General features: G+C 36.3%; 2 protein-coding genes across 2 annotated transcripts; both read right to left on the bottom strand.

The window, feature by feature from the left end:
• Positions 1-33,683: 33,683 nt before the first annotated feature.
• Positions 33,684-43,102, bottom strand: TBR1 (T-box brain transcription factor 1). Its single transcript, XM_059053783.2, has 6 exons — positions 42,294-43,102; positions 41,578-41,732; positions 41,101-41,222; positions 40,324-40,482; positions 39,305-39,366; positions 33,684-36,219 (listed from the first exon to the last, which is right to left on the bottom strand). The coding sequence occupies exons 1-6, from the start codon at positions 42,983-42,985 to the stop codon at positions 35,364-35,366; spliced, it is 2,046 nt and encodes a 681-aa protein (XP_058909766.1). The 5' UTR covers positions 42,986-43,102; the 3' UTR covers positions 33,684-35,363.
• A 5,015-nt stretch (positions 43,103-48,117) lies between these two features.
• On the bottom strand, positions 48,118-140,627 carry PSMD14 (proteasome 26S subunit, non-ATPase 14). Its single transcript, XM_059053810.2, has 12 exons — positions 140,258-140,627; positions 133,458-133,591; positions 131,130-131,181; positions 88,481-88,552; positions 88,134-88,253; positions 86,020-86,090; positions 84,876-85,026; positions 70,247-70,354; positions 63,520-63,594; positions 60,219-60,344; positions 50,681-50,743; positions 48,118-48,242 (listed from the first exon to the last, which is right to left on the bottom strand). Exons 3-12 carry the CDS (start codon positions 131,175-131,177, stop codon positions 48,144-48,146), a joined length of 933 nt encoding a protein of 310 aa, XP_058909793.1. The 5' UTR covers positions 131,178-131,181; positions 133,458-133,591; positions 140,258-140,627; the 3' UTR covers positions 48,118-48,143.
• Between the last annotated feature and the right edge of the window lie 3,552 nt (positions 140,628-144,179).

The raw sequence follows: 144,179 nt of genomic DNA, 5'->3' as shown, positions 1-144,179 counted from the left end.
ACAAGAAGGCAAATACTGCTGGGTTCCACTTATATGACCTACCTAGAGTAGTCAAAGTCATAGAAACAAAGTATAATGATGGTTGACAAGATGGAGAGAGGGAGAAATAGGGAGTTGTTTCATGGGTATAGAATTTCAATTTTCTAAGATAAAAAGGTTGGGAGATTTGTTAACCAACAATGTGAGTATACTTAACACTACTAAACTGTACATTTAGAAACAGTTAAGATGGTAAATTTTATGTTATGTGTTTTTCTTTTTTTTTTCCCACTGCTGCCATCCCCCAGCCCCCGCCTCTGCCCCTCAGCCTGGCCTGACAGCAGTGCACTCTGCCACTCTCCCACATGCTCCTGTTATGTGTTTTACTACCACAATAATTTTTTTTTAATTTTAAAGAAAGTAGTAAGATTGTAAAAAGTGATCAAAACTGGGACAGGCAACCTGCAAAAGGGTGAGCTTCTTGACTACAACTCCAAAATAAATTCCATCTTTCTGACCAGAATAATAAGGAACAGGAAACCCTTTAGGGAAAAGAGAGTAAGGAGACTTCCAGAGAAGACAGAGGTAGAGAAGGTGATCCTCAAATATTGTATATGAAACTCAAAATCATGGATTTACCTTTGAAATGTTCATGTATGGGACAAATCCAAAGGTAGCCTAGAAAGGCTTTGAGAACTGAACTAAGATTTAGACCACCATCCAAATTTCCAACTAATCCTTTGATGATTCATGTGCAAGACAGACTAAGTCAGCATTTGTAAACTAAACTTAAATTGGAACCATAGCCCACAGAGGCTGTAGAGGGCCATACTTACAGAGGAACAACAGTTTGAATAGTTACAAATTTTTCATCAGAAACTATAGAAACTGGAAGGCAGTAGAGCAATGTCTTTAAAATAATGAAAGGAAAGAACTGTGAACTCAAAATTCTATAACCAGCAAAACTATCCTTTAGAAGTGAAGATGAAAAGACATTCTGAGATGAAGAAAAACTAAACGAATTTTTTTACCAGCAGACCTGCTGTAAAAGAGATACTAAAAAAAAAAAAAAAAATTCTTCAGGCTGAAAGGGAAACTCAAATTTAAAAAATAAAGGAACAAAAAAATAAATAAAGGAACAACAATCATCTGAGAAAATATAAAAGATATCTACATTTTACTCGAAGTGGTACAGTGCTAAATCGACTATGAAAGGTTAGATATGTACACTGTGATCCTAAGAGAAACCACTAAAAAATTAACAAAAACAAATATAATGAAAGGTCAACAGATGAATTAAAATGGAACACTGAAAAATATCCAAACACCTGAAAAGATGGCAGAGAAAGGGAAAACAGGAACAAAAAAAGAGGCAGCAAACTGAAAACACATAATAAAATGGCAGACCTAAATCTAAACATATCAATAATTGCATTATATATAAATGGTATACACCTACCAATTAAAAGACATAGATCATCTTATCACACTTGTGGGAAAAAAAGGAAGACCCAGCTTTTGTATTATTGAAAAAAAAAATCCACTTTAAATATAAACAGGTAGATAGATTAAAAGTAAAAGGATAGAAAAAGACAATGTTAATCCAAAGATAGCTAGAGTGGCTATATTAATATCATATAAATTAGAATTCAGAACAAGAAATATTACCAAGGACAAAGAGGGATACTATATAATGATAAAAGTGTGAATTCACTAAGACATAAAAATCCTAGATGAGTATTTAGCAACAACAGAGCTTCAAAATAGATGAAGCAAAAACTGACAGAACGCAAAGGAAAAACAGACAAATTTAAAACAATAAAGATTGCAACACTTCTCTTAACAATCAATAGAAAAAGTAGAAATAAAATTAGTATATAGAAGACATTATTAACCACCTTATTCTAATTGACATTTACAGAATTCTCTACTCAACATTCCTGTAACATTTACCAAGATAGACCATATCCTGGGCCATAAAACAAATCTTCAAAAATTAGAAAGAACTGAAATCATACAAAGTATGATCTCTGACCATAACAGAATTAATCTAGAAAAAAATAACTAAAAGATAAATAGGAAATTCCTAAGTATTTCAAAATTAAACAACACTTCTAAATAAGTGTATAAAAAGGCTGTCACAGGGGAAATTATAAATTATTTTGAGTTGAATAAAAGTGACAGAAAAAAATTAAGTAGATATACCTGAAATTTTTCCAAAATTGATGGAAAATATAAACTGTTAGATCCTAAAAGCTCAACGAACCCTAAGTAGAATAAACACAAAGAAAACCACAAAGCACATCATAATCAAATTGTTGAAAACAAATGATAAAGAAAAAAATCTTAAAAACATCCAGAAAAAAGGACATTATTTACAGAGGAACCATCATAAGAAATTCATACCTCTTGTCAGAAACTATGCAAGCTAGAAAAGAATGGAATCACATCTCTTATATGCTGGAAAAAAATACAACCAGGAATTCTGCAGACAGAAAATAAAATTCAAAGTACAAAAAAGTAAATAATAATGTAATGAAACAGAAAATGGGAAAATAATATAAAAAGTCAATGAAATGAAAAGCTGATTTTTTGAAAGGTTAATTAAATTGATAAATCCCTGCCAAGACAGAAGAAGAGAAAAAACACAAATTACCAATATCAGAAATGAAAGGAGGGACATTATTATGGATATTACAGATATTAAAAATAATAATGGGATATCATGAACAACTTCATGACAACAAATTTAACAACTTAACTGAAGAGGAAAAAGTCCTTGAAAGACACAAATTACCAAAACTGACACAAGAATAAATTTTAAAATCTAAATAGCCCTGTATGTATTTTAAAAATTTTATTTATAACTAAAAACCTCCTAGAAAGATAATTCCAGGCCCACATGGCTTCATTGGTAAATACTATGAAACATTTGAAGAGAAAAAATACCAATCTTAACACAAACTTTTTCAGAAAATAGAGAGGAAAGGAGTACTTCTCAAGTTGTTTCAGGAGGCCAGCATTCCTCCAGTACCAAAAGCAGATAAAAACATTACAAGAAAAGAAAAATAATAACAATAATTTTATATTACAAAAAATAATATTTTATATTACTTTATAAAATTCATAAATAATATAAATGTTTTGAATATATAGGAAAGTAGAAAACCCCTATATTCCTAATAACCAAAGACAGCCACTATCATTGTGTTTCCTTTATTATTTCATCTAAGTTTTCTACGGTATTTTCCTATGTAGCTGGACATCGTAGCCATTTAAAAATATTACAAGAAAACTACAAACTAATATCATTTATGAAAATAGACACAAAAATACACTAGCAAAATATTAGCAAATTGAATCCAGAACTATGAAATAAAAATAAAGCATGATTATCATTTGGAGTTTATCCCAGGGACATAAGGTTGGTTCAATATTTGAAAATCAATATGGAATGGATGTAATGCAAAATTTAGCAGAATAAAGAAGAAAAAGTATTTAATCTTAGAATTTGTAGGGCAATTATTTGACAAAATTCAAATCTCAGCCAACCAGAATACTTTGTCATCTAACTGATAAAGAGCATCTACAAAATGCCTACCACTAATATCATATTTAATGATGAAAGACTGGATGCTCCTCCCCTAAGATCAGGAACAAAGCAAGGCTATCTACTTGCAACACTTTTTGACATAGTACTAAGATCCCAGCAAGTGCAATAAGACATGAAAAAGAAGTAAAAGGCAAACAGATTGTAAAGGAAGAAGCTAAGGTGTGGTTTTTGCCACTGAAATCATCTACACAGAAAATCCTAAGTAATCTTTTTTTTTTCTTTTTTTTGGCTGCATTGGGTCTTCATTGCTGCATGTGGGCTTCCTCTAGTTGCGGCAAGCAGGGGCTACTCTTCATTGCATGCACAGGCTTCTCATTGTGGTGGCTTCTCTTACGGAGCACGGGCTCTAGGCACGCAGGCTTCAGTAGTTGCGGCACACAGGCCCTAGAGCACATGGGCTTCAATAGCTGTGGCGCATAGGCTCAATAGTTGGGGTGCACAGGCTCTAGGGTGCTCGGGCTTCAGTAGTTGCAGTGCACGGGCTCAGTAGTTGTGGCTCGCAGGCTCCAGAGTGCAGGCTCAGTAGCTGTGGTGCATGGGCTTAGCTGCTCCGCAGCGTGTGGGATCTTCCTGGACCAGGGATCAATCCCATGTCTCCTGCACTGGTAGGTGGATTCTTAACTACTGCACCACCAGGGAAGTCCCCCTAAGTAATCTTTTTAAAAAGTCTATTAGAACTAATTAATGGATTTAGCAAGAATGCAAAATACAAGGTCAGTGGTTATCGTTTTCTATCTACTAGAAATAAATGATTAGAAAAAGAAATTTTAGGCAAGAAGTAACAACTGTTGGCAAGGATATGGAGAAAAAGGAACCCACATACACTGTTGCTGGGAATGTAAATTGATGCAGCCACTATGGAAAACATCATGGAGATTCCTCAAAAAATTAAGAATAGAACTACCATGTATGACCCAGCTATCCCACTTCAGGGTATTTAACCAAAGAATAAGAAAACACTAATTTGAAAAAAATATATGCACCCTTATGTTCATCATAGCATTATTTACAATAGCCAAGATATGTAAACAACCTAAGTGCCCATCAATAGACAAATGGATAAAGAAGTTGTTTATATATTTATATATATATATTTATACAATATAAATTTATAATTTTATTTGTATAATATACATTTTATAAATATATAAAATATCTTTATCCATAAACATATATATGTACATACACACAATGGAATACTACTCAGCCATAAAAAAAATATGAAATCTTGCCATTTGTGACAATGATAGACCTTGAGGGTATTATGCTAAGTGAAAAAAGTCAGATGAATAAAGAAAAATACTGTATGATTTCACTCATATGTGGAATATTAAAAACAAACAAACAAAATAAATGAACAAACAAACACAAAGATAACAGAGAACAAAGCAGCAGTTACCAGAGGAGAAGGGACAAGGGAGGGGAGAGTGAAACGTGTAAAGGGGATCAACTGTACGGTGACAGATGGAAACAAATTTTTGGTAGTGAGCATGCTGTAGGGTATACAGAAGTAGAAATATAATACTGTAACATGAAACATATAATGCTATAAACCAATGTTACTTCAATTAAAAAATAAATCTAAAAAAACCACAGAAATTTAAAAATAAATGACATTTACAATAGAAAAAGTATGTAAGGATAAATTTAACAAAATATGCAGAAGACTTCTACTCTGAAAACTATAAAACATATCTGATAGAAATTAAAGGAGGCCAATAAATAGAGACATATACATCATCATTGATTGAAAGACTGAATATTGTTATATTAATATATATTCATCTATAGATTCACAGGAGGCTTTTCTACAGAAATTGACAAGCTGGTTCTAAAATTCAAGTGAAAATGTAAAGAACCTAAAAGAGTCACACAATCTTGAAAAAGAACAAAGTTGGAGGACTTACCCCCCTGACTTCAAGACTTATTATAGAGCTACAGTAATTAAAACAGTGTGGAGTTGATGTAAAGATATAGAAAAAAAATTAAAGATAAATAGATTAATGAAACAAAATAGTGAGTTCTGAATACAGCTATGATGATATGACCAATTGATTTTTTTTTTTTTTTTTTTTTTTTTTTTGCGGTACGCGGTCCTCTCACTGTTGTGGCCTCTCCCGTTGCAGAGCACAGGCTCCGGACGTGCAGGGGCAGCGGCCATGGCTCACGGGCCCAGCCGCTCCGCAGCATGTGGGATCTTCCCGGACCGGGGCACGAACCCGTGTCCCCTGCATCGGCAGGCGGACTCTCAACCACTGCGCCACCAGGGGAGCCCTGACCAATTGATTTTTCAATAAAGTTGCCAAGGCAATTTCCAAAGTGATTGTACCATCTTATATTCCCACTAACTATTTTGGAAATTGATCTGGAAGTTTTTCATAAAGTTAAACATGTGCTTACCCTATGACCTAACAATTCTACTTCTACATATTTACCCAAGAGAAATGAAAACGTGTACACAAAAATCTTTCACAGTGATGTTCATAGGAACCTTATTTATAACAGTACAAAATGGAAATAAACTAAATCTCCAACATCAGGAGAAATTATAACAAAAATTGTGGTATATCCATACAGAATACTACTAAGCAATAAAAAGAAACAAACTACTGATACATGCAACACCCATAGATGAACCTCAAAACACATCTTGCTCAATTAAAGAAGCCAGACAGTGTGATTCTATTTACATTCCGTTCTAGTACAGGCAAAACTAATCTAAGGTGAAGGAAATCAGAAGAGTGCTTGCCTGGCAGGGTGACTTGGAAATGTCTGGGAAGGGAGATGAGGGATGTTTCTAGGATGATAAAAATGTTCTGTATCTTGAGAAGATGTGGGTTACATGTGTGTATACATATGTCAAAACTTACACATCTGAGCACTTAAAATCTGTATATTTCACTGTATGTAAATTATATCTCAATTTATTTTTAAAAATTTTAAAAGAGCTTATTGTTTGACTTAGAGAAAAAATATAAAAAAACAAAAATCTTGAGAGAAAAGTTTAGAAAGTTAGAGAACAGATCCTAAAATATGAATAAAAGAAACCCCAGAAGAAGAAACTGGAGAATGGAAGAGGGGTAATAATTCAAGAAATTAAAGAAGAAACTTATCCTGGAATTTAGAAAGAAAAGAAATCACTCCTACAACTGAAAGAGTTCACTGATTAAGGAAGGAAAGCAGAGAGGGACGGAGGAAAAGAGGGAATATACCTAGGTATATCCTAGTAAAAATCTCAAGTTTCACAGATAAAACGAACTATACAAGCCTCAGAACTAAATGCTATTTATAATGGAAAAAAGTCCGGGCTTCCCTGGTGGCGCAGTGGTTGGGGGGTCCGCCTGGCAATGCAGGGGATGAGGGTTCGTGCCCCGGTCCGGGAGGATCCCACGTGCCGCAGAGCGGCTGGGCCCGTCAGCCATGGCCACTGGGCCTCCGGAGCCCGTGCTCCGCAGCGGGAGAGGCCACAGCAGGGAGAGGCCACGGCAGTTAGATGCCCGCATACAGAAAAAAAAAAAAAAATCAGATTGGCATCAACAACATTGGGAAACAGAAAAAATACAACATTAACAGAATGCTGAAAGGGAATGCAATTCAAAAATCCTATACCTAGCCAAGATATCATTCAAAAACAAGTTATTTACAATGGAAAAAAATTATATCATTCACTTGCCAAGCAAAATAAAGATGTTTGCAGATATATAAGAATGCAGAGAATATTTCATCAACATAAGCCATTCAAGAGAAAAAAATGAAGAGAGTAATCTAAAAACAACACATGCATCAGAATAATGACCTTAAGGTATAAGAAAATGAAGAGAACAGAAACAGAGGTAGGCAATGAACCTTATAATACTCTCGGAGTTTCTCAGTTTTGGCACATGGACCAGATCATTATTTGTTTCAGGGGTGAGAGGGTGACCTGTGCATTGTGGGGTGTTTAGCATGACTCTGGCTTCTGCCCTCTAGATGCCAGTAGCATCTCCCTTCCCTAGTCGTGAAAATCAACGTCTCCAGACATGGCCAAATGTTCCCTATGGGTGCAAAATTGGCCCCAGGTTGAAAATCAATATAGTTTATAATTATTCATTTAGATAATAACAAATTGACAAAAAATTGTAATGTAAGTGCTAAATAAGAGTTTTGGAATAGAAGAGGTATACTACTATGAAAAATCTAATAATAATATGAAACTAAAGTAGAAAATATTTCAGCAAGATCTGGGCATTAGGTGAAGACTGTGAATACAATAAGAAAAAAAATAAATTAAATAATTGGTAAGGACAAGATAAAACAATCCTTTTGTTGATGATATAATTATATACCTATAAAGCATATGAGATTCTAGTGAAAATAAAACACTAGAATTAATAAGGAAATGTGGTATGGCTTTCTAATTCCACATATAAGTAGAAACATATAAAAATTAATGACTCTTCTCTATACCCCCATAACCATCTAGAAATGGAAATGGGGAAAAAAGCTATTTATTTATAATTGTGAAAATAAAATACAGAATAGTTAAAACACATTTAACAAGGACCCTATAGGATCTGTATGAAGAAAACTTACTAAAGGACAGAGACAGATTTACTGTGAAACTAAAAAAAAAAAAAGCAAACCAAAAAACCTCTTCCGCAGGGACATATACACACTACCAAATGTAAATTAGATAGCTAGTGGGAAGCTGCAGCATAGCACAGGGAGTTCACCTCTGTGCTTTGTAACCACCTAGAGGGGTGGGATAGGGAGGGTGGGAGGGAAGGTGACACAAGAGGGAAGAGTTATGGGAACATATGTATATGTATAACTGATTCACTTTGTTGTGAAGGAGAAACTAACACCCTATTGTAAAACAGTTATACTCAAATAAAGATGTTAAAAAAAAAACAAAAAACACTTCCTTAGTTTCAGGCCTCTGCACCTGCCCTGTCCTAGGCTGAATAATGGCTCCCCAAAGATGTCCATGCCCTAATTCCCAGAACCAATGACTATGCTACCTTACATGGTAAAAGGAACTTTGCAAATATAATTAAGGATCTTGAGATAGTAAGTTGTCTTGGGGCCTGATGTAACTACAAGGACTCTTATAAAAGGGAGGCAGGAGGATGACAGTCAAAAAGAAAGACTTGAATGCTATGTCACTGGCTTTGAAGATGGAAGAAGGGGACCAGGAGTGAAGAATACAGCCCACCTCTAGAAGCTGAAAAGGGCAAAGAAATCGATTCTGCCACAGAGCCTCCAGAAGAAACGCAATCCAGCTGACACCTTGATTCTAAACCAGTGAAACTCATTTCAAACTTCTGACCTCCAGAACTGTAAGATAATAAATTTGTGTTCGTTTAAGTAACCGAGTCTGTGGTAATTTTTTACTGCAGCAGTAGGAAACTAATACAAACCCCTTCCAAATTCCTGGAAGAGGTTTTAGCAATGAGTTCTCATGGAAATAAGATTTTGTAAAATGTGCAAAAGTAATATATTTTAACCACAATTAGTTAAGATCACTGTCTCTTTTCACTCCAAATTCTCCACCACATGTTGGGTAATGTTGGAGTGGCTGCAGACATACCGAGGATCCTGCTAAAGGGAAGTTGCATCAAGAACACATTACTTTTAATTGGATATACCTGTGGTAATTTCCACAATTTATTGCTAGCCACACCACTATAGGAATGGTTTTTCAGAAATACTTCTACCCCACGTTGTTCTGAGTCACTCAGTGAAGGCACAGACACAGAAGTCACATTGCATGATACTTCCTACACTGGAAGTATCTGGGGAATAGAGGAAGAAAATGTCTGAAGCCATGTATGGAGCCTGAAGCTAGTCTAACGGAAAAATCCCTCCAATTGACAGACATGAAGTTTCAAAGGAAGAGTCCGTAACCATTGATCACCATTCAAAACTATCAATAATTGTTTTTAATGTTCAATTAACCATGCTAAAAGTGAAGAGTCAGATGCCACCTTCAAATGATCAATCCTCCCTTGTACCAAAACCTGGAATTATAAGCATGGTTACTATATTTTGCAATTACACTAACTCCCTTGTACCAAAACTTGTAATTACGTACACTTGCAACAAGCAAAATGCTCACACCTTCAAGCCTTTGGTTACCAGACCTGGGTATTCTAGTTATGAGAAAACAATACCACATATTGTCACTGGCCCCCTTCTGTCTTCAAGCCAGCAAGGGTATGTTGCTTCCTTCTCACATCACATCACTCCAGCCTTCTGTTCTGCTTCTTGCATTTTCAAGGACCCCTGTAATTACACTGGGCCCACCCAGATAATGCAAGAAAATCTCCCCATCTCAAACTCTTAAAATCACATCTGTAACATCTCCTTTGCCATGTAAGATAACATATTCATAGGTTCCAGAGTTTTGGACATAGACATCTTAGGAAGGACATTGCTCTGCCTACCACATCACTTGATGGTACAACCATCAAGAAAGGAACATTCCACACGACTTTAAAACATAGTGATTTGACATACTTAATGGGATATATTCTAAGGATGGAAAGAACTGTAATAAAATCTTAAACTGTTTTCAGTGATCATATTGTTAGTAGTGCTATTGGTATTTTTATTATGACACCCTTGTGAGTACATTGTGAGGGGGAAGCAAATAATTAGGTTAACAAGGTAGGGAACAGAGATTTCACTAGGAGAGGGAATAGAGGTTTTCAGTATAAGGGAAAGCCATTACAAATCTAAGACTAAAGATTGTTAAATAAAAATGCTACAGTCCTTCACTGAAATTGGAAGTATTAGTACAACCCATGATGTGTTTTATTTTATACTATTACGTGTGTGTGTGTGTGTGCATGTATGTATAAAATTCCCTAGCACAGACTCCTGAAAGGACCAATCCAGTAGCAATGAGCACCTTTAGCATTCAGTCTGTGGTTTCTAATTCCCAATTCACACTAAAATGAACTAGAGCTCATTAGGGAACTAACTGACTCCATGTAAAGGGAGGGAAATGGAATTTAGATGAACCATTTAAAATTGAAGATAAGACTAAAATATCTTGTTATACAAGGAAGGAAAGATGTTATCAAAGGCTATAGGAGTTCTTTCAAAAGCACTCAAGATTTACACTAAACAAGCCATTCATGGGCCAAAGATGGGACAAATTGATAATAACTACAATAGATTGTAACACATCAACAAGTTTAAATCCGTGTGTTTATAATGATAAAAGAAAACAACTCACTGGTCACCTATGGAAAATATTGATGAACCAACTTATTATTTTGAAAACTGGCAAATAAAGGGAGAGGATTCATTTACCTTGTTGTAACCAAATAAGGAACTGTAATACTTTATATAAGTATTCTAGGTAATAAATGAAGCAATGATAGAATTTTAAAATCCCATTTTGTAAACTCTAATGAATTAATGGCTCTAGGCAATAATCATCTTGGCTGATAAAGGGAGACAAAAGAGACATCTCTTTTGACTGACAAAAGAGAGACAAACAGGTATTACAGAAGTACACAATATCACATTTAAAGTACTAGTCTTATCACAAAACTCCAACCTGAATCTGTTAAAGCCCCTAGATCTTCAATAGATGCATAAATGGGAATTCTTTATATACTATTATGAAATATTTGAAATTTTCTATAACAATAAGATTTCAAAATGTTTAGAATACTTTTTTAAAGGAAAAGAAAGAAGGAAAAATAAATTATTTCATAATCAATGAATATGCGTTTCTTTCCTTTTAAGCCTTTTGGGGATCTTTAAAACACAATTTTCTTTTTTTACCATATGAGAAAGGTTCCTGAAAAAATCTCTAAAATAAGCATTAAGCATTGCTATACAGAATCAAAACAGAACACCCTTACTATATAGAGTACTGGAGAAGCCTCCCTGTCTGCCAAAAAATCACAAGTTCAAAGCAGGACCTTTGTTTTCAGCATACCATTATGGTTCTCATACTATATCGATCTTTAGGATCAGAAAAGAAAAATGTGTATTTCAGTAGGTAGACAGGGAAGTGGAGCTGACTATAAAGAGGTGACAGAATAGACATGGAAGAATACTTAAAACTTTTCTAGTTTCTAAACCTTTACTATAACTAACTAAAATAGATGAGAACTAGGGTATCTAGCTCTTCTGATACAATGTGTGGACAAAAGTCGCCCTGCATCTTTAGGTTTCTGCAGTGCTTGCTTTAATTTTACAGAAAGGATAAGATGGTATAAAAGAAAAGGAATGAAATAATGATGGACTCTCTGGAGTTTCTTAAAAACATAAGAGGTAGGCAGCTAAAATGCAATAAAAGGATATGAGTGGGAAGTTTGTGACCCATGAAGTTGATACTGCTGGAAGCTTGAATGAAAAGTTGAAAGGCTTTATGATTAGGCCAGACTAGATAGATAGTGAGGTAATTAGAATTATTCATTGCTGCCAAGGCATCAGGCCAACGTGAATTACAACCCAAACTGAATGAAGCAGAATAGAAAATAGAAAAGCCTTTAATGAAAATGTTGGAGAACTCACAAGGGATGGGGAAAGTGCCAAATAACTGGAAGATGGCTAAGTAAACTAAAAGGTCTATTCTCCCATCAGTGCATAAGGGATTTACAAGTTTAACTCTCATTGCTGTTAATAGGAATTCTATGTGTGATCCAAGGGTGTACTCATGGAGAAAATGCATCTATTAGTGTCTCGATTGGCCTCTCTTGAGCCAACACTGGCAAATGCTCCAAATTGTGTGGTAGTTTGGTGACAGGGACTAACAGAGGCTAGAATGAAAACCACCAGCTTAGCTTCACCTTGTAATCCTCTTGATAGTACAAGATCCCTTAAGAGCAAGGAGTAAAATATACTCTATGCAATCTTTCACAATGTTTAATTTTAAAATATTTGGAAATTAACTTCCAGCAAATTAAAGTAAAAGAAAAAGTAAAAAGGCAGAAATTCCTATTCAATTGAAAAGTCTGTCTTTGGAAAAGAAAAGCCCATCTTTAATAAATCATTTTCTACCTGAAAAGAATCCTTTTGCTAGCTTATCTGATAATAACAGCTATCATAGCCCCTACTATGTCCAGACATTATATCAGATGCTTTACTAAGGATTCTACTTACTTATAACAAATAGTCCATGAAGTAAATAGTATTACCCTTTTTCACAGATAAGGAAATTGAAGCTGAGACATTAAGAAATTTCCCCAGAATCACCTATCTTGAAAGTGGAAGATTCAAATCCAGGTCTGTCTAGCTTCAAAGCCCATGATCTTTCCTTGACACCTCACTACCCACCTACTATACTCAGTAACTAGTGCTCTATTAGGTCACTCCAACTTAACATAATTCACTTCCCAGTCCAATGTGAATTTTCAAAAGCACTGAATCTCCTCTTACATGTATATGTGCATACCTTCAGAGATAGTAAAATTATGTTTTCTAATAGTATCCTCCCAAAAAAGAAAAAAAGTGATATAATGATTTTAATTTAATTAACACTTTTATCCTAGATATCTAAGAAAAATACTTCTTGAGGAAACATTTGTTGAATCTATTATGTGCCAAGGTCTATATTAGACTCAGTACAAAGACAAATACAGTGCCTGCCCTCAAGATCAGTTAAGTGAAATAGGAGAAATAGATATAAGCAACTCATTATACAGAATTATACAGAAAAGGTAATACAAAGCGCTGTTGGGGGCAAAATACACCATTTGTGACTGTTGATTTTTATTGCTCTAATTCACTATCTTTACAACACATTTTATTAACAGAATTCAACAAAGTTTTACTGAATTTTAATATATTTATAGCAAAATCTTCCGCCTCCAAATCCCTCTAAAGTATGTACAGAGCAATCGTTATTATAGCTGAATTGCTGGTGGAGAAATAGTGGCTCAACAAAATTAAATGACTTACAGAACTCAGAAGTAACTCCCAATACCACACCCTACTTCCCCAATATAAAATTAATTTTTCTACAAAAATATTACTTAATCCAAAGTAATATAGACTTTAAAGACACCTCAAATGAGTTTAGTTCCTCAAGAACCAGTCTGAAAAGTTTCCATCAAATAGTCTGAACGATCTTAATTCAACCAAACAGCAAAACAATTTCCAAAACCATAGGTAGGTGCTGGATACTGCTTTCATTTCAGTTAATTAAAAGTATTTGATCCACTATGGTGCATCTCAGTGTAAGATCTTTAAAAGACAAAAATCGATTAATCTATGCAAGTTTCAGACAACACCTAGTCTAAATGCTAGAGCTTGAGACCAGATTTAATCAAGCTCTGGATGTCATTTATTGACCTATCCAAAAAAGGTGGTTTTTTTTAAAATTTCTTCTACAAAGGTACTTGAGTAATGGATAAGCTATCAAAACTAGCATCAATTCCCATTATGTAATGTATTGAATTTTTTGTGAACACTAGGTAGGAACAGGCTAAGTCAGAATAATTTGTTATTCAAAATGTCAAATTAAGATAATCAACAATGCAGGCTCTTAGGAGAAGATATAGATAAATTTTACTTCTTGATTTCTTAACACCAGCTACTTGGGGATGATAAACACAAACGAAGCAAATTCTACAGATACACACTTCTACTCAGTCTATTCTCACTGGGATACCAGCTATACTATGGTTAGCCTTATGAATAAGCCAATGAGGCACTCTCTATGTAACGTGAGTTTAAGCATACAGGAAAGGCACTCAGGCCCAAAATGTCTTCTTTCCATCCTGTCTGCTGACTCCTGAAACAAATATTTCATCATTTAATGTAATGGTTAATCCCTGAGCAAAACAAATATTTTTCAAAAGAGAATTAAGATTTTATTTCAGGTATATAATATTCATTATTTATTCCAAATGGAATAATAGGATAGTATATTCTTCATGAATCTGCCTGGCTAATCATTAGAATTATCTGGGACACTTCTTATAAACATCAATGCCCTGGGGAACTGTTTTTGTTTGTTTGTTTGTAAGCATGACAGAGATTCTTTTTTATTTTTTTTAAAGTCTTTTATTGAATTTCTTACAATATCACTTCTGTTTTATGTTTCGATTTCTTGGCCACGAGGCATGTGGGATCTTAGCTCCCTGACCAGGGACTGAACCCGCACCCCCGGCATTGGAAGGCGAAGTCCCAACCACTGGACCGCTAGGGAAGTCCCCCAGAGATTCTTATTTTAGCCTGGGCATTTGGTTTTTTGGGGGGAAGGGTAGGGTGTGGAGGAAGTAGTGAAGAATGATAGGTGATTCTAATGAGTAGCCATGATTGAGAACCACTGGTAGAGTATTTGAGCAAATCTGATAGATACAGGAGAAAGCAAGAGGATATGAGGTAACTGAGGAAGGAGAAAAGCAATATATAAAACAGAGACACAGTTACAGAGACACAAAAACAAGGGTTCTTCTGGAGGAAAAAGTGTATAAAGATCTAGTTGCAGATCATTTTACCACCACAGACATAGAAATGAGTTTTGTAGAGTTTGTCTTCACAAATAGGCTCAGTGAGTTTTTCCATAATAAGGTATGGATTAAATTATTAAAAATAATTTCTAATTCAGAAGTATTCACTCACTTTTATAGCCTTCTTATTTGGAAGTTTAGACCATAAAATAAAAATCCATTCATAAAAACACACAATGTAAACATTTTTAAAGTATAAGGGAAAAAACATTTCTCAATTTGCACATAGATATGTTTAACTGAAACTCAAAATAAGCCACATAGGTAAAAAAAAAATACTACCATTACTATTTTTCTCTTTTACATGTCCTCTTTCCTTTTTTGTATAAATTGCTTCTTTTTTAAGAAAAAGACAAAAAGATTTACATTGTGAAATTAGTAATATAAAGCTTATAAAATAGAGGATGTCCAACTTTAGAACAAAAACTGTTATAGAAAAAAAAAAAAAACTTGATCTCTAAGTGTAAATACCCTATGATTAGGCCTACCATGTGTTCTATATAAGGATTTTAGTAAATCTTGTGTTTCAAAAAACATCAAAAAAACAATTAAAACTTTTCATTTTAGCAATCTCATTCATAGGTTCTGACCATTACTTTTGGCCAAATGAGGGACTAGATGATTCTGCATAAATTTAACAAGCTTCTAATAATTCTACAAATACTCTCTTTTCTTTTTAAATGTGAATTTTATTGGTGAAAATGTTTTTTAATGCAAAATAATAACTATTTTAACAGATATACTTTATTTCTGTTGTACAAAGGAAGCCATATAACAAAAATATCACTGAGACACTGATAATTTTGAACAAAAGCTGAAACTCTTTCAGTTCATGATGTATAGAACAAGCTTACATAGCTTAAACTGTCTTTTATTTTACTTATTAGAAATCATTCTACTTATTAGAAACTATAAAGAATCATGAGAGACCAATAAAGCGGAAAATTTTGGCCGATTCACAAATAACATACTATGCTATTATTCCATTTGGAATAAAAAATGAATACTGTATTCCTGAAATAAAATATTATTTTCTGAAAAAGGAAAATTGTTTGTTTTGCTCATATTTACATCCTTAAATAAACTAAAGTTTGAAAGGACCCAATGCAGATTTACTTTCTTTCTTGAGTTCTTAACTCCTATTTGATCCAATTTTCTTTCCTCATACTGCTTTTGTAGTAGTAGTCCTGAAAGAGAGATCAGTTACCATCTCATTTATTTTAATAACACTGGTAATACTAGTCATTATTCTGAAACCAGATTGCCTGAGTTCAAATCCTGACTCAACTACTGTTTACTATGTCTTTAGGCAAATTACTCTTCAACTGAAAAATGGGAATAAGTATCTATCTCACTGGATTGTTATGAGAATTGAATTAGTTAATATACATTATACATTAGTTAATATACCTTAAAACAAATGTCGTAAAGTAAGCATTCAGTAAGTCCTTATTGTTATTATTATCACTATAATATTTTTAGTATTTTTTAAAATCATTTTTCTTCCAGAGTTGCCATGGTGTCTGAAATACTATTTTTGCTTGTTTTTTAAAAATCTGAATATTAGTTGATTCTTAAACACTTGATTTGAATTTCTAATCCATCTTATAACAAACTGAATCCAAGTGCATTGATTTGACATAAGGGTTGGAGGCATGATAATAATAATTTGAACAGAGGCAGATTTTAGAAGTATAAAATCAAAGTGCTGAAAGGATTCTAGAAGGTCATCTGCATTTCTTCCCTTCTCTTCCCAATCTCCACCCCTACCATCTTATGCTGATATCAGGTAGCTTTATCCTTCCAAGACCAAATGACTCTATGTTGGACCTTTAAATACTTCAATAAAAGTAGATTCTATGTCTTCCTGATTAAAAATTTGAGGCAATAATGTATTGAAGAGAACATGCCTTCAGGCAAGGCAAATCTGGGGTTAAATTCTTGCTCTAACACTTACTTGTTGTCTACTCATGGGAAAGATACCTTAAATTTTTTGTCCTCAATCTATCTGTAAAATGAAGCCAATGCCCATCTTGCAGGGTTGTTGCAGAGAGTCGTTTACAAGCTTTATAAAGTATTAGGAATGATGTAGCTTAACATCATAGCTCTAAATAAAGATGAACACAGATAACAATATTTCTCAGAATTATGTTACATAATCATAAAAGGGAAATATGCATTCTATGAGGAAACATAATAAAGGCAACTACCAATAATCTGAGGAGTTTAAAATGCAATAAGTTTAGAAAAAATTAAAAAATAATTGGTGGGACTTCCTTGGTGACGCAGTGGTTACAAATCTGCCTGCCAATGCAGGGGACACGGGTTCGATCCCTGGTCCGGGAAGATCCCACATGCCACAGAGCAACTAAACCCATGTGCCGCAACTACTGAGCCTGTGCTCTAGAGCCCGCATGCCGCAACTACTGAGCCCACACGCTGCAACAACTGAAGCCTGGGCGATCCAGGGCCTGTGTGCCACAACTACTCAGCCCACGTGCTGCAACTCTTGAAGCCAGTGCGCCTAGAGCCCCTGCTCCACAACAAGAGAAGTCACTGCAATGAGAAGCCTGAGCACCGCAATGAAGAGTAGCCCCCGCTCGCCGCAACTAGAGAAAGCCCGCGTGCAGCAACAAAGACCCAACACAGCCAAAAAACAAACAAACAAAAAGTAACTGGTTCAAGATACATCTGTACATTGATTTCTAAATCTAGTAGATAAAAATGTGGTTTTGAGTTTTATTTTTATTTCAAATTAAAGATTTTATGATGAGGAATCTATTTGTTAAAGCCAAAATCTGCAATTTGCTTATCAAATCTCTTCATTATAGGTGGGCAGATGGTAATTAGTATGTAGAGGTAGTCCATGAAATTTTACAAAGGTTTTTAGATTATTACCAGCTAAGAAAGAGTGCATTAAAACAAAACTAAATAGGGAATTATCTCCTTGCTTGTTTTGTGTTAAATCCCTGAGATTTATTCCAGTGAGACCAATAAACAGAGAGAATGAAATAAAAAAGGCGGAAGGCCAAAGTGTCATAAATGCTGTTCAAGTATTCGATAAAAGCTATCCACTTGAGGTTCACTGCAACACATTGGAGAAAATGATCTTCTCATATTTAGACACAAGCAATAGCAAGCCAAACACTCTGAAAAAGATGTGATACTGTTATACAACAACACACAGAACCATATTTACTTTATTATTGCTACCTATGTGGCCTATAGTGTTAGCAGGAAAACTGATTTGATGTCCATGATATTATGTTTGGAAGCTGCTCTGCTTATTCTACCCTAATTAGCAGGATGTCTGGTAAAAGTCAGCAAACAACACAATCCCTCAGTTTGGTACTAAAAACTAAGTCTTAAATCTCCATAATATTTTTAAAACAAACAAACTAGGACATGAATTTTTTTTCCTGGATTCATCTTTTTCAAAAAGTTTCAAGATCCTTCCAGTCAATACATAAGATAGGGCACATATTGTCAAGAATAAGTTGTTAAAGTGAATATGAAATGTGCTTCTCAAAATATCATTTACACATTTACCAGATGGTAAAATAAACATGTAAATTGTTATCAAGTATACACTAAGTTTGTATTAAAATTTTATGCACTGTAGGAAGGGTGTAAAAGTTATCACGTATTGTATTACCTGTTCACTTAATAGTTGATTAGCGTTTCATAAATATTTTCTTTAAGAAAAGTGTTATTTAAATAGTCAGATGATTCTGATCAGAACTGAAAAAGCTATGAACCCTATTAGAGAATGCAGAACAATCAATTTTCTCTTATTCATTCATTAGTCAAAGGTAAAAAGAACATTTTTTAAAATTTCAAATAAATCCTTAAGTTAATACAGTTAATACCTTTGCAAGCTATGGCATTAACTAAGAAAACTGGTTTGATGGCCATGTACAGTACACTATTATACTGAGGGTCATCTAGAATATTCCAGATTATATAGAGTCCTCTGCTCATTGTCATTAACTACCATAATAATCTAAAGTATTTATCAAAGAATGTTGACAAAAAAGAAAACGAAAATTAAATCTCTGTAAAGTTTCTATCTTTTCAGTTCAATCTGTGTTCATACTTCATAGACAAAGTTTTTGAATGTCAACAGGAGCATTTTATGACACCTCCAATCTCCTTTTGGGTTTAATCACAAGTTTTAATGTACAGTGCTGGCATTAGTGGCTTTAGTTATCTGCCACACGTCATAGATCTCCTGCTATGTGCAGCATGTTGATAAAGAAGTGGTATTATGGACTACCCTGGTGGCGCAGTGGTTAAGAATCCGCCTGCCAATGCAGAGGACACAGGTTCGAGCCCTGGTCTGGGAAGATGCCACATGCCGTGGAGCAACTAAGCCCATGTGCCACAACTACTGAGCCTGCTCTCTAGAGCCCACGAGCCACAACTACTGAGCCCATGTGCCACAACTGCTGAAGCCCGCACGCCTAGAGCCTGTGCTCTGCAACGAGATGCCATCGCAATGAGAAGCCCATGCACCGCGATGAAGGGTAGCCCCCGCTCACCACAACTAGAGAAAGCCCGCGCACAGCAACAAAGACCCAATGCAGCCAAAAACTAATTAATTAATTAATAAAAAGAAAGAAGTGGTATTATTATAATACAATATTTAAGGCAGAATTTGTGGAGTAAATCTACCTTTAGAATGAATCAATGAGCCAATCATCAAAGCTTACTTAACATACCTCAGAAATATATGATTATTTAAAGGAGACTGTTATCATAAAACTTTAAGGAGCCCTTTTTTAACTTTTCCACCAAAATATTTTGGTTTAGGAGAGCGTAGAAGTCAGGAGCAGAGCCCAAAGCATCCAGCCCAAGTATAAAATTTCCCTGAAGATTCATGTTTTAAAAGAAATCCATAGAGAAAGGATCAACGAATCACAATAAGAAAGTTCTTTGAGGGTCGCAGAGGTAGCTTAATTTATTACTATCATTACCTGGTTCATGCAAATAAATATGATAAAATGAAATTCAAAGACCTGTCTGCTTCAGCCAAGAAATCTGGACCTTTAGAGTTTCATATAGCAAATTCAGGACCTATTATCTTCCAAAAATAGAGTAGAGAATAATCCATTGAGTAATCTGGGGGCTTTCACCTAGTGGCTCCTAAAAAGAAAGGGCACCAAAATCGCCTAGGAGAGTATTGTTCCTGCACTGTGTTCCCGACAACCTAGATAGGTTGGAGCTACCCTCAGGAGTCACTGGAGGAACTGAGGGAGAGAGGCCTGGTCACCAGAAATCCTGGAATTCAGGTGTTCTGCTTCAACAGAACACCTCCACTTTTACATCTATATTCTGCACTTTAAAAAAGAGTTGTGTTGCTAAAGAATTTTTAAGTATGAAGACGACCATCCTCCTTGAGAACCTTAGAGACACTGAAAAGTCAGTATCTTTTGTTAGTACTTCTATTAAATGTGTTACCTTAAATATGAATTAGCCTCTGTGCCCTTCAGTTCATCTACCAGTCAAGAGAGTTGTGTACATTACGTGGTGACTATAAAAAATTATTTGATATCTGCAAGTTTAAAAAGTGACTTTTTAATTAAAAGTAAAATAAATAAGAAATAAGTAAAATTAGTTAAGGCAATGTAATAGTTTGCTTACAAACTGAAAGGGAAAAAGAGAAAGAAGTAGGTGTTTAAAACTAAATTCTACTCTATGACACTTTTTGATTTGTGTATGCAACTATTCTATCAGAACATTTGAAGAGATAAACAATTTGCTTTCCCTTTTTCTTGTATACTGATGGCTTGGTTGAGCAATGAAAGGAGATTTTATGTCCTGTAATAGGTTGTTGACTAACAGTAATAAAATTTGTATAGCACTCCAATATGCAAAGTCCTATCACAAACATTGTTTAATAATGAAACATTATAAATATTCATTTTTGTTAATAAAAATCATATAAACACCAAATTCTACCTTTAAATTTTTCAGCTTGTTTTAAAATGAAAATAGCATGTTTTCTTCCCAAATCTTTAAGTAAAACTAACAACCTAGAAAGGTACGTAAGATAATTCCTGTAAGTCTTCTCTTCTACTGTCACACCATCCCCTACCCCAAGACTACACATCCTCCAAAATTATTGATATATGTTCTCTAGCTAGTGGATACCTTCCTATTTTAGATGTCAATTTCTAATTTCATCAATACAATCAAATTTTTAGTTATGTCAAGACTGACACAGTTGGAACTGGTAAGTGGGTAAGGAAACAAATTCTCATATACCTATGGAGTAACTGTAAATTGACAACAGCCTTTAGCCCAGAAATTCCACTTTTAGAAACTTACCCAATAGATATCTAACACAAGAACACAGAGATAAATGTATAATGTAGCATTTTCACAATAGAAAAACCTAGTAACAACTACATGTGTATCAGTAAGGACTAGTTAAGTTAGGTATAATTTACCCATGTAATATTAATAGTAAAGATGTTAAAAAGAATGCAATCAATAGGTACTTATTTAGAAATACAGCCTTAATATATTATTAAATGAAAAATATAAGTTGCACAACAGTACACATGGTTTCTTCTAATGGAATTCATAGTAAAAGTCAGTTAAATTTAATCAGACCGAGTTATTTTCATTTAATCAGAAGCCCAGTTTGTCTTAACCTAACACTCAAGGTGTTCCATCAAGGTGTTCCATTTTATGGCAACCAGCCTTTCCAAATTTACCATCCTATTACCTCCTCTACACATGCTATTTCCTAGGCATCAAATCTATTACCTATTTCTCTAACAGGCCTCTACCTCCCACACTTGGCTTAAGACTTTTCTTTTTCCTATCCAAAATGCCTTTCCAACCTCTGACTTCGGAAAATCCAGGCTCAACAAGTAACACATCCATAAAGCCTTCCATGATTCCCTTAGCTAGGTGTAATCACACCTTCTCCTGTGGTCCCAGAGGATTTTTACCCGGGCTGCTCTTCTAGAATTCATCACTCACCACTTTTTATCATGCAATACAGTCTTTCACAAGTCACAGAGAATCCATATTTAATTCATCCTACAGTTTCCACGGTGCCTTATCTAAGCCTCTATCATAGTCAGCAATCAACAAGGGCTTGCTATATTAAAATAATCAGATTGGGACTTACCCGGTGGCACAGTGGTTAAGACCCCATGCTCCCAATGCAGGAGACCCAGGTTCAATCCCTGGTCAGGAAACTAAATCCCACATGCATGCCACAACTAAGGAGCCCAGCTGCCGCAACTAAGGAGCACACCACAACTAAGACCTGGCACAACCAAATAAATAAATAAATAATATTAAAATAATCAGATGAAGATAGAAAGTTCTTATTGTTATCAGTTTTATCTTAGACAAAGAATCCCCAATCTTTCTGTGAAGAGGAGCTTAATAGGAGCTCATACTTTTCTCAAAGTTGTGAACACAAAAGAGTGGTAGAAGAGAAAGGAAATTTATCTAAACTACTGTAACCCTAAACAGAGACATGAGTGGGGGGTGGCACCACTGTCCATTATAACTCTTCTTTCAACTGGCAATCCGCAGGAAAAATGAGGACTAGTCAGACAGCCAGTTTGCAGATCTACCAGGAAGGCTTTCGACATAATGGCAGAGAAATCCTGAGCTCTGGTTCAGGTATTAGAGAGTTCACCTTGGAAGTACATATTCACTAGGATTTCTAGGAAATGAACTATGACAATGTTGCTTTCAGTTAGCAATAAAAATAAAATAAAATCTTTCATTTAATTGTAGTTTAAGACTGCAAAAGAACAAGGATAAATAAAATCCATTGGTCTAAAGATTTCATTTTAGAAATATTTGTATCCTCCTTCTTGCCAAATTGCATTCACTGATAAACAGATTTCTTTTTTTTTTTTTTTTTTTTTTCGGTACGCGGGCCTCTCACTGCTGCGGCCTCCCCGGTTGCGGAGCACAGTTTCCGGACACGCAGGCTCAGCAGCCATGGCCCACGGACCCAGCCGCTCCGCGGCATGCGGGATCCTCCCGGACCGGGGCACAAACCCGCGTCCCCTGCATTGGCAGGCGGACTCCCAACCACTGCGCCACCAGGGAAGCCCAACAGATTTCATTTTTACCAAAAACTTCCCTTTTTTGTTATCTAGGAAATATAAGGAGTAAAAAACATAATCAAAAGATTGGCAGATGGAAGCAAGTGAAAAATCAATGTACACAGATAATTCAGAAATAGGAAATTGAATTTTTTTAATTGCCTGTATATCATTTCTAGAAAGTATGCTAATTGGACAAACAAAAGAAATATAATTTATACAAATAAAATCTGCAGATCTCAAAAAATTCTAACACAATCTTACTTCACTCTCTTAAAAGGCTCAATACAGTATGATTAGGATAAAAAATCTAGTTTCAAAAAATATATAAAATCCAAAACAAGGAGTAAACTAAAAGATGTGCCTTTGTTTTCTATTCCCTTCACCATTTTTCAATCTGGAAACACTTTTAAATTTAGGAGTGAGCTATAATAAGCCATGGTCAGATGACTGCCTAGTTTCTTGAACATTAATAAATACTTAATTCCAGCACAGATGAAATACTGCATTTGGAGAGGTGGGTAGTAGGCAGTTAAAAATAAGTAGAATCAATAACTTTAACTTTTCTCATTGTTGTGGTTCTCTTTTATTTTTAAATCCCAGAGCCTGCAGACTTCTAAAGATTGAACAAACTGAATTGTTTGTATATAACAAAAACTTTATAACTCTTCTAATACTTTAAGCTTAGGAAATCTCAAAATATATTTAACCAAGTTTTTGCCTTTTAACCTTTTGAGTTTTAACCATTTTGAGTCCTAGAGCTGATGAATTTGCATATCCTAAATTATATTTCTCAGCAAATGAACAGATTTCATTTCATCCTGTCCTTTAGTTATGATATAATGCTTCACTATATAAATATTATGTAAAACACAAACAACTCAATTCAAACTAACTTATTCCTAGAGATAATAGAAAATAATAATTTTAACATAATTTAGTGGATTCCGAATCTGAATGAAACAAAAAGCAAAATTTCTATGATATTTCTATTGCAATACACTGAATACAACAACTTCTCAAATATGTAAATTAATCTGTGACTCAGTTTGCTGGGTGATATTCACATCATGACTCAAATGGATGCAACCACTTAAAAATGAATGAATTGGGAGGTTGCCATGGACTATGAAGCTATCTGAGTAAGCTGCTTGTATCTAGCCTATATTAAGGGTAAGAAATTTTTCCATCTAACACATTTTGGAGGTAATCCCTCTATAACCGAATAGAAATATGATACATGGCTGGCATGGCTATACTGACTTCCTACTCTAGAATTCTGTATTTGTTCCATGGATTAGAACTATTCTAGATACTCTGGCATTTATTCTTTTGAGAATGACATCAGATAGATGTCAGACATGCAATACTTCCAGACAACCGTCCAACTTCCGTGTATGTAGATAAGGGCTACCTTATGGATGTCTGTAGAGTTTCCAGAGACAGCACTAATCACCACATTTTAATCATGATAAGCTTGAGTACGAATGCTTCTTCTATACAGAAAGTGAGAAGACAGTGTTCTTCAGGTTGCTCTTCCCTTAGAGTCAAGGTGATAAACTGCCTGTTCTAAAACATGACCATACTCTCACAATGTTTTAAAGAACAGAAAGGTATTTGAAAATAGTTATTGTTAAATCTGTGAACTTATTTCTAGTTTTAAGAAAGTTAGCATTATCAGAGTCCCTAGGCATGAAATTATAATGGACAGAGTTTGCCACCATGGTTAATAGCTGCTAACCTAAAAAAAAAAAAAAAAAAAACACACACACACACACACAAAAAAAAAAACTCTACCTTTTCTTTCATTACAAAAACAAACAAATAAACAAAAAACCTAGAGGAGTGGTTCCCAGATTTTGCTACACACTGGAATCACCAAGCAATCTTTTAAAAACACTGATGCCTAGCTCTCACCACCAAACATTCATATTCTGATTTATTTGGAATGGGGTGCAAATCCAGATAACAGAATTTCTAAAAGCTCCCTTGGGGATTCTACTGCTAAGCCACTGACCTAAAGGATCTGAGATGCTGATAGCCTCTTCCTGCATCCAGCTGTGTGTGTCAAGAAAGGTCAAGAGGCAGTTCATACAAAGAACCACACCAGCAAGTACGGGCCTGCTTACCTCAAAGACTAGAAGTGACCTCGATTTCAATAAATCAATATGCTTAGAGTAAGTATGTTTGCGTGTTAGAGAGAGAAATGTTAAATGCCAAAAAAAAATAAAGTCTTAAATAAAATCTAGCAATCTCAAAGAGAAAGAACTTTAAAAGATCTTTAAATTGCAGATCATAATGGAAAGAATACTGTAAATGACAGTCTCGATTTTTATATCAAAACATGCTTTATACCGTACATTCAAGTAGATTATTAAACAAGAAGTGATTCACTCTATTTCATTAATACGTACATTCTGCGATTCTAGAAAAGAAATATTAAAATGCAGAGATATAAGAGGAAACTGAGGATGTTACAGGCTAGTCAAGTTAATACTATCACTATGGCAATGTTTCTCAAACTTCAAGTCACTGTCAAATTTACTAGGTCATAACCAAAATTTTCTTTTCAATAAAGTTGAACATAAAAGAAAAAATATCAGAGTGTATCGAATGTGGTAAAGGTAAATGTGTTGTGACACTTGTATGTGTCTATGTGTATTTATTTATTACTGCGAGTCTCAATTTAAAAACTTTAAAAGACAGTGCCCTAGAGGTCGTTCTACCGCAGCTCAGAACATCTGAACTCAAACTGCATAGAAAATCAGAGGTCAAAAAAAAACAAAGTTCTTTAAAGCTGGAAGATACTTAAAAGATTTGCTTATCATTTCATTTTACGAATGAGGATACTGAAAATCACAGAAATAAAATGTTCTGTGTCCAATTTTTTCTACTATACCTTAGGAGTCAGGTTCCTTTGAGACCTATACTTACAAAACAAATTTAAGGCAGTATCATGCATACTACATTGGCTTTGGCACCAACTACAGATTTTTCAGTCATATCATGTGAACATTCCTTTGACATGGTGGCATTTTCACCAACTTATTATTCAAGTGGAAAGTACACTGTGTGCAAATTAAGCAATAAATTTAAAGGCTCTTGATTCTAGTGCTCAGAGGTATAGAATTCTTCTCATAGATAGGAGATTATTAAACGGGTACGTATTCAGGCTCCAGTAAGAGATCCTCATAAAGCACACAATTATGACAATGCCTAAGATGCAGGATACAAGGAGTGTCAGAAATTCCCTACTCATTATTCTTGATTTTACGTTCTTGTTCTCTAGTTTCATTATGGTGTTATACACAAACACACACACACACACACCCATTTATATTTTGAAAGATTACTGTAGAGAATCTGTAAAAAGAATTGAAAATAAAATTAAAAGTCTGTGTAACTTTAAACTCCAGAGCAAAGAGTTTCCTAAAAAGTGGTGACGCAGGTAGAACTGTTTGTCATAATCTATAAGGCCTGAATCTCTTAGGTTTGGTACTTTATTTTTTGTACCCGTGTAGAGAAAGGGCTGATAGTGATGTCATTAAACATATATACACTACCAAATGTAAAATAGATAGCTACTGGGAAGCAGCCGCATAGCACAGGGAGATCAGCTCGGTGCTTTGTGACCACTTAGAGGGGAGGGATAGGGAGGGTGGGAGGGAGGGAGATGCAAGAGGGAAGAGATATGGGAACATGTGTATATGTATAACTGATTCACTTTGTTATAAAGCAGAAACTAACACACCATTGTAAAGCAATTATACTCCAATAAAGATGTTAAAAAAAAATAAGATATAGTACATACAATTGTATAGCCATTTAAAAAAAAAAAACCTTCCTCAGTGGTGCTGGCACATATACTTCACATTCCAATCTCCTTAAGGGGTTACATTAATATTAACTAAGAGAAATTAAATTTTTAAAATTCATTTCAATTCTCATCATGTTAAACTTAAAGGCACGAAGAACATGAGTCTGTATCAGATGGTTCAAGGAAGGACAGATAGAAAAATTCAGAATGTCAATTAAAATGTATCAGGCTACAAGAAATAAGAAACCATTAAACAGGTGAAGGTTGTTAGACAACCGGTGGAAGGTATGTATTAGGAAAACTAGTACTAGATCTTCTTTTTCCCACCCCATTCTTCCATAACAGATGTCAAGCAAGTTTTCTTGGAAGAGGTATATGAGGGCATACCCTGTGAAAAGCAACCCTACAGAAACGTAGAAACTGCATAAATAAATAAGCAAGCAGAGAGCCCCATGAGAGAAAAGCTGGAGGAAGTAAGGGAAAGTGAAGGAGTTGCAGAATCTGTGATTCTGAATCACCCAAAGGGCTAATTATGATGTTTAAATAGCTAAGAGAATAAAGATTAGTCTATAACAAGGCCATTACATTTGGTTAAGGGCACACTGGTAAATGTAAGAAAGATTTTAATGTCTGTGCAAATGAGGAAGCTGAATTGAAAAGGATCAAAGAAAGCATTGAAAGATGGGTCCTAAGTACAAAAGATGGCAGGGAATAAATGGAGTGCCTCACATAGCTAAGAATGTTAGGGGTAAAAAAGAGAACAGAAATACCAATAAAAGAAAAATACTGTCCTTTCACACAAAAAAAATCCAAGATAAGAGAATAAAGTGAATATTGAGAGAAGTGATTAGAAATACATAGGGGAAAAAAAGCACAAAATAAAAAACCAATGTGGGAGAAGTTAAATTAAAAGACATATTGTATCTGATATTTGTCCTAAAAATTTTACAACTGCTTTTGGGGAAAGCCTAAAAATTCTGATCTGAAAGAAACTGATGAATCAGGCATAGATTTTATAAACACTCAGCTTCAGGGTGGTAGCATGAGAAGAGTAGGTTAAAAAAAAAGTTGTTGGCAACAGAGTTGACAAGGGCAAAATGAGTGTCAGAGAGACAGAAGAGATGGGGGGAGGAAAGAACAAATTTGTTGAGGAGGAATCAGTATGTCTCTTTGACTTTCTTCACAGGAACAAAGCAGAATGTGAGCATAAATTAAGAGAGTGAATCCCAAAGGTGAGTGAGCTCTAAGGATTATTTAGAACACAGTCATTAAAAAAAAATAGCGCGCGCGCGTGTATGTGTGTGTGTGTGTGTGCGTGTGTGTGTGTGTGCGTGTAGCAAATTAAGACAGAGGTAGGAAAAAAAGATTTCATTTGAACATAATACACAGCATTCAGTGGTAGGTAAACTGTGAAAGGATAAGTCCTCATTACAGCTTCTGTTGTTTTAGGAAGGTGCTGAGTAGTAAACATTGTTATTATTTGGTAAAATTATATCCAAAATTATACAACTCAAACTAAAAAACAAATCAGGTTATAAAAGTACTAACCACCTTTGAAACATTTTTTATTAGAAATAATGGTTTGGCCTTTTGTAAATTCCCAACTGAGCGAGCCATTCAAAATAACAAATCCATATGCTAACTGAGACGTTCTCATAAAATATCATTGTTGATTGCAGATGTCCTAAACTGAACCTATATAACATTTATGTGTATTTCATTCATTGAAGTTCAAGGATGTTAAACTTAAATATATATGTGATAGTTTCATACTGTATATAGAAAGATTAAACTATTGAGAAAGTTATAATTACACAGAATAGCCCATAATTTGACTATATTACAAAGGGGGAGAGATGATTTTGCTAATTCACGTTTTAGATACAAAGAAAAGAGCTTCCAATGCAGAGTGAGAAAAACACATCCCAGAGCCTAAAAAGAATAACCTTTTGTTGATAGAAGACAGCAAATGTTTGAATGCTCACAAGTATGCTTATCACTATTCAAAAAAGATATTTAAAACACACACACACAATTCAAACACACATATCTGAAACGGTAGTGCCTTCTATCCACTTTCAAAGGAGGCCTTACTTGTGCCCACAAATGGCAGCCCAGTAGGCAGTGACATCAGATCTAGAAATGATGTGGCCTGTATAGTACGCAGTGAAGTGCAGTGCTCTACTTGTTTGCAATAGTTTTATTTTTCGACTAGTTTTTATCACACTTGGCATGAACAAGGGAACATGTGCTTTGCTAAATTTGAACTTTTAAGATGAGACTGAATTAACTGAGAACCAAAAAATTGCTTCTGAATTATCCTAAGATTGAAAAATGCCTTCCCCTTCATACTAGGAATGACAAAATAAAAGAGAGATACACCTTAAAAGTTGAAAATTGAGCTAGGAATATCCTTTCAACCAGAAAGTTCAATTAACTTGCCATTTCTTGAAACTTAGTGTATATGTATATACCTATATAATGCATATATAGAACATATATATACTAAGTAAGTATAACTCTTGTCCCAAAACTTAAAGTTAACCTTATATTCTTTTTTTTCTACTAGTATTGAAACAAAATAACTATATTAGCCAAAATAACCAGAGGCATATCCCTAGAGATGTTCTCCCTTCATAAATTCCATTTTCCTCCTCATAAAAGGTTGGCCAAGATACATAAGTATAAATGCTTTGTATATAAAATGAGTGCCTTGTCATGCAGATATTTTTAGAGTTGAAATCCAAAATAATTTTAATATAAAATTCAAGTTATAAATCACAGGATATGTTTATAAGGAATCTAGTGATAAGTAATAGGTCAAACAACCTGAAAGAATCAGCTTGTGGTACAAGTTTCATTGCATTAATAATGTCACAGTTAGTGCGGTTATTAAATTAAATATTACCAGCAAGGGTCTTCTAAATGCCATGTTCCTAATACTAGACCACATATTTATTTCAGAGTTAGCATAGGAAGACAGGGATCTATCACTAGAAGGTCTATTAAGCCATGTTTTCTTTTTTCCATTGCTTTAATGGAACTATTCAAATCAAATTTTTCACACTATGCCTTGAACACCACTGCAAACCATACTGTGAGTGTAAAATACATGCAAGGCGGATATAATCAGCTCAGATGAGACCGGTGACTTGTACACCATCAAGTTTACTTTATTGTGAAAGCAGTGGGGTTTTCTTTCAAGTGAATATATTTTTAAATACGTTGCAACCTAACTTACAAGCTGAAGACCAGAACCAGGGAAGACATACAAATCTCAAAGCAAATGAATTAAATCAAGTATAATGCAATGCCTAAAATCCTACTTTGTAGGATTTTTGTCTCTGTCTTCCTACTGCCTACTTTGTCTCTGTCTTCCTTGACTCATCTTGTTCTGGCAAAAGAAAAACTGACTGTCCAAAAGTAAATCTTGCACTCAAATTGTAAATTCAATAAATCATAGAGATTCAACTTGCTTAAAAATTCTCAGCTACCTTTTCAAAGATTGATTCTAATGATATTAGGATGAACATTTACTCTTTAAAATATTAAAATTAACCAAGCAATTGCCCACATACCAGAATAAATTAAATATTTTTAAAACTGAATGCTTATCACTGGTCTTTAAAGTTGCTGACTTCTTCAAAGTAAGTTTGCCTAAAAATGAGAATAATTGTTACTGTTTCCTATGGAGGAATCTAGATTGGTTTGTTTTCATACAAGATCATAAGCTCTGAGATTTTTCCTATCTCCATGGCTAAAACGCATACATGATAAAATAACTCATATACGCATAGAAAAGGTGCTGCACCAGAGGACAGGCAGAACATTTTATAAAAATCACTTATGTACACAAATACGTTGCCCAAATACTGCTACAGTGCATTTTAAATTCCCCGAGAATGTAAATAGCCTCTACTCAACAAGGCTTTTGTTCCTAGCCTGCACCCTAAACAGAAAGTACAACATCCTTGAAAGCTCACTCCTAAAAAGATAAATACTTAGCATCACACACACACAAAAAAAGGTGGGTCACAGTGAGTTTTAGCAGCAGGATTTATAAGAAAATGTAACTGCAGGAGGTAAGATGGTTCATAAAGTTCTCCGTAGCCCCTAAATTACCACATTTTAAGAGCTCGGGAGATGTTAAGTCGGTCCTAAAGAGACAGAAACGACCTGATTTTTGAAACAAACCCAGTAGGTTTCTGCTAGGCCTACAAAGGCTTTCACGCCCTAAATCCTAGTGGGTTGCCCGGCGTGGGAGGGCCGCACCCAAGGCCAGAGTCAAGGCCGCGAGCCACGCTGGACCGGACTCTTGAAGGGACAGGAGAACCGCCTGGACTCCAGGTCTGGACCTACGCTGGGCCCCCTGTCTAGACGCTCGGCCTGGATCCCTGCCTGTGTTCCCCGCCTGGACTCCCGGCCTGGATCCATGGCGGGGACAGCCAGGACGCAGCCGCCCCCCACCGCCACCCAACGGCGAAGCCAGAGGGCCTGGGCCCAGGCTCAGCGGCACAGACCAGGCCTTCGGAGCCGCCCCACTGCCGGCCGAACTCGTGCGGATATCCGTCCCCGCCGGCCTGGGCTCCCGGACGCCCTCGACCGCAGCGCGCTCTGTGCCCGCCCGTCGGCCACCCTGACCCGCGGCACCGGCTCGAAGGTGAAGAACGCAGGGCGCAGTGTCTCTGGGCTCGAGCGGCGCCTGCCCGCCGCGCTCGGCCCCAGGAGGCTGGTGGGCAAGGAGCTAAGATGGCGAGGGATGCGAGTGGCGGGAAGGCTGGAGCCAGAATAGAATGCTAGCCGCACGCTCGCCTTTTTTTCTTTCTTTCTCTTTTTGAAAAGACACTTTGGAGAACTGGGGAAATCTGCAGTTTACGGGGAGGATTCGTCATCCTTCTCCGTCCCTCCCCTGACTCCTACCCTCACGGAGATAAAAAGGCAACTCGAAATCTAACCCGGGACGCGAACTCTGGTTCCCGCAGGCCCTCCCAAAACGAACTCTGATTTCCTTGGAATAGCAGCAGTTTCTCTGACACATTGACAGTGTCACTTCACTAGACACCCAAGACTCCTTGGAAGCCAGGAGAAATGATCATGCTTGCAAAGGACAGGAAAGCACACTGCCTCCGAGAGGAGCGCGGAGCTGCAAATTTACCTCACGCTGACTCAGTCCACACAGCAGATGGTGCAGAGCTGCAAGGGAAACGACCTCCCCAATTTTTTTAAGTACTTCCTAATAGCAGCTAAGTGCGTCTTTCCGTACCGGGCACTACGTTCCTGTGAAATCTATCCTCGGCTTCTAAGAGCTTCGTTTCCGCACATGACACCGACTCCTTTGCTCGCGGTGACTCTGGCCCGAGGGCGGCGGGCCTGGCCGGGCGCCGCGCTCCGACCGCCAGGCCCACACCCGGAAGCCCAGCGCGGCCCCCGCTACCCTCGCTCTCGGCCTGGGCGCCCCCGGGCCTCCCGGCTGCACGTGCGCCTCCTGCTCGGCGGCACCGAGGTCGCAAGAGCGCAGGGCCAGTGGGTGACTGCAGGAACACACTGCTGCACTTCACTCGCCACGCAGGCCCCCTGTTTTGTGCTTTTTGTCCTCTTGTTTAGTTCTTAGGTGTGGGAACGGAGAAACACAAAGGAAACTCAATCTTCGCTTTTCTATGTGGCAGACAAAACTCCGCGGAACGCCGTCTAGTGGCGAAATCGCCCAGGAAAGGCAAATCGGTCTTGTTCCCCCCACCAATTTTCATTTTAATTGGAACTTTGAAGCCTCTTTGTATCTGTCAAATTGCAAAGGGGGTACAAGACCATGTCTGGGTGGTGGTAAATTTCGTCCCATAACCTGAGACTGGCCCAGACTAAGCAAGAAAGTTGAACCATTCTCCACCTCTTTCTTGGATCTCGTTTCTCTGGACACAAAAGTACAAAAATCGCTTCTCCAGGAGGTAAAGGCAGAGCTCTGCGGATACCTTGACTAAGACGCAGCGACCCCCCAGCTGGAATATCCACATTTCTGCATTTTTTTTTCTCAAGGGATGGGGATCTGGCGTGGGCAGGACTGGCACAGGAGTTCCATTGTAAAAAAGACGGAGTGGTGCCCCCCAGATACCTCCTAAAGCAAGTTTTAAGCTTAGTGGTTAAACACCGACCTTTCACGAGTTTGCTCTATGAGTCCTTACCCCCCCTCCAACCCCTCCCAATCCCCCAAAAACAATCCACTCAAGACGTGTAGGCCATCCTGTGTATTCACTTAGGGATTCACCACTCAACTCCAAGGCCTCGTATTTAAGGACCGGAATTTTCGACATCTGCCTAGAGCTGCGGTCAACAGCCTATTTTGACAAGCATTTAAATCACACCCTTCTCTTAACCAAAGCCTCCCTCCTTTGTGAAATTTAAAGAAATTCTAAATTTCGTCTAAATTTAAAGACCCTCCTTTTCCTGCTAAAGTTATTTCCTACTTAAAGATATAAGGAAGTGTCTACATTTTCCTGAAAAAAAAAAGAGTGCAACAAAGTGAAACGACTCACAGGGAACTAAGTAGTTGTAAATAAGAGGAAAATAGTAATTACTGGTAGTGCTATAAAACAAATTTAAGAGGAAAACGGGAGGTAGTTCCCACTAAACAGACTGCCCCATATTGAAGTAGAGACAGGCTATTCTTCCTTAACCCTTAAAAATAATCATCTATAATTAAATTATTTTCAAACTGTAAACTGCTTTCAAACACCATAGCATTTTACCAGATTTATTTTACTTGTTATACACAGACGATACAAACGAGCAAAAAACAAAACGTTTCTCAATGGAGTGTGTACTTGTATAAATTATTCAGTTCACAGACAAAACGAAACAAATATAAAAATCACAACATTAGATTTACAGAAGAGCCAAAATATACACACGTTTAGACCCTGAATTTCTATCAGGAAAAAAAATCCCCCCAATGGACTGGAATCTAGATTGAATATTGTGTATGATGCATATTTCACATTTTAAAATACAAAAAAAAGTATAGATTTGCTACACAACATTAGAAATCCTACTAATCTATTTTCAGGGGGATTAGTGCTCCTTATCAAATATAACAAGACTTAGTGGGAGGGGGAAAAACAGTCTTACTTGCATTAATGCTAGTGTTTTCCCAAGGAAGTCAAATTGCAGCTGTTTCTAGGTGGCGGGGAAATCATTTTCAAAACTAAAATGCAGTAAAATATACAACTCACACAATTCATCTTCACTAGACTACACTATAGTTACCAACAATTCAGTCATCTATATCATTAGTAGAATATTCATTACAAAGATTTACAGCATATAAAGGTGGAGGGGGGAACTGAAAAGATACTCAAACAGTTTGTCAGCATATGTGGCACCTGCACAGACCAGTAATGGATTTGGCACTTGGGGAAAAACAAATAAGGCAAAATAATATTGCTGATGTCGAGCTATTCTATTTAGAAGGAAGGGGTAAAAAACATATAACTCCAGTTAGCTTTGCTTTGCAGGCATCATGCCACTTAATCGACTTGCCTATGAAAAGACACCTGTCCTTTACAGGTGTTTGGTCAGATTCTCCTTAGCTATTTGTGTGCAGTAGGGCACAGGGTAATTATTTCATGCAACGGATCGAGGAGAAGTGAGAAACCCATCATTATCTAGTTTTTCAAGTTTCAAGTTTTCAGAGCCTCTTAGAATATTGTTAATTATCCCACCAGAAAAAAATGTTAAAGGGGAGGGGGGTGGAGAAAAAGGCAAAGAAAGGAAAAGAAATGAACGAGAAGGTTAAGCATGAACTGTTTTGTGCCTTGACGATGATAATAAAAACTAGCCATTCGTTACAGTAAATTAACACTATATACAGTCATTTCACAGGCTTTGTTCCACTAAAATTATTAACATCCCTACCATCCATCCATCCATCCACTCGGGGATAAGAAAGGACGCGCTGGGGGGGTCCAGGTTCTAGAGTCAACATCCTACGGTTAATGGGGAGGCCGAGACTTGGCGGGTCGGAATAGCTGCTGCCTGACAGGACTGCCCAGGTCTCCTAAAGGTGAAGAGTTTCATTACCAGAAAGGGAAGGAGAGGGTGAGAAAAAGACGAGGAGGAGGGGAATTGTTGGGAGGATAACTTCACAGAAGGTTCGTAAGTAGGAAAACCAAAAGGTTTACAGCCAAGTTGAAGGTCGGTGCGCTAATTGCGGAAACTGCTGTGCAAAAAAAAAAAAAAGAAAAAAAGGTTAAAATTACACTCGGAGACCTGTACTAATTCGCTGCAGACGGTGTTCGAGGGTCAAACAAACTGAGGGGCGCGCGAGTGGGGCGTGGGCAGGAGGCGCAGGGGGAGAGGCGCGAGGGGCTGGCGGGGGCCCGGCCGCGGCGGGACACGGGGCCGAGGCGGGCAGGGGCGGCCTAGCTGTGCGAGTAGAAGCCGTAGTAGCCGCCTATGTCCTTGGCGCAGTTCTTCTCGCAGTCCCGCTGGGCCAGCACCTCGCTCTTGAGCGGGGACGAACTCTCGGACACGGGCGTGTCAGCGGGCGAGATTCGCCTCCGTTTGGCCTGCTCGTAAATCCCCGAGTCGCTCGAGTCGATGGACTTGATGGAGGAGGGCGTCTCGATCCAGCTGGAGTCGGACAGGTCCTTGGGCTTGGCGTCCTCGGCGCCGGGCGGCAGCGGCGAGCGCTCGGCGGCCAAGCCCTCGGCCTCCTCGCCCAGGTAGGGGTTGGCGCCGGCCATACGCGCGGCGGCCGCGGCGCTGTTGGGCCAGCAGGGCAGCACCGAGCCCGACTTGGCGCCGCAGTACTGCGGGGGGCTGCGCGCGCCCCAGCCCGACGGGTCGGCGTAGTAGCCTAGCGGGCGGCCCGTGCAGCCGGCCGCCTGCAGCGGCAGCGCCTTCACGCCGGCCGCCGCGTACGAGAGCAACGTGGCCGCGTTGCCCGCGAAGTCCGTGGCCGTGTCGTAGGCCGAGGCGGCGAAGTCCAGCCGGTTGTTGGCCGGCGTCACAAACCAGCGCTGCGGCGACGGCGCGCCCGGGTCCTCGGCCTGCTGCGGCGACAGCAGCCCGTTGGTGTGCGGCACGCTGCGGTCCGTGCCCGGCCCGGGGCCCGCGCCCGCGCCTGGGTGGAAGCGGGCCTTGGCGTAGTTGCTCACGAACTGGTCCTGCAGGAAAGAGCCGGCCATGGCGTAGCGGGCCCCGGGCACGATCTGCGAGCGCGGGGAGTCGTTGGGCGAGGGGGTCAGGCGGTCCATGTCGCAGCCAGTGTAGATCCTGCGAGGGAGGGAGAGAGAGAGAACCGAAGGGTGGCGCCAGGTCCCTTCGGGGGGCAAAAGGGAAGGCCACCCCTGGTCGCCCACCCGCACCATCTCCACGTGTAACCTGCCGTCCAGGATGGAGACAGACAAAAGGTCACAGACCTGCATCCTCTCCAAAATAAATCGTGAAATTATAAAGGAATCAATCTGTCTATTCAGGGACCTAAAAATGATACAGGTGAAGAGGAAGGCTTCCCTCCTCTCTTGCGCTCTCTCGCCGGGTGCACAGGGGGCCTGAGAGAGCAGCACAGCAGGGGATTCTCATCCCACTTATCCACTGTATGTGTACAGATTGAGACAGATTTACCCAGGAACTAAGGTGTTATTTGCCCGTTGGGCCTTTCTTCTTCGGTGAGAGTTTCTGAGCGAAATTTCTAAACAAGTCACCCACTTCCACCCTTTTAAGACCAATTTCTTCCATTTGACACACACGCGGGCCCCCCAGGTACTGATAAGCAACAGACTGGTCTTTGACAGTCTGCTGAGACCCGGGAGGGTTTCTGCTGGAAGCCTCCGCAGGACTTAACTGTGTTGTTTTCCCCGTGTGATCTTTCAACCCCCAGCTCCCGACCACTAATACAAGCAAGAATTACTACTTGGAAACAAAGTCATCAATCAGTAAAATTCTTTTGCAGAGAAAAAGCGTTCCTTACTCTGACCTTCTTTCCCCAGCTTTTGATCTGTTACTGGTTAAAAACAACAGCAACAACAACTTGCTGGGGCAAACTCTTAAAGTACAGTTATCAACCTCCGCCAAGCAATCTCCCACTAATAATAGCTCATCCTTATACAACTTGATTATGTGTACCAGGCACCCTTGTCTAGGACTGTACAGACAGTAATTTATTTAACCATCACAACAATTTTCCAAGTTAGGTACCATTATTATCCCACTTTACAGGTGAAGAAACTGAGGCAAAGGGAAGTTAAATAACTTGCCCAATCACATACAGTAATTGTGTTACTAAGAATTACCTTAAATAAAATAGTCAAAGATTAGCTCTAGGCCCTGGGCCTAGAAAATCCCATTCGAATTGAGAAGGAACCAGAGATTGGATCAAGATTGGTCGAAGTATTTTCTCATACACATACACACATGCCTCCCTTTTTATTTAGCTCACACATAAATGTTTTAATCTTTAATCAACAGACTGTTTTGAAAGAGAGCCTCAGTCTTGTCAGACCTCAATCCTTTGGGGAGGAGATTCCCTGGTGAGTGGCCAAGCAAACCCCCTGGCCCCCATGAACTCTTTATTGCTCTCCCTGTTTCTCCAAAAGTGAGCCAGGCCCAAATAACCAACATTAACAGTGGAAAGGGAGTGTCATAAACCATTCTACTCTTCTGTAACCCATAAATGTCTAAGATATCCACTTGTATAGTTAAAGAAGCTTTTTATGAGAAATATATGGTGATTTAAGAACCAAATGGAAGTGGTGTTTTCCAACAGAAGTCAGCCAGAAGAGGGGCAAGTGAGGGTTATGCTGTGGCTGCTCAGGTGCAGTTTGCTTACTGCACAAAATTTCCCTCCTGAAATTTAATTCCAGCCTCAAATAAGAACAAGTGGAGGGAGTCAGGAAGGGAACATAACCAGCAAGGTGCAAATATCATCTCTGTTTACCACCACAATATTTTAAAAAGAAATAAAAAACAATCTGAAAAAGATACAGTTTATATGCCCATCCAGGTCCCAACCCACTTGGGATTACTGAATTGATTTGTGCAAAATAAATGCTTTGGAACAGATGTTCACAGCAGAATTAAAAGCTCAAAATCTACAAGACCCCCTAGTACAGAGACCAATATCTCTGGTCTCATGGGCCACACACTTTCCACTGTGCTGAGCCCACCTTTTTTAGATTGTGAGGAAGGACTAGAGTAGCCAAGTTTTTTTTCTGGGGAATCATACTGATGAGGCTTGCTTCCTTTGGACCACTTTTGAGGGATGCACATGACAGTTACAGGCAGTACCATCAATGACTGTCTTTTCGATTTGTTATAAAAATATCAGGAGGGGAGTTTGGTATCTAAAAATATCAGGAGGGGAGTTTGGTATCTACCTGGAGATGGCCACTTGTCTCCTCCACAAATTTAATCTATTCTTAGTCAAAGACAGATTCAACTTTGTAGTTCTATCCCAAGCACTTAATGCAAGCCATGAAATTAAAATTTATGTATCCTTCCCTTCTATGGTCAGAAAAAAGTGAAGGGATCACCACAATCCAGATTTAGATTTTGCTATATAACTCTATCTGAACTCCTACGCACTATACCTGGGCTCTGAGGAAGAACGCTAGAACAAGCCCAGGAAGTATTCAGTTTACACCTACTGTTGCTCCCAGAGGACAGCATTTTGATAGAAAAGAAATGGAGATAGGTAAGGGAGGCCTGGAGAAAAGGGAACCAACACATTTAATTAAAACGCACCTAGATACAAACGATAAGAGGAAATATTTTTCTTTCGAAGCATAAATAATACACAGCAATAGAACCTGGGTCCTTCCCAAAGCCTGAAGTGACTGCAATATCGGCTGTGCTCATGAACTTGCCTGTAGTGGGTGCACATTTTTATTCAGTCCATAGTAAACTTGCACAGGAAAAGCTATTACACAAAACTTGGAAATGGGTAAATAAAAGTCACATATGCCAAGGAGACTGTAACAACTGCCAGAGCCACATGCACTTTCAGGCAGACTCGGGCGGTTTCAGACACAGACAATCTGAGCTGAGCATCTGCAGTGCCACATACAACTCGCGCACCCGGGAACCAGGGCGGCTTCCCCAGCCAGCCAGTCCCCGAGCCCCCGCCAACAACTTTGTAATTCACGCAAAAGCTAAAAATAGGCGGAGGAAACCTTTCACCAAAACCGCAGAAGTACTAAGCCAGGTCACCAGAGAGAAGGGGAGCCGACAAAAAGGAAAGGAAAACCTCGAAAACAACCCTGTCTTCACACTTTCTAGCTTCCAAAAGCCTTGTACAAAGCAATCCACCTTTGACCTAAAGCCCAATTCCACAAATTTGAGAAGGTGCAAAACTACTTACGTGTCATAATTATCCCGAAATCCTTTTGCAAAGGGGTTGTGATCTATTTTCAGTTGTGTAATCTGGAAAAGAGAAAAAAAGATTAATACGATTTTACATTCTATACAGAGGATTGGGTGTTTAAGGATATGTCATCTGCCTCTTTTTACAGGGGCTTACGGCCCACAATTTCATTAAATAGCAGTTTCCCTAACTGCAAAATTTGAGGGAATGGGTGGAAAGGAAAAAAAAGAAAGTATGATGAAAGTTATGAGGAACATGTTTAAATTAATGGTGACTAAAACTAAAGAATTGCTTTCAATTAGCTCTCCCATGTGTTCTAAATTGGTTCAAATGCTCATTTTTTAAAATGCTTGTTACATAATGCACTTACTCAGGCAAAAATCTTTAAGGGGCACTTGAATTCATCACTAAAAAATGTTGCGTATCTTAAATGTTTCATCATATTTTTAAAAACTGGTCGCTTTTGATACACAACTTGAAGAACCCACAAGCTGCATCTTAAAATCAGTTCTGATTTAAAATAAATGCACATTTTTAACTTCTAATATTTTCATTTAAGTTTTTAAAAAACACCATCACTTCTAGTAGTCCAATCAACAGTAGTAAAATAAGTTTCTGCAAACTTGCAAATGCTTAAGTTCAAACTGCTAGAAAACTCACTTCGTAGCCCCCAGTAATTTATTGTAGTTTTTAAATATATGAATGTGGGTTTCTTTAGATCACCCAGAAAGTGATGCTTGAAAACGAAATAAAAATTCCCAAGAGGCCCGAGAAATTCTGGTCACCTTAAAGGTGGCCCGGGTGACCCGCGACGGAGACGAATAGGAAGCGTTTTCCCACCGGCTAGGTATTTAGGGAAGGTGCCCCGCAGGCCCCTAGCCCTACTCCTAAAAGGCGCAGCAGAGCCAGCTGCGGCTGACATTAGTGCCAGAGCGGGGGATGGCCGGGGGTAGCGGCGCGGGCCGCTACCGGTGCCGGTGCCGACCGCCGCGCGCCCAGCCCCCAGGCCTCCTTACATCGGTGTTCTGGTAGGCGGTGACGGCGATGAACTGAGTCTCGGGAAAAGTGAATGTCTGCACGCGGCCGGGCTGGCTGGTGTCCTCCGTGCCGTCCTCGTTCACTTCCACCACATGCAGACGGGGCTGGTACTTGTGCAAGGACTGCAAAACCACCATCTGTCCGGCGGAGAGAAAGGGGAGCGCCGGAAGGCGCGTTAACGTGGCCGGGGTGCGCGGGGCTCTGCGCCGCCCGCCGCGCGGAGGTTGCACGGAGCCCGCCGCCCCTAGTAACTAACAGCGGGCCTCGCCCGGCTGGTCACTGGCTGGCTGGGGCAGACCAGCCCTCGCTGCCCCGGAGCACGGATCGCCCGAGCACGGGAGGAAAACCAAACCCGACCGCCCTATCCTCAGGGCCCTTCTCCCTGTCCTCCTTAAAGGAGAAACAAAGATTTTCACAACCTGCAGATTCTGCGCGTTTCCTTCTCAAAATCAACCAAGTATTTGTACTTGGGAAGGTTGGGAACTCGGGAATTGGGCGAGAGGGGTGGAGAAGAACAACTTTGCAGATTGTTTAATATAATTTCGGAGGATGGAAATAGAATTTTTTAGAAGTCTTTTTAATGAAGCAAAGAAACGTGTCCAGTTTCTCATGTTGATTTAAAGTGATGAACTGGATCTTAGGGAGGGACGAGTACGTATAAGTGAGTGAGTGTGTGTGTGTGTGTGTGTGTGTGTGAGAGAGAGAGAGAGAGAGAGAGAGAGAGAGAGAGAGAAACGAGCGCTTGAGCCACTGACCTGCCCATTGTTGTTTGAAGCTCCTTTGTTGTTTGTAAGTTTTAATTTTCCAAAAGAGATTTCTTGACGCATCCAGTGAGCCCCCGTGTTGGGGGAATCCGGATGCATATAGACCCGATTTCCTAGAGAAAGAAACAAGTTGTTTACATGTGCCCCGGGCACTGCCCAGTCCCAACTCCTCACCACGTAGGACACACACACATAAACACATACGCACACCCCTTATTCCACTGTGAGGCCCATTAGCTGGGGCTTTTTTAGGCCGCGCTTTCTTCCTATTAACTGGGATGATTAAAATAGCTTTTGCATAATCCTCCCCCTTCTCGCGGCTCAGTCTGTCCCCCTATCCCCCTCGTTTCCTTTTAGAAGTCATTGGCCGATCGTTTTAAAAGTCGCTCGAGCCAGTCCACAAAGGCTTTAATTAATCATTCTCACCTAAATAAGTGTCAGGAAAACGTGTTAATTGGAAGGACTTGCCTTGCACATTGGTGTCCGCTTTGCCGCAAGGAACCCATTTGCCTCCTTGAAACCTCCAGTGATTGGGATCCGCCAAAATCACATCCACAAAAATATTGTAATGAGCCGTGGGATCGAGACCAGAAATGTTAAAACTTAAAAAAGGAAACATGCGCCTATTTAAATTAGGAAGGGGGGAGAAAACAAGGGGGAAAAAACATAAATGTTAAAGATTAAATGCAAGAAGCGAGGCGCCAGATAGCAAAGCAAAACTTGTTCTCTCAGCGTCAATGAGCGAATGTTTGCTGGGTTGGAAAAGGGGTGGTGGCGGAGGAAAAGAATTGGGGCTGAAGTAGGGGAGTCGGCAGGTAGCGCTGCCCAGCTGGAAAGCGAGATTGGCGACCCGAATCTCCACCTGTCGGTTCATCGGGCGTTGATGCGTCCCTCCCATCTCCCGGCCGCCGGCCAGGGCTCTCCCCCTCTCTCTCGCTCTCCTTTCTCCGGCCACTGGCTGGCTCTCCGACCACCTTTCTAGAGCGGGACCCCCTTCCCCGACATCACCGCGGTGGCTAGACCTTCCACTTTCCGTTTTTCCAACACAGCCAACTCTAGGACGCGCCAGAGCGCCTTCCACTCCGTTCCCGACCCCAAATCTTGGCTGCCGCGGCGGTCACAAGCCGTGTACACTTGCCCCCGGACCGCGCCTGGAGCAGCGGCAGCCAAGAACGTAGCATTACCTGCCCTGTTTGGTGATGATCATCTCCGTTTGGTGCCGGTGAAATTTCAGCCAAAGGGGCCTGTTGCACAGGTACACCTGCGCTTTGCCGGGCACCAGCCCGGGCTGTGTGGAGGAGAACTGGTAGAACGGGGCTCCTTGGTAGGAGTGGCCGTACTGCTGTGGGTAGGGGTAGCCGGCGGTGGGGTAGCCCTGCGGTGAGGAGTTGGACAGGAGGCTGTTGTAGGCTCCGTTGGTGATGACCGGGTGGTGGGCCATGTAGCGGCTGGGGCTGCCGATGGAGAAGGCGGGGTGCGCAGGTCCGTGCTGGCCGGCGTACGGGAACATGGCACTGGGAGCAGTGGCCGCGGACTGTGGCTGGCTGGACTGAGAGAGGAGGTAGCGATCTGCAGCAGAGCCATCGAAACTGTGACGAAGCTCAGAGACCCCGTCCAAGACAGGAGAGAGTTTACTTCTCTGGACGTCCCCTGGTGAGTCCTTGGAGTCAGGAAAATTGTCTGTATCTGACTGATTCGTCATCCCCCTGGTAATTTTTTTCAAAGGTGAACTTCTCTCCAGGTTGTCAGTGGTCGAGATAATGGGATGATCATGCAAGACGAGCTCAGATCCGCCTGAATGTGGGTAGCTGCTGCTCACATTGAGAAATTTCTTGGAGAGCATGATAGAAGGAGAAAGGCAGTGCTCCAGCTGCATAGCTCTGGAACCTGAACACTCGCCCTCCTGTCCCTGGTTTTTAAAGTCCTATTTATCATAAACTAGAAATCCACAGACCCCCTCACTAGACAGAAAGCACTTCAACCAGCAAATGCTTCTCAAAGGTTTGATTTACTTTTTTTTTTTCCCTGGGAGAAGAGATTGGCCAATTGACACTATGCAGCAATCAGAAAAGGCTCACTTTTGATCTTGCTGCTTGTGCAGCCGATGAAACGGCTCCTGCCATTGGTTAACTGCTGACAGTAATTTAATTAGATAGACATTAATTAGGATAATCACCTGGCTCCTGGTCGCTGCGATCATGGCAAACTGAAGGGGATGATTTTATTGTTGGCTTGGGGGTGGGGTGGGGAACGTGTGTTAGTTTTATGTGAGCACTGTTGTGTCACCTTTAAGCTTTGTGACCACTGCTTTAGGAAGATTCAAAGATGTGCAATTTACTAAACATTTTCCTACCTTCTCCCCCCACCTCCCTCCTTTGGAGCTGAGGGGCGGAGGAGGGAATTCAACGATGCTAGGAGACTTTTCGGATCTGAATGAGCCAAATATTCAGTTGAATGTAACGATTTCAAGTGCAAAGTATACAAAGCGCGAGCCGGTGGCCTCTTCTCGCCCTGTAGAAGTTCCAGAGTCTGTCTTTTCCAGTTAATACAGAAGCACAAGACACCTGACCCAGTCTTTTGTGAGCAGGTCCTGTGTGTCCTCCACGGACACCCCCACCAACGCACACCTTTTAAACTACATACATAAATAAATAAATCACTGCTGCTGAGAGCCACCTCCATGAAAGAGAGCGGCAAGGGGGAGTAGTGGGAGAGAAAGGCAAGCAACTCAGCCCCCCATCCACCCACCTCAGGAAGGTTCGGTTTCTTGGTTGAGCACAGAAACAGTGACAATCAATGATCTCCTTTTTAAGTTTTGAAATAATCATAAGCTGTAGGGCTGAAGTGCCTTAATGTAGTTGCTGTGATGTTTACGAGGTCTTTCCTAAATATTTTATCAGCGAGCTTGGTTGCAGATTATCTGAAGAGCATCTAACTGGGGGCAGGCGCCATGCATGCCTCGCTTCCCACTGCACTTCCTTCTCTCTGAGGTGCGGCCTTGGCGACAGGTTCAAAAGCCTCGCCAGGAAAAGAGAGGGCCGGGTCCTCGCGCAAATGGATTCCCTAGAAGCGTTGATCTGGGGAGACAGAGTGGAAGTGGTGTCAACGCAGTGATCGTTACGGAAGACTCTGTGTGTGTGTGTGTGTGTGTGTGTGTGTGTGTGTGTGTGTGTGTGTGTGTTTAATGTTTATATAATCTGGAGGGGAGAAAAAGAATCCATGCCAGTAATTTTTAAATGAGAAAGAATCTAAAGAGGAATAGAGAAAAGAACCAGTTTAAAAGGATGTTGGCACAAATCAATAGCACGAGGCCCAAAGCGGCGCCGAGGGGTAGGAAGAAATCTCCCAGTACTGGGTCTACAGAGGAGCCCAGCCCTCCGCCCGAACCAGAGGGCCAAGAAGCTTCACCGCTCTAAGCTGCTTCCCGTGGCCGGCACCCGCCAATCTGCCCTCCTGTGGCTTTCCCGGGACACCGACCCGCGCGGGAACCAGGAGGAGGAGCGCAGCGCCGGAGCTCAGCTCGGCCCCGCGAGCTGGCTGACTGGCGGGCCGGCTCCACGCGGGGCACTGCGGGGGCAGGCGGCGGGAGAAGCCACCCCCGCGCCCGGCCCCAGGCCAGCCGCCCCGCTCTGGCTCCATTGTCTAAGGTCCCCGTAGGCTCCCCAGCACCCTGGCGGTCCCGAGAGGGAGCCGCCCGCAGACCCGGGGAGCGCGGGGCGAGCGGCCGCTGGCGCGGACCCCGGGGGCACACACTCTTTCCCTGCCGGAGGCTCGGCCTGGGCGCCTCCGCCCGGTGGAGCTCGTACCTTCCTCCGAGAGAGCTCATCTGCCTTCCTCGGGCCCGGCGCGTCCCTGAGGGAGAGCGGCGCCGGGGACAGTGGGTGGGTCTGGCGCTTCGCAGAGAGGGTCTAACCCTACTCGACCTGCGCCTAGACGGGCGCATTTTGAGAGCGCCGCCTCTGGGGGCCGAGCGGCCAGCGCTGAGCCCGGACTGCGCCCCCGCGGCGGGCGGGCGCCTTGGCCGCAGCGGGCACCAGCCGTGGCAAGGCCCGGCGAGCGCGGCCCGGGGCCGGAAGGGTTGGTGCCCAGATGTCCCGGACTGGAAAAAATAAAAATACAGCCAGACCCCATTTTCCTTTCGAAAGCAAATCTCAGCCCGTGGCCAGGAAGCTTCACTAACAAGCAGGGCCTTAACTGTTGAGGCGTTGGGGTGTGGGGGGAGGGGACAGTAGCTATGACATTATTGGACGCTTGGTTTTCTTTGCCTTTTACCTTTCACCGCCATTTCTCCCGAGAGCCTTTGGCCTGGTTTTGGCTACTCTTGCTTTCCCCTTTCTTCGATCATTCGCTTCTTTGTCCCCGAATGCCTTTCTCTCCAACCCCCTCCTCGGTGGGACAGAGCCTTCAGTGTGTCGCAGAGAGACTCTACCTGGGCTCTTTTTCGGGTTTTGTTATTCCCGGTACCCTGAACTGGCTTTTTTAAAAATGAAGAATGCTAAAAATGACATGTTAGAGGAAAGGGAGAGTGCCTCCTCCCTCAGAGTTTCTAAGGAATTGGATTAGTAGATAAATGTGCACTCTCACTTAGATTACCAGTACTGATTCAGTGTTTCCTCACATACAGGCTACGTCTTTTAACATATATGCTCAAGAAGGAAAACAGGCTTTTCTCAGAATCAGCACATCAGCTCTTGAATCATACTTCCGTAGAGCTGGTCTTCTCAAACTTTAAAAGTGCTTATGCACCACACCAGGATTCTTGATTTGGATTCAGCAGGTCTGTATTTCTAAGGAGCTCCCAGAAGACTCAGGTGCTCCTGGCCCAGGCAGATGGCACTGAATAGTGAGGCTGAAGCTTTTGATGCCCCCATACTAGTCTAAGTGGAAAGCGGGAACATCTCTGTATTAGAGGCAAGAATTTTGGTTCTTGTGCTGCTTTAGTGCTGCAGAGATCGGTAAAGATGCTCACATAAAACACACACACACACACACATACACACACACACCCCTGAAGTGGCTTATTGAGCTTGTGATTAAATAAGTTTCAGTGCCTGCCTGGGCCTGGGTTATCAGGCTGCTGCTAAAATAGCTGTGCATTCCAAGAAAAGGTGTTCACTGAGCCTTCTTAAGACATCATCATTCTGATTGACTCCAAATCTACAAAACTGTAGGTTTTTGCTAGGAGGGATTCTGGTAAGCTTTTGAAATTGGGAACGTCTCCAACATGAACCAAGTGGGAGAACATGGTATGTGACTGTGGGAAGTCCTGGAAGATGAGGTGATCAAATAAGAAGAGCAAAAGGCAGGCCTTGTATAAGCCTTCTCAGTCACTTTACTCACTCAGGAGCTATTTTTCAGGGGACTAAAGTGAAAGAAAGAAAAAAAAGTAGTTTCCGATGGAATGTGGAGAACAACCCTTGTATTATTGAGGCCTTCTTCTGCAGGCATATTGTACAAAAAAAAAATCTTGACTAGCTTTTCACAGTATCTGTGAAAGAAGTCACAGAACCTGATTTATGTAAAGAGGAAAATCATGTATTTAAAAAAAATGAAACACTTGCACACACGTTTAAATCAGGCAAAAGGAAAATTTCTACAAACTTAAACTCATATTTTAATTGTAAATGGTTAGCTGTTGTAATCCCAACAATTAAATTAATACATATTACAAGTCCTACATAAAATATACCATCACTATACTTAAAAGAAGAAACCACAGGACAATCAAGAATGCTTAGAATACCTTATTCCACCAAAAAGAGAGACTGTGAAACATAGTGGGACTTTAAGCCACTTCCAGCTTTTAGTTTCTGGTAACTTTTCATTAGGCAACTAAGAACAGCCTAGAATTATTCAAATAGGAGAGTAACTTGATTCACCACATTATTCATACTATGCTATCAGAGGCTAAACCTCCATTCTAAATCCCCAAGTAAATTCCCTCTTTAATGAAGCCTTAGAAACATTCTTACCATATTTTCACAAAGGGAGAGACAGAATTAAATCTTTGTCTCCATGTATTTTGCATTCTTTGGTGTACCCAGTATGGTGCTGTACCATGTGTGAGTACTTATGTACATCAGGTTAGAAACAGGTTGAGGGACAAGGTCATCTATGAAAGCTGCCGTTAGTCAATTTTTGTCTTTCTCAGAAAACTGGGTACTTCTAAGTTAAGAAAGATGAGAGAAAACAGTAACAAAATTATTGCTTATGTGCTCATGATATTAAATTCACATTATGGCTACGCTTCTCATTTTGCTTTGAGGACACTGCGCACCTTCTATGGCTGTCTCAGCTGAAAGTCTAGTGAAGTTTTGCAGCAGGCAATTCCCAGACAATCGCAACACTGCTGGTGGAATGTACTCTTAAAAAAAAAAAATTCTTCAAAGTCTAAATTTAAATTGCCTCCCTTTTCTCCTTATATGTACCCATCTGAAATACTGAAAGTATAATCTGTTAACAAGATATTGAGTATTCAATATTAACTTGTGACAAATACTTTTAATAAAATATGTCACCATTTTTCTGGGTTACTCACTAATGAGGTAGCCACTCATTAATGGCAGTCATTTCACATTTGTGAAGTTTTGTTATCACACTGATGTTTTATGTGTTATCTTAAATTACAAAGGAAAACATATCTCTGTGTGAGATTTCTAGTGCACTGTCAAATGTTACTCTGTCAATTCCACCCAGTGCCAAAAAGACCTCAGGAGACATAGACTGTAAATGTATTTTATTTTGTAAGCAACAATCAAAATATATTTGTGTTACTGATTTCTTCAAATATTAAATGGGATCTTAACAAAATTTGTCCACTTTGATGTATTCTTGTACAACTTTGGAATCTGCAAAGACCCTGACTAAAGAAACAGAAGTAATTGCACAATGGAGACTGAAGGTGTTACAGTGCTGCAAATGATGCCAGATGTCTTACATTTAACCAAATACACCTTCAGAGGTCCCTTGATTTTGAGCATTAGGAACAAGAGGACTATACACTGAAAGTATCACTAAGAGCTTTTTGCATTGCTTTATTTAAATACAACAGTATCCAACATAGCTGCTAAACACTGGACAATATTTGAAGTCATAAGTACATCCACATGTTCCTCCAAATGACGTTTGGGGTCCTAAAAGAAAAAAGGAATAAGGAAAGAAAAAGAAAAAAGAACCATATTACTGGTAGACGAATTACTTAGATTTTTTTTTCAGTAGCTGATGAAATTGGTAAAGAAAGCCAAAACTAAATTTATATATATTTTACAATTTAACTTTCCCAATATATTGTTACATTTTCAGGATTTCTAAATCTGTTAAAATGTTAAGGAGATGATAAAATAAAGATCGATTTACACAATCAATGTTATGACTCTGCAGCAGAAATGATAAAGAGTCACAAGGAATTCTATACAGTCCGAAATCGTCTGATTTTTTTAAAAAAGCATAAGCATTTTATCTGTGTGTATAAGCCTGATTATGTGTGTATATTTTCTGCCATTCATATATATTGAATGTCTGAGGGGGTACTTTACTCAAAGCAGACATACCAAAAGGAAAGAGTTCAATGTGAATTCTCATCACTTCCTCTGTAATTTTAATTTAATTCCTATATAATTTTAATATTTCAGGAATAGTGCTTTAAATGATTCAGGAAATATTCTTGGATCAAAAGTCACTGTTAGTAATTTTAAAATTTAAATACAATTTGGATCAATTCTAAAATGTTAAGAATAAATATTTCGTGTAGCTATTTTGAAAAAATGTATCACAGAAAAGAATATAGGTACAATCCGTTAACTTAAACCTGATCAAATCTGTATTTGAAACATCTGAGTTAAAAACAAGACTTAAAATTGCATTGTAATAAAGGAAGTTAAGTTTAAATGCTTAATATACATTTATGTTTAAGGCTGAGCTGATTGAAATACTTCAGCTAAATTTGAAAGCTTTGAAATAAAGGATAGATATTACACACAATAAAAAACTTTCAATTAAACCATTATTTTCTTATATGTATAGCTAAAATACCAAGACTCCTAACTTTAAACAAATGTTCACCACTGAAATTACTTCTTGGCTGTTCTTTACTAAACTACAATTTCAATACGCTTGATTTCTTTAAAATACCCAGAGATACAACACGCTACAAATAATTTCAAATAATGAGACCACAACATTAAATTTTCTTTATTTCAGAAATAAGCCTTAGGACATTTTAGGTGACAGAGACTAAGAAAGACTGGCAGGAGAAAAAGATAATTGGTCTGATTCCATCATAGGCAGTTTTGCTTTTGCCACACAGGAGGCCAAATTAGTGAAGTACTATATTTTTAAAAAATGATTCTGATGATTATTAAACTTTGCCAATTATATATATTTTCAGTTTCACTTTTAATTTCTTTGCTGCTGTTAAATAGAATCTACATCAAGAAACTATAGCATCAGAGTCATTTATTCAAAAAATAGCTACTGAATGCTAGGCTCCAAGTTGGTGATCTAATATTACATATTAGACTAAAATAAGTAGTGGGAAAAGACAACAAGGGTGACTATATCACACAGGATGACAGAATAAGATGAATTATATCTCATTTTCGGTTTTAGAAGGTTCCTCTTGTTATTGAAACTGTAATATTCAGAATGCAGTGAGATTTGACTTCACCAATTATGATACTTAAGTCAGACCTTTGCCCCTACTGCTCTATTGGAATAACTGGGTTTGCGGTGAATTGGTAACACACTTCCCTCAGTTATCTACATTACTTCTTGTGGCAGCTGGGTGATTCTTAGAGATTTCCCATCCAAGAATGGTCCTGGCCCAAACCTACATAGCTTGTGAGATGTGATGGGATCAGAGCATATGGTAGGATGGCTGAAAGCAAAGACAGCTTAGTGTCTTGCATCTGAAATATCAAGATTCTGCCAACATCAGCAATATGATAACCATGTTCCATGAAATGAAAAAATGTAATCAACATTCTTTAAAAAACAGTCTAATTAATCTGTAGATTCTTTTAATTGGTTGGTGTGTTCCCCCCAACCTTCAGAAAAATAGGAACTAAAATATATATTTCATCTTAAGAAAAGTGAAAGAGCAAATACTTAAAACCCTTTCTCTTCACTCAGTAGAATCCAACAGGGCTCTCAGCTTTCTCAGGAATATTACCTATATATTGAAGCCTACATATTGATAAACTATATGATTTTAAAAACTGTTACATATGAAATAAACCTACCATTCTATTATCTTCATGGACAATATTATTTCAAGTAAAAATAGTGCTTGGAAAATGAACTCAGGACACAAGTTTCCTACTTTATTTCTACAAAATTGTTTTCACTAAAGATAGTATCTCACAGGTATATTTGTGATTTACTTCTCTATAGATGGCAAAAAGAATCTGACATCAAATAATTCAGGGACCTTTAAAATTAGCATCACATTTACATGACAGAAGAAAAATGTACAGTGGACAGGGAAAAAAAAGTCACACAGGCTCCAAAATACTTTTAACTCTACAAGAGCATGTTATTATGTGAATGCATAACCTATTACAGTACACCTCACCTGCTTGCCAACATTCTTTATTGCCAGCTGTTCAGGTGTCATCTTATCTTCTTCTTCTACAGCCTGTGAATGAAACACAAAGGACAGAGTTTCAAATTCTAAATGTGCTTTTCCCACTGCAGAATAATCATCAAAGATAATGATGATCTTAATTTTCATTCACAGAACCTTTTATTCAAGTAATTTACTGCACAAAAAAGCAACTTTGCTAATCTTCAGAACAGCCTGCAGGGTAATAAAAACTATAACCACCATCATTTTGAAAATAGACTTAAGAAATTTGTAAAAGCCATTGAATATATCAAATTGGACCACCAAATGCAAGTGGTAACCATTTGAAAACTGGTATGGAATTATCTGAGGGATGGCTAAACTGGAGGATGGAAGAACCTAAGGGAGCTGCTTGTGGCACTGGGGTACTAACTACTCCTATTCTGTCTCCTTTTTCTTTTCCTACTTTCACTATGGTTCTCCCCCAACTTCCTATTATCTTTGTCTCCTTTTTCTTGTCAACCAAACTGTGCATACCCAGTATCTAACTATCAGTAACACTTAGGATCAAAGGACCTGCTACTGACTTTTGATCCACAGTTAACAAATCATATAATGTAATCCCTTAATACCTTCACATATTTAAATCTGTAAAAGTAATAGATGTACTCAGAAAAAATTCTCACTTCTCCACATGAATGACCTTTAATAATCATGAAGAAATAGAGTAATCTGAAGTTTTCAACATCAAAAAAATTACTTGAAATAAATGCCAAATCAAATAAAAATTAAATAAACCAAACCATATATACAAACCACTTTCTACTATTTTCAAAGCCAGCTACAAACTTTTATGTGTATGACCATAAATTTTCTAGCAGAATAATTCTGAAGTAATTACAGCATTTAGATTAGCTACCAATATTGCCCTCTACCCTAATAATGGCACCACTGTGTAACCTCTTTATTGAGAATTCTAAGTTTAAGCAACCTCCTTTGTAACAGTTTTGGGTATGTTACTGCCTAAAGCTAGGACTCTGCATCAGGTGAACTCCTGGTCTATGATTTATTCACAGCATTTGATAAATGGAAAATGAAGAAAATTTAAGTATCACCAATCTTAAGAAGTAATACCATAGCACTTAATATGGTTACAAAGGGGGTGAGAAGACAGGGGCAGAAAGCAGGAAACCAAAATCCCAGTGAGGGTTAGATTTGGATACTCGCAGCTGCCAAATTTCTTCATGTGTGAACAATGAACACGTAGGAAATGCAATCATCAGACATTTCCCATAAACTGGGAAGTTTGGCTGCATTTCACACCTTCTTAATAGTTTTGTAAACAGAGAACTTGAAAATGAGCAAAGATGGCAAGTATCTAATTTTATAAATGGACAAACTATCTGGAGAATTTTCCACAGTAGAATCTGCCTAAAGAGAAAAGACAGTGAATAAGTATTGTATCTATTGATTATTACAGGATACTTACTTATAACACATCATTAGGAAATACATTTATGACTCATAAAACTAAAAAAGGGAAAATAAGTTAATAACACTCCAAATCTAGAATTCCCTAGACAGAGAATATATTCATTTTCAGAGTCAGATGTCACTCCTATTATTCGCAGCTAGTTAAAAAAGTATCTTCTAACTGGGAAATTGCTTCTCCTACTATCTCAGTGTTTTACATACATGGAAACACTGGCAACGCATAAAAAGTTTGTCTTTCTAAATTACTTTTACAAATCATGACACTATACCTTACCAACCTGAAAACATATTAGATAAATGGAACAATTCACGTTAAGTCTGTACTCTATATCCATTCAGTGTTAGTTGTTCTATGCACAAGCCAACAATAGTACTTTACGGTATTGGAAGGAGGTAAAAGGGTTTTGGAATTTGGCTCAAAATACCAATCCATGTACAAAATAGTTATTATGGAGTATTTTGGAGTGTTGCAAATATCAAAGATGGCAGACATGCAAAGATGAAAGTAAAAAAGCACTTAAAGCATTGATCTTATTTGAAAGGTTAAACAGAATATAAAAAGCTCTAACTCAATTTTTAAAAATCTTTTAACCACTTTACCAATTAGTTTTTCCATTTCCTATAATTAAAAGAGAGAGTTCACAAACTCTTTGAGAAGTGCAGATGGTAAAAAGTACTCCCAGCCATGGATGCCATCTGGAAAATGAGGAGCAGCTGTAGATTTAGGCATATATGAAGGTTGCAAACCCCCATGACAAAAGAGTAAGCACATCTCTTACATTCTGAGATAGACCAGATCATCACATTAAACCTCTAAATATTTTCTCCCTCTACCTAAGTTACCTTTATCTCATCTATCATCTGGGCAAGACCAGTCTGCCTTCATTCATAGCTCTAATCTGGCTAGTCACCAGGAAAAATTAAGAAATGGTAGCAGCAGAAACAAATGAAATTCAGGCACAGGCAGTGTCCTTACTAGGGGAACTTCTGTGTTTATGGCAACTTCTGTGATTTGGCATCAAATTTTGCTTTTGCATTCGTGCTCTTCGGTTTACTCAACCAACAAAAAAGCACTGAAAATGTTTGTGGCTATTCACACTAGAAACGTTTTTAACAGTTTATCAACAAAGACCCCCAGATGGCTATCCCATCATGCACGGTCTGCACAGTTCTAAGAAATTCCTGGAGTTTGGTCTGTTATGTTATCATAATCCCCTCAGATGTACCCCCTATCTTAAAGAGGCTTTTACTAAAGCCATTAACCTCATTATCTTTTTCCTAGTAATGGTCAAATTTCTCAAATGGAAAACCTGTGTTTCAAATTCTACCATTTTATTTACCTTCTAACAAACATGGATTGGACCCTTAGCACTTCATGAATATTCTTTTAAGGATCTCTACCTGGCAAATTCCAATGGACTCAGTTTACTTGAACTTTCTGAACACCTTTTCCAATACCCCTTTTCTCTTCTAATCCTTTAACCTCTGCTTTCATGACACCATGTCTCTTATTTCATTTTATATGTCATATCTATTCCATTCCTTGGGCTTCTTTTTTTCCCTTTGATATGTTTGCAGTGCTCACTCTTTAACATGTCATGCTTCCATTTAAGCACATGCTTTGTAAAATCACCTATATGGTATATTTTTTCACCATTAAACAATCTCTGCATAAACTGCTAGTGAGTGTAATATAGGCATTTTAGTGTTTTTTTGATTTTCATAAAAAGTCAATGCATTGACTATATAACTGAAAATCACATTATGGGTTATGGGGATAGAGAATAAGTTTAAAGACATGGCTTTTATAAAACATACTTAGGAAAGCAAAATTAACAAATATGAAACAATTAGAAAACTATCTGAGAAAGTATTACAGGTGTGAATATGGAGAACAAAAAAATGGGTTCCCTATAACCGTTAGTAATTAAACATTAACATGTACATATTAATTTAATGAATCCTTAAAACATCCCAGTGAAGTAATCTACATTTTACACAAAGAAATTAGGCACTATCTCCTATATGTTAATTCCAGTAATACTTCTACTATAATTTTTTTTTCTAACTCTCCTTTTGAAAGTGCTTATAACACTCTAGTACATTCTATGTATGTCCTCAACAGTAGAATTTTCATCATTTTATACATTCAGTAAATAACTATTAAGTACTCACTATAAGTAAGACAGTTCTTGCTCTTCAAGAAGCTTGCGTTTGGGTTTTACTTTACCTGCCTATAAATCTCAAATTATAATGCAATATGAAATATACAAAAAAAAAGTGTGCCCAACGAATGATGGGGACACACATAGCCACAGAGCCAATAAGCAATGAAACTGTGACTTAAATATAGTCTTATCTATCTCCAAAGACCTCAAAGCAACATTCATGGCAATTTGGGAAATCATTACTTTTTAATGACACATCCTGAATAAAGCCAAACCCATGATTTATTAAGTGACCCAGAATACATAAATTCTTTCTAAAAATATTATAAGGAATCCAATTTTAAAATGTAATTATATAAAATAGAGATATAAAATAAAGATCATGTGTGTGCCCATACAAGTGTGTGTATGTATAATAGAAACTGTAGTTTAGACTGCTGAAAAAAATTTCTATGGCAGAGTCTACTGCTAGTTGCCTACCTAATACACATCTTCTCTTTCTTCTTTTATAATATAGCTAATTTTATTAAAGGCAGTAATACTCCCAGGTAAAAGACTATATAGCCTTTCTCAAAGCAAAGTATGTCCACTTGATTAAGTTCTGCCAATGAGATATAATCAGAAGTGCTGGGTGGGACTTATAGAAAGGATCCTGAAAAGGAATTGGTTTAGCTGAGAGGTCTCTCTCTTTTGCCCTTGTATTTCTTCCTGTTGCTTGGAACTCAGATTGGATGGCTAAAGCTTTAGCAATCACCATGAATCATGAGGAGATCTAAATGATGGAAGCCAATACAAGGAAAGTGGAGCAAAAGATGGAGATATCTGGGTATGTGGATGTAATAACTTCAAAGTTTCATATGGCCTTGAATTGCAAGAGATGTACATTCCTATCCTGTTTAAGCCATTGCTACCTCAAGCTAACACAATCTTAAATATAAATAACACCTGCTTAGTGCAAAAACTAAAAAGAATCCAGGATTTACATAAAGTATAAAATTCCCCTACCTTCCACCTGAGAGGTGACACTGTTAACAGCATAATACGTTAAGATATATGTGAGACAGAGAGGTATCATTGAAAAATGGAGGGAAGGTAACATAGTAGGGACTTTTCATATTGTTATACAATTTCATTTTATACACATAACATTAAGTTTTAAATATTTCTCTAAGTTGGTACTTGTAGAATTTCATTCTTCATAATAAATCCTTAAAAGAGAACATGTTGGCTTAAAGAGTTATATGCACTTAAAATTTAAAGATAAAATGGGAGATGGCCTTCAAAAATGTCATATGTCACTTTTTGGTTTTCCTACTAGTGGCACATTCTCCCAAACCATTTTTTTAATTTGAAAAGAAAAAAAAAATCTACTTATACTTTTAACTTTTTTTTTTGAATACTTAATAAGGTTGAACTCGTTTTCATGTTTATATGCCATTCATCTTCAGTGAATTTTCCAACTCTGTTGTCCAATTTATTATTGTTTCTTTATATTTTATAGGAATTCTTTGTCTGTTATGTACTTTTTGGATACTAGCCTTTTCTGTGTTATAGGTACAAATATTTTCTGCCAGTCTGACTCCTAATAAGCATTCAATAAATGTTATTTTTATTGCAGGTAAACTTTACTATCAAGTTATCAAAATTTAAAAGCTCACTGATATTCTTACTAGCACTAAAGTAACTTTGGGAAGCTTGACCACAGCTTTACAAATACTGAGACTTCCATTTTGGAAAGGGGAATTTATTCACAAATGTTTTTAGTATTTTTCAAAGACGTCATATATTCATATTTATACATGTGCATTTTTTATGGTAGTTATTCCTAAATACTTTGTAATTTTGGATGCTTCAGTGAACTGATTTGCCTTTCATATTTTTCAACTGTTCAGCCTATGTAACTGAATGGCTATGTAATTCTCAATCATAATAGTTCTAATAGTATTCTAGTTTAGTTTCATGTATTTCTATGCTTGATTGCAAACATATCCTATCATACTTAAATAATGATAATCTGGCCTGGTTTCCCAATATTTATATCTTATTTTGTTTTTCTTATCTTATTGCACTAGCACAGAACAACACCTTCTTATTTAATACAGCTACTTTGATAAACCAAATGTAATCATATAATTACATATTTTATATGTAATTACATAAAAGTTGCATCCAAACCTTCTTTCAGGTTACTAAGTAGGCAGTTTTAATACCTGAAAAGTAAACTGTCAGATCTCTGAATTTATAGGGCTACATGCTTGAAAACAAAGCAAATTTTTATGTGTCTATGCTATTCTTAAAAGTCTTTTACAATTCATTTTTTCACTGGCAGATTCATTTACAAATATCCAATCAAATGTTATCAGTATTAAAATATTGATGCATCTTGGCACAAATAAACTAGGAGATTTGGAATAAAAGAGCTGTGGGTGCTAAAGTTCAGTAACTAGAGAAATCAATGACTGATAATCAAGCAGAACGTCTGCGTGGACTTCAGACTTGAAATCAAAAAGTTGGTACAAAGAAATTTAATTATTTTCTAACCTTCTTTCACTTTAGGAGCTAACTGGCGCCTAACAGTAATTACCTTAGTTTAAAACACCAACCAATTAAAAAGAATACTATGAAGAACTGGTTGTATAGGCCTTTCTTTTTATATTTTAAGTGTTACTAAAAACTCCACCACATTCTCTTTCAATCACAGAGGGAATTACAGCCCCAAATTTGGACTCCTTCATATCACAGCTTATACATTGTTTTCACTTTATAACCAAACCTTACAAATTTTTGAGTACTTCAGAGATTTTTTAAAACTGTAAAATAGCAAAAACTTCTGTGGATGGGCAGCAGTAACCATAAATAGGTTATTTCCTGGCAGTAGTACCAATAAGAATTTACTTAAACTTGTAATGTTACAGAGAAATGAAAACCATACTGTCTGCTGAATAATAACTTAAATTTCTTTAAAGGTTAATTTATAAAAGGTTAACTGTTTTAAATATGATAAACTATTTTTTTCTCTTTAATCTCCACAGCATGAAAACATACACTAGAAAGATTAAATATATATATTTTTTCCCTACAATCTAGAAGCAATGGGAATTTCCAGCTGGAATACTACATATAAATCAGGGCATGCTCTTCAAAGCCAAACCTAATTCTGCTGGAATTTAGCTTGTATGGGCCCATCAACATTTTTTCAAAGCTCAATTCTCTCAAAAGACTTGTTGTTAACACTTGGCAAATCTTATACACTGTCTCTTGGTTAATATTTATTTTGTAAGATGTGTTTAATTTAAAAAGTAAAATATTACTTTTTTGGTGTGACAACCAATATCAACTTTAGCTGTCTCCAAAAGCTCTAGCCCCCACCATTAATTTTTAGTCCCACATTGTAAACTGCTTGTTTAAACTCTTTTTAATTTTTTTTTTGGCCGAGCCATGATTTGTGGGATCTTAGTTCCCCGACCAGGGGTTGTACCTGCACCCTCAGCAGTGAAAGTGAAGAGTCCTAACCACTGGACCGCCAGGGAATTCCCTGCTTGTTAAATCTCTTTACCTTCTTTCTCAGTTGTTCTACTTCTACCTAAACTGGAAATGTTAATGGTACCAACATACTTCTGGTCACCTAGGCAGGAGACCTTTAACTCATCTCGGATTATCTAGCCAACTGGCACCACGTTTTATTTTATTAGTCTATTGATACCTCCCTTCCCACTGCCACTACAGTAATTCACTTAGTACCTTTTGTTTGGGTAATAGCAAGCTCCTCCTAAATACAGAATCTCCATTTCAATCCCCTCTTACAACACTCTTTCTTCTATAACCTTGTCAAATTATCTTTCTAAAGTCAGGTTCTGGGTATACCATGCCCCTGATCAAAAATAACTCTATCCTGATTTTCCAAACTCTGTTACTTGACTTCAGTAACTTTAAAAATCTTTATTCCCCACTATTCACCCTTTTATGTACACCCTTCTCATGTACTCTAGCCAAACAGTTTCCTAAAGATGCCCTTGCTTTTCTGTCTCCTAGTCTTGCTCATGAAGTTCAGTTGGCCTAGGGTAACATTTCTTTGTATGTCCAAATCTTATTCATGCTTTAAGGTCTAGTTCAAATGTTATTCTCTAAAGACAGCATCGTGGGTCTGTACCAGCTGAAAGCAAAAGCCTTTGAACTTCTACAGGACTTCACATGGACTTCTCTATGGCAGTGTTCTCTAACTTCTAACTTGAAAGAGTACACAAATCTCTTGGAAATCTTGTTAAAATGTTGATTCTGATTTAGTAGGTCGAAGACCTGCATTTCTAACAAGATCCCAAGTGATACTGATGCAGCTGGTCTATGGACAATCTGAATACTAAGTTGTTATCAAACATACGAATTTTGGTCAAGTACTCTGGTTATGAACTTTTCTTAATGCCCGTTTTCCTAAAAATGAAGGAAGGATCCCTGTTTTCCACGGCAAATTGTACAGAAGATATTCAATAAATATCTGTGAGCATAACACTGTATACTATGTATACATGTTTTACAAATTGCAGGTTTTCAACCCATTAATAGGTTGCAAACTATATGTCGATGTATATAATATGTATATAACTGAAACAGTACAAAATTAAGTCAAATGAGAAAGAAAATAGAATATAACCACTTGTAATAAGGGTAAATAGTGCTTCATAAAACTTTTGTTGCAATATATATACACACATACATATACATTTGCAAGTACTGGGTCAAATGTAAAATCTATCCTTTATATGGGTTTTGGTCAAAAAAGTTGAAAACTACATGTTATGAGTTGAATCATGTCCCCCCTAAAAGGATACATTGAAATAATAACCCTGGTTAGAGATTAGAGTTATGCTGCCACAAGCCAAGGAATGCCTGGGGACCAAGAGAAGCTAGAAAAGGAAAAGAAGAATCCTCCCCACTAGAGGCTTCACAGGGAGCATGGCCTTACCAAGACCCTGATTTTGGATTTCTAGCTTCCGAATTGTGAGGGAATAAATTTGTTGTTTTAAGTCACCCATTGTATGGTAGTTTGTGATGGCAATGCTAGGAAACTGATATAATACAGAAGATACATTTTAGTCTTGGTCAAGTATTCTCTTAATTTCAGAATTGTAAAAGAACATAAATCTATGAACAAAATGTTATCATGGCCGCATATACTTAGGCATACAATAAATATTTTCAGGAAATTGTGAAAAATATAGCTTTGTTTACATCCTCATATGAAGTGGCCTCCCTTTGCTACTCTTTACATCATCCTGTTTATTGGCTTCACAGCACTAATTACAATGTATTATGTTGTGTTTATTTGTTTACTTTCTAATTCCCCTACCAGAAAATAAATTCCATGAGGATAGGTCTTATTTTTTACCATATCCCCAGCATCTAGCACATAGCAGGTTTTCAACAAATATGTATTAAATGAAAAACAGAGAAGTTCATAAAATAAGTTATATGTTATCAAGTATTAAATGCTGTTGTTGTTGTTCACATCTCCTTGTTCCTCCTTCCCTTCCAAGAAAAAGTCCTCTGAATAATGAAGAGATTTCAATTGTAAAGCTATTTACAACAGGGGTTGGCAAACTGTAGACCATGGGTCAAATCTAGCTAACTGCCTGTTTTAGTAAATCATGTTTTACTAGGACATTGCCTCACTCATCCCTTTACGTATTGTCTGTGGCTACTTTTACACTATAACGGCAGAGTTGAGTAGCTGCAACAGACTGGATGGCTTATAAAGCCTAAAGTATTTACTATCTGGTCTACAAAATAGGCCACTCTACTCTTAACTATTTATATTTATACAATGCCTGATATCTAATCATATATATTCCAAAGATTATAAGAAATAAATGTTGAAAGTAAGTTTTTACCTTATTGTAATTTTTGGCTAATTCCAACATCTCTTTTACCACTGATTCATTGTGTTTACAGTGTTCACTGTAGTCCTGAAGTGTCAAACCTTCCATCCAACTCTTCTTATGCAAATTTAACAACATCTAAAAAATATAAAGAAAAATTAATTATTTTCCTGTATTGAGGAAATTTCCTTTATTTGTCTTGAGAAACAACTTTACAAACAACTTTTGGAATTAATGAATTTAAGTTTAATTTTATTAATTTAAATAAACTCTAATAAGTATCCTCCTAAATTTATATTAATAAAATCTAAGGAATACTCCAACTCATGGCCTTTGCATTTGCTGTCCCTTTGCCTCAAAGGCTACTTTTCTTATCTTTGTATGGCTTACATTTCTCACTTCCTTGGAGACAGCTGCCATTCCTCACCACTATATAATAAAGCCACCCCATACTATCTAAACATCTTTCTTTCCTTAACTTGCTTTATTATTTTTATAACACTATAAACAGCTGAAATTTTTGTTTTCTTGTTTAGTGCATTTCTCTCCCATTAAAGAGAAATCAAGGCAAGGACTCTGCTCTGTTTATTTCAAGATCACCAAGGTCTAGATTCTAGAATCTAGATCATAATCTAATCATAGCAAATACTAAATAAGCATATGTTGAATGAATGAAACTACTATGTTACACACAGGATTTCTAATAGTTCATATAGTCCAGCTCTCAAATGCCAAGATAAGGAGGTAAATGCCTCCATTTACTGAATGACTGTGTCAATCTTTCTGCGTCCCTGTTTACATATCTATGAAATGAAGGCTTGTATTAGATAAGTTTTCTTCAAATTCTAATATTCCATCTATAATTAAAAAATTTAAACTTCTTTATACCAGAATGAAAAGTCGTAAAACTGGGAAAGAAATCATAGATCCATCCACTTTGCAATCACATCAGCAAACTGGGATCAGACCCTATTAGTAGTGATCATGGAACTGAACACTTTAGTTCATTATTTCTCAAACTGGACTCCTAATTCTGACTACATGTTCTTCAAAGTTCATAAGTTTTCAAGTTCAGAGTCTTAAGACAGTTTTTCTTAAAAGTCCTACTCTATAAATAATGTCCTTCAGTTGAGGATAATCACTGAATACAAAGAGTTCTCTAAATGACTGATAAAATTATGCAATGTGAAAAAAATATGGTACCTACAGAATGACTATTGTTCTTTTGCTATGAGAACCAGTATACTTTAAGTGAGATCCACAAGCTATGAGGATCTAAAGACATAGTTGGAAGTGTATGAGTTTAGTTTAGAACAATTATTTGTTTAGAAGTTTGCAGCTAAAAGCGGTACAAAGTTTTCCTTATGCTGGAGAATAAGCTGCATGTCAAAGTCACCTACGAGAATTTTCAAGACACAAAAGATCCCTATTCCTCCATGCCCCTCCTAGGGCCCATGGAGGCAAGAGTAGTTTGGAAAAAAACTGGAAAACTCCTGCACATGTTAACCCGAATTTCTTGGATTGCTTCCCATCTTCGCCAGTGACAGTGTTTTAGAAAATACATCCTTAGGAAATTTTGGTGCAGCTGCAACTACCTATGCTATAAAGCTACCTATAATTAAGTGTTGAGAATTGAATTTTTCTACACTTCAAAAGCAAACAAAGAAAGTTCCCACAGAGCAGCAGAATAATTCTGCCATGCCTGGACAAGGATTGGATTGGGCCCCTCGGGTAACACTTGGAGTTAAGTATACAGGTTGGTGAGATAAGAGTAAAGGCAGGGCTTTGGGTGAAAGCACCTGAACTGAGCTATACTAGGAACATAGATATAATATTAATTAATTTATGTATTTATATGTGTGTTTTTTATACCAAGGATGGTGGCTAAGTTTATGGGGTACCATAAAGGAAAAAAGGAAAAAGAGAAAAAGAAAATTTGATGTAATTAGATGGATATTTCCAAATAGTTGGGTGTCAGACTGATAAAATATTTATGCATCTGAATGAATTTTTCAGTTTATGTCTGAGTGGTACCCTTTTATCCCACAGCCTGTACCTATTCTACGTAAAATTAAAATAAGTGTTCAAAATGTACTTCAAGCTATCAACTAAATCTACCACAGCTGATATGAACTTTGGGATGAAAGCAAGCAGATGGAAGAGAGCTTTATGGTTCTGTGTCTCCCCTCAGGTCAAGTAGCCCCTCACTCAAAACCATGCTCAAGCACCTAGGTAGGACCTTTGAATGAGTTTACTGGTGGCTTTGAACTTTTAAAACAATTGTTTATCAAACTTCAGAAAATCTTATACAGCACATTCTGCCCGCAATATATAAATAAGACTGAAAATGGAGATGATCTGGTTGAAAGAGGGAGTAGTATGGAGAGCCCTCTTACTCCACTCCCGTACACCATATGCACTAGAATCCCTTCTAGGGTAACTTTGTGGGGAACACTTTCAACTAGTAAGAAAGGTCTTGTTTACTACTGATTACTTATTACTTATGTTTGGACTTCAGAGTGCATGTAGAAGTCAAAACTTAGTGACTGTCAACTAGTACTCATGGTCTTTCAAATTTTTTTAAGTCTTTCTCAGAAAAACAAGAAGCTTATTTGGAGGATGACTAATTGTAATAATAAAGAAAAAAAGCAGTTCAGATTGTAATTTCAAAAAGCAATAGGCAGAGTTAAATATTTCAAATTAGTTGAGAGAAAAACTGTTCTTGAGATAATCCTAAAATAGTAGAAACTAAAGAATGCTAATCTACCAAGACGCTAGGTAATTTTTAAAGTAATCAAATTTGATTACTATAAAAAGGTATAAAAATTTAGATCTAAATATCTGAAAACCCTTAAAATGCATTTCCCTTTTGACTCACCTTTAGTTTATCCTAAGTAACCATGGTACTTTTTAAAAAAGCACTACACAATTACAATCTAATTTATTCCTTTCAAATCTGGAAAGCTATTTATTTAGCAATTTAGTAACAAAAGGCCATTTAAATGGAGAAGATAAATTAATCAGAAAAATCGCAGAACCAGAAGAAAGATTTTTATAATTTATCATAAAACCAAACTGGAATGCTTGTTTCCTACTTCCTCTCGTGTTTTAGCACCTACCAATAAGGTAAAATGTCTCTCAATTCGTCCAATAAAATAATCCGTTATGTTATGCTACAATTCATCAGGAATGAAAAAATATTTGAACGCATCAATGAAAGAGGTCAACAATTTAAATTCAAATATACCAGGTAATAGTTTAAATTGTTTGAAATAGATTTTTTTCCGCCTCTAAGATAAAAATTTAAGCTTACCTTCTGTTCCAGTTCATTTTTCCGATAGTTAATAGTAATGGAGTAATAATGTCTGTTTAGTCCATGAATTAATGCCTATATAGATAAATGATTAGAAGAAGGACAAATTAGTATTTTTCATCTAATAAAATAAATACAACTGTTTGAAACTGTTGACATATCCTGTAGACAATACCTTTACATCTTCTAAAAATAGCTTTTTATCCTAAATAAATATTAAACTATTTTTTTCTCAGCTACGAGTTTAGAAATGAGATTTAGAGGTACAGGGCACACATTCTTAAAAACATGACATAGAGCCGCACAAATTCAACAGTTTTAGTAGCCTTGCTCAGAGTCAGAGATATGATTTGACCTCATCATCATCTAACCTATAAATTATTCATAATGTATAAATAATACATAATTTATTAAGTCTGATTTTATGATTATCTACATAGGGGGCTCTTTCTTATTTCAAAAGAAAAGCCTAAAAAGCTATAATAATATAATTATTCCTTCACCCACAACATTAATCTGCAGTTTCCGTTTTTCTTAATTCAGTTCTAGTATATTAAAAATAACTGTGTCTGCATATGTCTCCAAATTAACAAAATGGAGTTTGTTTTTTAGTGGGTCCAGTGACAGGCAATCTCACTAAGCAGAATTTTTCCCACTGTACTTGATCGCCAAGACAAACAGTCAAATCATCATAAAAACTGAAGCTAATGGCATGGCTTTATTAAGAAACAATAATCCTGCATGTGCTATAATCCATTCACAGCTGCACAAATGTCTAACTCTAGCTACATAGGTTCAAATGAGGTCCAGAACAGTTTCTGTGGACCCCTCTATGAGCCTTCTAAGACATTAAAGTACAGAAATACACCTTGGACATATCTTCAAGTACAAAAACAAAAAGGGCCTTGGGGTTAACTCTCAGGAATCTAAAGATAAAGCTAACTAAAACAACCACCACACTAATAACTGTAGTTTTACAATGTAGTCTTAAGGTGTTGAGGTAGAAGAAGAAGGGAGGTGAAAAGGAAACATTTGATGAGCACCTGCACCTGCTTTACACAATGAGTCTTCTAATCTTCATAACAACCCAGTAAGGTAGGCTGGTTCCATTTGTATTTTGACAGATGAGGAAATAAGATACAAATCTCAATTTGTCCTAGTTTATACCTAATAAAAGGCAAAGCTGGGATTTGAACCCAAGTTTTTCTGACTCCAAAGCCCATGTTTTTTTCTATCATACTATGCTACAATGTATCTTAGGAAATTCTTAAGTCTTTGTACTTCAGGGATCAGAATGAAAACAAAGCATAGTCTTAGTTTTAAACTTTGCTAGCAAAAATCGCCCCACCAAATACTAACCCATTTTAGGTATGTACTCTAACAATCCATTCTTATATTCCTAACATCTGCTATAATAAAATGGTTGCTATATGAAATTAAAGTACTAGGAATACCTATTAAATCCTTATTCATTTCAATAATAATGAGGAATAGTGAAATTTCAATGCCTAGATATGCTGTACTGTGTGGATAAAAAAGTGGAGCTAATCAGTGCCTCCCTTAATCTGTACTCACCTTTATGCAAATTAGGAAGTACATCCTCTGGGTGGAAGAATTAGAAAAAGGTGCCCAGTGCTCCAAGCAAACTCATCCTGGCTGGAGAGCAAAGTTTAGGCTAGATTTCAGGTGCCAACTGCCCTCTCATCCAAGCACCTTTATGCAGTGCTCCAACTATATAATTCTACATAGTGGCCATAAAGCTAATAACAGGTATGGCCAAGAGATACAGAAGTCAGACAAATGGGCACACAGATAGGTCCACATTTTGGAGATTAATTGTACTGCTGAAATATACAGTTTGGAACTTGAAGGCACTACCTACTTGATTTTCAATTACATTATTTAGATGAAAGTAGTACAACTAACAGGCAGCATGAAAGATTAGCAGGGACAATAATAAAACAAATATAAATTTAAATCAAATGATATCCTCAAGCCATTCCCCAATTTCACTTACTCACTTGCTGTGTGCCCCCAAGTACATTCATCCCAAATCATAGGTAAACTGGCCATGTACAGTCCTCCTTCCATATAATCCCAAAGGCACAGGCTCTTTTATTTAGCCCAGTGAAAAATAAATTCTTTCAAATTCCCCATTCTAGTTGACATTGAATTACAAGTTGTGACAGCATACACCAAATATAAGATTAGCTTTACCAAGGGGGAGACTAGCCTTTTGACAGGGTCAAATTGCAAATTAAACATAACATACTAGCAAATGCCATAGTATGTCAGGCAGGCAAAGAAGTTACATAATCAGGAAATTTCTCAAAACATCAATACTTAACTTTTAAATTTACACCTAACAAACATATGATGAATTTAGGAAAATTTAAGCAATTCTTCATTAAAACAGGATACTGTCCTGAAGCTCATTCATTAATTATTTGAAATCTGCAACAGTTTCTCATAGAAGCACTGTTAAAAAGCATGGTTCTATTCTACAGTGTTTATATCGTGGGCTAAATAATATTTCAGTGGCTGACCTTGGAAGCTAGCCACCTTTTAGAGCACTGTTTCTGGGACAATACTTTTTGGAATTACTAACAGGACTTAGCTTATTTGCTTCTTGGATATCCTGACCCTTGTTTTCTTTGCTCAAAGGCTGCCAACCTCTCAAAGAAGGAAGTTCTTCCTAGGTTGGTACTGTCAGTCTAAGATGCTATTTATTCTAGACAAAGAGTGGTTTGGAGGAGGAACTAGACAAAGCAGAGTTTTTTCGGGGTTTTTTTTTGTGGTACGCGGGCCTCTCACTGCTGTGGCCCTCTCCGCTGCAGAGCACAGGCTCCGGACGCGCAGGCTCAGCGGCCATGGCTCACGGGCCCAGCCGCTCTGTGGCATGTGGGATCTTCCCGGACCGGGGCATGAACCCGCGTCCCCTGCATCGGCAGGCAGACTCCCAACCACTGCGCCACCAGGGAAGCCCCAAAGCAGAGTTTTGAGATCCCACTGATTAACTTACAGGTTACTTTCTATGTTTCTTTAAGCTAATCTTTAGAGTAGAGCTTTATAATTTTGTTGCTATGACAAGTTCAAAGAAAAGCACACAAATAATCATTACAGTGAAATAATACTTCATTGGCATTGTCCAGACTACTGAGAAAAGGTTAGAAGTTATAACTCCATTTGCTCACTGCTGTGGAAAAGCAGGCATATTATAAAATACACAGCTTATGAACTACGTAATAACCTATTTATAGGTTCTTGATAGGTTAAAAAAGTTTCATGCTCTTAAAAAAGGCATATTTACTTAGATCTAAAGATATATGTTTGCCTTAAATTATTTTACATTGATAAACTGAAAATGTGGTGCTAAATATAATCCAGTAAATCATACTTTAAAATGAATCTTTATATAAATATAATAGCTCTGAAAAGAAACAAAACATGTGCTTTGTTCCCTTTAGGGTGGAGAACTGGGTCACAAATGGCAAAAGAAGAAAAGAATTTTTGCTAAATATCTTTTCATACCTTTTGAATTTTGAGCTGTATATATACATTATCTATGCCAAAATTAATGAATTAATGAAACTTCCAAATACAGTATAAAAGAATGAGGAGCTCTAGTTATGTAACAGTTCCTACAGTAACTCAGTGGATAACCTAGGCAAATCACAAACTTGCTGGGCCTCAGTTTCCTCACCTACAAAATCATCACAATGGTTCCTTCTAGTACAACTATTTTATAACTGTTTAACAACTACCAAAAACAATGTTTTTCAAATAGTTTAACTGTGTTAGGACAATGCAGTTGTACTCAGGGCTACACTTAGAGGCTCATAAACCTAGTATAATGCATCTATGCATCAACCGTTACTAAATTTCCATTCAGTTGACAACCAGTCTTCATATACACTGTGGCCCTTTAGCATCTGAAATGTTGTTGAACAATTTTTAGTGGAATAGTTTTACATTTTTAGTTACTAAAATAAATGCTTGCTCTCAATTCTATACATTTGCAATAATGGTCAAATGTTCCAAGTACAAAATAATACAAAGTCACATATATTAATAGAAAAGTCTATAGTACAGGCATTATACTTTTCCCTCACTATCAGGATTATTAATGATTTCTCATTTAAAACATGAAAGTTCACATAAACTTTGTCTATTAGCTTTGTCTTGTGGCAGATACTTCAACATTCTTATTAGTGCTTTAAAAATAACGTTTTCTAAAAGCAATATATGTTTCACTGTAGAAAGTTTAAGAAATATGGAGAAGGAAAAACAAGAAAAAAAATTCAATAATGCTACAACCCAAAGGTAATCAATACTAATATCATATTGTAAACATATAGGCACAGTTTATAAAATATATATTTTCAAAAAGGAGAACTTGCATATGTGATTTTATAATCTTTTTCTTAACATATTTTGAACTTTCCTCAATATATTAAATAGTAGTCTACAGTATAACCCTAATATTTCCCCCCTACTTTAAGTATGACAGTAAAAAAATCAGTGTTAGAAAAGCATTAGTAACCACCCACATGAATGCTGATAGTACCTGTTAGATTCCTATTCCTACCAGTAATAAACTGGTTTAGGAACAAGATCCCTCTAAATACAAACTAACTTTCCTTCAAAATAAAAGGCATGGCCTTTCTGAAAGGCTTCTGATCCCTGAGGTAAAGATTCTGCTAACACATCTTAAAATTCTATTATGAATATCACCATTCACTTCAAGTTCTTCTGGGTTGCTTTCTTTCTAGCTTGTCTGAGAAAACGAAGAAATTGTTTTAAGGTGTGCCTTTGTTCTGTCACTTTTTGGCTTGATCCCATTTGAGTGTTTCAGTATTGGAATTGTCTCAAAACTGTAAAGCACCCAGATAGATGTCTTCCTGATGGGCGCTATAAAAACTGTGAAATAAATATATATACAGATTTTAATTGGAAGCCAAAACAAACTATAATGAAATGGAAAACAATGATGCTGTAGCTGTTACATACACAGGTCCTTTTAACTTGGGTTTGGAACCTGCTTCATAAGGTTCACCTTAAATTACAGACTATAAGGTAAAAATACAAACTGGACTGATATAGAAAGAAACAGATTTTAATTATTTAATTAACTCAAATTTTAAGGTTAAAACCCAGTGTTTAAATTTAAAAAATGAAATTGCAACAGGTGGCTGTTGACTTGCAATTAGTAAAAACTTCTGGCAGAAACACACCATGCAGTAATCACAATGATCTTAGACTGTGAGATGCTACTTAACAAAAAATAAAATATTTGCAAAAAAATAATGAGGCAGTATGATGCTATGGGGGTTATAAGAAAGGTCATTATCACAGGCTAAACAGGTCCAATAATATATTCTCTTGGAACATGCAAGCATGGGTTTGTCTGTACCCAATCAAAAACACTAGTAGCAGGGCCTCCCTGGTGGCGCAGTGGTTGAGAGTCCGCCTGCCGATGCAGGGGACGTGGGTTCGTGCCCTGGTCCGGAAAGATCCCACATGCCACGGAGTGGCTAGGCCCAGTGAGCCATGGCCGCTAAGCCTGTGCATCCGGAGCCTGTGTTCCGCAACGGGAGAGGCCACAACAGTGAGAGGCCCGAGTAAAAAAACAAAACAAAACAAAAAAACCCCACTAGTAGCTTATTTCATACTCACTATACTTTGCAGTTTTCCCTGGCTTCTAAATAATTTTTTCAGAAGGAACACACCTCAATCCTTTGAAAAAACTTTTTCACTTTGATGAAGATTTCAGATGAGTGACTGCTGAAAAAGTAAACATCTAAAAGTATAAAGTTATCAAAGTATAACCAAGCTTAACCATGGTTAACTGTCAAAGCCACAACTCCCCAGAGACAATCATATGACAGAGCAAGGTTTCAGAAGGGGAGCATCAATAGCTACTATAATGTCTCTGTCCTACGTGTTCTATTTAACCAAACACGGTATTTCTGTCCTTTTAATTAATCTTCAGAGAAGCAATTAACTATACAGACACAGGTTGTGGTGCATTTAAAAACACATTTAAAATAATTTTTGCAGACAATAATGATCTGTGTAAAAACAATGAAGCATGTGGATGATACAAAGAAAACATTAATCACTCAGGAGGATATTAAGTGTTTGTAACTGTAATAATGGTGGTTGACATCTCTAGAAAGAACAAGATATAAACTCTAATCAAAAGAAGTATGTAGTTGTGTTTTGTATGATTTGTTGTAAAAGTAGGGATTAAGGCAAAAAAAGAAAAAGGTAAAAATATTTAAGTACTATTTAGGAACTGCTTCTGGGGACCTCTTAAAGTATACAATAATTTACCATTATTTACTACTATAACAAATGTCTACTAACCAAATCAATAATGATACCATGATACCCAACACACTCCACCTAAAACCCCTATCAGTCCTTTACTACAGTGTTAACCATGCAAAGTTGTAAGGTACTCTCAAGATTAAGGCTCTACTCTGCCCCCCAAAAGGGTGTCCTCAAACTATGTTAGGAAAGTTTAAAGACTTCACTGAAAGCAGACTCATATATGAGCAAATCTAACTTTTGCAACACTATTTCCATAATCTCCTTTTAAAGCACAAGAAAAATTAATTGTAAAACAAATTAAAATGCTAAGTATTGGATCTTAAAATGGTCATTTATAACAGGCTTTTAAAATGTAAAACAGTTTTAACACATTATCAAATACAGGCATTACCTGGATAGATGGCTTGTTTAGGTGACCCAGATTTGAGGTTGTTTGTCTTGGTTCATGTCCTAAGACCATCATATTAGCATTGATCAATCTGAAGGCATCAATAACAACCTGTAAAAACAAGGTGTCAGGTCATTTCCTTTTTAAAAAGCAAGTGATGGTGCCAAGCAACACTGGACAAGGCATGATCAACTTGCATCTGTTTCTGGCCTATTTCCAGAAAATCATTTAATTATAATATTAATAAAAAAGAACCTCCTGCTGACTGCGCCGTCAGCACACCACCCTCTATCTTGTAATGTAAGGTGACACCAATTATTGCAATTTTCATGAAGCAGTAAAGGAAAATATTAACTTTGCATCTTTATTATTGAAATACGTCATTACTAAACTTACACCAAACAGTCTTCATTGGTGTGCATATGTCTGTCACCTAAATTTTACCTAATCAAAATGAATGACAAAGAGAAACTAAAACTGAAAGTGAGCACAAGCTAAGGGACCACATGTAAAGCCCAGCCCTGTCACATCAATTATACTACCACAGCACTTGAAATGACAACAAAATTACAACCAGCAAGGCACTTGCTCCACGTATTCTCTTCTAGTCAGATACCTTTTACTTCTTGTGACTATAAAAGACTTTGTACCTTGTCTGATGGCCTTAAATGTCCAAGCCACTGTCAAGAATACAAGGCACAATACAAGAAAACCAAGGTCATCTGTGCTTTAAGCCAGGAACATGGTATAGAATGATACAGCCCTAAGTTCACAGTAAAGAAATAACAATAGGTATCCTCTTTTTCTTAGGTGTACTCAATATTTCTGTAGAGAAACACTTCAAATTCTTACATGATACAAATCATCGTTTAGCTCATATATTAAGAGATTTAACAAGAATCACATACTATCCGAATGCTTTTCTCTGTTCATTATCATGGATTTGAAAGAACTTGTTAAAGCTTTTAAATGTTAAGTTTTATGTAAAGAACTGGGGATCTTAAGACAGATGCCTCTTTCAGGGAATGTAAATCAATTACCTAGAGAATAAAGTCAATACATTCATCACATAAAAATATCTTAAAGCAGGGTAATATAGTTATTTCTAGATGTGCCTTTAAAAGTGCTAAACAACTGAGATTTATCAATGTTTTAAAAGCTATTATCTACTAGACTGTTTCTCATTTGTATAATTACTGTTTGAGGATACTAAGGGATTAAAAAAAATTTATTTCCAAAATAAGCTAACTGGAATCTAATCAAGTCTGAAAAATCTGTAATAAGTATTACTAAATGCTATGTGCTAAAGAGTAAGATTTAAAGAAAGGAAAAATCACCCTTTTAAAAAGCTGCCATGAAGGGTCAACGGTACTAATGAATACAAACTTACGCCAAAGCACTATGACAACTGACTCAATCTAAGGCCTCCATCTACTCCGGCAATCCACCCCCGCCCCAAAACTCTGAATTCTGCTTTTATTTATAACAGTTTGAATTTCCCCAAAGATTCCTCTTGCCTTAAAATAAAACCAAGTATCCCCAGAACATGCATGATTTAATAGTTTGTGAAAACTTTTTTCTTTTCATACAGTAACTGTAATCCAGACTTAACTTTCACAATTATGTATAAATAAATATGGCCTAGGTTTATACCTCTTGCTTATACTTAATTTTTTTTCTAATCACATTTTTATGAAGTAATAAGTACTACTATCAAACATACTTTAATCATATAGTATCATAAATAATTTCAAACAATTGTTTAAAAACATATAGAAGTAAAATTTTCTACTAAAGAGCACATAAAAATAAGATAAAATGTAGGCTAAAGAAGGGAAAAGAGACCATTTTGTAGACATATGTACAACTTAAATAAATACAAAATTAAGAATTGCTTCCCTGGGCTTCCCTGGTGGCGCAGTGGTTGAGAGTCCGCCTGCCGATGCAGGTGACACGGGTTCGTGCCCCGGTCCGGGAAGATCCCACATGCGATGGAGCGGCTAGGCCCGTGAGCCATGGCCGCTAAGCCTGCGCGTCCGGAGCCTGTGCTCCGCAACGGGAGAGACCACAACAGTGAGAAGCCCGCGTACCGCAAAAAAAAAAAAAAAAAAAAAAGAATTGCTTCCCTAACCAATAGCAGTAAATATTTAAGAGCAAAGCATCATTTTTGTCCAATTGTCTTTAGAATACTTGGATTCCATTTAAAGATTTCAGTATCATTTGTAGAAAAAGAACACTTCTACAAAACTATGAAAATTCCACAATATATCACAAAATATCTTTTTTATACTGAATGCTTTCAAACTAGAACAGCAGACCAGCTATTTTACACAAAAAAAATCTCTGTAATATTTCTCTGTAATATTACAAATAGGTGTGAAACTTCATAAAAGGGAAATGAAAATACCAGTTAAAGAGATATCATGATCAATTAAAAACAATCTGAAATTTAAATTCTATTTAAAATTAAGAGAAAAATTCAAGAATTTAATATACTGTTCAACTAGTAAATGATGGCTTCTATGAAATGAAATGTTTAGAATGACGATTTCTGAGTAGCAATATGAAAGCCAATAGAAAATGAACACTTTACACCAAGATTAAAGGAATTTGCTGCCATCACTATAGCAACTGTCTTAAGGAAACTAACATGTTCAACAACCTGCAGACCAAAATTAGATTTAGTACACAATAAAAATATAAATATGGCAATGTAGTCTACATTTTAATTTCTGTACAATTTTATAATTGCTTTTTGTGCTGTGAGAATAAGTGGGTTTCTCCTTTAGAGCAACCTATCAAAACAGACTCATTAATGTCCAGTGCACTAATGAGCAATGGGTGAAGAAGGTGTTAATTATGCCACAGTAAGATTCAAGAAAAAGCCTTGGTGAGCACTTGGAGGTGTGTATAGGCTGAAGGCGTTTCTCCATGTTTATGTATTTACAGCATGATGCAACAGAATGACAGCAAAGTGGTCTCTCCATGGATGAGAACAGAAATCTTAGATACAATATACTGAACAAAGAACCCCCAAGGATTAATTAAGGTATGGGAGGGGGGCAAGGGAAAAATTCATTTTTGGGGGCTATATGAATTTTCTAAATGGTTTGTTTTAAAGTATGTATACATTAAACCAGTTCAGCTTATCTTATAAGGTTATAAATCCAAAACGTAATTTAGCCAAAAAACTTTGCACAAAAACTACCTCCTTAATATGTACTAACAAAAACTTCCAAGCTAAAGTATGACGAATATTTTCAGGAATATGAAACTAGACTTTTATAATTCCTTTCCATGCTGCAGTCCTAAACACCACATTGAATCTCTATTCACCAGCCTGACCATTTAATTTTTTCTGGTACAAGTGCCTTGAGACTTTTCAGAGGTCACTGCAACAGTAGACAGCTTATAACAAAACCATTAGCAGTTTGGCTAGCTTAGGGAAACCTCTTACTTTCCTTTTTTGTTTATTATCACTGCATGAATCTGCAGCATATGATAGTTTATAATTTCTCAGGCTTGTTAAATTCATGTTAAAGGTCTGTTTTCTTGTTGAATAAATTTTGTTCATATAATGCTGCCTATTTCATACACTCAGTCTTTAATAGCACCTTTGGTCTATGCGCAGCTCACAGATCAAAACAGAGGACTAAAATAGGGGTTGATGATGCTATTTACATGTGTGATTCCTGCTGTCTTCTTGTTAGTAGCTTTAATATAATAGAAGACCTTGTCTGTTTTGTAATTAACACATCTTTACTGGAGAGATATTTGGAAGTGATTGCTGTGAATATACTGGTTAGTAAAATAAACACAATCACACACCACTTTCTGTTATCAATTTGTGAATTGTACACATTATACCCCAGATCAACAAACTGTGATATAACAGCCAAGTAGAAGACACATATTTATATAACCCTTTATTTTTCTGAAAATATGTATTCACTCTGACCTTGCAAATATAATTAGCTTGTGGGATGTGCAGATTTCAGTACCATGGTTGCTTTACTAATTGCAATTCTTGGAAATAGATACTAAATATTTGGAAGCTGCCAATACAAAATAAAAACTGCATCTTTTTTGTACATCTGTCTTAGCTTATAAAAGCAAAATAGTTTTAAAAACAATACTGTGTTCCACATTTATTCCAAGCACACCCAAGGGTCAAAGACCTATCATTTCATTTTAACAACGAATCTGGTTTGGGACACAAAACTGTAATTATTTTCAAATTCAGTTTAATCCATAATTTTTTGGCTTCTTTCATGAGTATAGTACAGTTTATCCAATATGCTATTTATTTTTAAATTCATGTTTTCATATCAACTGCTAGGTCACTGAAAGACTAGACTAAATTTCTAAAGCACCAATGTATGGTTCTCAATTTTTACATTCAAGGGAGACTAATTTTTAAGTAAAGCTTGTAAAATTAATTTAATACAAAGGTGTTTGAAAGAAAAATGCACAAGCCCTTTTGGCAGTAGATACTGTACTTCATAATTTATCTCCCTCCCACCCCCCTCTCTTTTTTTTGTTTAACAGTAGCTGCCTTTGGCATTCCCAGATGCCCTTATATTGAAGTCAATGATTATGGGAAGTGTTTATATATAAAATGAGCTGCAAGAAAAAAAGCTTGAAAACAAAATTCAGACCTCAAAATCAATGTCAAACATAAAGAAAACAGTTATAATTCAGTGACCAGTTACATTACATATTTAAACACATATAAACCCACCACCATAAATAAGTCTCTAAATGACTATAAAAATGCTAGGTGTGGAAATCAAATACCCTTTGACTATAAAAATGCTAGGTGTGGAAATCAAATACCCTTTATCACCTAGAAATGACCTGTTATCAACTGTTTAGGTTGTTTCTAGATTCTTTAAAAATTAAGGGTGCACGTGACCTGGGAAGTACTGCTGGGGTTTGTGACCAGTTCGTTACTTCTGCTGCCGTGCACTGCCAGGCATCTATAAGAGAAAAACATCTTATGTCTCTTGTAAGCCCACGGCATAAAAAATTCAAAGAAATCTTACTTTTTATGCCATTTCCAATGAAAAGCACTAAGAACTAAAACTGACTCATGCCAAATGCATATCACTGAATTGCTGTGATTTCTTAGTCTCAACTTTGCAACATGGAAATTATTTATAAAATGTCAATTTTAGCTCTGGAAAAGAAATTCCTATGTGTATGTACATTCTCTTTCTTCATCCTTGGAGAATTGCTTATTGTAGCTAGAGATCTGTAGTACAACTTCAATATATTGGGAGAAAAGGGGATGGAGTATAACTAGCATAACGTACTTTTTTTGACAAGTGAAGACATGCATCAAAATTCGAACAGTAAAGCCACCGTTTTGGATATATATACTTTAATAAAAACAAATCGATATCTAAAAACTAGTATGGTGAAAGGTAATTAAACATTTTTAGATTCATGAAACTTTCTAAAAAGAATATAGTTATGTCATAAAATAAATTTAGCAAAATTTTTACAGTGTATGCATGTACTCAGTATGGTATAGGTATTTAAATGCTTAAGACACTCTGCAGTCAGAAGCCTGCCTAAGTTAGAATTCTGGTTCTAACACTTGCTAGTTATTGAGCTAAGATAACTGTTATTTAACTTCTCAATGTCTCCATTTGCTCATGAATAACACCATTTAATGGTAAGATTAAGTGAAATAATATGTGTACCTACCACTATAATTCTCAGTGTTTTTAACTGTGGTGCTCATGGACTTGCCTAGCTCAGATCTCCTTTCAATAGAACCTACTGTAGAGAGCATAGCTGACTCACAAACTCCAGATGCTACACTTTTGGATCCTCTGGGGGGTTCACCCCAGGTCAAACCTTCCTTGGGCTACTCCCAGCCAATGTCTGAGCACAGCAGGGGTACTACAAACCTAGACATTCCTGCCAAATAAGGGCTTCTTCTAAAGAACAACTGTCTCAAGGACTCCCCAACAGCCTGGCTGAAACTTTCTTAGGAACATGCCGCAGTCTGACACTCTTCCTACCCAATCCTACTTTCTCTTTCTCCTTCCGCACAGTCAGACAGATTGAATCCCATTTGGGTGTTTGCTTCTTGCAGCGCTCAACCTGACCAGTAAACTAAGCAGAATACTTTTACTGCAATACAATGTTAAAGTTAGAAAAAAGCCACCCCCAAAATCAAATCAGAGTTATAAATTTGGTATCCACAGACATTTGGCATATGAAAATACCAACAGGAAATTAGGGAGAGACCTTTAAAGACATATTTCCCTAGGAAAATTCCTAAATAAAATAAAGAAAAAATGTAACAGTTATACTGAATATTATCTCTTTAAAAAACGACAATATGCCTAGAATTTTGATACTCCTCTATGATAGGTATTTCTAGAATTATAGTTGACGAATAAACAGTGAACTTAAAAGCTGAACTCTTAGGCTTCCCTGGTGGCGCAGTGGTTGAGAGTCCGCCTACCGATGCAGGGGACGTGGGTTCGTGCCCCGGTCCGGGAAGATCCCACATGCCGTGGAGCGGCTGAGCCCGTGAGCCATGGCCACTGAGCCTGCGCATCCGGAGCCTGTGCATCCGGAGCCTGTGCTCTGCAACAGGAGAGGCCACAACAGTGAGAGGCCCGCGTACCGCAAAACAAAAACAAAAACAAAACCTGAACTCTTCAGGAACTATTAATGAGCTACAAGATACTACCATCTCTGGGTCACTGGTCAGATAACCAACTCAGAGTACCAATCCTATCTGGTGGCTACTCTGTCAGCCAACATAAAATGAGCAAGTGACTTCAGATTCCCCTCTAGTAGACAAACGAAAGCAACACAATTGGTATGCTTACTGACAGTCCCACATAAAGTAAAGGAATAAAAGGCTCTAGAGACTAAGGGCTAGGGCTCACCCCTGTTAGAAAGGCAGTAAGGAGGGGATAAGGGAAATAAAAAGACTTACATACATTTCTTGTGCTTTAACATCACCTTCAAAGAAAAATACAAATATATCCTTCAGACTGCCATCTCTCAAAAAATATAGTCATTTTTGTAGGAAAAATATGCAAAGGTCAATTACTTTGCTATATATCACTTTTACATATTTTTATTGGGCTTGTTAAAATATCATATAGAAATTATATTGTCTAATACTCAACAATCAAGAGGTAGGTATTAATATTCTCAATTTACGGATAAGGAAACTGAGGTTCCGAGGACTTGAATACATTAAATGAGATGACAACCGGTAAGTGACACCACTATCATTTGTACATACACAGCATGCCAAAGCCAGTACTCTTCATCACCAAGCTATTTGATGTAACAGTTATCCTAACACAAAAGCAAGAAAAGATCACTCTTGGACTCAGTTACTTCACAGCAAGGTTTGTGTCTTATTCACCACTGAATATCCATTCCCCAGCAGAGTACCTGGGGCACCTAATATGGTGCAGAATAAATATCTATTAAAATGAAAAGCTCCAAGAAAGCATTTTTGGTTACGGTTTTTGGGGTGTTTTTTTTTGGCTACACTGCACTGCATATGGGATCTTAGTTCCCTGACCAGGGATCTAACCCACACCCCCAGAAGTGGAAGCATAGAGTCTTAACCTCTAGGCAGCCAGTGAAGCCCCTTTGGTTACTGTTTTATATAAAGTTTTACCACTGAATGCTCCCACAAATTCATTATCTATAAAAATCTAATCACTAGTTTTACAAAATATATACTTCCCATTTCCTTATCACCGCTCAGTTTTGAATTCACAAAACACTCAAACATCACAAAGCACTAACTTGTGTTTAATTAGGAATAAAAACTGCATACAGAAAAGCTATTTAGAATGTAAAAAGTGGCAGTGGGCATCTACTGAAAAGCTTACTAGTAGTCTAAGAATAATTACTGATTATTAGAATAATAATCAACTATGACTTAGAAGAAAATTTACCACCATAATCAATTCTACCCTCTTCAGGAAATTACGTTGATAACAACAGACTAAACCCGCCAAAACTAAGTCCCAGGCCCAGAAACATCCTCACAATTAACAAGGGTTAATGTCAAATCATTTGAATATGATCTTAAACAATTAATATACATGGGCTACGCAAAGGCCTTTTATACAAAGTCATAGTTTCCATTTTCCAGTACAACACTGGCATTAAGGACAGGGAGTAGATCTTACTCTCCTGTGTGTCCACTGTATGCTTGGCACACAGTAATGATCAATAAATGTCTGTTGAATGAATGACCAGGGATCATTAGATTGGGGAAAGAAAAGCATTCAAGAGGCAAGAGTCAATAAATAATATTCTTATAGATAATGGGACATTGTTTTAAAGGTTTTCCTATATCTTTACAGAAACAGCTGAATTCAAACTAATTTGAAGCAGATGTCTATCACTCAAATGCATAGCAATTACTAAACAATAATAAATTAGCTCAGAAATTATATTACTAATACAGAAGCTCTAAATTAAAAGAACTAAGAACTGTTAGTTCTATATCAGATTTATGCTTCTTAGAATTTTAAACATAAAATTGTTTTAAAATTCTTAGCTGACAATTTCTGATTATATCAGCTAAATTAATGTTATAAACTATTAAGTCTATCAGGAATAGTACATGCACATTAGCACCTAAAATATTTTCTTAGACATCCTCACAGATTATGTCTAAGAGTGTTATAAAACTTCAAATTGATACTAGGAGTAAAAAACAGGACACAAACAAAAGATAATATAGTAACTAACCTTGTTCCAAGAGTTGGATGAGTATGCTCACAGAGCTATATTAGGAATGGAAATAGAATTTTTATGTGTCCTATTTTCTATTTTTCTCTTTCAGTCTGAAAAACTAGGCAAAGGAAAGGTATGTATATGTATACAATTTGAGATAAGAATTATTCAGCCCTAATTAACCTTTATGGGATACTGATTAACAGAAAATCTTATGAATGACAGCTACTCTAAATATCTTCCACTACCTTTGGAAGACAAATGACATGATAAACTTGAACTCTAACTCTGATTACACAAGGTTCAGATTCATCAAGGTTAATGTTTATGAACAAACTGGCTCACTGACCTTGTCAATCTCATGTTTCACTCATTTAATAAGTGATCACCGCTAATGTATACAAATTACTTAACTAAACCTCAAAATTAGCTGCAGTTTTCTTATATGCTAAAAGTCTGAATTGGTAACAGCTAGCTGACCACTGAAACATTCATTCCTGATTTTACCTTATATACATTCATTTTTAAAAAACTACTTTTTGGGGCTTCCCTGGTGGCGCAGTGGTTGGGAGTCCGCCTGCCGATGCAGGGGACACGGGTTCGTGCCCCGGTCCGGGAGGATCCCACGTGCCGCGGAGCGGCTGGGCCCGTGAGCCATGGCCACTGGGCCTGCGCGTCTGGAGCCTGTGCTCCACAACGGGAGAGGCCACAACAGTGAGAGGCCCGCGTACCGCAAGAAAAAAATAAATAAATAAATAAATAAATAACTACTTTTTGCAGACACTGCATCAATTCCAAGATATGGAAACATTTTTCCCTTAAAAGAAGCTCCAATCTTGTGAGAGAGACAACATAGACAGGTAAATGAAACACAAAATGGTTTTAATCACATCAATCACTTCAAAGGCCAGAATTTTAAAGTAATATATTCATTTTCTTTTTCATCAGCATGCCCTAGAGAAAGATGTTGGAAAAAAAGTGCTCAGTAAAAAAATCAGCTGAATCAGAAGAGTATTCCTAAATTAGTCTGAACGTACAAAATATAAACGGCAAAGTTTTCATTTCTTTTGTAATTATTACCTTTCCTAAAGTGAGCAAGTTAGTAATTAATTTATAGACTTGTTCTTAACATTTTCAGAAATGCTCACATTCTATTTTTTTAAATATGCTAGTTGTTTTTCTTGTTAAGTATCAATTATTTTAATCTTCAGAATAATAGTGATATTTATTGCACACCTTCTATATGCATGTGCACTGTAATGATTATATACATCACTTCATAATATTGATAGTATAATACTATGAGATAGTTACTAAAATTCCTGTTTTATAGATGAGAAAACTGAAGCTCAAGAAGATTAGCTAAGTTGCTCAAGGTCATGCTATAAAGAAGAGATAAAAATTGGATTCTAATACAGGCCAGATCCCAAAGCCTGTGCTCTTTACTTTATGCCCAGACTTTATGGTATATAATTTTTAATAACAACAAGAAAATGCTAAAACAAAACTATTAGTGGAGTAGTTTAAAATCGCCACCATCTTAAAACTTTCGAATACAAAATTTCTTGGATAAGTAAAATATTTTCCCCCTTACCTTGAAAAAGACATAACCTTCTAGATATCTGAAAATAAAAGGTAAGCTCCTACAACATTCATTCCCTAATTCTTTCCTCCTATATTTGTAGTTACTCTTCAGAGCCCTACCTTTTCTGTAAAATGCTGATTAAAAGACAACAGTATCAGAGTGATATCCTTAAAATTCAGTCCCAACTTCATTTACTTTATGCATTCTACACTGATTTCTGCCTACTTTTAATCTGCATTTACTATGTTTGCTATACAAGTACTATTTTATTGCATACTGACACATAAAAGGTTCTAAATAAATATCTGTTGAATCATTTGTCATTAGCAACCAATTTAATACTTAGTTACAGAAACAAAACAGTATCAGTATAATTTGTATTATATCAGTATGCAGTGTAGGATTACCAGCACATAACTAGCAGAATGTTTGTTATCTGGCTCACTAGTGACACTAAATGTACATGACTTATCTTCTCAAAAAGACTAAGACCATTTTTTATTTAATTTGCATCCCCATATCATTAGCATACAGGCATATCAGCTGTACTTAAGAAATACCTGATCATGAGTTGACATGATACTAAACACCACATTTGCAGAAGCCCATTGAGTATTTCCAATCAAAGTAAATAAAAAATCTTCAAGAAAGTCCAGCCAGTGTGAAGATTTATTTGGGATAAAGGGTTTTTAGTGATTGTGTTTTCAAAATAGAGAACACACACAAAGATTGTTTGGAGTTAGCAGGTAACATGTGAACATTTTACTGACAGGAATCCTGACAAGAAAATTAGTTCTCAAAAGTAGTCATAGTTGTAGGCTAGTTTTATGACTTTGCACAAAGTGACTGTTCTTTTTGCCCTAATGAAGTATAGCCATATTACAAGTTGAATTTACTTCTAAATTTGTTGCTGGATTAAGTCCAGTTGTAGGCTGAAAATACAGGATAACAAAACATTAAGCAAGAGATTGCCACCATGCCACTTGAGACCTGAAGTTTAAAATATTTTAATATGTGTTTTCTTTACAAGTAAACTGAAACAGAATCTTAAAAACTATTTCACTGGTAGGTTTTGAGTGGAGCTTGCTGGTAATTTCTATAAGCTTACACTCCATTTAAATTACAAATGTTATTATCATTGATTTTTCACCTGTATCATTTTTAAACGTTTCCAGGATTATGTGATATACAGAATGATATGGATTCTTTATCATATAGTACATTTTATTTTTTACGTTGGTCTCAATGTTTGGTCCTAGGGATGTCACAAAAGCTGACAGACATGAGTCTGTCTAAACTGTTTTTAATTAATAGAAAAATACTATATGAGAAAATCAATTAATATATAATACCTACTAAAAATAGTACACAGAACTCTCGAGAACTCTGAAAAACTGTACAGCTCCTTCCTCTTGACTTATGTTGAAGGGAATGACATCTACACATGTAAATTAAGAAAAGGCCCTGCAATGACATTGGTACTCATTTTCCATTCCTGAGTTATTCTAATTACATTGTTCATAACTGTCTAATATTAAAGGGCCAGTAAACAGCTTGAATTCTGAAATTTTATAGACCTAGATTTGTATCCTTGTTCTGTTGCTTAATACATAATAGTATGATTTTGGGCAAAGTAATCTTTTTGACCCTAAATTTTTATACCCTTTCATTGACAAATGGAATAATAGAACCTATTTCCAGAATTACCAAAAAGAATAAATGAGACAAGTTCAAATGATTATTGCCATAATACCTAGCACACAGCAATAATTCCATAAAGATACAGTCAAGTCACTATAAAAGGAAATCAAACAGTTTGAATCAATTGAGATTACAAAGAAAGAATCCATTTTTACCTAATCACTCAAAAAAACAGAGATAATACTGGGACTTACAAAAATGAAAATATAAAAATACACAGGAAAGAAGTATTAAAAGAACAGATACCCACTTAAATCCTTTATATATAGATTGTCATTTAACTCTTGATCTAATCATTGCCTTACTAAATATTTTGACAGCTTTGATAAATCATGTGCAGAGAAGGGGAAGGGAGAGTCCTATGTTATTCTTCATTTTCTTGTAAGTTTACATTCTTAAGTATAATGATTTAACTAGAACACTCTGGCCATGGATTTACTAACATTTAATTTAATTCAGTTTTGAGACACTGAGATAACTATAAATTATAACCAAACTCAGACACCTTATAAATGAAGTTACTTTACTGACAAAAAAATGGATCCTTATTTGAGGTGATATAATTGTATGAATCTCGTTAGGTACAACAAGTGATGCAAATCATCAGTGATAGATGCTTATACTAAATTTTTTCCAAAAAATATTTTTCATGACATATAAAACTAGACAGTGATACATGTAATTTCCTAAAGTAATTTTTGATATATATTTTTAAATGCTACATTTTACCACATGACAACAGAGTCATGTGATACAAGTATATTTTTTAATGAAATGCATTCTTTGAATCATGGTTAATTAGAAACAAACAATGCAAACTCCACAGTTATATAATACCTAAACTAGGTTTGGAAACTAAAACTGCCATTTAAAATACTATAAACAAGATAACCAAAACACATATTCATTAATTTACATTCTATTTTGAAAATGCTTTCTTTCATCGTATTTAAGTTTATAGTTTCCTTTTCAAAGCAGCCACCATCACATGAGTTAAGTATCATAAAAAGTCACACTAAAACTACAAAACAGAATTCTAATTATGTTTAAAATTAAGCTTCAATTATTAGTAGTATATATTGTGGTGTGGGAATTTAATCAGATAATTCTATTATATTTCTAAAATAATAATTATTACTTAAATGAGTTACTTATGGGTTACTTTTTTATAAGGTATCTCAATTATCAGAGAATTAAACTTAAATATTATACTGTACTTTAATTCATAAAACTAACAAATGTCAAAGATTTTCAACTCCTTTTATCTATATCAGTTAAATAACAATACACTTAGTAAAAAAGAAAGTAAATAAATTGAAATATAGTTATATAGCAAGCCTCAGAAGTTATCCATTCAGAACTGCCTAGTGTATCAGTTTCTATTATTATTGTTTCTGTGGCTAGTTTCTGCTTTTAAAAAGCTAAATCACATCTAATAGGATCATGATTTAGAAAAGACCTCAATTTTTATTCATCATCATAATATAATGTCATAAAGTGTTCAAATTCATGACAGATAAAAACTGCATGTTTAAACAGCCATATTTAGTTGTCTGAGCTGGTGAGCAGATGTAAATGTAATCTGCAATACTATCAAACTCCAGGTCTGATAGATAGCAAGCTAATATTTATTTTTAAGTGCTCCAAAAATTATTTGTAAATGCTGCATAAAAAGGATTCCATAAATGTATTGTGATTTTATTTTAACAATTATTCTACACTACAATGGACGTACATGCTCAAACAAGACACCTCAGCAGTATTTTAAAGCAGTAACCACCTAGCCAATTTCTGTATGTTCTGTAGTTTTTCTAATCCACTCTCCCTGTGGTTGAGCAAAATCGAATTGCCTCTCACATTTGCAGACAGCTCTGTGAAGGTGATAATAGAGCTGCTCCCTGCTGTCATGAGGCAGGAAATAGGAAAATGGCATATGGGGCTAGAAAGAAAGAAAGGAAAAAAAAAAAAAAAAGAAAGAAAGAAAAAAAGAAAAAAAAAAAAGAAGGAAAAAAGAACTAAACAAGAACAAAAGATTTCAACAAAGAACAACTATAACCCAATATGCTTTGCAAGTTAATCTCTTTTCAGAATCATTTAGCATATCTAATCATTCATCTGTGTCCTCACTCCAAAAATGCAAACGGTTGATACCAAGTGTTTGGGGCAAGTTTTCACTGTCTAAAATATTTGGAACCTACGACTGCAGAATATGTCCAGCACAATGTCTGCAAACAGAGCTCTTTAGATTTTTTAAATGTTATGCTGATCCCAAATTCACCATTTTAAAATAAAAGAAGGTACAGCAATGTTTATTAAAATATTAATAAAATGTGTATAGAAGGCTTTCAGTATGATTAACATTCCTAAATCTATGAAATAAAAAAAATTAAAGATAAACATTTATAATTAGACTAATTAAAGTAGAAACAAATCTCTAAATAGGTAAATTGCTAATAATAATACCAAGACACATTTATTAACTGGTACAGTTTTTTGTTTGGTTGGTTTTTTGTGTAATTAAGAATCATGCTTTAAACAAAATGATTTTTATGTGATGTATCTGTAAACAGAATGTGGCAGGAGATGCTAATAAAGGAGATGCTCTACCTTTCCTTTTACACTCTGAATGGGATCCACAACCACTGCCACAGCTCTCTCCGACAAGGCTTCAAAGCTCTGCTGAGTGTTGATATCCACACCAGAAAGCCAACAACCAAAGCCAGGGTGACTGTGATACCAACCAACAACCATCTCAGGCCTGAAACAAAGAGGGCATTCAGCCGTTCAGAACAGAACAAGTAATACATTTATGATATGAAAAGAAACAACACACTAACAGGGTATAAATTAAGAAGACATGAAAAACACACAGGTGTGAAAAAGCACCATTAGAAACACTGAAATCATACACCATATTATCCAGAAAACATGGAAATGAAAAAGTGTGACAAAGGAGTGCTATCATTAAGAGATGCACATTAGCAGTGGTAGATAAGGCTTTCAGTTTTTCACCTTGTTACCACACTTTCTCAGAGCCAGTTTTTACCCTTTCAGCATTCAAGTAAATATCTACTCTTTAACTCCTTAGCTCTGGGAGTTGATTTTCCAGGCAGAGTACATTTTTAACAATGGACACCAGGATCCACTGTTGTGAAAGGATTAAATATCAATTAAACCAGCAGTAGAACTAGGAACTCAGTCAAAAACCAATTTGCACTGTTCTGCTCAGCTGCTGAGCCTTTTGCTAACATTAATTTTGAAGTTTTTTCCACAGTAAAAGAATTTGAGCAAGAAAATGACAACTATTGAGAGATTTAATCTGGGGTAAAAAACTTGAACAATATTTGGATTCTACTTTCCCTGTCTTTAAAACTCAATATGACTACAAATATAATTAAATATTCAGAATTTTATTTAGCTGCAACTCTCAAATTTTGGAACATACAAGCTCTTTCAATTATAAGTGACTAGAGAGTAACTCCATATGCTAAACGGTGGGAAGCTACAGTCCAAATTTACTATGTAACAGTTGAGAATTTTAACATGAGGCAGTTTTCTAACTGGCAAATTTCTATGATTCTAGAGGAAAGAGATACTAGATAGGTGGTGCACAGCACTGACAGTGATACTTTTACATTAATTACATGGCTTTTTTTCCCTAAGAATGATATTCACAAACATGTAAAATTCTGAGATACATTTCTGAAAATATTTCCCATCATTCCATTATATGATCATTTGAAATACTTACCTTCCTGTCTGCTTCAACATATCCAACATCTTGGCTTGGAACACTGGATCGACTGCCTCCACACTGACACCCTGATTTAGAAAGAAAGGAAAATGCTTAGCTTCTATAACAATGAGAAAAAAATTATATTACAAGATAAACAAAAAGTTACTGCCTAAAAACCTATATATATTATTTTGGGATACCAAAATAATTTAATAGGCTTTGATACCCATATTTGATACCCATTCATGTCATTCAATTATAAACCATACATCAATAAAACTTTTTAAATTGCCAAGTACAAAGAAAACAAAAAAATTGCCAACTACCATACTGCTGTTAGCTAATTAATTTTTAGGCTCCTTTAAAAGAGTTTATGGCCATGACTAATGTGTGTGTGTATATATACACACACCAGAAATACCAAATAAGTGAACCAACTATTTTTTGGTTAGATCTAGGCAAGCATATTTCCTAATGTCATCCTTTGATAAATGATAAGCACTAGGCCTCCTCCATCTCATCCAAAGTTCTACAACTATTGTGGTATTATAATAACCAACAGTTAAAAGTCGTTTTTTTTTTCTTCAGTAATGTATACACCTTGAGGAAGGAAAATAATTTAAGTTTCCCAGAGTTGTTTTTATTTGTTTTTTGGTTGGCTGAGTTGGGAGGGGAAGATGTTCAGTGCTTTAGTTAGGACTACTTGGTAGATTAGGCAATTGGAGGGAAATATATACATTTGAATATTACCTCAAATATAACAGCATTCTCAAAATATTCCCCACAAGAGGCAATCTGCAACCAAGTCTTTTAAATGCTGCATTATTTTGCTAGTTCAACCAAAAGAAAATTTTAGGATGTGGAAGAATTAAAGGCATTTATATTATCTCTCCAGTGATAGATCACTGCCATTATAGCTCCCTCAAGGTTTTCCTCTAACATCAGGAATTTAAGTTTAATCTACTTAAACAAACCAGTTAACATAAGCACTCCTTCCCACCAAAATAAATAGTATTTTGAATTCTAATTGAGAGTGCATCCTCAAGAACAGGGGTATCCAATCTACTGCCTACAGCCTAAGAATGTTTTTTTAACATTTTTAAAGGGTGGTTTACAAAAAAAAAAACAACAACAAGAATATGAGACAGAGACAGCTGTCTTTACAGAAAAAGTCTGCTAACTCTTGGGCTAGAAGATTTCCAACTCTACTACACAGAATGAACATGGGGATCAAATATTCTATTTTATATTGTCAAACAAGCACTTGTAGTATAAGGATATAAAGGATATTAAAACTTAAGAACCCTTTATATAATGGATATCCACATAAGGACATTCAGCAGACAAATATACATATTATATTTTCTTAGGCAAGTAGATGAGAAGGATATATGTGTTATTTTTTGGAAGGTAAGTAAATGGTTATTGTTTTTTGGTCATTTAAAAAAAATCTAAATACACACCTATCTACAAGTCCAATGCATTAAACAAAACAGCGAAACAAAACAAAAAACTCCCACAAAGAACAATGCATTCTAAATGCATTAAAGTAGAGGACTTTCAAAATGTGTATGCAGTATGGTTTGTCTATTAACAAATTACCATGCAAAAAGAACTAAAGTTTATCATGGTTTTTTTGGTTTTTTTAAACTTAACATTTTGAATCAGAAAAGCTTAAGAGTCATTTATCGCCATATACAGAACATTTTAAAAAGGGCGATATTTCAAAACAATAAAAAAACATGAGGACTAGATAATGTAAGTGAGTTGAAACTCTAATTAAGAGTGTCTCTGAAATCTTTTGACAAGTGTTCAAACTGATCAAACTAGTATCCTATTTTAAAGTAACTAACATAAATCCAGTACACTATGCTAGTTAAAGCTGAAAGAACAAGTAAAGGGATTAAATGTTAGCACCACTCAATTTGTGGATCTACAGGGAATTCATAATGCATTTAAAAGATGAGTGATTTGATTCAATACAGTCTAAAAATTTCTATCATTAATCTTATAATGAATTTTTCTATCAGGAAGAGAAAATTACAATACAATGAGAGTTATTTTGCACCGGAAAAAAAAACAGAAAAGAAACACGTTTACTTGCATCAGGCAACCATAAAAGTACTCACTGTTCCTGACTGTGGCATAGCAAACACGTCAATCACTCTAACAGTGTAATCATCAACAAATTCTCCAAGCATCAGACCCATAACTTCCATTGGAACCCCAGCACGACCATGTTTTAACATCTGTAAAGAGGAAGATATATAGACACAAAGCTTTGAGATCTTTGGACCCACCCCCTTTTTTAAAATTAATAACTTAATTGTGTTTCAGTGGAAATAAAACACTCTATTTTATACATGCACCTAAAACAACAGCTTATGTGTGAGAGGGTTAACGTGAAAAATATTCCAAAGTAAAAGAGAGAAAGCAGCTGAACTCTCTGAAGCAAGTTACTCCATTCAACACTTACTTTTAACAGTGCCAGGGAAGAGATATAGACTTGTTCTGCTGTGTCCACTGCAGGAGCATCTGTAGGTGGCCCCTAGAAACAAGCAGACAAATCATTGTACATACAAAGAACTTATGAGTTTAAAATTAAAGTTACAAGTTATTTAAACATGATTGCTTTAAAAGAGTTTAGGGGAAACATGTTAAGTATTCAGCTACAATACAAACAATCAAAACAAGCTTGTAAATATCAAACCTGTAGAAAACATCAAACTTAGTACTCAGGTAAGTGTCCAATGGACACAATGCTTGAATCTTTCAGCAATGCTAATTTACCTCCACTACAAAATAACTATAATGCACCAATTAGCTATGTTTCTTACCCCAATGTGAATGTAAACTGATTAACTGAAGGACCAATAGGAACAGTAAATTCTCTGAGTCTGATTTTCAGCTAAAGACAGCATGTAGATTGGGGCTATGGGATCTCTGCAGAAACTTAGGTATGGGGGAGGTGAGGGGCAGAGAAGACTTCTAATCCCTAGGTGAAAAAGCTGTGAACAACATGCTCTGCACTTCACCTGATGAAGTTGTTCCCCTCCCCTATACAGCATCAAATTTAACACAACTGCCTCAGATGTGAACAAACTGGTTGAGACTGGTGTAGCTAACATGAAAATACTTCCAAATCCTGACAATTACCTTTAAAACAAATATTACTATTAATCTTATTACAGCCTAAGAAGATACTATGCTTCTCCCTAAGGATTCTATCTTCTTCATCAAAAGCACCAAACCACTTTTTACTGTAACATTCTGCCACACAAAGTAATTTACATATAGTCCTTACCCTCAAGATGACTACAATCTTATAAATTTAATTCTGCCCCAATCAGTGCATATGGAAAGCTTCTTGTTTTTTAATACTGAGCAGTCTGGGAAACTAAAATGAGATGTGACTTTTAATTGCCAGGTCCTGTTTTGCTTAAAGTTCCCTTTCCTTAACAATAACTCTATTACAATTACATAATGAACATGTTAGCTATCTAAATTGTAAGTCAATATTCTATCTTGCTTTTATGGATTTGCTTATTACTAAAATTAAAAAATTGCTTTACTCATTACATTTCACACTTATAGGTCCGTGTGTACTTTGTGCTTCTTGTCTGTTTATATGCCAAATTCTGTGATTTTTTTGGTTTTGTTTTGTTTAAAAGCTCATAATACTTACTGGAAGCACTGAGTATAAAAAGTTCTAGAATAAGTTTTCTCTAAATATAAGCATCACATACAAAAATTACCTCTATTTCCTTATATACAAAGTGGTGAGAAAAAGAAAATCCTTCAAACTTTATGTTTAAAAATACATGTCAGAAAACATATTTTAAAAAGAACCTAATTCTTCATTATTATCACCTAATGCAGCATTACTGCTTGCCTTTCAAATAGATATGAAAATTCTAAGGTAAGCTAAAGTGCTATCATGCCAAAACATTTTGTTGAGGTCACCACATAAAACAAGATAATTTTGTTGATATGATAATTTTATTCATCTAATTAAGAAAGTTAAGAAAGTTTAAGAAAAAAAGAGAAAAAATAGTAAATTAGTTGTCACAAGATGTTTTTGGGGAAATAATACTCTAAGGCCAAGATAATGAACACTGCATCCATAAAAGTTATTTCCTAATTCAGAGCAACTTAAAAAATGCCCATGATAAAAGAAGTTAAAACTGGTATCTAGGCTAGAGTTATTAATACAGCCTTTCTCAACTTGCCAGGAAATACTTATTAAGAAAAAAAACGAATAGGGAAATAAAACATCACATCATCACCAAAATGCATAACTGACAAAGTTCAAAAACTATTTCTACCATCAATGAAAGAAGAAACACTGTTTTGTTCAGCATTATATATATCCAGTACCTAGCAAAGTGCCTGGCACACAGAACTCACTAAGTATTGGTTGAAAAAAAAAAAAAGAATGAACAAGTTAAGATAGTGCAAGCCAATGGAACAGGAAGGGAAAATACCCACCAGTTACCCTGGGAGACAGAACAAGCCATATGCAAGTAAGTACAAAGATCTCTAGTTCCTCTGGTTCAGAAACATACTAACAGAAAACCATGTAGCTGGTTTCTACTGTTGTTTTTTGAGACAGCAGCCAGTGATATTTCCTGTTACCCTTCTCACTCTATTTCTCACTCTATTTACTCTGTTTCTTGATCTAGTTAGAATAAATTTCCCAGAAAACAACTTGACAAGAAGCAGAGATGGGTTTGTAGCAATGAACTGCAAACTAAAGAAAAAAAAAAGAGTAACCCATGTAAAACACTGTCTATGGAACATGTGTTAAGGATCTCTGGAGCAGATGCTATCATTTTTCTATCATCATGCTCACCTGTTCAGAATAACACACAACCAAAGAAGGTGAAGAAAACCCCATTAAATACCCTGGAAACTGAGCTAAAACAGTTATGTAAGAGCCAGTACAGCTGTAGATCAAAGATGATCTGAGAAAACTGTAGAGCTATGGACAATTTACATACATTGCCTTTCAGCAAACACTCCTGAGGAATAGCATTCAGATAATTCAAAGAGAAGAAAGTCATTTTAAAAATAGGAGTCATAGGGCTTCCCTGGTGGCGCAGTGGTTGAGTGTCCGCCTGCCGATGCAGGGGACACGGGTTCGTGCCCTGGTCCGAGAAGATCCCACATGCCGCGGAGTGGCTGGGCCCGTGAGCCATGGCTGCTGAGCCTGCACATCCAGAGCCTGCTGTGCTCCACAACGGGAGAGGCCACAACAGTGAGAGGCCCGCGTACCACAAAAAAAAAAAAAAAAAAAAGGAATCATATACAAAATTCTGGAAACCTCTTTGGCACCAGCAGAATACAAGACGATTTCTTATCTTTGAAATAGAACGTTGGAGGATAGACCAAGATGAAAAGATGAAAAATAGTTAAGAATTAAAGTTACACTGGAGTAATAAACAAGGGTAAAAATAACACTATGACAAGTTTAATTCAGTGATACAGAACATAAACTTTTGAAGATGTCTTAGAATGTAGAGTAAAAAAGTTACAGATGAAAACTATTAAAAATATAATACTAGAGGAGAAACGAAGGAGATGTAAGCTAAGAAATACAGTTGACCCTAAGAATAAAATAAGAAATGGAAAGCATCAATAAGACAAAGCTGAAGAAAACTTTCTTGAATGAAAAAAAATTCAACTTTTGCATCACTAAATGTCAGGCAATAATCAATGAAGAAAAGTGTTATATACCTTGTAAAGTCTTAGGTAAATATTAACTACATGAATAAAGCAAAATTTCTAAAACCATACAAATTGCAAAAATTACATAACCTGAAGAAATAAATGCACCTCAGTTGACTTTGTATTTCTTTGCAACATTAAACGGCAGAAAACAATGAAACAAAGTTTAAGACTTTTGAAAGAGAAATCCTGTGGAGTCAAAAACATTACACTCCACGAAAAAAAATGTCCAAAGGCCCGCAAATATATTATTATATACACAAGGTCTCAGAAAATATGATTCCATGTATCTTTCTTCAAAGAACTTTTTGAATAAATGATCCAGTTGAGACCCCACAAATCAAAAATAGAAAATTAAAAATGGAAAATCCATTATACAAAACAATTTGTTAAGACCATTGAAAGCAGTTAAAAGCAGAGAGAGCTAAATAACATAAATAACCAGGGTTCAAAACCACAGATATCACCCAATAACTATATAGGGCAATGGAGAGAAATGAAGTATACAAAACTTTCTGTTTGACATATAGGAGGGGAATAAAGAGCTCTGTTTAAGTGTTGACTTAGAGTATTACAGAAATATGGATTTGAGAGTCTTTTGAACAAATTTAAAATAACCACAATAAACATTAAAACTGAATATACACCTTACCAAATCTCTGGAGAAGAAAAAGCTAACACAACACTGACAATAAAAAACAGGGAACAAAGATGGGAACAAAACAAAAATAGCAAACAACATAAGGTAAGACCAAATATATTGGTAATGAAAAAATATAAATGAGGTAAAGTCCCTTGTTAAAGGCCTTTTATAATGGGTTTAAAATGGAAATTCAGGTATATGCTGCTTACAAATAAGAATTAAAACAAAACAAAAGGACTGGTGAGATTCGTCAGTGACATAACTATTTCTTTTTGCAAAAGAAGCCACAATGGCCACTATATTTTACTTACCTTGCCTTTCTTCAGTGATGTATTACATTAATAGATTTCCTAAATTTTTAAATTTATTTAAATTTTTAAATATATTTAAATTTTTAAATATATTTAAATTTTTTAATTTAAATTTTTAATATATTTATATATAATTTTTATTTATATTATTATTTATATTATTATGTGTGAGATTGACCTGGCATTTTCTTTTTTTCTGTTAAATTTGTCAGGTTTTGATATTATGCTAGATGTATAAAATGAATTGGAAAGTTTTACAACTTCCCATTTTCTATGTTCTAATAAAATGTATATATACTAAATTATCTATGTCTTAAGATTTAAATTTGGACAAGTTCACTAATGAAACATTTGGCTCTGAAGCTGATTTTGGAGCTAATTTTTTTAACATTTGCAGTGGTATTAATAAATTCAGGTAACCTGTCTTGAAACTAGATGGAATATTATATTGTTCCAGAAGGTTTCATTTCATTTAGATTCAAAGTTATTACCATAGAATCGAACATATTCTATTTTATATTTTCTTTTTTAACTGTTCAATACGGAAAACATTTAAAACTAACTTTGTTTCTCCATATCACATTATTACTACCCAGATAGATCAATGATTTACATTTTAAAAAAATCAAATCATAACCAAAACCATGATCAAAATATTGGTGAAGGGAACACCTCCTAATTCATTTCATGAGGCCGAGGCCAGCCAGCATTACCCTGATACCAAAACGAAAGACACTACAAGAAAAGAAAACTACAAACAGACCAGTATCTCTTATGAACATCGATGCAAAAATCCTTACAAAATACTAACAAACAGAACTCAGTAGCATATTCAAAGGACTATCTATACACATGACTGAGTGAGATTAATGCAAGGATGGTTCAACAAACAAAACTGGCCAATGTAATACACCACATCAACAGAATGAAGGGGAAAAAAAAAACACATGATCATCTCAATTGATGCAGAAAAAGCATTTGACAAAATTCAACACTTTCATGAAAAAAACACTCAACAAACTAGGTATAGAAGAAAACTACCTCAACATAATAAAAGCCATAGATGAAACATCCACAGTGAACATAATGTCCCATGTTGGTGAAAGACTGAAAGCATTTCCTCTAAGATGGGGAACAATACAAGGATGCCTGCTTTCACCACTTCTATCCAACATAGTACTGGAAGTTCTAGTCAGAGGAATTAGGCAAGAAAGAGAAATAAAAGGCACTCAAATTAGAAAGGAAAATTATCTCTGTTTGCAGATGATATGATCTTATACAAAGAAAAGCCTAAAGAATCCACAAAAAGGACATTAGATCTAATAAGTGAATTCAGTAAAGTAGCAGGATACAAAGGCAACATTCAAAAAACCATGCATTTCTACATACAAATAATGAACAATCTGAAAAAGCAATTACAAAAATAATTTCACTTACAACAGCATCAAAAAAATACTTGGAATTAACCAATAAGATGAAAGTCTTATACAATGAAAACCACATAATATTGCTGCAAGAAATTAAAGAAGACATAAATAAATGGAAACACATCCCATGTTCATGGACTGGAAGACTTAATGTTCAAATGTCAAAACTACTCAAAGTGATCTACGGATTCAAAGCAATCTCTGTCAAAATTTCAATGACAACTTTTGCAGAAATAGATAACCCATCCTAAAATTCATATGGAATCTCAAGGGACCCTGAACAGCCAAACAATCTTGAAAAAGAACAAAACTAGAGGACTCAGACTTCCTGATTTCAAAATTACTACAAAGCTACAGTAATCAAAACAATGTGGTATTGGCATAAAAACAGACATATAGACCAATGGAACTGAACAGAGAGCTCAGAAATAAACCCTTGCATATATGGGTCAAATGATTTTTTAATAAGAGTGTCGAGGGTGCCAAGACAATATTTGCAAACTATATATCCAAAATACATAGCAAACTCCTAAAACAACCAAAAACCTGATTTAAAAATGGGCAAAGGATTTGAATAGACATTTCTCCAAAGAAGATAAATGGGAAGTAAGCACATGAAAAGATGCTCAACATCACTAATCATTAGAGATATGCAAATCAAAACTACAAGGAGATACCACCTTACACCTATTAGTATGGCTACTAATAAAAAAACAAAACAAAACAGAAAACAAGTATTGGCAAGGATGTGAAGAAATGGAAAACCTCATGCACTGCTGGTGGGAATATAAAATGGTACAGCCACTGTGAAAAACAGTATGGTGGTTTCTCAAAAAGTTAAAAATAGAATACTGTAAGATCTGGCAATTCAACTTCTGGGTATATAACCCCCCAGAAATGAAAGCAGGTTCTCAAAGAGATGTCTGTATACCAATGTTCACAGCAACGTTATTCACAAGAGCTAAAAAGTGGAAGCAACCCAAGTGTCCACCAATGGATGAATGGATAACCAAAATGTGGTATACACATACACAATGGAGTATTATTCAATCTTAAAAAGGAAGGAAATTCTGCAATATGCTACAACATGGATGAACCTTGAGGACACTACGCTAAGTCAAATAGCCAATCAAAAAAGACAAATACTGTATGATTCCACTTATATGATGAAGTACTTAGAGCAGTCAAAAATCATAAAGACAGAAAATATAATGATGGCTGCTAGGGGCTGCATGGAGGGGAGTATGGAAAGTTACTGTTTACTAATGGATAATATTTCAGTATAAATAAATAACTAAATAAATAACTAAATAACTAAATTTGACCTGGGCGAGGAAATACGTTCTAGATACAAACCCAACTGAACAAAAAATATATATGTAAAACTGACAATATAATCTAAAATTTCTGAATACAGGCATACCTTGAAGATACTATGAGTTCAATTCCAGACCACTCCAATATAGTGAATATTACAATAATGCAAGTCACATGAATTTTTTGGTTTCTCAGTGCATATAAAAGTTATGTTTACACTATACTTAGTCTACTAAGTGTGCAATAGCATTATGTTTAGAAAAACAATGTACATACCTTAATTTTAAAATACTTTAGTGCTAAAAAAATGCTAACCATCATCTGAGCCTTCAGTGAGTCATAATCTTTTGGCTGATGGAGGGTTTGAAATACTGAGAATTACCAAAACATGACACAGAGACACGAAGTGAGCAAATGCTGTTAGAAAAATGGCACCAACATACTTGCTGGATGCAGGGTTGCCACAAACCTTCAATTTGTAAAAACACAATTATCTGCAAAGCACAATAAAGTGAAGCTCAATAAAACGAGGTATACCTGTACTAAAAAAGTTAAAAGGAAAAAAAAAAAAAACCTGAAAAAATAGTTGCCCCATTTATGACAAAAAGTCAATACCCAAGTTGACGAAATACTAAAATCTTAATGGAAACATGGGCAAAGAATATAAAGCAACTAATTACATAAGAAATAATGAAATAAATATGAAAAATATTCAACCTCACTAGTTGACCTCCTTTAATTAAGAAATGCCAATTAACACATTAAGACATTGTTGTTGCTGTTGTTTTCCTATCAAACAAGCTTTACAATGCCCAATTTTGGAGTGGGTGTGATAAAAGAGACACTCTCGGCACTACTGGTGGAAATGTGAATTAGTACAAACTATCAGAAAAGCAACTGAGCAACGTATATCAAGAGCCTTACAACTGTACAAACTTTTTAACCCGCTTTTGCACTCCTAGAAATTATTGAAGTAAATAAACAGAGATGTTTGCTTGAACCAGAATATTCATGATAGTTCTTTTAATAATGCAGATAAACCTAAGAATAACAACCAATAATTTAAAAATATTGTTGAAAGCTCCTTTCTCTGAGATCTCAGATGACTCTAGCCATCTTAATCAGCAATATTACCTTAAGTTAAAAGTACCCTAGCCTGCTGCTATATTGAATATTTTTAACTTATAATATTGAAGGAACCTTCCCTTAATTTAAAAAGAAAGCTAATAAAAAGGAGTATGGCTGTGAAGTACATTCACATGGAGGCAGATTCCTCTCCCATCCTGAAGGCCATGATAACAAACAGAGGTAAATTAGGAACTAACCTACAAGACACCACACAAGTTTCAACATTTACCAGTGCAAAGTATTTTAGAGCACTGAACCATGAGGTCTTTTTATGGTTGGCTCCTGACTGTATGTAAAGGATTCTACTCCAGAGTTCTTCACTCTCAGAATCTGAGCTACCAAGTATGGAAAAGTGACTTAAAGTCATGTATATAGGAAATATTCTAAAGAACTTAATAAAGCTTGGAAAAGACAAGGTACAAAACAACTATCTTCAAATATATGAAAAGCTGTCAGACAAAGTTCAGACTAATAGCTCTCAAAGTGCAGTCCCTAAACCAGATGCACCAGCACCACCTGGGAATTTGTTATAAATGCACATTCCTACTGAATCAGAAATTCTGGGGGCAGAGCCCAGAAATCTCGGTTTTTAGAAAGCCCTACAGGTGATTCTGATGCTTGCTAAAATTTGAGAACCACTGATTTAGACTATATAGTTTGTAGAACTATGGACTAATGGAATGAAGCTATGGGGAGACTGAACTGGGGTTCAATATAAGAAAAATCATGTATTGGTCCAAGCTATCTAAAGAAGAGCTCCAGTGAATGAGTCCCCTGTAACTGGAGTTATTCAAACATAAGTGGTTCATATTGGGGAAAATGTTACAGAGGGGTTCAAATATTTGATGACTAACTAAATCAGATGATATATTTTTAAGGGTTCCCTCCTCACTTAGTAATACTATCAATCATCATATTATTTCCTAAGGGAGACATCTCAAATTAAACATCATCAAAAATCAAACTCACCATGTTTCTCTACAAACTAACCTTCCCAACTTATAATTATCTTGAGTCTCAAACTAGAAACCTAGGCAAAATTTTCATTTACTCTCCCCTTCAGTCCATGCAGTCAAAATATCACCAAGTTTTATCAATTCTTTGTTATTCTGCAGTGTGACAGATTTTTTAAATACTCATTTTTGGGAAAAGAGTTTCAAGAAAATACCATCCATAGAGTTCACTCCTAGTTAAGTAAGTCTGGAATATAATGAATATCCACCCTACCCCCCAAATTTATGTTGTATGTTAGAATATTAGAGGCTCTAAGAAAAATCCTGGAGTGGAAAAAATCTGTTTATCTTTGTTTAACCTGAAGTTTTCCAATTCATTCCATGGTCCACATGGTCTTCTCAGAGAAAATCTGGACTTTCTTTTTCAGGCTCTGAAAAAATTTATCATTTTTTCAAATGTGAGGCAGAGATCAAACCCAGGCTCCAAATAATATTTAAGTATTTACCATGTGCCTAGTACTACAGCTGTATGGTTAAATGAAGGCTTCAAGAAGCTTATAATGTAAATGGAAAAGCAGATGAAACACACATTGGCACAGATCATCAGGACTGAAATGCAATTTCTGACTTCTAGCAATGTGGCCTTTCCACTACAGCATACCATCCCTTTTTCATATGCCCAAATATACTTTTATTCTGGAAGCTTAGTTCCTTTCCATTGTTTACAATTTTAGAATCCTCTTCCACCTGGGGCCATTTCCTACTAAAGAAAATGGAAATAAGTCTTGGGATGCTCTTCCGACCTAAAAGCAGTTAGTATGCCCACTAAGAATGGGGAACACTTCTGGGCCTCCCTTTATTTTCTGAAGTCTAGATGGGCACAGGGGGCTTGGCAGACCAAAAGGCACTACTGAATTTACTTATAACATAGTATGTACACTACTGTGAAAACAAAAATATGCCTTTTTATTAAAATATACTGTAGGAAACAAGTTACACAACATTTGGGGCTTTTTTTTTTTTAATCAGCATACAAATGATAGAAAAATAATAAGGCAAGCACAGTTCACAAACATATCACCTATTCAAACAATTAAATCATGGCTGTACATATGTAAGCACACCAAATTATCTGAGTATTACTTTAATGTATTTTAAAGAACTGAGTAAATATGCACAACAACAAAAGTAGGACACTAGTTCATTACAGAAGCAGAGATATCAAGTAAGAATTTTCAAGATACTTGAGGTGCAAGATGGCTATACCCTAGGCAAATAAAGATATCAAGGTATAGCTCTATATCAAATATTAAATAACTTAAGAAAAAAAACATGTGAGTCAGGGGTTGTTCAAGGAGGAGAAATGTAGAGTAGGAGCAGTCAGGGTAATGAAGTGGTAATGGGCACAGAAAGGACTTCCAGGATTGGGAGGTGCCACCCAGAAAAAGAGATATAGGATGGTTTTTATTCCTCACCCACAGAAAGTTTCCACGTCCCTCTACCCCTGCCCTCATGTCTCATATTTACAATCCTATGACTTTAATGAGAAACAAAAGATTTCACAAGTAGAAAGTGATATAAACTTTAATGTTAGATTTAAATCAACTACTATTAATCATGTTTACACTCAACTAAAATGGACATATGGTGATCACATATAATGACAAATTACATGTGTTCCATTCACAGGATGACAAAAATTTGAATAAATGTACAGAACTTGAATTACTTTCAAATACCTTTCATTTATTGAGAATTTATTATGTTTAAGAAACTAAAAAAAAAGAAACTAAGCTCTAAATGCTGGGTAAACTAAAGTAAAAAACTATACAGTGATATAAATCAAATGAAAACCTGGGCCCAAATATTTTTTGAATTTCAAAAATTGGCTTAGGCTGTTATTATTCTAAAAAATAAACAATGAAGAAAATGTTTCTTTCTGATGTTTAATCAACAGCACAACTCTAAAATTACCAACTTACATGGTGTTTGAACTATTCAAGTTAACTCTGTTGACCTTATAACAACTATCTAACCACCATAATAAACAAGTACAGAAAGTCATTTTTTTTTTAAAGATTGAACATGATGTAACTTAAACTCCAAGGTTCTTTAAAAACAACTAGGAGAATAACTGAAGGTACTTTTATAACTAAAGTGGTATTAAGCAAAAGAAAAAATAAAATAGAAAACTAAAGAAAATTGGTCTGTATTTCACAAAAAGCACACACACACACACATCACTGACAACAAATAAGTAAAATATGAAATATATGAATGTTCTACAACTTTATAGTCTACTGTTAAAACTTAAATGAATATAACAATTTGAAAATTAGAATATGATTTATATATTTCTGTAAAAAAATGGAACTAAAATGCATATACCCCTCACACAAATAAGAAACTGAAATAATTACTTTTGCTACATAAATCCACAATATTCAAATCCTACAGGCACAACTCTGAAATCACTTAAGTCTGACTATTTAAAATAAGTTTGTTTAAAATGAGGTAGGGGGGAATCCATACCTTTAAACTGACTAAGAGTATAAGTTAGCTATCTAACAGAACTGCAGGGTAAAATAGGTGAGCCACAGGCACAAGCAGTGTGACTGACCTTTATACATACATGAAAATCTACCTAACCAGTGATATAATACCTATTAGGGACCCCACAAGGGCATCAAACTTACCTCTGTACAACAAGTTTTATCTGTCACATTTAGTAAAACAGAAATTATCATCCAGGTCCACAAATTTTAAATGTGGTAAAATTAAATGAGACATGAGTTGTGTTTTTGTGTTTTTGTGTGTTTCTCCCCCCCATTTAGAAGGTTAAAATCTGATCCAGCATAAAAGGCTGTGACTTTTACTTGGGCAGCCCTTGTTGACTAAGTGTTAAAAAAAAAAAAAAGGCATTTGCCATTATAACAGGATAAAAACTAACGCCTCAAAGTGTTACCTACTCAGGCCTTTTAACAAATATGTTAACACTATTAGTTATATTACTCCACCTTTCTCTTAGTGTGAACTGGTATCAATTATTTAGCCAATTTTATAATGTTATTAAAGTACCTGCTGATTAAACATGAACCAAAGTGTCACTTAAAAAGAAATGTAAAATAAGTAGTATCACTGAACTGCAACACTCAAAAAAAACCCAAAAATATAAAGTTACCTTAGGAAATGACATAAAGCATTTCAAAATTTATTAAAAAGTTGTTCTAGTATTAAAATATTACCTGGACTTACTTATTTTTATAATGGCTGTTTTAAGGTGTGTATTTGTATTTGTTTTAAGGTTGCATTTGCTCCTGCATTATAGAATTATTTTTAGAGGTCTGTTAAAATATTTTTCAGCAAACCCGAAAACAAGTTTTATTAACAAATGAAGGTGACTATATTTTTAAAAACAAAATAAAACCTAAACATATAATATATTGGAAAGCTGACAGAAAATAATTCTTAATTTATGATATGCAACATAACCCTCGACAAATTCCGTCAAAAATTTAAAATTTGATGAAACCACCACCTTCAGTTTCCTCAGTTAATAACCCCTGAAGGGGGAAAAAAAACCTGAACAGAAAATAAGCAAATTCAAACATTCACAAATAACTACCACTGTATTGTTTATCTCTTACCCAGCAAGGTAAGAAACAACCTTTTAATACTTTAATTTTTTGAGTATTAAACAACTAGCGTTAAAAACAAGCTGCATGTAAACTATTTCTACTGTCTGAGCTTCAATGACTAGCTGAGGCAACCTGTTATAGGAGGTGTTAATTGGCAATAGGAGTACAAGTCAGAAGCATGTTCCCCATAGTCCTAACCCAGCAAGGCTAGGTCATTAAAGTGGAAATGAATTCTTTCATGTCGACTTAACCCTTTCAATGCATGCTTTCAGCTGTTTTCTCTCAGTTAATTTTAAAAACTTGTTACTTTTTAGAGTTAAAAAAAAAAAAAAAAGTTCCAAAAAAAGGTCCTTCGGCTGACAGTTCCAATGACTACATTATTCCAGAAGAGAAGAACAGAGCAAGTTTAACTGCATGGTAATACTGCAACTCTCCCCTCTGAAAAACATAAAAACTAAATGTATTCTTATTTTAACACTGAAAAAAGATATAGAATATAGTGTTTAAAAATAGCTCAGAACCATTTAGCCACATAAGGTTTTGATTTACATTTCTGTTTAAGATCCAAGGACTATCTCATGATGATAACTTAACCACCTTAACCTTGGGGTAGAGGAGTAATAATTTTTTTATTTCCACAATGTCCACACAAGAATCCCCATTATGAAAATGTTTTGGAACATATATGAGATAAACACCTTTCTAATTAAGTTTCATTATTCTGATAAGGTGCACAGTCACAGCATATCCTGATGACTGGTTGCCAAAAAGCCAAAATTCCTTTTATGGCATGATCTCAGAGGTTTCCAGATGGCACATTAATTCTTTAAAAAAAAAAAAAAAAAAAAAAAAATGAGAGACAAAAAGGAGAGAAGAATAAGAATAGAAATGTTAAAATAATGATGCATTACTTTTGAAATACCTTATTTATAAATACTAATATTCCCATATAATAGATGTTTAAAACTCAACTATATAAATAATATTCTAAATATTACAATTTTAAAAATTAACATACATATGCTACATCTTTCATCGCTGAGTAATCTTGGAACTATTTCCTTTAATAAAAATATTATCAGAGGACTTCCCTGGTGGCGCAGTGGTTAAGAATCCACCTGCTAATGCAGGGGACACGGGTTTGAGCCCTGGTCTGGGAAGATCCCACATGTCACGGAGCAATTATGCCTGTGCACCACAACTACTGAGCCTGCGCTCCAGAGCCACGAGCCACAACTTCTGAAGCCTGCACGCCTAGAGCCCGTGCTCCACAATAAGAGAAGCCACCGCAATAAGAAGCCCGCACACCGCAACGAAGAGCAGCCCCCTCCTGCCACAACTAGAGAAAGCCCGCGCGCAGCAACGAAGACCCAACGCAGCCAAAAATATATATATATTATCAGAGTAAGAACTAAACATTAGAAAATCTATAATGCTTAAAATTATGCCTTGTGACAAATCAATTAAAAAATTACCAGCATGACAACAAAGACATAATTTCATCCACTGTTGTAACATAGCTGGACTCTCAAGTAACTATAACCAACAATACACTTATTAAAAACTTGATCAGCAAGGCTTAGATAATAATGGGAAATTTAATGGTTGAGGATGTCAAAAAATGGGAATCATACATCCTACATTCCTATATCCTGTTCTTTATTCTTTTCCTCCTTCTTTTCACTCGTCTCCTTCTTTCAAGCATTCCAATTATGACAAACTCAGTTCCTCCTCTCTGAAAACTTTTTTCCCTAGGCCTACTCAGCTCCTCCAATACAGCAAACCTACGTGGCCACCCAGGAGCCAATATTTTGAGAATATAAAAATTTCAGTGGGGAACAGGCAGTGGGGTAAGGCAAGGTAACAGTCGGGGAGAAGGGGAGATGACACCCTTACTTGGTTAAAAAGACACCTGATCAAAATAACATAGGGGCTGGCGGCCTAGTGAACAATGCCCAGCTGTGACATTTCTTTCTCTTTAAGACCGCCCTTGATATTCACTTTGAAACATTTTCACCTACTTGAAAAAGTGTGTGTATGTGTGTGTGTAAAAAAATGCCATAAGCACCAACCACTTCAGACATTTTTGTGAAATCTGTCTTACCTGAACAAGGACCTACTGTCTCCCACTCTGGGTGACTTTCACTCTGCCCCACAGCAATGAGGGAGGAACAAGCACAGTGTTTAACTACCTCTGTTATAAAGAAGCATCATCCACAGAGGTTTGATTAGTCAAACTTCAGAAGCTGTAACTACAAACATTTAGGAGTGGCTAAAACATGCTATCTTTTGTACTGGAAATAGGGTACCAGAATCAAGCAGAACCTCAAAAGTCCTACAACAGAACATTAAGGCATCAGAACTGTTCCACAACAGACCCTACAATTGGCTTTGACTTTAAAGTTCTTACAGTCACTGGTGGCCCTTTCTCCTTTTATACTGTTCAATTATTTATGTATTTAAATTACAAAACATGTAAAATATAGTCAGCCAAAAATAAACTGGTTATTTTGGGAGGCATTCATAATTCACTAAGTAGCTCATCTTTTAAAGTATAGTATGCAAAGTCATGTATGGAATGTTACGCACACATATACAAAGAATGCATGTTTTTATTTATTCACTCAACAACCATAGACCTGAGAGCCTACTGCCATGTACTGGTTATACAAAGGTAAACAGGCCCCTGTCCTCAAAATGTTTACAAAACAGAAGGCAGGCAAGAAAAACTATAAAAGCACCACAAAAGCATGTATAGAGGGCAAAGAAGTCAGAGCTATGTATTTGATACAATTTTCCCTTATACTAAGAATTGAAAAATATGTATAACTTTTCCAAGCAAAAAAAAAGGAGAGTGGCAAGGAAAGAAACTGACATTTAAAGGCACAAAGATATGAAACAATCATCCTGTACATTACCATTCAAAGCTTTTTAAAAAATAAAATGGGCTGACTGAAGCATGGATTCTTAAGAAGCCAAACATGAGTTAATACGCTTCCATTTCAATGGGTGATTTACTGAGGATGTGACTTTTTTTAAAGGTCATTTTTTTTCTTATCCACACTTTGCCTTTTATGAAAAATATCCAGCACTTCAGAATATAAATCAAACAGTTTGGAGTTCTCTGACATGCTTAAAAGAAATACACAGTTATAAGATAAGAGAGAAGATGGCGTGTTTTCCATACAAAATGCTTATAGTAATATGTAGTATCTCTTTGGTTTATAGAAGTTGTACAAATATTATATCTGACTTATAGTCTTGAGGCCAAGGGCTATTTCTCTTTAACATATCGTTCTCAAAATAAAATATTTTTTCAACAAATATTTGTAAAAAGCTGATTACCTAACATCCAAGCAATGGGTATCCCTGGAAGAGAAGACAGAATTCAAGACTAGTTGAATCACTGATCAGAGGAGCTTAGGATTAAGTGGATGCTACTGTGACCAGCTTATTAGATCCACTAAGCAGCCATAAAAGCCAGGCCCGAGAGGTGTTAACACAGAACACTAATAACCTTGCCTGTCTGGGTGCATCTTGCTTTATATTTTTTCAAATATGTTATTTATCTCATCTAATGAAAGAAGAGAAAGACCAAGGAACAATGTATTATATAAGAAAAAGTACCATTAGAGTAGAGGGAATCCAAAAATTGTAGACATGGCTAGGAGAGAAACAGGAAAAGAAGGACTAGGGAAACTGTATGTGCTACATATTATGACATGAACTAGGTATATGATGAACCAATTACATGTGGTGCTAGTCCTTAAAATGTATGTAGGAGACAGATAATTATACAAGTAAATATAAAAATATATATATAATTGTAATATGGGTTTGGTACCAAAAAAAATAGGAAAGAGAATAAGCCTTGGGGATCTAATAAAAATAAAGCCTTATTTTCAAAGAGCCTCCCCCAAAAGCAAGCAAGCAATGAACATGGAAGCCAGTGGTTCTTAAACCCTGTTTATTCCTCAGAATCACCTGGCGAGCTTAAAAAATTCTGATGCCTGGACCCACCCTCCGAGACTCTGATTTAAACTGCTCTGGGGTGAGTGATTCTAAAGTACAGACAAGGTTGAGAACCACTGTTGTAAACTTATAAAGCAAAGATTTCATTATTGCAAGGTTAATGAAATGACTGAGGTAAGTCTGCCCAGCTACCTGGCTAGGAATTTCAGAGGTCTACAGCCAACTGTCAAACATAGCACATTCAATATTCCTATAGGGTTTTATTATCATTTCAACTCAGTGAAATACAGAGGTTTTACACAGTGTCACAGAAATATGAAATAAGGAGAGATTAATCAGGTTTGGAGACATCATGGGTGACAATTACTGCTATAGCCCTTCTCTCTGGAACATAAAAGAACTGCATCTCCTTGATTGAAGTTAGATGTGAACATGTGACTTGCTTTAGCCCATGAACTGTAAGCAGAGGTAACCTGTCATTCCCAGTCAAAGCTTTTTAAGAGCCAGTGCTCAGTGATGATGTTCTATCAGCTAGAGTCCCAGAGTAAGGATGACACCACAGAATAGTACCCAGCTGACCCAGCGTGAACAAAAGAGAAAGCTGTGTAGTTTTAAGCGGTTGAGGTTTAAGGGTTGTTGCTAAAGCATACCCCAGCCTTCCTCACTGACATACCATAGAAGACTTCTGGGGAAAGGGAATTATCTAAGCACTGTGGAAGGAGAGTAAGTAGTAATTCATTAGACAAATGATGGAGGCAAAGGACATTCGTTTAGAGAGAATTCCTTATACAAAGTCATGAATGAATGAGAAGAATGACATGGGACACTTGAGGATTCACAAAAAGATGCTCAATAAATAACTCTTCAATTTCTTCATAAATAAATGCAGTTTTGGCTTTTATTTTTTGATCACTATCTCACCCACAAACATGCCAAGCAAGGCATTCTGATGCCTCTGTGAGCCAAGCACACATGAAAATGCCAAAGGCAATCCTATGCTTATGTGGTCTCCATTAAGAACTTTAGATCCCTTCTCCAGGAGGATAAGTATATCCAAAAGGCTGAATAAATGAGAGGCTAGAGAAAAGGAAACTAATATGCTTAAAGTATACTCAGAGAACAAGAGACTGACACAGTAAACCAATTAGGCAGCAGACTGGATACGAAGGTTACTGTTTAGGGAACTAATCTGTTTTAGGCCTAAGAGTAGAAAGTTGCCTTCCTGGGTGTCAGAGAGGCCAATGAGGCAGGTATGTGAGCAGTTGAGAGAAAAAGAGAGCCAAGTGACAACTATCCACAGAGCAAACAACAAATGTTTTTTTCAAACTAACCACTGTTAATTTCTTTTAAACTTTGTTTCTTTCAAACCTTATTATAAAATATTTAAGAGACACAAAAGACCTAATAAATAATACACTCATTAAACAGATTATGAAATAAAACATCACCAAAAGTTAGGCTGAAGCTCCTGTGTCATTCTCCCTGATTGACTGCATCTTCTCCATATCCCCTGTTGTACCTGCTATTCTAATTTTTGGTGATATCATGCATTTCCTTATACTTTTCCTATGTAAGTACATGTAGGTAATATATTTTATGGTATTTGTATGTTTTTAATTTGTACATTAAAACTTAGAATGTATTATTCCTCCACTTACTTTTTTCCTCCAGTATGTTAGTACGGATTAATCATGCTGATATGTGTATATCACCTACTTTACAAAAGTCCACTGTTAAGCAAAGTTATGTACACATTCTCCTACTGATGGACAATTAGGTTGTTTTCCATTGTTTGATATTATAAACTAGAGATCAGCAAACTAGGGCCTGTGGGAGAACCAGCTGACTGTTTCTGAAAAATGAAGTTTCATTGGAACACAGCCAGGCACATTCATTTTGTATTATGTATGTATGGCTGCTTTAACACTAGAATGGCAGAGTGAAATTGAGTGGTTGCAACAGAAACCATTCGGTCCACAAGTCTAAAATATTTACTATCCACCCCTTTAAGAAAGGAGTACCGAAGGGTTATAAACAATGCTGTTGTGAATGTTCTTGTATCCATGTGAGAGACTTTCCCTAGGGAACATAATTAGGAAAAGATCTCCTAAGATGTAGGATAAGCAAATCTTCATCGTTACTAGATTTCACCAAAATGTACAAGCTGATTGTACACTACCACTAGCTTATACATGTTTATAAACCATTTGTGTTTCTTCTTCTAATGTTCCTATCTTTTGCCCATTTAAAAATGTCTTTCTTATTGATTCGTAGAAGCAAAATATATATACTGATGACTAGTGCTTTGTCCATTATATGTTAGATACATCTTTCCCAATCTGTGGCTCCCCACTTTGCTTTTTACATTTCTTCATGCCTCAGTTTTATCTGAAAAAATGAGGACTCTTAACAATAACACACCTTCATATAGTTGTTGAAAGACTGCATGAGTTAATATATTTAAAGTACTTAGAACAGTGCCTGGCACATCTAAGTGTTCCACAAATATTAACTATTTATTTTATAATCATATTTATAAAGGAAAACGAATTTTAAATTTCAATGTAAATTTATCAATCTATCCCGTTAGTATTTGTGCTATCTATCCTGTTTAAGAAATCCTGCCTTACACATTAAATTTTATGTGTCCATAAAGCAATAACCTATGTTGTTTATTTACTACCTCTGAATGCTAAGAAAGAACAGCACTTTGTTAATTTGGTTTCAATTAACTGTTCAATGTCAGCATATTTTCTTAAAATCTAAGTACAATTTTAATACTGATCTCTCTAAAGTTCCACTAGAAAAGAGGATCCATCTAGAATATCCAGTCCCACACAAATTTTTCTCATTAAAAAGTAAATAAAAAAGACATCTGCTTATGTCCAAGACAGAGTAACAGGGACTAAATTTACATTCTCACCAGAAACAAATAAAAAAGATAAAACTATATAAAACAATAGCTTGCAAGACACTGATCAGGCAACAAAAGACAGTGATCTCTGAGAACCTGGAAACAAAGGAGGTGAACCCTGCTACTACCCTAGCTTATTGCCTTGAGACAGTTTCCAGGCTGCAGTGCAGGGGGTAGGAAATCAGGCAAAGGCTACTGGACTCTCTAAATTGAGATGTTAAGGGCTGAGATTACTGGGAGACCAAAGCAGCTAGAGTTATCAGGACAGACTACCAGAAACAAAAAAGCTGCAAAGGGAGAAAAACCTTGGGATCTTCTGAGGGTCCTCCTTGAATATTCAACTGAGTACTAATCAGTGCAGGTATATGAGGAAACTACTTAAAGCTGGGTTAAGAACACCCAAAAAGATTAGAGGGAGGAGTTACCTACCTCTCACATAGCACTAGTAATAATGTTTTTCCCATCAGCCAAACAGAAAAACTTTAAAATGCACAAGGTGTTGATTAGACAGAAGGGTCTTGTCTCAGTAGTGGAAAATAATGAGCCCAAGACTAAGCACTGTTCCAGTCTCACCTAACAAATTTTAAAAGCAAAACAGAAAGAATCAAACAGGTTCCAAGTAATTTAACTGCATCCCATAACAAGTATCAAGAATATTCTATAAAAATAAAAAACAGCCAACATACAAAGTAAAACTCACAATGTCAGGCACTAGTAAAAAAAAAATTACCAGGCATGCATGCAAAAGAGCAAGAAAATATGACCCACAATGAGGAGATAAATCAACTAATTGAAACCAATCTGGAATTAACAGAGATGTTAAAATTAACAGACAAGGACATTAAAATCTTATTATTACTGTCAAAAAGTTAAGACATGGAAGACATAAAAATGACCCAAATTAAACTTCTTATGCTGAATGCCACAATACATCAGTGGCAACAGGATAAAATATGCAGTGAATTTAGAGGGGCTTGGGGGAGCTCTATCTCTAGGGTGTCCATGGGTGGCCAAAAGATAGAAAAAAAATGCTGTAAGATGAAAAATATATTGGATAGGTTTAATGAAAAATCAAACACTGCACAAGAAAAAACTGAGTGAACTTGAAGACACAGCAATAGAAAGTGAAACACAGAGACCAAAGACATTAGAAAAAAATTAACAGAGCCATCAGCAGGGACAACTACTGTAAGAAAAATATACATGTCATTGGGATCCTTGAAAGGGTGGGAAAGGTGGTAGGAGGACAGAAAAAATATTTTAAAAAATAATTTCAAAATCTGTTGAAACTTGAAAATAATAAATCTACAGATATGGGAAGGTCAACAAACGACAAGCACAAGAAATACGAAGAAAACTATATCACTGCATAGCATAACTACAAACCAGTGATAAAGAGAAAAATCTTTAAAGTATTACAGAACAATAAGGAGAGATACTGAGATCAATGAAACAGATTTGAAAGTTCAGAAATAAATCCCAACATTTATGGTCAATAAATCTTTGATAAAGGAGCCAAGACAATTCAATGGGGAAAGAAAAGTCTTTTCAACAGATAGTGCTGAGACAACTAGATATCTACATGCAAAAGCATGACCTCACACCATGCACAAAGTGGATCACAGAACTAAATGTAAGAGCTAAAATCATAAAGCTCTTGGAAGAAAATAGAGGAGTAAATCTTCCTGAATTCTGGCTAAACAATGATTTCTTAGTACAACATCAAAAGCACAAGTCATAGGACTTCCCTGGAGGTCCAGTGGTTAAGACTCTGTGCTTCCAATGCAAGAGGGTGCAGGTTCAATCCCTGGTCAGGGAACTAAATCACGCATGCCGTGCTGTGTGGCCAAAGGAAGAAAAAAAAAAACAAAACACATCATAAAAGAGAAGACTGATCACCATCAAGAAAGTGAAAAGAGGGCCCACAGACTGGAAGAAAATATTTGCAAATCATATAAGGAGGCTTGAGTCCACAGTATATAAAGAACTTCTACAGCTCAATATTAAAAGAAAAACAGTCCGATTTTTTTAATGGGCAGCAGACCTGCATTACAAAAAAAGTTATGTCCTTCAGGCAAAGGGAAAATAATATGAGGTAAAAATACAGATGCACACAAAAGAAAGAACACAGGATATGATAACTACATAGGTAAATACATGATTTTTTTCTTATTATTTAAATCTCTAAAAGATAATACACTGCTGTGAAAAATAGTATGGTAGTTCCTCAAAAACTTAAAAATAGAATTAACATATGATCCAGCAAATCCACTTCTGGGTATATACCCAAAAGAATTTAACAGTGATTAGAACAGATATTTGTACACCAATGTTCACAGAAGCATTATTCACAATAGCCAAAAGGTTGAAACAACCCAAACGTCCATCATCAGGTGAATAAACAAAATGTGGTATATCATATATGGAGTATTTATTATTCAGTCTTAAAAAGGAAGGAGGGACTTCCCTGGTGGAGCAGTGGTTAAGAATCCACCTGCCAACGCAGGGGACACAGGTTCGAGCCCTGGTCTGGGAAGATCCCACATGCCACAGAGCAACTAAGCCTGTGCGCCACAACTATTGAGCCTGCGCTCTAGAGCCCACGAGCCAGAACTACTGAGCCCGCATGCCCTAGAGCCCGTACTCCGCAACAAGAGAAGCCACCACAATGAGAAGCCTGCCCACTGCAATGAAGAGTAGCCCCTGCTCGCCACAACTAGAGAAAGCCTGGCTACAACAAAGACCCAACACAGCCATAAATAAAGGAAGGAAGGGAGGGAGGGAGGGAGGGAGGGAGGGAGGAAGTAAATTCTGACACATGATACAACATGGATGAACCCTGAAGACATTATGCTAAGTAAAATAAGCCAGTCACAAATCGGCAAATATTATACAATTCCACTTATATGAGGTTCCTAGTAGATTCATAGAAACAGAAAGTATAATGGTGGTTGCCAGGGGCTGGAGGAGAGGGGAATGAGGAATTATTGTTTAATAACAGGTACAGGGGGGCTTCCCTGGTGGCAGAGTGGTTGAGAGTCCGCCTGCCGATGCAGGGCATACGGGTTCGTGCCCCGGTCCGGGAGGATCCCACATGCCACAGAACAGCTGGGCCTGCGCGTCCAGAGCCTGTGCTCCGCAACGGGAGGGGCCACGGCGGTGAGAGGCCCGCGTACCGCAAAAAAAAAAAAAAAAAAAATTATATATATATATATATATATATATATATATGTACAGGGAAGATGAACTTTTGGAGATGAATGGTGGTGTTAAGTGCACAACGATGTGAATGTACCTAAAGCCACTGAACTGTACACTTAAGAATGGTTAAATTGGCAAATTTTGTCACGTATATTTTACCACCACCACCACCAAAAAAAAAATACTCAGACAAAAATAATAAAAACATACTACAGGGCTTCCCTGGTGGCGCAGTGGTTGAGAATCCGCCTGCCGATGCAGGAGACACGGGTTCGTGCCCTGGTCCGGGAAGATCCCACATGCCGCGGAGCAACTAAGCCCGTGAGCCATGGCTGCTAGGCCTGTGCGTCCGGAGCCTGTGCTCCGCAACGGGAGAGGCCACAACAGTGAGAGGCCCACATACCGCAAAAAAAAAAAAAAAAAAACATACTACAGATTTTGTAACAGGTGAGATTAAAAATTATAACAACAGTAACATACCAGAGAAGATACAAAATATACTATTTTAACTTTCATATGCTACAAGTAATATAATATTACATGAAGGAGGTAGAAAAGGAAAAAGCAACAAAAGAACAAATGAGAAAAATACTAAGTAAACAGCAATATAATAGATTGAAACTTAATCATATCAATAATTGCATTAAATGTAAATAATCTTAAAATTTCAATTAAAAAGCCAAGATTATCAGAGTGGATTAAAAACAAACAAGACCTAAATATATAGTGCCTACAAGAAAGTTACTTCAAATAGGAAGTAATAAAGACCCAAATATATTAACATGAAAAAGATAGGAAAAGATACACCACATTAATAGTAATCAAAAAAGCTAGGATGCTATCAATTTCATAGCAAGAAACATTACAAGGGCTAAAGAAGGTCATTATATAATGATAAAGGGTCAATACACAATCATCTCAAACGATGCAGAAAAGAGACTTGACAAAATCCAACATCCATTCCTGATGAAAACTCTGACAAAGTAAAAATAGTAGAGAACTTCTGTAACCTGATAAAGAACATCTATTAAAAAACATACAGCTAATATCATATTTGATAGTGAAATAAATGCTTTCCCCCTAAGATCAGGAACAGGATAGGAATGACTACTTTTACCACTTCTATTCAACATTTTACTGACATTTACAGTCAATTTAATAAGGCAAGAAATAAAAGGCATCCAGATTGGAAAGGAAAAAGTATAACTGTCCTTTTTTTATATATACTAATTCACTCATATTGAGTCTAAATTTCAATAGACTTTTTTTTTTTAATTTATTTTTGGCTGCATTGGGTCTTTGTTGCTGAGCACGGGCTTTCTCTAGCTGAGGAGAGCGGGGGCTACTCTTCGTTGCCGTGCATGAACTTCTTGCGGTGGCTTCTCTAGTTGCAGAGCACGGGCTCTAGGCTCATGGGCTTCAGAAGTTGTGGCTCATGGCTCTAGAGCGCAGGCTCAGTAGTTGTGGTGCACAGGCTTAGTTGCTCCACAGCACGTGGGATCTTCCTGTACCAGAGCTCGAACCCGTGTCCCCTGCACTGGCAGATGCATTCTTAACCAACGCGCCACCAGGGAAGTCCCCTAAAACTGTCTTTTTCACAGACAAGATAATCAATGAAATAAAAATACTGCTTATAATAGCATCAAAAATATGAAATACTTAGACATAAACATAACAGGATATAAAAATTCTGTATACTGAAAACTACAAGAAATTACTGAGAAAAATTAAAGTAAATCTAAATAAATAGAGAGATATACTATGTTCATGGGTTGGAAGACACAATATAGTTAAGATGTCAATACTCCCCAAATTGATGTATAGGTCTGATATACCATCAGCCAAAACCCCAGCAGATTTTTGTTTATTGAAATTGACATACCTAATTTTTAAATATATATGAAGATGCAAAGAACCTAGAATGGCCAAAACAATGCTGTTAAACAACAACAACAACAACTGGAGGACTAACACAACCTGATTTCAACATGTGTTATAGAGCTGCAGTATTCAAGACAGTGCAGTACTGGCTTAAAAAGATAAATAAATAGATAATGGGACAGAATAGAGACTCCAGGAATAGAGCCATACATATAGGGACAACTGATTTCCAACAAAGGTACAAATGCAAAGGTAGAGAAAAAAATAATCAACAACTGATGCTGTAACAATTTGATATTCACATGCAAAAAATGTTTTAAAAACTGAACATGATCCATATCTTGCATCATATATAAAAATTAATCCAAAATAGATCACAGAACTAAATATAAAACGTTAAACTATAAAACTTCTAGAAGAAAACATAAGTGAATACCTTTGTGACCTTGGGTTGGCATAAATCTCTTCAATGTCACACCAAAGTATAATTTATAACAGAAAAATCTTATAAACTAGACTCCAAAATTAAGAACACCACTCTGAAAAACACTAACAGTATAAAAAAAATAAGCCATAGACTGGGAGAAGATATCTGCAATCACGTATTTGATAAACGACTTATATTTAGAATAAAGAACTCACAAAGCTCATTAATAAAACAGCCCAGTAAAAACTGGGCAGCAGACTTTAATAAAGACCTCACTAAAAAAGATATATATATGGCAAATTAGCACATGAAAAAATGTTCAACATCATTAGTCATTAAGAAAATGCAAACTAAAAGTATAATCAGATACCACGACCTTTTAGAATGGCTAAAATTTAAAAAATTAACCATACCATGTACCAAGTGTTAGCCAGGATGTGCAGGAACTGGAACTCTCACACTGCTAGTGGGAATGTAAAACAGTAAATCATTTTTGAGAAGTCTGGCAGTTTTTTAGTAAGTTAAACACACACCTACCATATAATCCAGCCATTCCACTTCTACCATTCCACTTTACCCAAGAGAAATAAAACATGTACAGTGTTCATAGCAGCTTTATTTGTAATAGCCCCAAAGCAGAAAACACTAAAATATTTATGAATAGGTGAATGGATAAACAAAGTGTGGTATATCCAGCCAATGAAATACTACTTAGTAATAAAAGGGAACGAGCTATTGATAAACTCAGAGAAGAATCTCGAAATATAGTAATGAAAGCCAGATGAAAATCTACTGTAAATTCCCTTTGTTTAACAGTCTAGAAAATGAAAACTAATGTATAAAGGCAGATGAGTTGTTGCCTGAGGAATGAGGCAGAGTGAAAGGAGAGGGCCTACGAAATGGCATAAATGAATCCGGGGGGAGAGGGGAAGACGGATGCTCACCATCACGATTGCAGTGACAGTTTCATAGGTGTATGTATACATGTCAAAACTTACCAAATTATGTACTTTAAGTATGTATAGTTTAGTGTATGCCAATTATATCTCAATAAAGCTATTAAAAATAAAACAAAAATAAAAGGCTTATAAATATTTCTATCCTAACTTCTTATAACTCAAGAAAATTGTAAACATTTAATGCCCAAGTACCACCTCTTGTGATCTTTCTCAAATATAGTGACTACAAAATAAAACTCTTTTGTAAGCATAAAATTGAAAAAAGGCCTACAAATAGGGTAGAAAATACGATCTGTCATAGCAATTCAGCAAATTCAGGCATCATGGCAAAAATAGCATTCATTCAAAGATGCCCAATTAACTTTTTAAGAGCAGTTTTCCTAACTTTCAAAAAAAATAAAATCAACTCCTGATTCTACCTACAATATAACTGGTTTACAGCACCTGTGTTTACTTACACACACACATACACATACACACACACACACACACACACACACACACACACACACTCCCCCTCTCTCTCCCTCTCACACTCCCCTTTCTCTCTGCAGTTTCCAAACCTCCTATCTCATAATTTGTAGTTCCAAAGATAGCTCCAAAAGTTAAGAGAAATTATGGTCTTAGACAATCTAGTCTACGGATGCTTCATCAAGGCTTGACAACTCACCACAACGTTATGTGACTGGAGACAGCCAATATTTCAAAGTATTCGTTGAGTGCTGTATGACTTTACAAAACATGTTAAAATCCTCATCGTTTTTTTATTGATCCGTAAAACAACAAAGTGGTCAAAGAAGTATAATCACACTTTTATTGAACATACAGATAGGAACAGATACAGACCGGAAAATAAACACAGATAATTTACACAACTGTGCAATCTACACACGTCAGAACCAAATCTCCTGAACCACAGTCCAATACGTTTGATTCAGTGCATCATTTCAATTAACACAAATGTCCCTTACTGTTTACACACTGAAAAATATTATTACTTACTGCTCAAAATCACCTGCAGAGGCAGCCCTGAGACCATCACCATGAGCAAAGAATAACCATTTGCACTGGGCAATTCCTATCAAGTCAGTATACAAGGAAGATGATGATGCTTATCAACAATTTGATAAAACTCCCTCCCAAACTAAAATATTGTAAACAGCATAGATATTTCAGAATCAGAAAAACTAAATGTGAGGTTGAATCCTCACTACATAGCTTAAAGCTAAGGCTCACTTTCTGTTGTGAAATGGGGCTAATCATACCCACAGTACTGGTTACTATAAGGATTAAATGGTATCAACATATGTACTGCAAATAATACAGTGCCTGGCACGCAGCTGCTACCACTCCACCTACTACTTTTAACGATAAACTTTTAATACTTAAATTACTGATGTCTATCAAAAACTAGCAATTCTAATTTCAATATAATATATATATGCTTTAGAAATAAATACTAAATTTAGATAGAAAAAGGCTAATACTTTGTTTTTCCTTTAACCGAGTTTCACTCACAAACATGCCATTTAGGTACTCAGATTAAAAACAACAAAAACCCGCCAGCACATTTCCTTCGTAGTATACACATACACAGAACATGCTTGAAATTGGTTCTTAATCTGTGTATTTGTGAAAAACTGCCTTTAAAAAATTAATCTAGGGCTTCCCTGGTGGCGCAGTGGTTGAGAGTCCGCCTGCCGATGCAGGAGACACGGGTTCGTGCCCTGGTCCGGGAAGATCCCACATGCCGCGGAGCAACTAAGCCCGTGAGCCATGGCCGCCAGGCCTGCGCGTCCGGAGCCTGTGCTCCGCAACGGGAGAGGCCACGACAGTGAGAGGCCCGCATACCGCAAAAAAAAAAAAAAAAAAAAAAAAAAAAAATTAATCTAACTTTTCTTTAAATAACATTGAATAAGAAAACCATTCATATGAAGTGCAAAGGTGTTGTTAACAGATCTTAATGTTTATGAAGAGTAAGTCAAGGAAAACTTAAAACAAGTTTATTAATAGTTGCCAGAGTATTAAGAATGAAAAAATCACCTGTGGTCAAGGAATCCCAATGCAAAAAGTTTACTTTTTCAATAAAATTCTAAGGGTTTTATTTATAAGCAACATCACTGAAAATACTAAAGAAAAAAATGATATCTAAACTCATAATATACTTCCATAATCCATATAATTTTATGGCTGCTTCTAAATAGTATAAGCATCTCTATTTTCCTGTTTAGAACCAATATTCAAATATACCATAAAATATCCAAACACAAGCAATGTTGTATTAAGACAGTGATCTTGCTTAAATTTAACCATTGGCTGACAGGCAAGGCACCATATAAGAGCTTTGAATGTACAATTTTGCCAGTTGATATATAAAAGTTCTAAATTAGCATATGAAAAGTAATCTACAGATGGCTATGTACAATTCAGAGAAGTCAAGTGAATAAAGGTAGAGGCTGTCTGTACTTACAAACCTAAAATGGGCTAAGCAAAGCTTTCTCAATTTTCTGCCACAATTCAACACTAAACATCAGCCAATGGGGTTGTTATGGTCTCATCATTAAAATAATAAGTAACAGTAAAGCTATTATCTACTACACCTAATATATGCTCCTAGACCATTCTTGAGTCTTTTACATAAATTACTTTTAATAATCACATAATCCCGCGAAGTGGATACTCTGTGCCTACTGTATAAATGACTTTGAGCTGTGCTCAAAGTCAACCAACGTGTCCAAGGTGATCAAGGTTAAGTGGTGAAGCCTAAATTCAAAGCTGTCAATATTGTAGTAAATATCCTTGTGAAAACATTAAGATAGGAAACAACCTAAGCATTATTGACAGAGGACTGGTTAAATAAATCATGGTTCATCCATAAAAAGGAATAGCAAACAATCATTTAAAGAAAATGAGGCAGCTTTATATGTATAAGTATGCAATGGGACAATCTCCAGAATATACTATTAAGTATGTATACTGCACTGTCTAATATAGTAGCATTGGCCACATGCAGCTACTTAAACTATTTAAAATTAAATTTAAACATTTAGTTCTTCAGTCATACCACCCACACTTTAAGGGCTTGAGAGCTACATGGCTAGTGGCTACCATATTAGGCAGCTAGCTATAAAACATCTCTACCCTCACGGAATGTTCTATCAGACAGCATTGATATAGAATATCTTTGGAAGAACAGAAAGAAACTGATAACAGGTGTTTCTAGGGAAGGGGACAGAAACAGAAACGACATATTCAACATACGCACGGTTAATTTCTTAACTCTGTAACGTGTCATATACTACCTATTTTAAAACAACTATTTACCTTTTTAAAAAAATATCTTGGGCTTCCCTGGTGGCGCAGTGGTTGAGGGTCCGCCTGCCGATGCAGGGGACGCGGGTTCGTGCCCCGGTTTGGGAGGATCCCACTTCCCACATGCCGCGAGCGGCTGGACCCGTGAGCGATGGCCGCTGAGCCTGCGCGTTCGGAGCCTGTGCTCCGCAACGGGAGAGACCACAGCAGAGAGAGGCCCGCGTACCGCAAAAAAAAAAAAAAAAAAAAAAAAAAAAATCTTGTTTGGTTCTCAAAAAAACTCCCTGATTTATGCTCTTAGAAGCATAAAAGGCTCAGAAGTTCTAAAGCATAACAGCTAGAGGGTAAGGGACAGAAATCACCCCTCCAAGACTTCTTAGAAATACCCTTGCCCACTACCCTAACTTCATTAAGCATTCATCTATTCACAATACTATTTGGGATACCATGCAAAAGATTACCAAGTTGCTATTTCTGAGGAATTAAGGAACAGGGACAGAAAAAACATAAGGAAAAAAATGCTTACAAGGTATGAAAGAGTAACTGTGGTCAAAAGGCACAGGGGAAAGTTCTATTCTTTTGGGAAGAAAGTTACAGGTCACACTGTCACATCTCTCTTCTCTTCTTATACTTCCATTTACTGCTCTACAGAGGAGCACTTAAAAGCAACAGTCTTTCAGTTCTGCTTTGAAGTCACTTTTTCTTTTCCAAATGTCATATTTCTTCAAACGATACAGTACACTGAACAAGGGAATTGCTATATGCCTCAATTTCCTCACTTGTAAAACAGAAACCTGTTGCCTCATCAATGTTTTTCACTAACTACTGGACATTTTTGCCTAGAAGAGGGAATAGCCAAACCTTTTGAGAACAAAAAAAGGCACAGTGGTCAGATACTCCCAAATAACAAACAACAAAACATTTGAATTGATACTTTTCTCTCATTGGGGGATAGATGGTCCGCTCGGGGAGGCTGAAGGACCTGAGGATGGTTCAAATATATTAAAATCTACCCTGGAAGAAAAATGAATAGAAGAAGATCCCAAACCACTCACTTTCCAGCACACTGACACAGCATTCTCATTCTCTTCCTCTTCCATGGAGCTCAGCCACTGTTTAGATCTGGTCTAGCTCCAGAGCGTGCCTTTCTTTCAGCATTGCCCATAACATACTGCCTTTCACAATGAGTTTAGGCAGGTCAGAGATCTGTGCCAGGGCAGACAGAAGGGCAAGCTGGTGTCCACAAAGTGACAAGGACATGAATTTGTCCCCACACAGACTGGTGACCAGGAAGCCTGCCCAAATTTCAGGAATCTGGGTTTATGGGAAAAGAAAAGCATGATACAGGCCTAACAGACAGGAATGTCATTCAGGGACTCCAACAGCTAATCATATCCACAAGCATTCAAGGAAGTCAACTTACTAAAGAAATCATCCTATAAAATATAAGACCAAGCAAGAAAGATATAGTACTGTGAAGAAGGACATATGATAACTATTTCCAGAAATTTATATTTCCAAGTTGTTATTAAATTTTTAAATGTAATAATTACCAATATGTAACTTAAATCCTTAAAAATGTATAGGGCAGATGTTAAATTCACTTTATACAACTGCTACATAGAAACGTCAACACTTACATAGCTTAGACTATTATACATTTACTTAAGGGAGTAAGACACTTGAAACTGAGTTTATATTAATGGGAAAGTGCAAAGAAACTTGCCAACATGTGCCAGTTCCATGGCCCACAGGTAATGAGCATTGCCTGCCTGTGCCAGTCAGATCACCAACCAACATTACTGTGAAGGCCATGAAAGCAGCTGTTAATACTCTGGTTTAATCTCAGCACAGACCAGAGCAGCAGATTAGGCAGAACTTTACATCAGTGGCAGGTCTCCCAAGTTCTCTTGATGCCACAGAATTCATAAGTGGGATCAGTATGTTCTAAAAAAACATGGTACTGCAAAAGGAAAAAAAGGTTCCACAGCATCAAGCAGTGTAATACTTGAAACCTCATCATCAAAGTGACAGTTTTCAAGTGCCATTTATGATGCCCTAGTCTGGAAACATCCCAGCTAACCCATCTGATCAACAATTTTCACAGATGGAAGCACTTGATGGCTAATTGGCAAGTCTATTATTCAAATAAAACAGCTCTCTGTACCTCTTCTTTCATTATTACAAGTCAAGGTACAACAAGATTGGTCATTCAAATTAGCTTAATAATAGAAGCCTCTTTCCAAAAAATAATTTTTTTAATGAAACCACACATTTTGACAATTAGTTTAGAGCATTCCTCAGTTTCTGAACAGTAAGGAAAATGCTTTATAAACTAAAAGGAATAAGAAATAGAAACCTTCTTTAAAAAGTTGTACTATTTGTTTCCTCTGTCTTCATCAATATGTCAAGATATACATTGTCACAGGGAATAAAATGAATGAAATATTTACTCAAACCTTAAATATTTTAAAAACATTGGCCAAGTATTACACGTCATAATGAAGAAAAATCCTCTCAAATATTTTAGGTTTCCTAAAAAATTGTAAAGCAAGAATCTTCTCTTCACCTACATTTTGCAGTAAAAATTCCAGACTGTTTAAGGTTTTTTAATTTATGAAGCAAGTAGCCAGTGACAACATTATTATAGATATTATCTACCTGAGGACATGTTGATGTAGATAGGCTTTGGCATCAGAAGGACTTGTGTTCCAACTCTAGCTCCACTTCTTGTTAGTTCCGTGACTTGACCCTATAATATGGAAATAATTATCCCTACCCATATAGGATTGTTGTGAGGATTAAACGAGGAGATTATATACATAGAACATCTCACATTAAAACATGGGAGCCCTCAGCATTCGTCCATTTGGCTCTCATCCCTTTCTCCACACCACTGCTATAAATTCTGGAGGGGAATCCTGATACAATTGTCAAAATATGTCAGTTCTCTTTACAGATCCATACATTTGCTCCAGATCCCACTGAAACTTACATTCCCTATTTAGAGTATCTGGCTATCTCCCTATATTGCTACAATTTTCACAGACGCCAAGGAAATCCCCAGGAAGAACCTTGTAGAAAGACTGAGCTATAAAATATTTGAAGACCTCAGTTAGCCTATAAAATATAAACTAAGAAATGCATATAGTAACCAGAACCTGCAAGTGGGAAGGAAACAGTAGCCAGAAACTGTGGAACTAGTTATAAGCTAAAGTAAAATCAAAATTAACTCCCTATAGTGATATAGCAATATAATGATAACAAAAATGTATTTTACTAGGTAATAAAATGAGTAGTTTCCCATGATGTAAAAGAATACCTTTTCTATAAAACAGAAAGTGGTGCTTTTCCAAAACCAGGTTTTGTCATTCTACTATTACTTTTGATAAGCATTTTGCTTCTGATTACTCAGGCTCTTGTGTTTATAACACTAGGTAACAAAGAACTAATAGTTAACAGAGAGATACCACAGGCAGGTAAGAATATGTAATCAAGTAAAAACAGAGGAAATGAATATACAATGAATGACAGAAAAGTAAAACTATCATAGTCATTACTTAACTCTTTATTGTCCCTAAGCCTTCCTATTGTGCCCAAAACAGGCATTCATTCAGTCTCCTGGAAGGAAGAGCCTGTGAAATCACTGGCAACAGTTTGAAAAGCAGCACTGGGAGGCTGCCCACTAGAGACCATTGCCCTGCTCCCATGGCATGCTTCCAGGATGAAAATATTCCACAAAGAACCACCTTGAATGTATGTTGTGGGAGAGAACATTGGCCATGTCTGTCCACATTTTAAGTGAGTATGATAACCTAAAGAACTGTCCAAATGATAATATGAACTGAAAAATTAGAAACTATGTAACACAAGTTTAAGATAGGAAACCCAAAGATCAGTGTACCAAATGAGAATGGTTACCAGTAAATCAAACACATAAAACAATGTTGAGGGTAGTGAAGGAAAAAACATAAATTCGATTTTTATGATCATAACATCCCATATATTTGGAATATTAAGATTATGCTGTAACATCTTAGTTTCCTATATTAGACAAAGGTATCTTCTCTTGTTTCTCACCTCATATACCCTTTCTACCAAAAGCAGTATCAGTTGTCATGGATCCATCATATCCTTGACTTTAATTTTAAAATCTTAACATTTCATTTTTCCTCATAATTTTGATTTTCTATTTCATCAGAATGTGATTAATTTTGGAAGACAATTTCACTATAACTGAAAACACGTCACTGCTCCCCTTATGTTCTAAAGAATTCAAGTAAAGTCATTTACGGTAATTTCACATCAAGACAGAATTTAACATTCACAAGTGTCAAAGACCTTTCCCCTTGAAAGACCAGTCACAACTAGAATGTTCAAATAAAAGAACACAGATTAACTATAGTGTACCCACCAGATATTTTTTTTGTTTCCCTTTTACTTGAGAACTCTCAAGAACAGATTTGAGACTCCTCAGGAGCACATTTTTCATGGGGTTTAATAACTATTCAGAAGAATTATACTACAATGACACCTAGAAAGAATATGCTCTAATTAGCATGTTTTTGACCTGACCTCTTTCTAATTTTCTACAGTAGAAACATCAGCTCAAGTATATGAATAGAATAATTAGGAACTATATTTTTTTAAATAATAAAATTATTACATGACAAGAGCAGCAAATTAAAAAAAATTAAAAGCATTTTGTATTTTTCCTTTGTTTCTAAAGCAAAATCACTATTTATTTGTAGTTAAGCAAAGAAATAAAAGAATTAAAATTTCTTGACCCTTATTTCTCAATAGGAACAAAAATGGCCAAATTAATCTAACAATGTTTAGAAAGGCTCTTTGTAAATGTTCAGAGGATCACATCAGGATACTCAAAGAATCAAAGGGGGGAAAAAGGTAAACAGAAGCACCCATCAGTATGTAAAAACTGTCAATACAGACAGGTTAAAGAGCTCAGGAACATAAAGAGAACTCATAAAAAAGCCTTTTGTAAACACCTGCTCATTTTCATGCTACTGCACCAGCAGTAAATAAAGGTTTTATTTCAAATGTGGCTGAAGCCACACCAGAATCTCTCCAGTAGATACACAATAGAAATAAATCATAATCTGTAATTTATTTTAAAACAGTACCGTAGTAGCTTCATGTCTCCGCTTCCATTCTTGCCTTAAGTCTCATCTCCAGAGTATCCAGGTTCTTTAAAAATGGAAGTATGATGAGCATAACTCCTTTGCTCAAAAATCTCTAACAACCTCCCAACTCACTTGGAAGAGAATTTTCTACAAGGCCCTGCATGATCTAGTCTCTGGCAACTGCTATAGTGTTACCCTCTTCAACTCCAAGGAGAATATGGAATGTCTAAGTAAGGCATGAAAAAAAGTGCTGAAAAATAAAATGAATTTCTGATTATGTTTTACTTGGCAGCTTTTTAAAAAAAGTTTTACTAAAGGAAAATGTTATTTAATGCTAGTCACTGACTTGTTCTTTTGCTTCAAATTTTGTGTTTGTTTATTAAAAAGAGAGAACATTATTTATGAAGTGGAAATTCCTTTTGTCTCCCTCCCTTATCATGAATTTGGTATGAGTTATCCAGGCATGTGTTATACAATATGGTAGCCACTATCTACATGTGACTATTTAAATTTAAGTAAAATTAAAAATTCAGTTCTTCAGTCACACTAGGCACATTATCATGAACTCAACCACTACATGTGGCTATAAAATTTAAGTTAATTAAAATTAAATAAAATTTAAAATTCAGTTTTTCACTTGTTCTAGTCACATTTCAAAGGCTTAATAGCCACATGTGGCTAATAGCTATTGTATTAGTACAGATATAGTACATTTCCTTCAGAGCATAAAGTTCTATTGGACAGTGCTGCTATAGAACTTATAATACTTTTACTAAAGTTACATGCCCTTAAAAAAAGTTATTCTATGTTTTTAAAATTAGCATTAATGCTTTCATATTGTATGTATATATCTACAACCTGAAAGTTTCTCTTAATATGTTTGTAAGATCTATTATGCATATTGAGATATAGAATCTAGTTCATTTTAACTGCTGCATAATATTCCATCATAATGCATTTTGGCAGATAGATACTTGAGTACTTTGCAATTTTTCAATAATCCAAACTGCCACACTCACACCAACCCTAAGGAAAAAGGCTTCCATGAGAATTCTTGCTTCCCCAAGTCTTCATTAACACTTAGAACAACAAACTTTTCTTTAAAAAACCAATCTAATACTTGTTTTACTTTTCATTTCCCTGATATACAGTGAGGTTGAGTATCTTTTCATGTTTGTTGGCAAATCTTGTTCTACAGATTATCATTTCATGATCTTTTTTCCTATGGGTCTTTTTTGCATTACTGATTTATGGTTCCACTAAATGTGCTGTGGATGAACGTGTCGCAAATATCTCCTCTTGCTCTACTACTTGCCTTTTAAGTTTGTTTCTATTGTCTTTGTTAGGGCAAGAGTTAGTAATGTATTGAGGTAGTCAAATTACTAATCTTCTCTTTTGAGTTCTGCTTTCCTATTTTGAGGTCATAAAGGACGAAATTTTCTTCCAAAAAATATTTTTTGGGGCTATGTACTGTGTGTCTGACATGGTCACGGGTTAGTTTATTTAATCCTTATAAGAACCATCTGAAGTAGATACTGTTACTCTCATTACAAAGATATGGTAATTGAATTTCTTATTGTGGTAAAATATACATAACATAAAATTTACCATTTTAACCATTTTTAAGTGTACAATTCTGTGGCATTCAGTACATTCACATTGTTGTGCAATCATCAACACTATCTATCTACAGAACTTTCATCTTCCCAAAGTGAAACTCTGTACCATTAAACACCAACTCCCCATTCCACTACAACACCCAACTCCTGGCAACCACCATTCTACTTTTTGTCTCTACTCATTTAAGTGGAATCATAAAATATTTGTCCTTTTCTGACTGGCTAATTTCACTCAGCATAATGTCTTCAAGGTTCATCAATGTCATAGCATGTGCCAGAACTTCCTTCCTTTTTAAGGCTGAATAATATTCCACAGTATTAATACACCACATTTTGTTTATCCACTCAACCATCAATAAATACAAGTTGCTTCCACTTTTTGGCTACTGCAAATAATGCTGCTGTGAAATGGCTGTACAAATATCTGACTCCCTTCTTTCAATTCTTTGGGATATATACCTAGACATGGAATTGCTGGATCATATGGCAATTCTGTTTAATTTTTTGAGGAACCACCATACCAATTTCCACAGAGATCACACAATTTTACATTCCTACCAGCAATGTACAAGAATTTCTCTACACTCTCACCAACAGCTGTTTATTTGCTACATATTTTTGGATAATAGCCATCCTAATAGATGTGTCTTCCAAAATTATAAAGTTTAATCTTCACAGGTAGGTTTTCAATACATCTGATATACATTTTTGTGTACAGAATAATGTAAGAATCTAATATTAGTTTTCCCCTCATATAGAAAGCCACTTGCTTCAGCATCATTTAATGAACAGGCCCCTCCTTCCCCACTAATTTTTAATACCATCTCTATTATAAATCAAGCTCCCATATATGCATGAGTCTATTTCTGGACTTTCTATATGATTATGCTGATCTACCTATTTCTTTCTTTCTTTTTTTTTTTTTTTTTGCCTTACGCGGGCCTCTTACTGTTGTGGCCTCTCCCATTGCAGAGCACAGGCTCCAGATGCTCAGGCTCAGCGGCCATGGCTCATGGGCCCAGCCGCTCCGCGGCACATGGGATCTTCCCGGACCGGGGCACGAACCCGTGTCCCCTGCATCGGCAGGCGGACTCTCAACCACTGCGGCACCAGAGAAGCCCCCTGACTATTTCTATACCAATATAACACTACTTGAGTCACACAGCATTAAAATATATTTTGATATTTGGTAGAGCAGTTTCTTTTTCCTTTCTAAGAATTTACTTGCTATTCTTCAATTTTTTTCTCCTATATGAATTTTAGAATCAGTTTTCTAATTCCATGAAAATTATGGTTGATATTTTTATTGGAACTGCATTGAATTTATGACTAACTGGAGATAATTGGCATGTGATATTGAGACTCATCATTCATGAAAGTTTATTATTTCTTCACTTATTCCAGGCATTTTCCCCCATTACTATGTTAAATTAATTCTTTCTATAAAATGTTAGACCAAAATCTGAAAGACAGATAACTGAAAGAACACTTCTATTCCAAGACTCATAACAAACCCCCCCAAAATAGTTATTGGTTATAAATATAAAATCTGTATACTGTGTGGATTTGGGAGTTATAACAAATAAAATAGATCATATCCAATTCATGAAGTTATTTTTTTATGTCTAGCAACCTGAAATAATCCTTCAAAATGTAGCTTACATCTCACCACTTTCAGAAAGCCTTCTCTGACCACTCACCTACAGTATTTTCCCTTATTTTTGCATCTGAAATTTACCTAGGTCTGTGTTAGAAAGGTACAATCTGATAACTTACAGGCAACACATATGTTTTTGGTTTGTGCTTAGTTTGGCCTATATCATGTTTCTTAAAAACTAGAGACTAAAAAAATTAGGGAATTTCACACGAAAATCATAGGAATTCTGACTTGCAGGTTGTATGTCACTCTCTCTCAGTTAAGAGAGATTCCATTTCCATGCGTTCTTGATTACCAGGGCAGGCAAATCACACACTGATTCTTAAAGCTTCCACCTAAAAGTGGCCTGTTAAGTTCCAACTCACACTCCATTGGCCAAAGCAAAATCATGAGCAGGCTAAGTTCAAAAATGATGGAAAAGTATAACCCTACTGTGTACCTAGAAGGTTAAAAGACAAAAATATTTCATATAACCGATGACTTTACCTTCAAACTCTTTCCTCCTACCTATTCTTCAAACTACCACTAGAATTACTTTTCAAAAACACAGATTCAGTTATCCCACAGCTCTGCTTAAAAAAAAATCTTCATTAAAGTACAACACTTACTGGGGAAAAAGTAAAAATCACTAAAAATGGCATTCAGTACCTTTTATAACCTACTCCAAACTCCCTTACCATCTTCTTTTCCCATTATTTCCTCTCACATCACCTATTCTCCAGGCCTTTCTCAGTATGTCTTGGCTATATTCCAAAATTTAGCTCAAGCATCATTTCCTCAATTCAGTCTCACTTTCCTTTTTTGGCAAAAAAGTTAAGTACCACATCCTCTAAAAATCACATTATTTACAATAAGCACTAGTATTCGCTAATTCAAAGTAGTTAATATGTGCCAGGCACTTGAAACGTAACTGCTGTGTGTCCACTAGAATGTTAGGTCCTTAGATTAAGTAACAATGTTCTTGTTTACCTTGGTATTCCCTATAGCATAACACCCAACACATAAAAACTCAAAATACTTGCCTAAAGAATGTAAATACAAGACGAGATAATAAATGTCATTGACATTTTACTTAAGTTTCATTTACTTTTAAGCTTATCTTGACTCTTTCTAAAGCTACAATGGACCAAGAGACTTAAACAAAAACTTTTAGATGGAATTCCCTAGCGGTCCATTGGTCAGGACTCCAAGCTTCCACTTCAGGGAACATGGGTTCGAACCCTGGTTGGGGAACTAAGATCCCGCAAGTCACATGGCATGGCCAAAATATAAATAAATAAAATAACTATCATTAAACTATTAAAAAAAACACTTTTAGCTACTGCAGACTATGCTTTGGCTAGGCCCATTTGTTGGGTTTAGTCTTGACTGCTTTTGTAAATAGTTTAGTTGCCAAGACCTAAGTTGGGATAGTTATGAAGACAACCGAGCAGTCAAATTACAGCAGTAAATACTTTTAATACAATCATCTCACACCTTTCAGTAATTTCAAGTTCATAAGCACTTTAGCAAAGTAAATAAAAACACACACTTGAAATAAAAGCTATTTGTTTACAAATTTTAATAGTTCTAATAAAACATCTGTTTCTGTTTCACTACTGGTAAGTTATATTGAAATAGGGGATTCTAGACAGATTTAATGATTTTAGCCTGCTACTGTTCACATATCAACATTTAAAAATGTAATATTTAAGAAAAACTTTAAGTTGTTTTATAGGTATGCATACCATAATGAAGAACTAGGAAAAAGTACCGTGATAAAGCTAATGGAAGAAAATGTCTTAAAAAAGACACTGTCAACAGTGTGATATATTAAAGTCTAGTGAAAAGAGAACTAAAAGTAGGCCAATAGACTTGGCAATTTGAACAATTCCAGTACAGTAATGAAGGAGGAGGCCAGAATATAATCTCATGAGAGTCAATGGAGGTAGAATATGTGAGTATAAGCTATTATTTTAGGAATTCTTGAAATAAATGGAAGAAAAGGTTTAATGGCAGAATGCAGTGAAGTTTTGTTGTTTTGGGGAGACAGGACATTTAAACATCTTTGTAGGCAGAGAAAGGGGTCAGTGGAGATGAGCAAGGTTTCAAGAGAGGATGGGGTCAGAGAATAAGTCAAAGCATTAGCCATGGAAAAGAAAAAGGTCATTTCTAGCCAAAGAAAGTTGAGTCAGTAGAATGGATGGAAAACCTTGTTCTGCTACTATTCCCAAGTTTTAAAAGAGCCATCTGCAAAGTTAACAGCAAGTAACCTGCCCCTATTTATGAGGAAATTCTGACTTTTATATTATATGGTAAGATAGTAACATTTCCCATTGATTTTTGGAGGGAATAAAACAACATCTATCTCCTTTCTACTTTTATTGGCTGCTATGCATTATCTAATGGAAAGAGTAGCTATTATCAATCCAAAGGTCTTTGACTTTTTATTAAAAATAAACAATACACTTGGGACTTCCTGGTGGTCCAGTGGTTAAGACTCCCCACTTCCACCACAGGGGTGCAGGTTCGATCCCTGGTTGGGGAACTAAGATCCCGCATGCCATGCGACGCAGCCAAAAATTTTTTTTAAATTAAAAAGTAAACAATACAGTTAACTTTTTTCCTGTTTACTAAAAAATAATACACTTAACATTTCATGTTTTAGAAGTAACATCGTATCCGTTTGTCAAATTAGTCTAGAACAAGAGTAAAATAAAATTTTAAGAAAAAATGTAATCATTGAACACCTAGTATTTGATAAAGGAGGTAACACATAAATAAGAACCCCATAAATCATTCTCTTGAGAGTCTGTCATCTAATCAGGAAGATGAAACACATGAAATATCAGATTCTCAGGCAACACATTTTTAAGTTCAAATAAGAATACAAACTGAGGGGGACACGTGCTGATTAAATTATCCAAAACCAAGGACAGGTTATTGAACCAACACTTAGTTTTCCACTCAATACAAAGGTTTGCAGTGGTCATTGAGATATGATGTAACTCAATCGGTGGTCAGTCAACCCATTATTTCATGTCCAACAATTTCCCAGCATGGATTTCTGGCATGGATATATAATTTATTGCATCTACTACTTAAGGAAAAAGTTATTTTGGTATTTAAACTTGATGCAACTTCCCTTAAGAATTCTACTAAGGCAACATCTTTACCTGTAATTTGTAGGTAAATGTACAGTATCTACATACCACCTCAGTTCACTTCTGACACTTTTATATGCCTACACATTGTAATTGCTAATTTCAGAATGAATTAGGGAAATTCTAGAAGCTACCTAGAATGTTTGTAAATGTATGGAAGCAGCTTTAGAAGGGTCAAGTTCAGAGAGGCTTAGGCCTCTTAAGAGAATGTATTACACAGACCTCACAAAAATGAAGAATCATGAAGAAACACACTTACAGTAAAGGAACATGAGAAATATTCAAAACTAACAAAAGTAGGGGCTTTCCTGGTGGCACAGTGATTAAGAATCCGCCTGCCAATGCAGGGGACATGGGTTCAATCCCTAGTCAGGGAAGACCCCACATGCCGCAGAGCAACTAAGCCTGTGCACCACAACTACTGAGCCTGCGTTCTCGAGTCTGTGAGCCAAACTACTGAGCCCACGCCCTAGAGCCCGTGCACTGCAACTACTGAGCCCACGCAGCACAACTACTGAAGCCCACATACCTAGAGCCTGTGCTCTGCAACAAGAGAAGCCACCGCAATGAGAAGCCCGCCCACTGCAATGAAGAGTAGCCCTCGCTCACCACAACTAGGGAAAGCTTGCGTGCAGCAACAAAGACCCAACACAGCCAATAAATAAATAAATAAATAAATAAATGAACCTCACTGTTTAAAAAAAAAAAAACTAACAAAAGCAAATGAAAAATAACTGAAGTCTGTGCAAGGATGCAATATAGGATCACAAGATGATTTCAACTTTCTAAAAGGAAAAGGCATATTAGTCATAAACCATGATAGACCCTTGCAAAAGTACCTACAAAACGTTGAAAATTTCATGAAATCTCAAACAAAACTATTTCTTAATAGTCAAAATGTTCGACTACTTTGAATAAAGGAAGACAAAGTCATTGACAGTGATATGGAAATAGGAAGCAGCTGACAACTAAAAGGGTTCTTAAGGTGGGTTATAAAAATAGTCCCAAAATTTGGACATAAAATACATTAACATAAAAGTCTAACATAGTCATCTCTTTTGGGAATGTTGGACTGGAAAGATAATCAGTGTAGAATTCAAAAGAGGCAGAAATTTCTTCTTTAGCTGAAAGCAGATAGAATATCCTGAGATAGAAATCTATCTGGAGGCCATTTGCCCCAACAGTATGGAACAAGACAGATGATAATATTAAAACAACTGAAAATTCACTTAATTTTAATAAGAACGTAAAAGAAACCATATATACCAAATTTAAAGAAAAGAGAGGTAATTACTTATTAATTCATCCATGTATCATAATTACTAGAAGGAATTTATCAGTGTTAAGATTGTACATACAAACATTCTATGGGTTTTCTGGATCTTGCCAAGAGTATGCCATGTTTACTTTTTCATGTGTTACTTTTAAGTTCTATATTGTAAACCCAGAAATAAGATACTTTGAGTCTTTTTTTTTTTTTTAACCAAAAGGCAAGTTCAATAATCTCGCATATCCCAAAAGTTTAAAACAAAGCAAATAGCAAAAATTCTTATTCCTAGGAGAAAATTAAATTAATAGAACATTTCCTCCACACGTTATTTAGTGTTGGAATACAGTAACCAGCAGTAAGGGAAGCTTCTTACTGTAAGGTTATCTGTGAGGCAATTTTGTTGGGACTGATTTCTTTCTCTTTGGATAACTAGTGAAAGGCTTATAGTTTATACACAAAGAAACACTTAGAGTCTATATACTAACCTGGCCCAGTCCAGGCATACCTCCTCCAAGTCTAAGAAGTCTGTCCATATTTCTAGAAAACAGAAACAAAGAAAAACGTTCCTAAGCACAAAAGTGTTTACTCAGTTGCTATCTACATAATTCACCTTCAGTCACTCAGTATGTCAAAAATATTGGTGGTAATTACAACACAACATCAGACTTCCTGTTAATTAACACCACATATTAATTCAAGAAGCTGTCTTCCATGCTAATTAACAGACCTTATTTTACTGCTTTGGTTTTGGGTTATCCCCAGTTTTAAAGACAAGCAATCTTAGCATACTTTCAAAACTTTGCTATCATTAAGTTAATTATATTTTCTTATTGTTACCTAATAAAGTACCTGAATGAGGAAAAAGTGCCTGAAATGCTTATCATATGTATGATTGAATTTCCTTCAATTTGTCCAGAGTGTACAAATAAAAATCCTCACTTTTAAATTAAATTTTAACATCCTCATTAGTAAGTTGTGTGCTAATTAACTTACAGCTTGTCAGTTATCATCAAAACTACATGTGAAAGACATTGTGAGCAGATTATGTATCTCTGAATTAGCATCAAAGGCTTTTTAAAAACAAACTCATTATTAGTAAAAGAAATATAAAGTAATATTGCATTAAATGCATTAAGATAGTGTTCTAGAATCCACACAGATAGTTTGCATTATTTCAGATACTGTAAAGATATACACCCTTTTCACTAAGGAAATTTGGCTGCTGTTCTCAATTAAAATTTTAGAGTTAATCAGTACCAAGAGAATTAACTTTGAAATATCAATCTGATTTGTTTTTTTATGCCTGGAATAACTACAGAAGATATTCTTATAAGCTTGAAAAATTCACAGAAGAAATCAAAGGAAAAAACAACAAGGGTACTAGTATGGCCACAAATACACAAAAAGGAGTAATCAAATTATAAAAATTAATATTAGTACAACTAAATACTTTAAACATGACAATGAAGCATTTTTTTCTACCTAAAACTTGCTACTATGCCTTAAAATTCCTCTTCTTCCTAGGTGTATGCTTTAGAAAATGGTATTAACACAAATTATATTCTAAATTAAATGCTAACATTACTTTAGTCATTTGTCCATGTTGTTTTACTAGTTGGAACAGCTATACAAACTTTTCAATAATGTACTTATGATCATTACATTACTGTCTAATTATATTTGTTGAATCCTGCAAACAGTTTAATCCTGTGAATATTTAACACTGTTGGTACAGCAAACTTCATTCAAGTCCATATTTAGAAAAGTGCACAAATGATACAGCCATGGAACCTGTACAAAGTGAACACACCTCCATAACAACCACCAAGATGAAGAAAGAGAACCTTGTCAGCACCTAAGAACCTCTCGTATCCCCTTCCTAGTCGCTACCACCCTGCAAAAGTAGAATTCCAACTTCCAACAGCACAGATCACTTCTGTTGCTTTTGAATTTTATGTAAACAAAATAATATATGTTGTCTGGCTTGTTTCACTCCACAAGTTTGTGAGACTGACAACAGATAAACTCATTTTAAAAAATGAAAAGGCATATAAGAAAAATGGGCAGTCCAAACAAAATTTCCACTTTATAACCTTAACTCACCCTCCTAATAGCAATATTTACAAATAAAATCTCATCAAATTCTCATTAAAATTCCTCAACTCAAATATGGCATTCGATACATATCACTTTTTAAAGGCTGTAGACTGAAAACAAAACAAAACCCTGTGTATTTTAAAATATAAAACACGTTTATTCCTCTATATTACCCCCTTCAAAAAAATTCTTTTGGCCTAGTTCAAGCTTACAAACGTAAAGAACAACTGGGAAAAAAAAACTTTAGACATTCTATATATTCCAGGCCAAAGTCAATTCCCAGCTGTGTTCAGTTTACCTGTTCCCCCTGTGCTGTTTCTGATGACTTTACACAGACTCCAAATGCTGTGAATATACATGAGCAATGTGAGGAGCAGAGGGAAAGAAAATCTGGCAGGTCACATTTGTGTTTTTAACAAAATTAGATGTCTCAGCAAACAGGAAAAAATTTAGCAAACTAAATATTTTAAGATAATAAGGTTTAATAAAAATACTAACATTTGGAATGAAATACATCGATGAATGTTCTAAATCATACTACTTTTAAAAAAGTTTCTAGAAAGCAGACAAGGACAAAAATGCTCTTTATCTAAATGACTTTCATGAGCCCCTCAATCTGGGCTTTTGATGTGTGCTAAAACTGATACATTTTCATAACATCTTTATGACATATCCTGTAAGGATAGATAAAAGTAAAATATATTCTTAATGCTCACCTGGTCAGTAACTACAACTCTTGCGGTGTTAAGCTTCAATTTGTTGAGTTTGACAAATTTCTTCTTAACTCAAGCTCTTGCTAATACTGGCAGGTATAGTTTTTCCCAAGTTTTTATTTTTTATTGTTTCTCTCCTAAAAAAAAAATAAATAAAAAAGATGCAATTATTTTGAGAACTAAGGAGGGAAATATACCAAGAGCTTTAAAAGAAGCAAAATTCCTAAAAACAAAATAGAAATCAAAATTGATTTTTTTACAATTTTTTTATTTTTTATTTATTATTTATTTTTGGCTGTGTTGGGTCTTCGCTGCTACACGCAGGCTTTTCTCTAGTTGCGGCGAGCGGGGGCTACTCTTTGTTGTGGTGCGTGGGCTTCTCACTGCGGTGGCTTCTCTTGTTGCAGAGCACGGGCTCTAGGCACATGGGCTTCAGTAGCTGTGGCACACGGGCTCAGCAGTTGTGGCTCACAGGCTTAGTTGCTCCGCGGCATGTGGGATCTTCCCAGACCAGGGCTGAACCCGTGTCCCCTGCGTTGGCAGGTGGATTCGCAACCACTGCGCCACCAGGGAAGCCCTAAAATTGATTTTTAATTACCATTTCCTGAGAGTACAGAATGAAATACCATCCAAGGGAGCTATAGAGCATAGTGATTACCCCTGTATCCAAATTTTGTTTCTAAAGTTTCTTTTTTGAGCTGTTCTAATTATATGTAAAGATTGACATTTCATGACTTTCAGTCTTTCTAGAGGTGTTTTAAAGAACAAAGAAGATTTATTCAGTTTTTAAATAGAACAAAATTCATTCTATTGAGCAATTACCATATAGGTTCATTGTACATTATTAGAAATCTATAACATATTATGGAATCTTAGTGGTTAATTTTCCTATATCTTTAAGGTTTGTTATTTCATTATCCTAGGAATTATTTTGTCATGTCTTAATCAGTTATTCCCAACTATGCCAAAAGATTAAAATAATAAGAAAATGGAAGAATGGTAACCATCATCCCAAATGATGCAACAGTGAAATACATTACAGCCATTGCATCATCCTTCAGTTTTTATTGTGTTGCTCAAAGCACTGCTTCATCTTTCAAAAAGATATAAAAGACTGGAGACATCATCTTTGTAGTCTTTTTTTTAGCTTTCATTGAACACAGTTGAGAATTCAGAATTCTTCATTTTCCTCCCATAATGGCAAAGAGAAAACTGACAGAGAAAAAAAGTTTCACAATCATTAGAGAAAGAAACAAGTAACAGCACTCTAATGATAACAAAATTGACATAAGCCAAGGTTTCTTTGGCACTACTGACATTCAGAACCAAATAATTTTTTATTGTAGGGGTCTGTCTTGGGCATTATAGGATGTTTAGCAGGATCCCTGGCCTCTACGCACGGGATGCCACCAGCTGTGATAATCAAAACTGTCTCCAAAGAGGGAACCCTCCTACCCTGTTGGTGGGAATGTAAACTGGTACAGCTATTATGGAAAACAATATGGAGGTTTCTTTAAAAACTAAAAATAAAGCTACCATATGATCCAGCAATCCCGCTCCTGGGCATATATCCGGAAAAGATGAAAACACTTTAGAAAAGATACATGTACCACAATGTTCATAGAAGCACTATTTACAATAGCTAAGACATGGAAGCAACCCAAGTGTCCATCAACAGACAACTGGTTCAAGAACATGTGGTACATATACACAATGGAATATTACTCAGCTATAAAAAAGAATAAAAAATTGCCATTTGCAGCAACATAGATGGACCCAGTGATTATCATACTAAATGAAGTAAGTCAGACAGAGAAAGATAAAAATTATATAATATCACTTATATGTGGAATCTAAAAAATAATACAAATAAATCTATGTACAAAACAGCAACAGACTCACATAGAAAACAAACATGGTTACCAAAGGGGAAAGGGGGCGGGGGAGGGATAAATTAGGAGTATGGGATTAACAGTATAAACTACTATAGATAAAATAGATAAGCAATAAGGATTTGCTGTATAACACAGCGAACAATAGTCAATATCTTGTAATAACCTATAATGGAAAATAATCTGAAAAAATATATTTATATAACTGAATCACTTTGCTGTACACCTGAAACTAACACAATATTGTAAATCAACTATACTTCAATTTAAAAAAAATGTCTCCAGACATTGCCAAATGTCCCCTAGAAGGGCAAAATCATCCCAGTTCAGAACCACTAATATAAACAAAATCTCAGACCACTGACAATATCCTTTATCAATTTTCTGGAACTTAAAAATTAATGACTGTTGGAAACAGTTTGAGAGCTCTTCAAAAAGCTCAACACAGAATTACCACATGACCCAGAAATTCTACTCCTAGGTATATATCCAGAAGAACTGAAACAGGTATTGAAAACAAGAACATGTACATGCATATTTATAGCATAACTATTCACAACAGCCAAAAGGTTGAAACAGCCCAAAAGTCCATCAAAGGGGGTAAGGATAAACAAATTCTATATATACATACAATGGAACATATGGAATATTATTCAACTATAAAAAGGAATGAAATACTGGTAATTTTTACAACATGGATGAACGTCAAAACATTATGCTATGCAAAAGAAGCCATGCACAAAATGTCACATATTGTATGATTCCGTTTACATGAAATATCCAAAATATATAAATCCATAGAGACAAAATGCAGGTTGGTGATTGCCAGGGGCTGAGGGAGGGAATAAAATGGAGAAACTGCTTAATGGATAAGGGATTTTACTTTAGAAGAATGGAAAATGTTTTGGAAGGGGTAGTTGCACAACATTATGAATGTACTAAATGGTACTGAAATGTTCACTTTAAAATGGTTAATTTTGTGTTATGTGAATTTTACCTCGAAAAATTATTTTTTAAAGGATCAATGAGTTGAACAATATACTTCTAAGACCAGAAAGGAAATATGACATTCTCATCCAGTTAGTATTCAACAAGGACTTCATTATACACTATTTTACAACAAGAACCTGTTTTGATAAAGAGATGACATATTCTGTTATCTTTTATGATGTTGATACAGTTGATAAGTGGACAAATGCTGAAGTGTACACAAAGGTGAGTAAAAGGGAAGAATGTAGAAATTTTAAAAAATCATTGGATTAACTCTAATTGGTGTTTGTAAATCTAAAAGTAAAAATGTTTTATAAGGAAAGATGATGGACATCTCCACTTCAACAAAATTATAAGCTTGTTTTAAAAAGTATTGCATCAGGGAAGATGAAAAAGGTCTGGAGGTGGATGGTCGTTATGATTGCACAACAATGTGAATGTACTTAATGCCACTGAACTGTATGCCTAAAAATGGTTAAAATGGTAAATTTTATGATATGCATATTTTAACACACATACAAAGTATTGCGAGTGCAAGCAGAACCAAAAGAAAAGATAAGCTGGGGCCTATTAGAGACATATTTAAAATGTGGAACTGATCTTTATAAGATGGATATATTCCAGGCTCATGCATGATGGATGATGAGCAGTTAATTACATTCCAACAATGTTGTCCATTTCAGTACACACACCTTCAAATGACTTAAAGGTGTAAGAAATTTTAAAAGGTCTACTGGACCCAGATGGTAAATGGTGATGACTGTTTTTCTTGGTATATGAGGTTAAGAGCTATGAGTCTGCAATCTAAGTGCCAGGGTTCAAATACTGGCTCTAACACGTTTTAGCTCTGTATCCTTGGGTCAGTTTCCTCTCTCAGGCTCAGTTTCCTCATCTGCAAAACAGGGATAATGATAGTATCCACCTCATAGAGGTGTTTAGATAATTAAATAAGATAATGAACATAAACAACATTTAACACAATGCTTGGCACATAGCAAATAAACAGTGATGGCACACAGCAAGTAAACAATGAATGCTAGCTGCTGTCATCAGCAACACCATCCTGAGCATAGCTACAGTTCATCCAGCATGGATCCTTCTTCCCATAGTTTGCCATTTAGTGAATTTCAAAACACGGCATATTTCACAGTACTAAATGAATCACACTGGAGAAGAGGGACTTGCATTTTGCAGAACTTCACAAAGGGGTTCATAAAATTAAAAGTGTTACACTAGAACATAAAAGAATACTTCCATTGCTTAGAAATAAAAGCAATGCAAAAGGTCTATCTATGGATCTAAACCAAGTTTTTACACCTATCAAAAAGCAGAGGACTCAACAGCTTATTCATGATATGATTAACTAAAACATTAAGAGATAATATGAATAAAGTGTTTATGCCTAATATGTCATACATAATGTTCAGAATCCTAATGATAAAAAAAGTGCAAAATAAGTATCAGTACTTTCAAAAGCCTGATGATTTTCCACTTCTTCATCTCACAACTGAGCTAACAAAATCATGAAGCCCTTATCTGTTCAGGTTTTTCTACTGTTTCCTAGCTCATTTTTCATTTTTTACTCCTCAACCCATGCTGCAGTTATATACTATTACTTCTCAGATTGATGCTAAATCCTTTAACTACTCTATATTTGTGATCTCACTGTATTTCTAATTCCTCTACTGTCTGATTTGTGGAAAGTAATTAGGAACTTCTTTCTCTCACCTTCTTAAGGGCTTTCTTCAGTGGAAAAAATAGAAAGAGTCAACGTTAAACTTAATTATAAAAATAAGGTTTTGAAAGTAAGATTCCCCCCGTTTAGAACAGTGAGGATGGAATTATCATGAATATCTTCTTGTGCTATCTCCTAATTACAGCATTGAAGCAAAAATATTTATCAAATACTGCCTTGTTTATAAGGTGATACGGAAACAGAGCCACTAAGGAATTTAGTTACTTTCACTGAAAGAATTTACAATCTACCTGGGGAGGCATGATATAAACCCACAGAAAAAACATAAAGTGAAAGAATGGTAGTATTGAGCCAGAAAGCCTCTGGAGGCAATCAGACCTAGATTTGAATCCTGGCTTCATCACCTACCCTCTATATGATGTGAACAAGTTACCTTCTTTTAGCCTCTAGACTTCAGCTATAAAATGAGAATAATATCTTCCTTGCAAGTCTGTTGTAAGAAAAAAAATACAAAGCACCTAATATAGTGCCTGAAACATTCATAGGTACTCAGTAACTGTTGTTATTGTTATTTATCTTAGAGCCAGGAAAAATTATTTAATCCAATTCTCACTTCACAGATGGAGACACCAAAATATCATAAAACAGAATGTGAGTGTCAAATCAGTGCAACAAACTGGGTATATGACAAGTTCATGAGTACTAAATCACAAGTATTCAGGTAAGGCTTTCACAGGTGGACAATGACTTACGAAACAAACATTGCTATAAAATTTAAAACAATTAAATATAAGCACAATTGCTCCTTGTTATTGATTTTCAAACATGGGTTCTGAAATTAGATATTAAACACAAGGGTTACAGACAAGTATAAAAATAGAAAACCCATGTCAAACAGGTTAAAAATCCAGCTTTTCAATTAGAACAGCAATATAATATTTATCAAGCCCCTTGGGGGGAAAAAAAAAATCTCCCAAACTCAACAGGTGAGGCTTCATTGAAAGATCATGTCTTCAAAACTTTCTTCTGTTGGCCAGATGCAATTCTGTCCTGGGACTAATTAAAGACAATATTCAGGCTTCTCACTAAATACCACTTCACTAAACACATCTTGTAGTTAATTCTGAGCCACCACGTATCTTAATCTCTTCAAATGCACAATAACCCATTTAAATGTATATGTTTAAAAGAAACATAATTTAAACTTTAAATGAGCCAGTTGCCAGCTTTACAAGACAAGACTAGAAGGCCATCACATTAATCATCTCCACTATAACTGTATTCAGTTCTTTTTTATTTCAACATTATCAATGGCTGTCTTCTTGCTTACTCACAAACATTAAGTCAGCAGCGCTAAATACTTTTGTGAGCAATGAAAAAAATGATTTTCACTCTGGAAGTACATTTCTTGCTAATTTTTAAAGCCTCTTCCTTGCCTTTCCCAACTTTTGGATACCATTTTAATTTCAATAATTTTTTCTTAGGTCACTAGGTTTATATTCAAACTCTTTCGAGAAATTTACATTTTTTCTTCTTTTGCCTGACACAAAGTAGTGCCCCCAGGAAAATTAAGCTCCAAACTGTAACACACAGTATAGCAGATTTCTACTTTATTGAAAACAGGAAATGTAATCAATTCATCAACAACTACTCAAGTGGGACAAACTGAAAGTTAAGTTAAAAGGCAGAGCAGGAATAACCATACTTTGTTTTATAGAGTTTCAAGGTTAAAAACCAATGCACCTCTGGGGTTTTGTTTGTTTTTGAAGGCAGTCGAAAACCTAACACTATGAGAAAAGGGGTCAAGGCCTAAGGTTAACACAAGTGATAAAGCAAACATGCATTCAACGGGAAAGTTAATTTTATTCTCTCGCCCTTGTTTCCTGTCTGGCGGGAAGTTTTTCAACACAGGGGTAAGTTTCAACAGAACACAGACAAACAGAAGCAAAAACAAAGGTCCTCTCTGAATAGAGAGGAGACGCTCCCAAGATGTGGTGAATTCAGCGGAGCAGAAACGCTTGGAGGAAGAAGACCACATCCAGACCTAACTTAGTCAGAGACCCGGGTAGACAGCGTGTAGGACGAAGGAACCTGGACTCCACCCTCACCGCCCGGGCCCCCAGTGGAAACTCGGCTGAGCAACGTGACTCAGGAAAGCACGGCGCTGGCAGCGGCCTAGCACGGCTGCCTCCGCGGACCTCTGGGGCCTGCGTTCCCCGTCTTACCTGAAGGCGGGCAGAGCAGGAGGCCGCGGTCTGGACCCTTGTCTTCCAGCAGCGGTGACGCAGCAGCGGCGGCGGCGACAGCGACAGCAGCAGCTCCGACTCGGCCGAGCTCTGGCTCCGCGAACCGGCGATGAATCAGCCCGATTCCATTCAAAAGAGTCGCCCAGGCCTCCGCCGCGAAGTACTTCCGGGTTAACTGCGCCGCTTCGGCTTCCGTTTCCCCGACGGCCAATTGAAGACGACTCGGGAGTCGAGCGGCCGTCCCAGGAGGAGCGCCCGGGACAGACAACGCGGGCCGCCTGCTTCAGGCGACCGGGCTTGGAGGGCGGGGCGGAAGTTAGCGCTTGGGCCGCTCCCGCCCCTCCGACATCCTCCCTTCTCTGCCCGAGCCTCTTCCTCCCCTGTTCTGCGCGCCCGGCTGGCGCCGAGATAGAACTGCAGGAATGCGAAGACCGGAACCCTTTCTTCGTTTTGGTGTTCACCGAGGCCCTACTTCAAAACTAAAAGGTTCACTTGGACTAAGATTAACTTGGTCATCTGAGAAGCAAAAGAGAAAAGGGAGAGGTGTGAAAATAGTGGAAATCGGTCGGATGTTCTTTTCCATAGTGCAGGCTACCCACCTTCTTGTCTTTACCAATTTGCAAAGGTTGAATTTCAAGGAAAACAAACATTTCCCTAATGGTAAAACCATCTATTTTAAGCCCAATTTAATTTACAAAGTTTAAGAAATCATATACTCAACGTTTCTCCAGGTAATTATCATCACCAATAACGTTTCACCCATTATGTGCTCTGCTAGGTTTTCAGGGAGCAAAATCGCCCAAGAAATAACTGACTATTGACAAGTTTATATCACATTTCTGTTTAGGGCAGCACGTTTACCAAGTCCCTCTCACTTTGTCAGATATGTTCCAAATGACTAGCATCTTTAAAGCATTCCTAAATCAAGAACGGTGATGGGGCTTCCCTGGTGGCGCAGTGGTTGAGAGTCCGCCTGCCGATGCAGGGGACACGGGTTCGTGCCCCGGTCTGGGAAGGTCCCACATGTCGCGGAGCGGCTGGGCCCGGGGACTGGGCCTGCGCGTCCGGGGCCTGGGCCTGCGCGTCCGGGGCCTGTGCTCCGCAACGGCAGAGGCCACAAGAGTGAGAGGCCCGCGTACCGCAAAAAAAAAAAAAAGAACGGTGATGAATCTACTGGATGGAGGGAAAGGAAGGATTGTGGCATTTGAATCCAAAACTGTTTGAGTGGCACAATTATACAGAATTTCCCACTCAGAGATCTTTATCTAAAAAAATACATAAATTATTTCAATCACAGGTAATGTTAATTATATTTGGATCCATGTCTTTATGTTTTCCCTCAAACCTGTGCCTCCTCCCTTTTTTTTTTTTTTGGTAGATGACCCCATCCTCCATTTAGTTTCCCTAATCAGATCTGAGAGTAGACAGACCTTACCTCTGATTTAGCTGTTCACACTGGCATCCCAATGAAACACCCTGGAAATCACGAAGGGTCTAATCTGTAAATAGCTTTTCCAATCTACCACTCCTCTTTCTCCTTTCTCTCTACTCCAACCTTAACTCAAGCCTTCATTACTCTTTTCCTAGAATACTGCATTAATCTCCTTGATCTCTCTGCCTCCAGTCTGTCCGCCCATAATTCATTCTCCACTTCATTGGCAAAGGTTCTTTCTGCTATACAAATACAGTCGTGCTCCTTCTTTGCTTAAAATTTCACCAGTGGCTCCTCATCCAATACAGAGGTCAAAAATCTCTCATCTTTGTTTGACGCACCCTTGCTCCCGCCATACTAAAGTATTTAGCTGGGGAATGTGATGTCCATAGGGACTTTGAAAAACTCTGACATATTTCAGGGAATCCACGTAATATGCATGCTTAGGATTGTGTGAATGCCTAGGGCTATGTGAATGCTCAGGAAAGACCTGAGGAGGCTCTAAGCTCTCACCCCTGGCTAACCTTGAGGCTCTACACAAGCAAGAAATGAATACAAAAATAGAGTTGTAAATTCCCTGGCTGATTGTTGAAGTCTCGCCCCAACACACATACTAAGCCCCTCCACAAAGACTAGGAAACGTATTGGTTGAAGACATTTAAGGAAATCCCTGTCCAGTCATCAGATGACCACTAAGCTAACTGAGCAAAGACATCAGTGATTATGCACAACAAGGAATACAGACCTTAAGGAATGAATTCAGAAAAGTCACTAAATCAACAATAACTACAACAAACAAAAACAGCAAAAGCCCTGGGGAGAGAGTAGAATATGATTTCCAGAGTGACCACATTGTATGATTCAAAATGTCCAGTTTTCAAAATAAAAAAGGTTAAAAGGATGATACATGCAAAGAAATAAGAATGTATGGCCTGTACACAGGAGAAAAAGCAATCAATAGAAAATATTTCTGAGGAAGCACATATTACATAAAGACTTTAAGATATTTTAAATATGTTCACAAAGCTAAAGGAAACCATGTCTAAAGAACTAAAGGAAAATATGATGAGAATGTTTCACCAAATAAATAACATTAATAAAGAAATTGTTTTGAAAAAAAAGAAACAAAAATTCTGGAGTTGAAAAGTATAATAACTGAAGTGAAAAATAAGAAGGGCTCAACACCTTTAGGAAACTGAGGATATGAAAACACAGGATACTGACCCCAGATAACTGAGGTACATATCAAAGGAATGATTTCAGTGAACCTAGACTCTTGCATCTTCCCATACATAGAAAAGTGCTAAATTCCTTAACTTGGGATACCTGGTTTTCTTTAATTAATGGTAATCTTTTGATGTTCCAACTACCTGCCCTTTGTTCCAAAACTCCTATATATCCTAGCTCCCTCCTCGCCTCCTCAGAGCAGTTCTCTCAGGGGCACTTGAGATGTTGCCTCCTGGGCTTGAAGGCCTAAAAATTCCTGCCAAATAAAACATAACTCTCAAAAAAAAAAAGGGGGGGGGGTGCTCAACAGCAGATTTGAGCTAACAGAAGAAAGAACCAGCAAATTTGAATATATGTCACTTGAGATTATCCAGTCTGGGTAACAGAAAAAAAGAATAAAGATGCATGAACAGAGCCACAGAGGGCGGTTGGACACAATCAACCATACCATGTATAACTGGAGTCCTAGAAAGAGAGGAGAAATAAAAAAGGAAAGAAATAATATTTGAAGGAATAATGGCCAAAATCTTCCCAAATTTGATGAAAAACATTAATCCACACATCTAAGAAGCTTAATAAATTCCAAGTGGGATAAACTCAAAGAAATACACACCTGGACACATTATAATTAACCTGTTGAAAGCCAAAGTCAAGAAGAGAATCTTGAAAGTGTCAAGAGAGAAGCTACTCATCACATAATCCTAAATAAGATTTACAACCAAAGCTATGGAATTGGAAAGCAGTAGGATGACATATTCAAAATGCTGAAAGAAAAAGACTGTCAACCAAGAATTCTATATTTAGGAAAGCTATCCTTCAAAAATGAAGGAGAAATTAGTACATTCCAAGATGTATGCATAAACAAAAATAAAGAGAATTTGTCACTAGGCAACTTGCCATACCAGAAATTCTAAAGAGACTCCTTCAGGCTGAAATGAAAAGAAACTAGACAATAACTCAAACCACATGAAGGAATAAAGGAAACTTGTAAAGGTAACTATATAAGTAATTATAAAAGACAGTATAAATATATTTTTTGTTTATAATTATTTTTTCTCCTATTTGACTTAAAATACAGCTGCATAAAGCAATAATTATAAATCTGTGTTGATAGACATATTATGTATACATATCTAATTTGTATCACAAATGTAGCACAAAGGAGGGAGAGGGAATGAAGCTAAATAGTAGCAAATTTTTGTATACTATTGAAATTAAATCGGTATTAATCCAAGATACATT

This window comes from Kogia breviceps, chromosome 2 (assembly GCF_026419965.1).
Source record: "Kogia breviceps isolate mKogBre1 chromosome 2, mKogBre1 haplotype 1, whole genome shotgun sequence".
Taxonomy (NCBI): domain Eukaryota; kingdom Metazoa; phylum Chordata; class Mammalia; order Artiodactyla; family Physeteridae; genus Kogia; species Kogia breviceps.
The sequence above is the reverse complement of the archived record's forward strand: the minus strand, read 5'-3'. Positions and strand labels throughout refer to the sequence as shown.

Excerpts from the sequence above, each read along its gene's own strand:
- TBR1 (XM_059053783.2), bottom strand. The coding sequence starts at position 42,985 with ATGCAGCTGGAGCACTGCCTTTCTCCTTCTATCATGCTCTCCAAGAAA. Across the intron at positions 41,733-42,293 it reads ATCATCACCAAACAGGGCAG|GCGCATGTTTCCTTTTTTAA; the intron begins GTAATGCTACGT and ends TAATTTAAATAG. Across the intron at positions 40,483-41,100 it reads CTTCAAACAACAATGGGCAG|ATGGTGGTTTTGCAGTCCTT; the intron begins GTCAGTGGCTCA and ends TCCGCCGGACAG.
- PSMD14 (XM_059053810.2), bottom strand. The coding sequence starts at position 131,177 with ATGGACAGACTTCTTAGACTTGGAGGAGGTATGCCTGGACTGGGCCAG. Across the intron at positions 63,595-70,246 it reads TAAACAAGCCATCTATCCAG|GCATTAATTCATGGACTAAA; the intron begins GTAATGCCTGTA and ends TTATCTATATAG. Across the intron at positions 48,243-50,680 it reads TAAAGAATGTTGGCAAGCAG|GACCCCAAACGTCATTTGGA; the intron begins GTGAGGTGTACT and ends TTTTTCTTTTAG.